The following is a 132,030-nucleotide window of genomic DNA, read 5'->3' as shown; positions in this document are numbered from 1 at the left end:
TGTGGTTTTGTTCCTCGAGGGCTGGTTTTGTTCCTCGGGCTCTTGTTTTGTTCCTCGGGCTCTGTTTTTGTTCCTCGGGCTCTGGTTTATTTTCCAATGGTTCTGGTTTTTTTCCTCAGCCTCTGGTTTTCTTCCTCGGGCTCCGGTTTATTTCCACGGCCTCTGGTTTTGTTCCTCGGGCTGTGATTTGGTTCCTCGGGCCCTGGTTTTGTTCCTCAGGCTCTGGTTTTGTTGCTCGGGCTGTGGTTTTGTTCCTCGAGGGCTGGTTTTGTTCCTCGGGCTCTGGTTTTTTTTTCCTCGGGCTCTGTTTTTCTTCCTCGGGCTCTGGTTTATTTTCCAAGGGTTCTTGTTTTTTTCCTCGGCCTCTGGTTTTGTTCCTCCATCTCTGGTTTTGTTCCTCGCGCTCTCATTTTTTTCCTCAGGCTCTGGTTTTTTTCCTCTGGCTCTGGTTTTTTTCCTCGAGCTCTGGTTTAATTCCTCGGGCTCTGGTTTTGTTCCTCGGGCTCTGGTTTATTTCCTCGTGCTCTGGTTTATTTCCACGGGCACTCGTTTTCTTCCTCGGGTTCTCGTTTTCTTCCTTGGGTTCTTGTTTTCTTCCTCGAGCTCTGGTTTGTTTCGTCAGGCTCAGGTTCATTTCCACGGGCTCTGGTTTTTTTCCTCGGACCCCCCTTTTGTTCCTGAGGTTCTCGTTTTGTTCCGCAGGCTCTGGTTTTGTTCCTCGGGCCCTGGTTTTATCCTCGGTCTTTGGTTTTGTTCCTTGGGATCTGGTTTTCTTCCTCGGGCCCTGGTTTTGTTCCTGGGGCCCTGGTTTTGTTCTTCGGGCTCTGGTTTTCGTCCTCCGGCTCTGGTTTAGTTCCTCAGGCTCTGGTTTTGTTTCTCGGGCTCTGTTTTTGTTCCTCGAACTATGGTTTTGTTCATCGGGCTCTGGTTTCGTTCCACGGGCTCTGGTTTTGTTCCTCGGGCCCTCCTTTTGTTCCTCGGGCTCTCGTTTTCTTCCTCAGGCTCTGGTTTTGTTCCTCGGGTCCTGGTTTTGTTCCTCGAGGGCCGGTTTTTTTCCCTGGGCTCTGGTTTTCTTCCTCGGGCTCTGGTTCATTTCTTCGGGACCTGGTTTTGTTCCTCGGGCCCGGGTTTGTTTCCTCGGGCCCTGGTTTGTTTCGTCGGTCTCTGGTTTAGTTCCACGGGCTCTGGTTTTGTTCCTCGGGCCCTCCTTTTGTTCCTCGGGCTCTTGTTTTTCTCCTCAGGCTCTGGTTTTGTTCCTCGGGCCCTGGTTTTCTTCCTCGGGCTTTTGTTTTGTTCCTCGGACTCTGGTTTTCTTCCTTTGGCTCCGGTTTTGTTCCTCGGGCTCTCTTTTTGTTTCTCGAACTATGGTTTTGTTCGTCGGTCTCTGGTGTAGTTCCATGGGCTCTGGTTTTGTTCCTCGGGCCCTCCTTTTGTTCCTCGGGCTCTCGTTTTTTTCCTCGGGCTCTGGTTTTGTTCCTCGGGCTCTGGTTTTTGTTCCTCGAACTCTGGTTTATTTCCTTGGTCTCTGGTTTTGTTCCTTCGGGTCTGATTTTGTTCCTCGGGTCCTGCTTTTGTTCCTCGACGGCTGATTTCGTTCCTTGGACTCTGGTTTTGTTCCTCAGGCTCTGGTTTGTTTCGTCGGGCTCTGGTTCATTTCCACGGGCTCTTGTTTTTTTCCTCGGGCCCTCCTTTTGTTTCTCGGGCTCTCGTTTTTCTCCTCAGGATCTGGTTTTGTTCCTCGGGTTCTGGTTTATTTCCTCAGGCTTTGGTTTTGTTCCTCGGGCTCTGTTTTTGTTCCTCGACCTCTGGCTTCCTTCCTCGGGCTCTAGTTGTGTTCCTAAAACTATGGTTTTGTTCCTTAGGCTCTGGTTTTGTTCCTCGGGTCCTTTTTTGTTCCTCGAGGGCTGGTTTTGTTCCTCGGGCTCTGGTTTTCTTCTTCGGGCTCTGGTTATGTTCTTTGGGCCCTGGTTTTGTTCCTCGGGCTCGGGGTTGATTCCTCGGGCTCTGGATTTGTTCCGCGGGCCCTGGATTGTTTCGTCGGGCTCTAGTTCAATTCCACGGGCTCTGGTTTTTTTCCTCGGGCACTCCTTTTGTTCCTCGGGCCCTGGTTTTGTTCTTCGGGCTCTGGTTTTTGTCCTCGGCCTCTGGTTTGGTTCCTCAGGCTCTGGTTTTGTTCCTCGGGCCCTGGTTTTCTTCCTCAGGCTTTTGTTTTGTTCCTCCGGCTCTGGTTTTCTTCCTTTGGCTCCGGTTTTGTTCCTCGGGCTCTCTTTTTGTTCCTCGAATTATGGTTTTGTTCGTCGGGCTCTGGTCTATTTCCACGGGCTCTGGTTTTGTTCCGCGGGCCCTCCTTTTGTTCCTCAGGCTCCCGTTTTCTTCCTAGGGCTCTGGTTTTGTTCCTTGGGTCTTGCTTTTATTCCGCGAGGGCTGGTTTTTTTCCTTGGGCTCTGGTTTTTTTCCTGGGGCTCTGTTTTTTTCCTCGGGCTTTGGTTTTGTTCCTCGGGATCTGGTTTTCTTCCTCGGGCCCTGGTTTTGTTCCTCGAACTCTTGTTTTGTTCCTGTGGGCCTGGTTTTATTCCTCGGACTCTGGTTTTGTTCCTTAGGCTCTGGTTTTGTTCCTTTGGCTCCGGTTTTGTTCCTCGAGGGCTGGTTTCATTCCTTGGGCTCTAGTTTTCTTCCTCGGGCTCTGGTTTGTTCCGCGGGCCCTCCTTTTGTTCCTCAGGCTCCCGTTTTCTTCCTAGGGCTCTGGTTTTGTTCCTTGGGTCTTGCTTTTATTCCGCGAGGGCTGGTTTTTTTCCTTGGGCTCTGGTTTATTTCCTGGGGCTCTGTTTTTTTCCTCGGGCTTTGGTTTTGTTCCTCGGGATCTGGTTTTCTTCCTCGGGCCCTGGTTTTGTTCCTCGAACTCTTGTTTTGTTCCTGTGGGCCTGGTTTTGTTCCTCGGACTCTCGTTTTCTTCCTTAGGCTCTGGTTTTGTTCCTTGGGTCCTGCTTTTGTTCCTCGAGGGCTGGTTTCATTCCTTGGGCTCTGGTTTTCTTCCTCGGGCTCTGGTTTGTTTCGTCGGGCCCTCCTTTTGTTCCTCGGGCTCTCGTTTTGTTCCTCAGGATCTGGTTTTGTTCCTCGGGCTCTGTTTTTGTTCCTCGGGCTCTGGTTTGGTTCCTAGGGCCCTCGTTTTCTTCCTCGGGCTCTGACTGTGTTCGTCGGACTCTGGTTTAACTCCTCGGGCAGTCGTTTTGTTCCGCGAGTTCTCGTTTTCTTCCTCGGTTTCCCATTTTCTTCCTCGAAATCTGGTTTTGTTCCTCTAGAGCTCATTTTGTTCCTCGGGTTCTGGTTTTGTTCCTCGGACCCTGGTTTTCTTCCTCAGCCTCTGGTTTTCTTCCTCGAACTCCGGTTTTGTTCCTCAGGCTCCGGTTTATTTCCACGGCCTCTGGTTTTGTTCCTTGGGCTGTGATTTGGTTCCTAGGGCCCTGGTTTTGTTCCTCGGGCTCTGGTTTTGTTCCTAGGGCTGTGGTTTTGTTCCTCGAGGGCTGGTTTTGTTCCTCGGGCTCTTGTTTTGTTCCTCGGGCTCTGTTTTTGTTCCTCGGGCTCTGGTTTATTTTCCAATGGTTCTGTTTTTTTTCCTCAGCCTCTGGTTTTCTTCCTCGGGCTCCGGTTTATTTCCACGGCCTCTGGTTTTGTTCCTCGGGCTGTGATTTGGTTCCTCGGGCCCTGGTTTTGTTCCTCAGGCTCTGGTTTTGTTGCTCGGGCTGTGGTTTTGTTCCTCGAGGGCTGGTTTTGTTCCTCGGGCTCTGGTTTTTTTTTCCTCGGGCTCTGTTTTTCTTCCTCGGGCTCTGGTTTATTTTCCAAGGGTTCTTGTTTTTTTCCTCGGCCTCTGGTTTTGTTCCTCCATCTCTGGTTTTGTTCCTCCCGCTCTCATTTTTTTCCTCAGGCTCTGGTTTTTTTCCTCTGGCTCTGGTTTTTTTCCTCGAGCTCTGGTTTAATTCCTCGGGCTCTGGTTTTGTTCCTCGGGCTCTGGTTTATTTCCTCGTGCTCTGGTTTATTTCCACGGGCACTCGTTTTCTTCCTCGGGTTCTCGTTTTCTTCCTCGGGTTCTTGTTTTCTTCCTCGAGCTCTGGTTTGTTTCGTCAGGCTCAGGTTCATTTCCACGGGCTCTGGTTTTTTTCCTCGGACCCCCCTTTTGTTCCTGAGCTTCTCGTTTTGTTCCGCAGGCTCTGGTTTTGTTCCTCGGGCCCTGGTTTTATCCTCGGTCTTTGGTTTTGTTCCTTGGGATCTGGTTTTCTTCCTCGGGCCCTGGTTTTGTTCCTGGGGCCCTGGTTTTGTTCTTCGGGCTCTGGTTTTCGTCCTCCGGCTCTGGTTTAGTTCCTCAGGCTCTGGTTTTGTTTCTCGGGCTCTGTTTTTGTTCCTCGAACTATGGTTTTGTTCATCGGGCTCTGGTTTCGTTCCACGGGCTCTGGTTTTGTTCCTCGGGCCCTCCTTTTGTTCCTCGGGCTCTCGTTTTCTTCCTCAGGCTCTGGTTTTGTTCCTTGGGTCCTGGTTTTGTTCCTCGAGGGCCGGTTTTTTTCCCTGGGCTCTGGTTTTCTTCCTCGGGCTCTGGTTCGTTTCTTCGGGACCTGGTTTTGTTCCTCGGGCCCGGGTTTGTTTCCTCGGGCCCTGGTTTGTTTCGTCGGTCTCTGGTTTAGTTCCACGGGCTCTGGTTTTTTTCCTCAGGCCCTCCTTTTGTTCCTCGGGCTCTTGTTTTTCTCCTCAGGCTCTGGTTTTGTTCCTCGGGCCCTGGTTTTCTTCCTCGGGCTTTTGTTTTGTTCCTCGGACTCTGGTTTTCTTCCTTTGGCTCCGGTTTTGATCCTCGGGCTCTCTTTTTGTTTCTCGAACTATGGTTTTGTTCGTCGGTCTCTGGTGTAGTTCCATGGGCTCTGGTTTTGTTCCTCGGGCCCTCCTTTTGTTCCTCGGGCTCTCGTTTTTTTCCTCGGGCTCTGGTTTTGTTCCTCGGGCTCTGGTTTTTGTTCCTCGAACTCTGGTTTATTTCCTTGGTCTCTGGTTTTGTTCCTTCGGGTCTGATTTTGTTCCTCGGGTCCTGCTTTTGTTCCTCGACGGCTGATTTCGTTCCTTGAACTCTGGTTTTGTTCCTCAGGCTCTGGTTTGTTTCGTCGGGCTCTGGTTCATTTCCACGGGCTCTTGTTTTTTTCCTCGGGCCCTCCTTTTGTTTCTCGGGCTCTCGTTTTTCTCCTCAGGATCTGGTTTTGTTCCTCGGGTTCTGGTTTATTTCCTCAGGCTTTGGTTTTGTTCCTCGGGCTCTGTTTTTGTTCCTCGACCTCTGGCTTCCTTCCTCGGGCTCTGGTTTTGTTCCTCGGGCTCTAGTTGTGTTCCTAAAACTATGGTTTTGTTCCTTAGGCTCTGGTTTTGTTCCTCGGGTCCTTTTTTGTTCCTCGAGGGCTGGTTTTGTTCCTCGGGCTCTGGTTTTCTTCTTCGGGCTCTGGTTATGTTCTTTGGGCCCTGGTTTTGTTCCTCGGGCTCGGGGTTGATTCCTCGGGCTCTGGATTTGTTCCGCGGGCCCTGGATTGTTTCGTCGGGCTCTAGTTCAATTCCACGGGCTCTGGTTTTTTTCCTCGGGCACTCCTTTTGTTCCTCGGGCCCTGGTTTTGTTCTTCGGGCTCTGGTTTTTGTCCTCGGCCTCTGGTTTGGTTCCTCAGGCTCTGGTTTTGTTCCTCGGGCCCTGGTTTTCTTCCTCAGGCTTTTGTTTTGTTCCTCCGGCTCTGGTTTTCTTCCTTTGGCTCCGGTTTTGTTCCTCGGGCTCTCTTTTTGTTCCTCGAATTATGGTTTTGTTCGTCGGGCTCTGGTCTATTTCCACGGGCTCTGGTTTTGTTCCGCGGGCCCTCCTTTTGTTCCTCAGGCTCCCGTTTTCTTCCTAGGGCTCTGGTTTTGTTCCTTGGGTCTTGCTTTTATTCCGCGAGGGCTGGTTTTTTTCCTTGGGCTCTGGTTTTTTTCCTGGGGCTCTGTTTTTTTCCTCGGGCTTTGGTTTTGTTCCTCGGGATCTGGTTTTCTTCCTCAGGCCCTGGTTTTGTTCCTCGAACTCTTGTTTTGTTCCTGTGGGCCTGGTTTTGTTCCTCGGACTCTGGTTTTGTTCCTTAGGCTCTGGTTTTGTTCCTTGGGTCCTGCTTTTGTTCCTCGAGGGCTGGTTTCATTCCTTGGGCTCTGGTTTTCTTCCTCGGGCTCTGGTTTGTTTCGTCGGGCCCTCCTTTTGTTCCTCGGGCTCTCGTTTTGTTCCTCAGGATCTGGTTTTGTTCCTCGGGCTCTGTTTTTGTTCCTCGGGCTCTGGTTTGGTTCCTAGGGCCCTCGTTTTCTTCCTCGGGCTCTGACTGTGTTCGTCGGACTCTGGTTTAACTCCTCGGGCAGTCGTTTTGTTCCGCGAGTTCTCGTTTTCTTCCTCGGTTTCCCATTTTCTTCCTCGAAATCTGGTTTTGTTCCTCTAGAGCTCATTTTGTTCCTCGGGTTCTGGTTTTGTTCCTCGGACCCTGGTTTTCTTCCTCAGCCTCTGGTTTTCTTCCTCGAACTCCGGTTTTGTTCCTCAGGCTCCGGTTTATTTCCACGGCCTCTGGTTTTGTTCCTTGGGCTGTGATTTGGTTCCTAGGGCCCTGGTTTTGTTCCTCGGGCTCTGGTTTTGTTCCTAGGGCTGTGGTTTTGTTCCTCGAGGGCTGGTTTTGTTCCTCGGGCTCTTGTTTTGTTCCTCGGGCTCTGTTTTTGTTCCTCGGGCTCTGGTTTATTTTCCAATGGTTCTGTTTTTTTTCCTCAGCCTCTGGTTTTCTTCCTCGGGCTCCGGTTTATTTCCACGGCCTCTGGTTTTGTTCCTCGGGCTGTGATTTGGTTCCTCGGGCCCTGGTTTTGTTCCTCAGGCTCTGGTTTTGTTGCTCGGGCTGTGGTTTTGTTCCTCGAGGGCTGGTTTTGTTCCTCGGGCTCTGGTTTTTTTTTCCTCGGGCTCTGTTTTTCTTCCTCGGGCTCTGGTTTATTTTCCAAGGGTTCTTGTTTTTTTCCTCGGCCTCTGGTTTTGTTCCTCCATCTCTGGTTTTGTTCCTCGCGCTCTCATTTTTTTCCTCAGGCTCTGGTTTTTTTCCTCTGGCTCTGGTTTTTTTCCTCGAGCTCTGGTTTAATTCCTCGGGCTCTGGTTTTGTTCCTCGGGCTCTGGTTTATTTCCTCGTGCTCTGGTTTATTTCCACGGGCACTCGTTTTCTTCCTCGGGTTCTCGTTTTCTTCCTTGGGTTCTTGTTTTCTTCCTCGAGCTCTGGTTTGTTTCGTCAGGCTCAGGTTCATTTCCACGGGCTCTGGTTTTTTTCCTCGGACCCCCCTTTTGTTCCTGAGCTTCTCGTTTTGTTCCGCAGGCTCTGGTTTTGTTCCTCGGGCCCTGGTTTTATCCTCGGTCTTTGGTTTTGTTCCTTGGGATCTGGTTTTCTTCCTCGGGCCCTGGTTTTGTTCCTGGGGCCCTGGTTTTGTTCTTCGGGCTCTGGTTTTCGTCCTCCGGCTCTGGTTTAGTTCCTCAGGCTCTGGTTTTGTTTCTCGGGCTCTGTTTTTGTTCCTCGAACTATGGTTTTGTTCATCGGGCTCTGGTTTCGTTCCACGGGCTCTGGTTTTGTTCCTCGGGCCCTCCTTTTGTTCCTCGGGCTCTCGTTTTCTTCCTCAGGCTCTGGTTTTGTTCCTTGGGTCCTGGTTTTGTTCCTCGAGGGCCGGTTTTTTTCCCTGGGCTCTGGTTTTCTTCCTCGGGCTCTGGTTCGTTTCTTCGGGACCTGGTTTTGTTCCTCGGGCCCGGGTTTGTTTCCTCGGGCCCTGGTTTGTTTCGTCGGTCTCTGGTTTAGTTCCACGGGCTCTGGTTTTGTTCCTCGGGCCCTCCTTTTGTTCCTCGGGCTCTTGTTTTTCTCCTCAGGCTCTGGTTTTGTTCCTCGGGCCCTGGTTTTCTTCCTCGGGCTTTTGTTTTGTTCCTCGGACTCTGGTTTTCTTCCTTTGGCTCCGGTTTTGTTCCTCGGGCTCTCTTTTTGTTTCTCGAACTATGGTTTTGTTCGTCGGTCTCTGGTGTAGTTCCATGGGCTCTGGTTTTGTTCCTCGGGCCCTCCTTTTGTTCCTCGGGCTCTCGTTTTTTTCCTCGGGCTCTGGTTTTGTTCCTCGGGCTCTGGTTTTTGTTCCTCGAACTCTGGTTTATTTCCTTGGTCTCTGGTTTTGTTCCTTCGGGTCTGATTTTGTTCCTCGGGTCCTGCTTTTGTTCCTCGACGGCTGATTTCGTTCCTTGGACTCTGGTTTTGTTCCTCAGGCTCTGGTTTGTTTCGTCGGGCTCTGGTTCATTTCCACGGGCTCTTGTTTTTTTCCTCGGGCCCTCCTTTTGTTTCTCGGGCTCTCGTTTTTCTCCTCAGGATCTGGTTTTGTTCCTCGGGTTCTGGTTTATTTCCTCAGGCTTTGGTTTTGTTCCTCGGGCTCTGTTTTTGTTCCTCGACCTCTGGCTTCCTTCCTCGGGCTCTAGTTGTGTTCCTAAAACTATGGTTTTGTTCCTTAGGCTCTGGTTTTGTTCCTCGGGTCCTTTTTTGTTCCTCGAGGGCTGGTTTTGTTCCTCGGGCTCTGGTTTTCTTCTTCGGGCTCTGGTTATGTTCTTTGGGCCCTGGTTTTGTTCCTCGGGCTCGGGGTTGATTCCTCGGGCTCTGGATTTGTTCCGCGGGCCCTGGATTGTTTCGTCGGGCTCTAGTTCAATTCCACGGGCTCTGGTTTTTTTCCTCGGGCACTCCTTTTGTTCCTCGGGCCCTGGTTTTGTTCTTCGGGCTCTGGTTTTTGTCCTCGGCCTCTGGTTTGGTTCCTCAGGCTCTGGTTTTGTTCCTCGGGCCCTGGTTTTCTTCCTCAGGCTTTTGTTTTGTTCCTCCGGCTCTGGTTTTCTTCCTTTGGCTCCGGTTTTGTTCCTCGGGCTCTCTTTTTGTTCCTCGAATTATGGTTTTGTTCGTCGGGCTCTGGTCTATTTCCACGGGCTCTGGTTTTGTTCCGCGGGCCCTCCTTTTGTTCCTCAGGCTCCCGTTTTCTTCCTAGGGCTCTGGTTTTGTTCCTTGGGTCTTGCTTTTATTCCGCGAGGGCTGGTTTTTTTCCTTGGGCTCTGGTTTTTTTCCTGGGGCTCTGTTTTTTTCCTCGGGCTTTGGTTTTGTTCCTCGGGATCTGGTTTTCTTCCTCGGGCCCTGGTTTTGTTCCTCGAACTCTTGTTTTGTTCCTGGGGGCCTGGTTTTGTTCCTCGGACTCTGGTTTTGTTCCTTAGGCTCTGCTTTTGTTCCTTGGGTCCTGCTTTTGTTCCTCGAGGGCTGGTTTCATTCCTTGGGCTCTGGTTTTCTTCCTCGGGCTCTGGTTTGTTTCGTCGGGCCCTCCTTTTGTTCCTCGGGCTCTCGTTTTGTTCCTCAGGATCTGGTTTTGTTCCTCGGGCTCTGTTTTTGTTCCTCGGGCTCTGGTTTGGTTCCTAGGGCCCTCGTTTTCTTCCTCGGGCTCTGACTGTGTTCGTCGGACTCTGGTTTAACTCCTCGGGCAGTCGTTTTGTTCCGCGAGTTCTCGTTTTCTTCCTCGGTTTCCCATTTTCTTCCTCGAAATCTGGTTTTGTTCCTCTAGAGCTCATTTTGTTCCTCGGGTTCTGGTTTTGTTCCTCGGACCCTGGTTTTCTTCCTCAGCCTCTGGTTTTCTTCCTCGAACTCCGGTTTTGTTCCTCAGGCTCCGGTTTATTTCCACGGCCTCTGGTTTTGTTCCTTGGGCTGTGATTTGGTTCCTAGGGCCCTGGTTTTGTTCCTCGGGCTCTGGTTTTGTTCCTAGGGCTGTGGTTTTGTTCCTCGAGGGCTGGTTTTGTTCCTCGGGCTCTTGTTTTGTTCCTCGGGCTCTGTTTTTGTTCCTCGGGCTCTGGTTTATTTTCCAATGGTTCTGGTTTTTTTCCTCAGCCTCTGGTTTTCTTCCTCGGGCTCCGGTTTATTTCCACGGCCTCTGGTTTTGTTCCTCGGGCTGTGATTTGGTTCCTCGGGCCCTGGTTTTGTTCCTCAGGCTCTGGTTTTGTTGCTCGGGCTGTGGTTTTGTTCCTCGAGGGCTGGTTTTGTTCCTCGGGCTCTGGTTTTTTTTTCCTCGGGCTCTGTTTTTCTTCCTCGGGCTCTGGTTTATTTTCCAAGGGTTCTTGTTTTTTTCCTCGGCCTCTGGTTTTGTTCCTCCATCTCTGGTTTTGTTCCTCGCGCTCTCATTTTTTTCCTCAGGCTCTGGTTTTTTTCCTCTGGCTCTGGTTTTTTTCCTCGAGCTCTGGTTTAATTCCTCGGGCTCTGGTTTTGTTCCTCGGGCTCTGGTTTATTTCCTCGTGCTCTGGTTTATTTCCACGGGCACTCGTTTTCTTCCTCGGGTTCTCGTTTTCTTCCTTGGGTTCTTGTTTTCTTCCTCGAGCTCTGGTTTGTTTCGTCAGGCTCAGGTTCATTTCCACGGGCTCTGGTTTTTTTCCTCGGACCCCCCTTTTGTTCCTGAGCTTCTCGTTTTGTTCCGCAGGCTCTGGTTTTGTTCCTCGGGCCCTGGTTTTATCCTCGGTCTTTGGTTTTGTTCCTTGGGATCTGGTTTTCTTCCTCGGGCCCTGGTTTTGTTCCTGGGGCCCTGGTTTTGTTCTTCGGGCTCTGGTTTTCGTCCTCCGGCTCTGGTTTAGTTCCTCAGGCTCTGGTTTTGTTTCTCGGGCTCTGTTTTTGTTCCTCGAACTATGGTTTTGTTCATCGGGCTCTGGTTTCGTTCCACGGGCTCTGGTTTTGTTCCTCGGGCCCTCCTTTTGTTCCTCGGGCTCTCGTTTTCTTCCTCAGGCTCTGGTTTTGTTCCTTGGGTCCTGGTTTTGTTCCTCGAGGGCCGGTTTTTTTCCCTGGGCTCTGGTTTTCTTCCTCGGGCTCTGGTTCGTTTCTTCGGGACCTGGTTTTGTTCCTCGGGCCCGGGTTTGTTTCCTCGGGCCCTGGTTTGTTTCGTCGGTCTCTGGTTTAGTTCCACGGGCTCTGGTTTTTTTCCTCGGGCCCTCCTTTTGTTCCTCGGGCTCTTGTTTTTCTCCTCAGGCTCTGGTTTTGTTCCTCGGGCCCTGGTTTTCTTCCTCGGGCTTTTGTTTTGTTCCTCGGACTCTGGTTTTCTTCCTTTGGCTCCGGTTTTGTTCCTCGGGCTCTCTTTTTGTTTCTCGAACTATGGTTTTGTTCGTCCGTCTCTGGTGTAGTTCCATGGGCTCTGGTTTTGTTCCTCGGGCCCTCCTTTTGTTCCTCGGGCTCTCGTTTTTTTCCTCGGGCTCTGGTTTTGTTCCTCGGGCTCTGGTTTTTGTTCCTCGAACTCTGGTTTATTTCCTTGGTCTCTGGTTTTGTTCCTTCGGGTCTGATTTTGTTCCTCGGGTCCTGCTTTTGTTCCTCGACGGCTGATTTCGTTCCTTGGACTCTGGTTTTGTTCCTCAGGCTCTGGTTTGTTTCGTCGGGCTCTGGTTCATTTCCACGGGCTCTTGTTTTTTTCCTCGGGCCCTCCTTTTGTTTCTCGGGCTCTCGTTTTTCTCCTCAGGATCTGGTTTTGTTCCTCGGGTTCTGGTTTATTTCCTCAGGCTTTGGTTTTGTTCCTCGGGCTCTGTTTTTGTTCCTCGACCTCTGGCTTCCTTCCTCGGGCTCTAGTTGTGTTCCTAAAACTATGGTTTTGTTCCTTAGGCTCTGGTTTTGTTCCTCGGGTCCTTTTTTGTTCCTCGAGGGCTGGTTTTGTTCCTCGGGCTCTGGTTTTCTTCTTCGGGCTCTGGTTATGTTCTTTGGGCCCTGGTTTTGTTCCTCGGGCTCGGGGTTGATTCCTCGGGCTCTGGATTTGTTCCGCGGGCCCTGGATTGTTTCGTCGGGCTCTAGTTCAATTCCACGGGCTCTGGTTTTTTTCCTCGGGCACTCCTTTTGTTCCTCGGGCCCTGGTTTTGTTCTTCGGGCTCTGGTTTTTGTCCTCGGCCTCTGGTTTGGTTCCTCAGGCTCTGGTTTTGTTCCTCGGGCCCTGGTTTTCTTCCTCAGGCTTTTGTTTTGTTCCTCCGGCTCTGGTTTTCTTTCTTTGGCTCCGGTTTTGTTCCTCGGGCTCTCTTTTTGTTCCTCGAATTATGGTTTTGTTCGTCGGGCTCTGGTCTATTTCCACGGGCTCTGGTTTTGTTCCGCGGGCCCTCCTTTTGTTCCTCAGGCTCCCGTTTTCTTCCTAGGGCTCTGGTTTTGTTCCTTGGGTCTTGCTTTTATTCCGCGAGGGCTGGTTTTTTTCCTTGGGCTCTGGTTTTTTTCCTGGGGCTCTGTTTTTTTCCTCGGGCTTTGGTTTTGTTCCTCGGGATCTGGTTTTCTTCCTCGGGCCCTGGTTTTGTTCCTCGAACTCTTGTTTTGTTCCTGTGGGCCTGGTTTTGTTCCTCGGACTCTGGTTTTGTTCCTTAGGCTCTGGTTTTGTTCCTTTGGCTCCGGTTTTGTTCCTCGAGGGCTGGTTTCATTCCTTGGGCTCTAGTTTTCTTCCTCGGGCTCTGGTTTGTTCCGCGGGCCCTCCTTTTGTTCCTCAGGCTCCCGTTTTCTTCCTAGGGCTCTGGTTTTGTTCCTTGGGTCTTGCTTTTATTCCGCGAGGGCTGGTTTTTTTCCTTGGGCTCTGGTTTATTTCCTGGGGCTCTGTTTTTTTCCTCGGGCTTTGGTTTTGTTCCTCGGGATCTGGTTTTCTTCCTCGGGCCCTGGTTTTGTTCCTCGAACTCTTGTTTTGTTCCTGTGGGCCTGGTTTTGTTCCTCGGACTCTCGTTTTCTTCCTTAGGCTCTGGTTTTGTTCCTTGGGTCCTGCTTTTGTTCCTCGAGGGCTGGTTTCATTCCTTGGGCTCTGGTTTTCTTCCTCGGGCTCTGGTTTGTTTCGTCGGGCCCTCCTTTTGTTCCTCGGGCTCTCGTTTTGTTCCTCAGGATCTGGTTTTGTTCCTCGGGCTCTGTTTTTGTTCCTCGGGCTCTGGTTTGGTTCCTAGGGCCCTCGTTTTCTTCCTCGGGCTCTGACTGTGTTCGTCGGACTCTGGTTTAACTCCTCGGGCAGTCGTTTTGTTCCGCGAGTTCTCGTTTTCTTCCTCGGTTTCCCATTTTCTTCCTCGAAATCTGGTTTTGTTCCTCTAGAGCTCATTTTGTTCCTCGGGTTCTGGTTTTGTTCCTCGGACCCTGGTTTTCTTCCTCAGCCTCTGGTTTTCTTCCTCGAACTCCGGTTTTGTTCCTCAGGCTCCGGTTTATTTCCACGGCCTCTGGTTTTGTTCCTTGGGCTGTGATTTGGTTCCTAGGGCCCTGGTTTTGTTCCTCGGGCTCTGGTTTTGTTCCTAGGGCTGTGGTTTTGTTCCTCGAGGGCTGGTTTTGTTCCTCGGGCTCTTGTTTTGTTCCTCGGGCTCTGTTTTTGTTCCTCGGGCTCTGGTTTATTTTCCAATGGTTCTGGTTTTTTTCCTCAGCCTCTGGTTTTCTTCCTCGGGCTCCGGTTTATTTCCACGGCCTCTGGTTTTGTTCCTCGGGCTGTGATTTGGTTCCTCGGGCCCTGGTTTTGTTCCTCAGGCTCTGGTTTTGTTGCTCGGGCTGTGGTTTTGTTCCTCGAGGGCTGGTTTTGTTCCTCGGGCTCTGGTTTTTTTTTCCTCGGGCTCTGTTTTTCTTCCTCGGGCTCTGGTTTATTTTCCAAGGGTTCTTGTTTTTTTCCTCGGCCTCTGGTTTTGTTCCTCCATCTCTGGTTTTGTTCCTCCCGCTCTCATTTTTTTCCTCAGGCTCTGGTTTTTTTCCTCTGGCTCTGTTTTTTTTCCTCGAGCTCTGGTTTAATTCCTCGGGCTCTGGTTTTGTTCCTCGGGCTCTGGTTTATTTCCTCGGGCTCTGGTTTATTTCCACGGGCACTCGTTTTCTTCCTCGGGTTCTCGTTTTCTTCCTCGGGTTCTTGTTTTCTTCCTCGAGCTCTGGTTTGTTTCGTCAGGCTCAGGTTCATTTCCACGGGCTCTGGTTTTTTTCCTCGGACCCCCCTTTTGTTCCTGAGCTTCTCGTTTTGTTCCGCAGGCTCTGGTTTTGTTCCTCGGGCCCTGGTTTTATCCTCGGTCTTTGGTTTTGTTCCTTGGGATCTGGTTTTCTTCCTCGGGCCCTGGTTTTGTTCCTGGGGCCCTGGTTTTGTTCTTCGGGCTCTGGTTTTCGTCCTCCGGCTCTGGTTTAGTTCCTCAGGCTCTGGTTTTGTTTCTCGGGCTCTGTTTTTGTTCCTCGAACTATGGTTTTGTTCATCGGGCTCTGGTTTCGTTCCACGGGCTCTGGTTTTGTTCCTCGGGCCCTCCTTTTGTTCCTCGGGCTCTCGTTTTCTTCCTCAGGCTCTGGTTTTGTTCCTTGGGTCCTGGTTTTGTTCCTCGAGGGCCGGTTTTTTTCCCTGGGCTCTGGTTTTCTTCCTCGGGCTCTGGTTCGTTTCTTCGGGACCTGGTTTTGTTCCTCGGGCCCGGGTTTGTTTCCTCGGGCCCTGGTTTGTTTCGTCGGTCTCTGGTTTAGTTCCACGGGCTCTGGTTTTTTTCCTCAGGCCCTCCTTTTGTTCCTCGGGCTCTTGTTTTTCTCCTCAGGCTCTGGTTTTGTTCCTCGGGCCCTGGTTTTCTTCCTCGGGCTTTTGTTTTGTTCCTCGGACTCTGGTTTTCTTCCTTTGGCTCCGGTTTTGTTCCTCGGGCTCTCTTTTTGTTTCTCGAACTATGGTTTTGTTCGTCGGTCTCTGGTGTAGTTCCATGGGCTCTGGTTTTGTTCCTCGGGCCCTCCTTTTGTTCCTCGGGCTCTCGTTTTTTTCCTCGGGCTCTGGTTTTGTTCCTCGGGCTCTGGTTTTTGTTCCTCGAACTCTGGTTTATTTCCTTGGTCTCTGGTTTTGTTCCTTCGGGTCTGATTTTGTTCCTCGGGTCCTGCTTTTGTTCCTCGACGGCTGATTTCGTTCCTTGGACTCTGGTTTTGTTCCTCAGGCTCTGGTTTGTTTCGTCTGGCTCTGGTTCATTTCCACGGGCTCTTGTTTTTTTCCTCGGGCCCTCCTTTTGTTTCTCGGGCTCTCGTTTTTCTCCTCAGGATCTGGTTTTGTTCCTCGGGTTCTGGTTTATTTCCTCAGGCTTTGGTTTTGTTCCTCGGGCTCTGTTTTTGTTCCTCGACCTCTGGCTTCCTTCCTCGGGCTCTGGTTTTGTTCCTCGGGCTCTAGTTGTGTTCCTAAAACTATGGTTTTGTTCCTTAGGCTCTGGTTTTGTTCCTCGGGTCCTTTTTTGTTCCTCGAGGGCTGGTTTTGTTCCTCGGGCTCTGGTTTTCTTCTTCGGGCTCTGGTTATGTTCTTTGGGCCCTGGTTTTGTTCCTCGGGCTCGGGGTTGATTCCTCGGGCTCTGGATTTGTTCCGCGGGCCCTGGATTGTTTCGTCGGGCTCTAGTTCAATTCCACGGGCTCTGGTTTTTTTCCTCGGGCACTCCTTTTGTTCCTCGGGCCCTGGTTTTGTTCTTCGGGCTCTGGTTTTTGTCCTCGGCCTCTGGTTTGGTTCCTCAGGCTCTGGTTTTGTTCCTCGGGCCCTGGTTTTCTTCCTCAGGCTTTTGTTTTGTTCCTCCGGCTCTGGTTTTCTTCCTTTGGCTCCGGTTTTGTTCCTCGGGCTCTCTTTTTGTTCCTCGAATTATGGTTTTGTTCGTCGGGCTCTGGTCTATTTCCACGGGCTCTGGTTTTGTTCCGCGGGCCCTCCTTTTGTTCCTCAGGCTCCCGTTTTCTTCCTAGGGCTCTGGTTTTGTTCCTTGGGTCTTGCTTTTATTCCGCGAGGGCTGGTTTTTTTCCTTGGGCTCTGGTTTTTTTCCTGGGGCTCTGTTTTTTTCCTCGGGCTTTGGTTTTGTTCCTCGGGATCTGGTTTTCTTCCTCAGGCCCTGGTTTTGTTCCTCGAACTCTTGTTTTGTTCCTGTGGGCCTGGTTTTGTTCCTCGGACTCTGGTTTTGTTCCTTAGGCTCTGCTTTTGTTCCTTGGGTCCTGCTTTTGTTCCTCGAGGGCTGGTTTCATTCCTTGGGCTCTGGTTTTCTTCCTCGGGCTCTGGTTTGTTTCGTCGGGCCCTCCTTTTGTTCCTCGGGCTCTCGTTTTGTTCCTCAGGATCTGGTTTTGTTCCTCGGGCTCTGTTTTTGTTCCTCGGGCTCTGGTTTGGTTCCTAGGGCCCTCGTTTTCTTCCTCGGGCTCTGACTGTGTTCGTCGGACTCTGGTTTAACTCCTCGGGCAGTCGTTTTGTTCCGCGAGTTCTCGTTTTCTTCCTCGGTTTCCCATTTTCTTCCTCGAAATCTGGTTTTGTTCCTCTAGAGCTCATTTTGTTCCTCGGGTTCTGGTTTTGTTCCTCGGACCCTGGTTTTCTTCCTCAGCCTCTGGTTTTCTTCCTCGAACTCCGGTTTTGTTCCTCAGGCTCCGGTTTATTTCCACGGCCTCTGGTTTTGTTCCTTGGGCTGTGATTTGGTTCCTAGGGCCCTGGTTTTGTTCCTCGGGCTCTGGTTTTGTTCCTAGGGCTGTGGTTTTGTTCCTCGAGGGCTGGTTTTGTTCCTCGGGCTCTTGTTTTGTTCCTCGGGCTCTGTTTTTGTTCCTCGGGCTCTGGTTTATTTTCCAATGGTTCTGTTTTTTTTCCTCAGCCTCTGGTTTTCTTCCTCGGGCTCCGGTTTATTTCCACGGCCTCTGGTTTTGTTCCTCGGGCTGTGATTTGGTTCCTCGGGCCCTGGTTTTGTTCCTCAGGCTCTGGTTTTGTTGCTCGGGCTGTGGTTTTGTTCCTCGAGGGCTGGTTTTGTTCCTCGGGCTCTGGTTTTTTTTTCCTCGGGCTCTGTTTTTCTTCCTCGGGCTCTGGTTTATTTTCCAAGGGTTCTTGTTTTTTTCCTCGGCCTCTGGTTTTGTTCCTCCATCTCTGGTTTTGTTCCTCGCGCTCTCATTTTTTTCCTCAGGCTCTGGTTTTTTTCCTCTGGCTCTGGTTTTTTTCCTCGAGCTCTGGTTTAATTCCTCGGGCTCTGGTTTTGTTCCTCGGGCTCTGGTTTATTTCCTCGTGCTCTGGTTTATTTCCACGGGCACTCGTTTTCTTCCTCGGGTTCTCGTTTTCTTCCTTGGGTTCTTGTTTTCTTCCTCGAGCTCTGGTTTGTTTCGTCAGGCTCAGGTTCATTTCCACGGGCTCTGGTTTTTTTCCTCGGACCCCCCTTTTGTTCCTGAGGTTCTCGTTTTGTTCCGCAGGCTCTGGTTTTGTTCCTCGGGCCCTGGTTTTATCCTCGGTCTTTGGTTTTGTTCCTTGGGATCTGGTTTTCTTCCTCGGGCCCTGGTTTTGTTCCTGGGGCCCTGGTTTTGTTCTTCGGGCTCTGGTTTTCGTCCTCCGGCTCTGGTTTAGTTCCTCAGGCTCTGGTTTTGGTTCTCGGGCTCTCTTTTTGTTCCTCGAACTATGGTTTTGTTCATCGGGCTCTGGTTTCGTTCCACGGGCTCTGGTTTTGTTCCTCGGGCCCTCCTTTTGTTCCTCGGGCTCTCGTTTTCTTCCTCAGGCTCTGGTTTTGTTCCTTGGGTCCTGGTTTTGTTCCTCGAGGGCCGGTTTTTTTCCCTGGGCTCTGGTTTTCTTCCTCGGGCTCTGGTTCGTTTCTTCGGGACCTGGTTTTGTTCCTCGGGCCCGGGTTTGTTTCCTCGGGCCCTGGTTTGTTTCGTCGGTCTCTGGTTTAGTTCCACGGGCTCTGGTTTTGTTCCTCGGGCCCTCCTTTTGTTCCTCGGGCTCTTGTTTTTCTCCTCAGGCTCTGGTTTTGTTCCTCGGGCCCTGGTTTTCTTCCTCGGGCTTTTGTTTTGTTCCTCGGACTCTGGTTTTCTTCCTTTGGCTCCGGTTTTGTTCCTCGGGCTCTCTTTTTGTTTCTCGAACTATGGTTTTGTTCGTCGGTCTCTGGTGTAGTTCCATGGGCTCTGGTTTTGTTCCTCGGGCCCTCCTTTTGTTCCTCGGTCCCTCCTTTTGTTCCTCGGGCTCTCGTTTTTTTCCTCGGGCTCTGGTTTTGTTCCTCGGGCTCTGGTTTTTGTTCCTCGAACTCTGGTTTATTTCCTTGGTCTCTGGTTTTGTTCCTTCGGGTCTGATTTTGTTCCTCGGGTCCTGCTTTTGTTCCTCGACGGCTGATTTCGTTCCTTGGACTCTGGTTTTGTTCCTCAGGCTCTGGTTTGTTTCGTCGGGCTCTGGTTCATTTCCACGGGCTCTTGTTTTTTTCCTCGGGCCCTCCTTTTGTTTCTCGGGCTCTCGTTTTTCTCCTCAGGATCTGGTTTTGTTCCTCGGGTTCTGGTTTATTTCCTCAGGCTTTGGTTTTGTTCCTCGGGCTCTGTTTTTGTTCCTCGACCTCTGGCTTCCTTCCTCGGGCTCTAGTTGTGTTCCTAAAACTATGGTTTTGTTCCTTAGGCTCTGGTTTTGTTCCTCGGGTCCTTTTTTGTTCCTCGAGGGCTGGTTTTGTTCCTCGGGCTCTGGTTTTCTTCTTCGGGCTCTGGTTATGTTCTTTGGGCCCTGGTTTTGTTCCTCGGGCTCGGGGTTGATTCCTCGGGCTCTGGATTTGTTCCGCGGGCCCTGGATTGTTTCGTCGGGCTCTAGTTCAATTCCACGGGCTCTGGTTTTTTTCCTCGGGCACTCCTTTTGTTCCTCGAGCCCTGGTTTTGTTCTTCGGGCTCTGGTTTTTGTCCTCGGCCTCTGGTTTGGTTCCTCAGGCTCTGGTTTTGTTCCTCGGGCCCTGGTTTTCTTCCTCAGGCTTTTGTTTTGTTCCTCCGGCTCTGGTTTTCTTCCTTTGGCTCCGGTTTTGTTCCTCGGGCTCTCTTTTTGTTCCTCGAATTATGGTTTTGTTCGTCGGGCTCTGGTCTATTTCCACGGGCTCTGGTTTTGTTCCGCGGGCCCTCCTTTTGTTCCTCAGGCTCCCGTTTTCTTCCTAGGGCTCTGGTTTTGTTCCTTGGGTCTTGCTTTTATTCCGCGAGGGCTGGTTTTTTTCCTTGGGCTCTGGTTTTTTTCCTGGGGCTCTGTTTTTTTCCTCGGGCTTTGGTTTTGTTCCTCGGGATCTGGTTTTCTTCCTCGGGCCCTGGTTTTGTTCCTCGAACTCTTGTTTTGTTCCTGTGGGCCTGGTTTTGTTCCTCGGACTCTGGTTTTGTTCCTTAGGCTCTGGTTTTGTTCCTTGGGTCCTGCTTTTGTTCCTCGAGGGCTGGTTTCATTCCTTGGGCTCTGGTTTTCTTCCTCGGGCTCTGGTTTGTTTCGTCGGGCCCTCCTTTTGTTCCTCGGGCTCTCGTTTTGTTCCTCAGGATCTGGTTTTGTTCCTCGGGCTCTGTTTTTGTTCCTCGGGCTCTGGTTTGGTTCCTAGGGCCCTCGTTTTCTTCCTCGGGCTCTGACTGTGTTCGTCGGACTCTGGTTTAACTCCTCGGGCAGTCGTTTTGTTCCGCGAGTTCTCGTTTTCTTCCTCGGTTTCCCATTTTCTTCCTCGAAATCTGGTTTTGTTCCTCTAGAGCTCATTTTGTTCCTCGGGTTCTGGTTTTGTTCCTCGGACCCTGGTTTTCTTCCTCAGCCTCTGGTTTTCTTCCTCGAACTCCGGTTTTGTTCCTCAGGCTCCGGTTTATTTCCACGGCCTCTGGTTTTGTTCCTTGGGCTGTGATTTGGTTCCTAGGGCCCTGGTTTTGTTCCTCGGGCTCTGGTTTTGTTCCTAGGGCTGTGGTTTTGTTCCTCGAGGGCTGGTTTTGTTCCTCGGGCTCTTGTTTTGTTCCTCGGGCTCTGTTTTTGTTCCTCGGGCTCTGGTTTATTTTCCAATGGTTCTGGTTTTTTTCCTCAGCCTCTGGTTTTCTTCCTCGGGCTCCGGTTTATTTCCACGGCCTCTGGTTTTGTTCCTCGGGCTGTGATTTGGTTCCTCGGGCCCTGGTTTTGTTCCTCAGGCTCTGGTTTTGTTGCTCGGGCTGTGGTTTTGTTCCTCGAGGGCTGGTTTTGTTCCTCGGGCTCTGGTTTTTTTTTCCTCGGGCTCTGTTTTTCTTCCTCGGGCTCTGGTTTATTTTCCAAGGGTTCTTGTTTTTTTCCTCGGCCTCTGGTTTTGTTCCTCCATCTCTGGTTTTGTTCCTCCCGCTCTCATTTTTTTCCTCAGGCTCTGGTTTTTTTCCTCTGGCTCTGGTTTTTTTCCTCGAGCTCTGGTTTAATTCCTCGGGCTCTGGTTTTGTTCCTCGGGCTCTGGTTTATTTCCTCGTGCTCTGGTTTATTTCCACGGGCACTCGTTTTCTTCCTCGGGTTCTCGTTTTCTTCCTCGGGTTCTTGTTTTCTTCCTCGAGCTCTGGTTTGTTTCGTCAGGCTCAGGTTCATTTCCACGGGCTCTGGTTTTTTTCCTCGGACCCCCCTTTTGTTCCTGAGCTTCTCGTTTTGTTCCGCAGGCTCTGGTTTTGTTCCTCGGGCCCTGGTTTTATCCTCGGTCTTTGGTTTTGTTCCTTGGGATCTGGTTTTCTTCCTCGGGCCCTGGTTTTGTTCCTGGGGCCCTGGTTTTGTTCTTCGGGCTCTGGTTTTCGTCCTCCGGCTCTGGTTTAGTTCCTCAGGCTCTGGTTTTGTTTCTCGGGCTCTGTTTTTGTTCCTCGAACTATGGTTTTGTTCATCGGGCTCTGGTTTCGTTCCACGGGCTCTGGTTTTGTTCCTCGGGCCCTCCTTTTGTTCCTCGGGCTCTCGTTTTCTTCCTCAGGCTCTGGTTTTGTTCCTTGGGTCCTGGTTTTGTTCCTCGAGGGCCGGTTTTTTTCCCTGGGCTCTGGTTTTCTTCCTCGGGCTCTGGTTCGTTTCTTCGGGACCTGGTTTTGTTCCTCGGGCCCGGGTTTGTTTCCTCGGGCCCTGGTTTGTTTCGTCGGTCTCTGGTTTAGTTCCACGGGCTCTGGTTTTTTTCCTCAGGCCCTCCTTTTGTTCCTCGGGCTCTTGTTTTTCTCCTCAGGCTCTGGTTTTGTTCCTCGGGCCCTGGTTTTCTTCCTCGGGCTTTTGTTTTGTTCCTCGGACTCTGGTTTTCTTCCTTTGGCTCCGGTTTTGTTCCTCGGGCTCTCTTTTTGTTTCTCGAACTATGGTTTTGTTCGTCGGTCTCTGGTGTAGTTCCATGGGCTCTGGTTTTGTTCCTCGGGCCCTCCTTTTGTTCCTCGGGCTCTCGTTTTTTTCCTCGGGCTCTGGTTTTGTTCCTCGGGCTCTGGTTTTTGTTCCTCGAACTCTGGTTTATTTCCTTGGTCTCTGGTTTTGTTCCTTCGGGTCTGATTTTGTTCCTCGGGTCCTGCTTTTGTTCCTCGACGGCTGATTTCGTTCCTTGAACTCTGGTTTTGTTCCTCAGGCTCTGGTTTGTTTCGTCGGGCTCTGGTTCATTTCCACGGGCTCTTGTTTTTTTCCTCGGGCCCTCCTTTTGTTTCTCGGGCTCTCGTTTTTCTCCTCAGGATCTGGTTTTGTTCCTCGGGTTCTGGTTTATTTCCTCAGGCTTTGGTTTTGTTCCTCGGGCTCTGTTTTTGTTCCTCGACCTCTGGCTTCCTTCCTCGGGCTCTGGTTTTGTTCCTCGGGCTCTAGTTGTGTTCCTAAAACTATGGTTTTGTTCCTTAGGCTCTGGTTTTGTTCCTCGGGTCCTTTTTTGTTCCTCGAGGGCTGGTTTTGTTCCTCGGGCTCTGGTTTTCTTCTTTGGGCTCTGGTTATGTTCTTTGGGCCCTGGTTTTGTTCCTCGGGCTCGGGGTTGATTCCTCGGGCTCTGGATTTGTTCCGCGGGCCCTGGATTGTTTCGTCGGGCTCTGGTTCAATTCCACGGGCTCTGGTTTTTTTCCTCGGGCACTCCTTTTGTTCCTCGGGCCCTGGTTTTGTTCTTCGGGCTCTGGTTTTTGTCCTCGGCCTCTGGTTTGGTTCCTCAGGCTCTGGTTTTGTTCCTCGGGCCCTGGTTTTCTTCCTCAGGCTTTTGTTTTGTTCCTCCGGCTCTGGTTTTCTTCCTTTGGCTCCGGTTTTGTTCCTCGGGCTCTCTTTTTGTTCCTCGAATTATGGTTTTGTTCGTCGGGCTCTGGTCTATTTCCACGGGCTCTGGTTTTGTTCCGCGGGCCCTCCTTTTGTTCCTCAGGCTCCCGTTTTCTTCCTAGGGCTCTGGTTTTGTTCCTTGGGTCTTGCTTTTATTCCGCGAGGGCTGGTTTTTTTCCTTGGGCTCTGGTTTTTTTCCTGGGGCTCTGTTTTTTTCCTCGGGCTTTGGTTTTGTTCCTCGGGATCTGGTTTTCTTCCTCAGGCCCTGGTTTTGTTCCTCGAACTCTTGTTTTGTTCCTGTGGGCCTGGTTTTGTTCCTCGGACTCTGGTTTTGTTCCTTAGGCTCTGCTTTTGTTCCTTGGGTCCTGCTTTTGTTCCTCGAGGGCTGGTTTCATTCCTTGGGCTCTGGTTTTCTTCCTCGGGCTCTGGTTTGTTTCGTCGGGCCCTCCTTTTGTTCCTCGGGCTCTCGTTTTGTTCCTCAGGATCTGGTTTTGTTCCTCGGGCTCTGTTTTTGTTCCTCGGGCTCTGGTTTGGTTCCTAGGGCCCTCGTTTTCTTCCTCGGGCTCTGACTGTGTTCGTCGGACTCTGGTTTAACTCCTCGGGCAGTCGTTTTGTTCCGCGAGTTCTCGTTTTCTTCCTCGGTTTCCCATTTTCTTCCTCGAAATCTGGTTTTGTTCCTCTAGAGCTCATTTTGTTCCTCGGGTTCTGGTTTTGTTCCTCGGACCCTGGTTTTCTTCCTCAGCCTCTGGTTTTCTTCCTCGAACTCCGGTTTTGTTCCTCAGGCTCCGGTTTATTTCCACGGCCTCTGGTTTTGTTCCTTGGGCTGTGATTTGGTTCCTAGGGCCCTGGTTTTGTTCCTCGGGCTCTGGTTTTGTTCCTAGGGCTGTGGTTTTGTTCCTCGAGGGCTGGTTTTGTTCCTCGGGCTCTTGTTTTGTTCCTCGGGCTCTGTTTTTGTTCCTCGGGCTCTGGTTTATTTTCCAATGGTTCTGGTTTTTTTCCTCAGCCTCTGGTTTTCTTCCTCGGGCTCCGGTTTATTTCCACGGCCTCTGGTTTTGTTCCTCGGGCTGTGATTTGGTTCCTCGGGCCCTGGTTTTGTTCCTCAGGCTCTGGTTTTGTTGCTCGGGCTGTGGTTTTGTTCCTCGAGGGCTGGTTTTGTTCCTCGGGCTCTGGTTTTTTTTTCCTCGGGCTCTGTTTTTCTTCCTCGGGCTCTGGTTTATTTTCCAAGGGTTCTTGTTTTTTTCCTCGGCCTCTGGTTTTGTTCCTCCATCTCTGGTTTTGTTCCTCGCGCTCTCATTTTTTTCCTCAGGCTCTGGTTTTTTTCCTCTGGCTCTGGTTTTTTTCCTCGAGCTCTGGTTTAATTCCTCGGGCTCTGGTTTTGTTCCTCGGGCTCTGGTTTATTTCCTCGTGCTCTGGTTTATTTCCACGGGCACTCGTTTTCTTCCTCGGGTTCTCGTTTTCTTCCTTGGGTTCTTGTTTTCTTCCTCGAGCTCTGGTTTGTTTCGTCAGGCTCAGGTTCATTTCCACGGGCTCTGGTTTTTTTCCTCGGACCCCCCTTTTGTTCCTGAGCTTCTCGTTTTGTTCCGCAGGCTCTGGTTTTGTTCCTCGGGCCCTGGTTTTATCCTCGGTCTTTGGTTTTGTTCCTTGGGATCTGGTTTTCTTCCTCGGGCCCTGGTTTTGTTCCTGGGGCCCTGGTTTTGTTCTTCGGGCTCTGGTTTTCGTCCTCCGGCTCTGGTTTAGTTCCTCAGGCTCTGGTTTTGTTTCTCGGGCTCTGTTTTTGTTCCTCGAACTATGGTTTTGTTCATCGGGCTCTGGTTTCGTTCCACGGGCTCTGGTTTTGTTCCTCGGGCCCTCCTTTTGTTCCTCGGGCTCTCGTTTTCTTCCTCAGGCTCTGGTTTTGTTCCTTGGGTCCTGGTTTTGTTCCTCGAGGGCCGGTTTTTTTCCCTGGGCTCTGGTTTTCTTCCTCGGGCTCTGGTTCGTTTCTTCGGGACCTGGTTTTGTTCCTCGGGCCCGGGTTTGTTTCCTCGGGCCCTGGTTTGTTTCGTCGGTCTCTGGTTTAGTTCCACGGGCTCTGGTTTTTTTCCTCGGGCCCTCCTTTTGTTCCTCGGGCTCTTGTTTTTCTCCTCAGGCTCTGGTTTTGTTCCTCGGGCCCTGGTTTTCTTCCTCGGGCTTTTGTTTTGTTCCTCGGACTCTGGTTTTCTTCCTTTGGCTCCGGTTTTGTTCCTCGGGCTCTCTTTTTGTTTCTCGAACTATGGTTTTGTTCGTCGGTCTCTGGTGTAGTTCCATGGGCTCTGGTTTTGTTCCTCGGGCCCTCCTTTTGTTCCTCGGGCTCTCGTTTTTTTCCTCGGGCTCTGGTTTTGTTCCTCGGGCTCTGGTTTTTGTTCCTCGAACTCTGGTTTATTTCCTTGGTCTCTGGTTTTGTTCCTTCGGGTCTGATTTTGTTCCTCGGGTCCTGCTTTTGTTCCTCGACGGCTGATTTCGTTCCTTGGACTCTGGTTTTGTTCCTCAGGCTCTGGTTTGTTTCGTCGGGCTCTGGTTCATTTCCACGGGCTCTTGTTTTTTTCCTCGGGCCCTCCTTTTGTTTCTCGGGCTCTCGTTTTTCTCCTCAGGATCTGGTTTTGTTCCTCGGGTTCTGGTTTATTTCCTCAGGCTTTGGTTTTGTTCCTCGGGCTCTGTTTTTGTTCCTCGACCTCTGGCTTCCTTCCTCGGGCTCTAGTTGTGTTCCTAAAACTATGGTTTTGTTCCTTAGGCTCTGGTTTTGTTCCTCGGGTCCTTTTTTGTTCCTCGAGGGCTGGTTTTGTTCCTCGGGCTCTGGTTTTCTTCTTCGGGCTCTGGTTATGTTCTTTGGGCCCTGGTTTTGTTCCTCGGGCTCGGGGTTGATTCCTCGGGCTCTGGATTTGTTCCGCGGGCCCTGGATTGTTTCGTCGGGCTCTAGTTCAATTCCACGGGCTCTGGTTTTTTTCCTCGGGCACTCCTTTTGTTCCTCGGGCCCTGGTTTTGTTCTTCGGGCTCTGGTTTTTGTCCTCGGCCTCTGGTTTGGTTCCTCAGGCTCTGGTTTTGTTCCTCGGGCCCTGGTTTTCTTCCTCAGGCTTTTGTTTTGTTCCTCCGGCTCTGGTTTTCTTCCTTTGGCTCCGGTTTTGTTCCTCGGGCTCTCTTTTTGTTCCTCGAATTATGGTTTTGTTCGTCGGGCTCTGGTCTATTTCCACGGGCTCTGGTTTTGTTCCGCGGGCCCTCCTTTTGTTCCTCAGGCTCCCGTTTTCTTCCTAGGGCTCTGGTTTTGTTCCTTGGGTCTTGCTTTTATTCCGCGAGGGCTGGTTTTTTTCCTTGGGCTCTGGTTTTTTTCCTGGGGCTCTGTTTTTTTCCTCGGGCTTTGGTTTTGTTCCTCGGGATCTGGTTTTCTTCCTCGGGCCCTGGTTTTGTTCCTCGAACTCTTGTTTTGTTCCTGTGGGCCTGGTTTTGTTCCTCGGACTCTGGTTTTGTTCCTTAGGCTCTGGTTTTGTTCCTTGGGTCCTGCTTTTGTTCCTCGAGGGCTGGTTTCATTCCTTGGGCTCTGGTTTTCTTCCTCGGGCTCTGGTTTGTTTCGTCGGGCCCTCCTTTTGTTCCTCGGGCTCTCGTTTTGTTCCTCAGGATCTGGTTTTGTTCCTCGGGCTCTGTTTTTGTTCCTCGGGCTCTGGTTTGGTTCCTAGGGCCCTCGTTTTCTTCCTCGGGCTCTGACTGTGTTCGTCGGACTCTGGTTTAACTCCTCGGGCAGTCGTTTTGTTCCGCGAGTTCTCGTTTTCTTCCTCGGTTTCCCATTTTCTTCCTCGAAATCTGGTTTTGTTCCTCTAGAGCTCATTTTGTTCCTCGGGTTCTGGTTTTGTTCCTCGGACCCTGGTTTTCTTCCTCAGCCTCTGGTTTTCTTCCTCGAACTCCGGTTTTGTTCCTCAGGCTCCGGTTTATTTCCACGGCCTCTGGTTTTGTTCCTTGGGCTGTGATTTGGTTCCTAGGGCCCTGGTTTTGTTCCTCGGGCTCTGGTTTTGTTCCTAGGGCTGTGGTTTTGTTCCTCGAGGGCTGGTTTTGTTCCTCGGGCTCTTGTTTTGTTCCTCGGGCTCTGTTTTTGTTCCTCGGGCTCTGGTTTATTTTCCAATGGTTCTGGTTTTTTTCCTCAGCCTCTGGTTTTCTTCCTCGGGCTCCGGTTTATTTCCACGGCCTCTGGTTTTGTTCCTCGGGCTGTGATTTGGTTCCTCGGGCCCTGGTTTTGTTCCTCAGGCTCTGGTTTTGTTGCTCGGGCTGTGGTTTTGTTCCTCGAGGGCTGGTTTTGTTCCTCGGGCTCTGGTTTTTTTTTCCTCGGGCTCTGTTTTTCTTCCTCGGGCTCTGGTTTATTTTCCAAGGGTTCTTGTTTTTTTCCTCGGCCTCTGGTTTTGTTCCTCCATCTCTGGTTTTGTTCCTCGCGCTCTCATTTTTTTCCTCAGGCTCTGGTTTTTTTCCTCTGGCTCTGGTTTTTTTCCTCGAGCTCTGGTTTAATTCCTCGGGCTCTGGTTTTGTTCCTCGGGCTCTGGTTTATTTCCTCGTGCTCTGGTTTATTTCCACGGGCACTCGTTTTCTTCCTCGGGTTCTCGTTTTCTTCCTTGGGTTCTTGTTTTCTTCCTCGAGCTCTGGTTTGTTTCGTCAGGCTCAGGTTCATTTCCACGGGCTCTGGTTTTTTTCCTCGGACCCCCCTTTTGTTCCTGAGCTTCTCGTTTTGTTCCGCAGGCTCTGGTTTTGTTCCTCGGGCCCTGGTTTTATCCTCGGTCTTTGGTTTTGTTCCTTGGGATCTGGTTTTCTTCCTCGGGCCCTGGTTTTGTTCCTGGGGCCCTGGTTTTGTTCTTCGGGCTCTGGTTTTCGTCCTCCGGCTCTGGTTTAGTTCCTCAGGCTCTGGTTTTGTTTCTCGGGCTCTGTTTTTGTTCCTCGAACTATGGTTTTGTTCATCGGGCTCTGGTTTCGTTCCACGGGCTCTGGTTTTGTTCCTCGGGCCCTCCTTTTGTTCCTCGGGCTCTCGTTTTCTTCCTCAGGCTCTGGTTTTGTTCCTTGGGTCCTGGTTTTGTTCCTCGAGGGCCGGTTTTTTTCCCTGGGCTCTGGTTTTCTTCCTCGGGCTCTGGTTCGTTTCTTCGGGACCTGGTTTTGTTCCTCGGGCCCGGGTTTGTTTCCTCGGGCCCTGGTTTGTTTCGTCGGTCTCTGGTTTAGTTCCACGGGCTCTGGTTTTTTTCCTCGGGCCCTCCTTTTGTTCCTCGGGCTCTTGTTTTTCTCCTCAGGCTCTGGTTTTGTTCCTCGGGCCCTGGTTTTCTTCCTCGGGCTTTTGTTTTGTTCCTCGGACTCTGGTTTTCTTCCTTTGGCTCCGGTTTTGTTCCTCGGGCTCTCTTTTTGTTTCTCGAACTATGGTTTTGTTCGTCGGTCTCTGGTGTAGTTCCATGGGCTCTGGTTTTGTTCCTCGGGCCCTCCTTTTGTTCCTCGGGCTCTCGTTTTTTTCCTCGGGCTCTGGTTTTGTTCCTCGGGCTCTGGTTTTTGTTCCTCGAACTCTGGTTTATTTCCTTGGTCTCTGGTTTTGTTCCTTCGGGTCTGATTTTGTTCCTCGGGTCCTGCTTTTGTTCCTCGACGGCTGATTTCGTTCCTTGGACTCTGGTTTTGTTCCTCAGGCTCTGGTTTGTTTCGTCGGGCTCTGGTTCATTTCCACGGGCTCTTGTTTTTTTCCTCGGGCCCTCCTTTTGTTTCTCGGGCTCTCGTTTTTCTCCTCAGGATCTGGTTTTGTTCCTCGGGTTCTGGTTTATTTCCTCAGGCTTTGGTTTTGTTCCTCGGGCTCTGTTTTTGTTCCTCGACCTCTGGCTTCCTTCCTCGGGCTCTAGTTGTGTTCCTAAAACTATGGTTTTGTTCCTTAGGCTCTGGTTTTGTTCCTCGGGTCCTTTTTTGTTCCTCGAGGGCTGGTTTTGTTCCTCGGGCTCTGGTTTTCTTCTTCGGGCTCTGGTTATGTTCTTTGGGCCCTGGTTTTGTTCCTCGGGCTCGGGGTTGATTCCTCGGGCTCTGGATTTGTTCCGCGGGCCCTGGATTGTTTCGTCGGGCTCTAGTTCAATTCCACGGGCTCTGGTTTTTTTCCTCGGGCACTCCTTTTGTTCCTCGGGCCCTGGTTTTGTTCTTCGGGCTCTGGTTTTTGTCCTCGGCCTCTGGTTTGGTTCCTCAGGCTCTGGTTTTGTTCCTCGGGCCCTGGTTTTCTTCCTCAGGCTTTTGTTTTGTTCCTCCGGCTCTGGTTTTCTTTCTTTGGCTCCGGTTTTGTTCCTCGGGCTCTCTTTTTGTTCCTCGAATTATGGTTTTGTTCGTCGGGCTCTGGTCTATTTCCACGGGCTCTGGTTTTGTTCCGCGGGCCCTCCTTTTGTTCCTCAGGCTCCCGTTTTCTTCCTAGGGCTCTGGTTTTGTTCCTTGGGTCTTGCTTTTATTCCGCGAGGGCTGGTTTTTTTCCTTGGGCTCTGGTTTTTTTCCTGGGGCTCTGTTTTTTTCCTCGGGCTTTGGTTTTGTTCCTCGGGATCTGGTTTTCTTCCTCGGGCCCTGGTTTTGTTCCTCGAACTCTTGTTTTGTTCCTGGGGGCCTGGTTTTGTTCCTCGGACTCTGGTTTTGTTCCTTAGGCTCTGGTTTTGTTCCTTTGGCTCCGGTTTTGTTCCTCGAGGGCTGGTTTCATTCCTTGGGCTCTAGTTTTCTTCCTCGGGCTCTGGTTTGTTCCGCGGGCCCTCCTTTTGTTCCTCAGGCTCCCGTTTTCTTCCTAGGGCTCTGGTTTTGTTCCTTGGGTCTTGCTTTTATTCCGCGAGGGCTGGTTTTTTTCCTTGGGCTCTGGTTTATTTCCTGGGGCTCTGTTTTTTTCCTCGGGCTTTGGTTTTGTTCCTCGGGATCTGGTTTTCTTCCTCGGGCCCTGGTTTTGTTCCTCGAACTCTTGTTTTGTTCCTGTGGGCCTGGTTTTGTTCCTCGGACTCTCGTTTTCTTCCTTAGGCTCTGGTTTTGTTCCTTGGGTCCTGCTTTTGTTCCTCGAGGGCTGGTTTCATTCCTTGGGCTCTGGTTTTCTTCCTCGGGCTCTGGTTTGTTTCGTCGGGCCCTCCTTTTGTTCCTCGGGCTCTCGTTTTGTTCCTCAGGATCTGGTTTTGTTCCTCGGGCTCTGTTTTTGTTCCTCGGGCTCTGGTTTGGTTCCTAGGGCCCTCGTTTTCTTCCTCGGGCTCTGACTGTGTTCGTCGGACTCTGGTTTAACTCCTCGGGCAGTCGTTTTGTTCCGCGAGTTCTCGTTTTCTTCCTCGGTTTCCCATTTTCTTCCTCGAAATCTGGTTTTGTTCCTCTAGAGCTCATTTTGTTCCTCGGGTTCTGGTTTTGTTCCTCGGACCCTGGTTTTCTTCCTCAGCCTCTGGTTTTCTTCCTCGAACTCCGGTTTTGTTCCTCAGGCTCCGGTTTATTTCCACGGCCTCTGGTTTTGTTCCTTGGGCTGTGATTTGGTTCCTAGGGCCCTGGTTTTGTTCCTCGGGCTCTGGTTTTGTTCCTAGGGCTGTGGTTTTGTTCCTCGAGGGCTGGTTTTGTTCCTCGGGCTCTGGTTTATTTTCCAATGGTTCTGGTTTTTTTCCTCAGCCTCTGGTTTTCTTCCTCGGGCTCCGGTTTATTTCCACGGCCTCTGGTTTTGTTCCTCGGGCTGTGATTTGGTTCCTCGGGCCCTGGTTTTGTTCCTCAGGCTCTGGTTTTGTTGCTCGGGCTGTGGTTTTGTTCCTCGAGGGCTGGTTTTGTTCCTCGGGCTCTGGTTTTTTTTTCCTCGGGCTCTGTTTTTCTTCCTCGGGCTCTGGTTTATTTTCCAAGGGTTCTTGTTTTTTTCCTCGGCCTCTGGTTTTGTTCCTCCATCTCTGGTTTTGTTCCTCGCGCTCTCATTTTTTTCCTCAGGCTCTGGTTTTTTTCCTCTGGCTCTGGTTTTTTTCCTCGAGCTCTGGTTTAATTCCTCGGGCTCTGGTTTTGTTCCTCGGGCTCTGGTTTATTTCCTCGTGCTCTGGTTTATTTCCACGGGCACTCGTTTTCTTCCTCGGGTTCTCGTTTTCTTCCTTGGGTTCTTGTTTTCTTCCTCGAGCTCTGGTTTGTTTCGTCAGGCTCAGGTTCATTTCCACGGGCTCTGGTTTTTTTCCTCGGACCCCCCTTTTGTTCCTGAGGTTCTCGTTTTGTTCCGCAGGCTCTGGTTTTGTTCCTCGGGCCCTGGTTTTATCCTCGGTCTTTGGTTTTGTTCCTTGGGATCTGGTTTTCTTCCTCGGGCCCTGGTTTTGTTCCTGGGGCCCTGGTTTTGTTCTTCGGGCTCTGGTTTTCGTCCTCCGGCTCTGGTTTAGTTCCTCAGGCTCTGGTTTTGTTTCTCGGGCTCTGTTTTTGTTCCTCGAACTATGGTTTTGTTCATCGGGCTCTGGTTTCGTTCCACGGGCTCTGGTTTTGTTCCTCGGGCCCTCCTTTTGTTCCTCGGGCTCTCGTTTTCTTCCTCAGGCTCTGGTTTTGTTCCTTGGGTCCTGGTTTTGTTCCTCGAGGGCCGGTTTTTTTCCCTGGGCTCTGGTTTTCTTCCTCGGGCTCTGGTTCGTTTCTTCGGGACCTGGTTTTGTTCCTCGGGCCCGGGTTTGTTTCCTCGGGCCCTGGTTTGTTTCGTCGGTCTCTGGTTTAGTTCCACGGGCTCTGGTTTTGTTCCTCGGGCCCTCCTTTTGTTCCTCGGGCTCTTGTTTTTCTCCTCAGGCTCTGGTTTTGTTCCTCGGGCCCTGGTTTTCTTCCTCGGGCTTTTGTTTTGTTCCTCGGACTCTGGTTTTCTTCCTTTGGCTCCGGTTTTGTTCCTCGGGCTCTCTTTTTGTTTCTCGAACTATGGTTTTGTTCGTCGGTCTCTGGTGTAGTTCCATGGGCTCTGGTTTTGTTCCTCGGGCCCTCCTTTTGTTCCTCGGGCTCTCGTTTTTTTCCTCGGGCTCTGGTTTTGTTCCTCGGGCTCTGGTTTTTGTTCCTCGAACTCTGGTTTATTTCCTTGGTCTCTGGTTTTGTTCCTTCGGGTCTGATTTTGTTCCTCGGGTCCTGCTTTTGTTCCTCGACGGCTGATTTCGTTCCTTGGACTCTGGTTTTGTTCCTCAGGCTCTGGTTTGTTTCGTCGGGCTCTGGTTCATTTCCACGGGCTCTTGTTTTTTTCCTCGGGCCCTCCTTTTGTTTCTCGGGCTCTCGTTTTTCTCCTCAGGATCTGGTTTTGTTCCTCGGGTTCTGGTTTATTTCCTCAGGCTTTGGTTTTGTTCCTCGGGCTCTGTTTTTGTTCCTCGACCTCTGGCTTCCTTCCTCGGGCTCTAGTTGTGTTCCTAAAACTATGGTTTTGTTCCTTAGGCTCTGGTTTTGTTCCTCGGGTCCTTTTTTGTTCCTCGAGGGCTGGTTTTGTTCCTCGGGCTCTGGTTTTCTTCTTCGGGCTCTGGTTATGTTCTTTGGGCCCTGGTTTTGTTCCTCGGGCTCGGGGTTGATTCCTCGGGCTCTGGATTTGTTCCGCGGGCCCTGGATTGTTTCGTCGGGCTCTAGTTCAATTCCACGGGCTCTGGTTTTTTTCCTCGGGCACTCCTTTTGTTCCTCGGGCCCTGGTTTTGTTCTTCGGGCTCTGGTTTTTGTCCTCGGCCTCTGGTTTGGTTCCTCAGGCTCTGGTTTTGTTCCTCGGGCCCTGGTTTTCTTCCTCAGGCTTTTGTTTTGTTCCTCCGGCTCTGGTTTTCTTCCTTTGGCTCCGGTTTTGTTCCTCGGGCTCTCTTTTTGTTCCTCGAATTATGGTTTTGTTCGTCGGGCTCTGGTCTATTTCCACGGGCTCTGGTTTTGTTCCGCGGGCCCTCCTTTTGTTCCTCAGGCTCCCGTTTTCTTCCTAGGGCTCTGGTTTTGTTCCTTGGGTCTTGCTTTTATTCCGCGAGGGCTGGTTTTTTTCCTTGGGCTCTGGTTTTTTTCCTGGGGCTCTGTTTTTTTCCTCGGGCTTTGGTTTTGTTCCTCGGGATCTGGTTTTCTTCCTCGGGCCCTGGTTTTGTTCCTCGAACTCTTGTTTTGTTCCTGTGGGCCTGGTTTTGTTCCTCGGACTCTGGTTTTGTTCCTTAGGCTCTGGTTTTGTTCCTTGGGTCCTGCTTTTGTTCCTCGAGGGCTGGTTTCATTCCTTGGGCTCTGGTTTTCTTCCTCGGGCTCTGGTTTGTTTCGTCGGGCCCTCCTTTTGTTCCTCGGGCTCTCGTTTTGTTCCTCAGGATCTGGTTTTGTTCCTCGGGCTCTGTTTTTGTTCCTCGGGCTCTGGTTTGGTTCCTAGGGCCCTCGTTTTCTTCCTCGGGCTCTGACTGTGTTCGTCGGACTCTGGTTTAACTCCTCGGGCAGTCGTTTTGTTCCGCGAGTTCTCGTTTTCTTCCTCGGTTTCCCATTTTCTTCCTCGAAATCTGGTTTTGTTCCTCTAGAGCTCATTTTGTTCCTCGGGTTCTGGTTTTGTTCCTCGGACCCTGGTTTTCTTCCTCAGCCTCTGGTTTTCTTCCTCGAACTCCGGTTTTGTTCCTCAGGCTCCGGTTTATTTCCACGGCCTCTGGTTTTGTTCCTTGGGCTGTGATTTGGTTCCTAGGGCCCTGGTTTTGTTCCTCGGGCTCTGGTTTTGTTCCTAGGGCTGTGGTTTTGTTCCTCGAGGGCTGGTTTTGTTCCTCGGGCTCTTGTTTTGTTCCTCGGGCTCTGTTTTTGTTCCTCGGGCTCTGGTTTATTTTCCAATGGTTCTGGTTTTTTTCCTCAGCCTCTGGTTTTCTTCCTCGGGCTCCGGTTTATTTCCACGGCCTCTGGTTTTGTTCCTCGGGCTGTGATTTGGTTCCTCGGGCCCTGGTTTTGTTCCTCAGGCTCTGGTTTTGTTGCTCGGGCTGTGGTTTTGTTCCTCGAGGGCTGGTTTTGTTCCTCGGGCTCTGGTTTTTTTTTCCTCGGGCTCTGTTTTTCTTCCTCGGGCTCTGGTTTATTTTCCAAGGGTTCTTGTTTTTTTCCTCGGCCTCTGGTTTTGTTCCTCCATCTCTGGTTTTGTTCCTCGCGCTCTCATTTTTTTCCTCAGGCTCTGGTTTTTTTCCTCTGGCTCTGGTTTTTTTCCTCGAGCTCTGGTTTAATTCCTCAGGCTCTGGTTTTGTTCCTCGGGCTCTGGTTTATTTCCTCGTGCTCTGGTTTATTTCCACGGGCACTCGTTTTCTTCCTCGGGTTCTCGTTTTCTTCCTTGGGTTCTTGTTTTCTTCCTCGAGCTCTGGTTTGTTTCGTCAGGCTCAGGTTCATTTCCACGGGCTCTGGTTTTTTTCCTCGGACCCCCCTTTTGTTCCTGAGCTTCTCGTTTTGTTCCGCAGGCTCTGGTTTTGTTCCTCGGGCCCTGGTTTTATCCTCGGTCTTTGGTTTTGTTCCTTGGGATCTGGTTTTCTTCCTCGGGCCCTGGTTTTGTTCCTGGGGCCCTGGTTTTGTTCTTCGGGCTCTGGTTTTCGTCCTCCGGCTCTGGTTTAGTTCCTCAGGCTCTGGTTTTGTTTCTCGGGCTCTGTTTTTGTTCCTCGAACTATGGTTTTGTTCATCGGGCTCTGGTTTCGTTCCACGGGCTCTGGTTTTGTTCCTCGGGCCCTCCTTTTGTTCCTCGGGCTCTCGTTTTCTTCCTCAGGCTCTGGTTTTGTTCCTTGGGTCCTGGTTTTGTTCCTCGAGGGCCGGTTTTTTTCCCTGGGCTCTGGTTTTCTTCCTCGGGCTCTGGTTCGTTTCTTCGGGACCTGGTTTTGTTCCTCGGGCCCGGGTTTGTTTCCTCGGGCCCTGGTTTGTTTCGTCGGTCTCTGGTTTAGTTCCACGGGCTCTGGTTTTTTTCCTCGGGCCCTCCTTTTGTTCCTCGGGCTCTTGTTTTTCTCCTCAGGCTCTGGTTTTGTTCCTCGGGCCCTGGTTTTCTTCCTCGGGCTTTTGTTTTGTTCCTCGGACTCTGGTTTTCTTCCTTTGGCTCCGGTTTTGTTCCTCGGGCTCTCTTTTTGTTTCTCGAACTATGGTTTTGTTCGTCCGTCTCTGGTGTAGTTCCATGGGCTCTGGTTTTGTTCCTCGGGCCCTCCTTTTGTTCCTCGGGCTCTCGTTTTTTTCCTCGGGCTCTGGTTTTGTTCCTCGGGCTCTGGTTTTTGTTCCTCGAACTCTGGTTTATTTCCTTGGTCTCTGGTTTTGTTCCTTCGGGTCTGATTTTGTTCCTCGGGTCCTGCTTTTGTTCCTCGACGGCTGATTTCGTTCCTTGGACTCTGGTTTTGTTCCTCAGGCTCTGGTTTGTTTCGTCGGGCTCTGGTTCATTTCCACGGGCTCTTGTTTTTTTCCTCGGGCCCTCCTTTTGTTTCTCGGGCTCTCGTTTTTCTCCTCAGGATCTGGTTTTGTTCCTCGGGTTCTGGTTTATTTCCTCAGGCTTTGGTTTTGTTCCTCGGGCTCTGTTTTTGTTCCTCGACCTCTGGCTTCCTTCCTCGGGCTCTAGTTGTGTTCCTAAAACTATGGTTTTGTTCCTTAGGCTCTGGTTTTGTTCCTCGGGTCCTTTTTTGTTCCTCGAGGGCTGGTTTTGTTCCTCGGGCTCTGGTTTTCTTCTTCGGGCTCTGGTTATGTTCTTTGGGCCCTGGTTTTGTTCCTCGGGCTCGGGGTTGATTCCTCGGGCTCTGGATTTGTTCCGCGGGCCCTGGATTGTTTCGTCGGGCTCTAGTTCAATTCCACGGGCTCTGGTTTTTTTCCTCGGGCACTCCTTTTGTTCCTCGGGCCCTGGTTTTGTTCTTCGGGCTCTGGTTTTTGTCCTCGGCCTCTGGTTTGGTTCCTCAGGCTCTGGTTTTGTTCCTCGGGCCCTGGTTTTCTTCCTCAGGCTTTTGTTTTGTTCCTCCGGCTCTGGTTTTCTTTCTTTGGCTCCGGTTTTGTTCCTCGGGCTCTCTTTTTGTTCCTCGAATTATGGTTTTGTTCGTCGGGCTCTGGTCTATTTCCACGGGCTCTGGTTTTGTTCCGCGGGCCCTCCTTTTGTTCCTCAGGCTCCCGTTTTCTTCCTAGGGCTCTGGTTTTGTTCCTTGGGTCTTGCTTTTATTCCGCGAGGGCTGGTTTTTTTCCTTGGGCTCTGGTTTTTTTCCTGGGGCTCTGTTTTTTTCCTCGGGCTTTGGTTTTGTTCCTCGGGATCTGGTTTTCTTCCTCGGGCCCTGGTTTTGTTCCTCGAACTCTTGTTTTGTTCCTGGGGGCCTGGTTTTGTTCCTCGGACTCTGGTTTTGTTCCTTAGGCTCTGGTTTTGTTCCTTTGGCTCCGGTTTTGTTCCTCGAGGGCTGGTTTCATTCCTTGGGCTCTAGTTTTCTTCCTCGGGCTCTGGTTTGTTCCGCGGGCCCTCCTTTTGTTCCTCAGGCTCCCGTTTTCTTCCTAGGGCTCTGGTTTTGTTCCTTGGGTCTTGCTTTTATTCCGCGAGGGCTGGTTTTTTTCCTTGGGCTCTGGTTTATTTCCTGGGGCTCTGTTTTTTTCCTCGGGCTTTGGTTTTGTTCCTCGGGATCTGGTTTTCTTCCTCGGGCCCTGGTTTTGTTCCTCGAACTCTTGTTTTGTTCCTGTGGGCCTGGTTTTGTTCCTCGGACTCTCGTTTTCTTCCTTAGGCTCTGGTTTTGTTCCTTGGGTCCTGCTTTTGTTCCTCGAGGGCTGGTTTCATTCCTTGGGCTCTGGTTTTCTTCCTCGGGCTCTGGTTTGTTTCGTCGGGCCCTCCTTTTGTTCCTCGGGCTCTCGTTTTGTTCCTCAGGATCTGGTTTTGTTCCTCGGGCTCTGTTTTTGTTCCTCGGGCTCTGGTTTGGTTCCTAGGGCCCTCGTTTTCTTCCTCGGGCTCTGACTGTGTTCGTCGGACTCTGGTTTAACTCCTCGGGCAGTCGTTTTGTTCCGCGAGTTCTCGTTTTCTTCCTCGGTTTCCCATTTTCTTCCTCGAAATCTGGTTTTGTTCCTCTAGAGCTCATTTTGTTCCTCGGGTTCTGGTTTTGTTCCTCGGACCCTGGTTTTCTTCCTCAGCCTCTGGTTTTCTTCCTCGAACTCCGGTTTTGTTCCTCAGGCTCCGGTTTATTTCCACGGCCTCTGGTTTTGTTCCTCGGGCTCTGGTTTATTTCCTCGTGCTCTGGTTTATTTCCACGGGCACTCGTTTTCTTCCTCGGGTTCTCGTTTTCTTCCTTGGGTTCTTGTTTTCTTCCTCGAGCTCTGGTTTGTTTCGTCAGGCTCAGGTTCATTTCCACGGGCTCTGGTTTTTTTCCTCGGACCCCCCTTTTGTTCCTGAGCTTCTCGTTTTGTTCCGCAGGCTCTGGTTTTGTTCCTCGGGCCCTGGTTTTATCCTCGGTCTTTGGTTTTGTTCCTTGGGATCTGGTTTTCTTCCTCGGGCCCTGGTTTTGTTCCTGGGGCCCTGGTTTTGTTCTTCGGGCTCTGGTTTTCGTCCTCCGGCTCTGGTTTAGTTCCTCAGGCTCTGGTTTTGTTTCTCGGGCTCTGTTTTTGTTCCTCGAACTATGGTTTTGTTCATCGGGCTCTGGTTTCGTTCCACGGGCTCTGGTTTTGTTCCTCGGGCCCTCCTTTTGTTCCTCGGGCTCTCGTTTTCTTCCTCAGGCTCTGGTTTTGTTCCTTGGGTCCTGGTTTTGTTCCTCGAGGGCCGGTTTTTTTCCCTGGGCTCTGGTTTTCTTCCTCGGGCTCTGGTTCGTTTCTTCGGGACCTGGTTTTGTTCCTCGGGCCCGGGTTTGTTTCCTCGGGCCCTGGTTTGTTTCGTCGGTCTCTGGTTTAGTTCCACGGGCTCTGGTTTTTTTCCTCGGGCCCTCCTTTTGTTCCTCGGGCTCTTGTTTTTCTCCTCAGGCTCTGGTTTTGTTCCTCGGGCCCTGGTTTTCTTCCTCGGGCTTTTGTTTTGTTCCTCGGACTCTGGTTTTCTTCCTTTGGCTCCGGTTTTGTTCCTCGGGCTCTCTTTTTGTTTCTCGAACTATGGTTTTGTTCGTCCGTCTCTGGTGTAGTTCCATGGGCTCTGGTTTTGTTCCTCGGTCCCTCCTTTTGTTCCTCGGGCTCTCGTTTTTTTCCTCGGGCTCTGGTTTTGTTCCTCGGGCTCTGGTTTTTGTTCCTCGAACTCTGGTTTATTTCCTTGGTCTCTGGTTTTGTTCCTTCGGGTCTGATTTTGTTCCTCGGGTCCTGCTTTTGTTCCTCGACGGCTGATTTCGTTCCTTGGACTCTGGTTTTGTTCCTCAGGCTCTGGTTTGTTTCGTCGGGCTCTGGTTCATTTCCACGGGCTCTTGTTTTTTTCCTCGGGCCCTCCTTTTGTTTCTCGGGCTCTCGTTTTTCTCCTCAGGATCTGGTTTTGTTCCTCGGGTTCTGGTTTATTTCCTCAGGCTTTGGTTTTGTTCCTCGGGCTCTGTTTTTGTTCCTCGACCTCTGGCTTCCTTCCTCGGGCTCTAGTTGTGTTCCTAAAACTATGGTTTTGTTCCTTAGGCTCTGGTTTTGTTCCTCGGGTCCTTTTTTGTTCCTCGAGGGCTGGTTTTGTTCCTCGGGCTCTGGTTTTCTTCTTCGGGCTCTGGTTATGTTCTTTGGGCCCTGGTTTTGTTCCTCGGGCTCGGGGTTGATTCCTCGGGCTCTGGATTTGTTCCGCGGGCCCTGGATTGTTTCGTCGGGCTCTAGTTCAATTCCACGGGCTCTGGTTTTTTTCCTCGGGCACTCCTTTTGTTCCTCGGGCCCTGGTTTTGTTCTTCGGGCTCTGGTTTTTGTCCTCGGCCTCTGGTTTGGTTCCTCAGGCTCTGGTTTTGTTCCTCGGGCCCTGGTTTTCTTCCTCAGGCTTTTGTTTTGTTCCTCCGGCTCTGGTTTTCTTTCTTTGGCTCCGGTTTTGTTCCTCGGGCTCTCTTTTTGTTCCTCGAATTATGGTTTTGTTCGTCGGGCTCTGGTCTATTTCCACGGGCTCTGGTTTTGTTCCGCGGGCCCTCCTTTTGTTCCTCAGGCTCCCGTTTTCTTCCTAGGGCTCTGGTTTTGTTCCTTGGGTCTTGCTTTTATTCCGCGAGGGCTGGTTTTTTTCCTTGGGCTCTGGTTTTTTTCCTGGGGCTCTGTTTTTTTCCTCGGGCTTTGGTTTTGTTCCTCGGGATCTGGTTTTCTTCCTCGGGCCCTGGTTTTGTTCCTCGAACTCTTGTTTTGTTCCTGGGGGCCTGGTTTTGTTCCTCGGACTCTGGTTTTGTTCCTTAGGCTCTGGTTTTGTTCCTTTGGCTCCGGTTTTGTTCCTCGAGGGCTGGTTTCATTCCTTGGGCTCTAGTTTTCTTCCTCGGGCTCTGGTTTGTTCCGCGGGCCCTCCTTTTGTTCCTCAGGCTCCCGTTTTCTTCCTAGGGCTCTGGTTTTGTTCCTTGGGTCTTGCTTTTATTCCGCGAGGGCTGGTTTTTTTCCTTGGGCTCTGGTTTATTTCCTGGGGCTCTGTTTTTTTCCTCGGGCTTTGGTTTTGTTCCTCGGGATCTGGTTTTCTTCCTCGGGCCCTGGTTTTGTTCCTCGAACTCTTGTTTTGTTCCTGTGGGCCTGGTTTTGTTCCTCGGACTCTCGTTTTCTTCCTTAGGCTCTGGTTTTGTTCCTTGGGTCCTGCTTTTGTTCCTCGAGGGCTGGTTTCATTCCTTGGGCTCTGGTTTTCTTCCTCGGGCTCTGGTTTGTTTCGTCGGGCCCTCCTTTTGTTCCTCGGGCTCTCGTTTTGTTCCTCAGGATCTGGTTTTGTTCCTCGGGCTCTGTTTTTGTTCCTCGGGCTCTGGTTTGGTTCCTAGGGCCCTCGTTTTCTTCCTCGGGCTCTGACTGTGTTCGTCGGACTCTGGTTTAACTCCTCGGGCAGTCGTTTTGTTCCGCGAGTTCTCGTTTTCTTCCTCGGTTTCCCATTTTCTTCCTCGAAATCTGGTTTTGTTCCTCTAGAGCTCATTTTGTTCCTCGGGTTCTGGTTTTGTTCCTCGGACCCTGGTTTTCTTCCTCAGCCTCTGGTTTTCTTCCTCGAACTCCGGTTTTGTTCCTCAGGCTCCGGTTTATTTCCACGGCCTCTGGTTTTGTTCCTTGGGCTGTGATTTGGTTCCTAGGGCCCTGGTTTTGTTCCTCGGGCTCTGGTTTTGTTCCTAGGGCTGTGGTTTTGTTCCTCGAGGGCTGGTTTTGTTCCTCGGGCTCTTGTTTTGTTCCTCGGGCTCTGTTTTTGTTCCTCGGGCTCTGGTTTATTTTCCAATGGTTCTGGTTTTTTTCCTCAGCCTCTGGTTTTCTTCCTCGGGCTCCGGTTTATTTCCACGGCCTCTGGTTTTGTTCCTCGGGCTGTGATTTGGTTCCTCGGGCCCTGGTTTTGTTCCTCAGGCTCTGGTTTTGTTGCTCGGGCTGTGGTTTTGTTCCTCGAGGGCTGGTTTTGTTCCTCGGGCTCTGGTTTTTTTTTCCTCGGGCTCTGTTTTTCTTCCTCGGGCTCTGGTTTATTTTCCAAGGGTTCTTGTTTTTTTCCTCGGCTTCTGGTTTTGTTCCTCCATCTCTGGTTTTGTTCCTCGCGCTCTCATTTTTTTCCTCAGGCTCTGGTTTTTTTCCTCTGGCTCTGGTTTTTTTCCTCGAGCTCTGGTTTAATTCCTCGGGCTCTGGTTTTGTTCCTCGGGCTCTGGTTTATTTCCTCGTGCTCTGGTTTATTTCCACGGGCACTCGTTTTCTTCCTCGGGTTCTCGTTTTCTTCCTTGGGTTCTTGTTTTCTTCCTCGAGCTCTGGTTTGTTTCGTCAGGCTCAGGTTCATTTCCACGGGCTCTGGTTTTTTTCCTCGGACCCCCCTTTTGTTCCTGAGGTTCTCGTTTTGTTCCGCAGGCTCTGGTTTTGTTCCTCGGGCCCTGGTTTTATCCTCGGTCTTTGGTTTTGTTCCTTGGGATCTGGTTTTCTTCCTCGGGCCCTGGTTTTGTTCCTGGGGCCCTGGTTTTGTTCTTCGGGCTCTGGTTTTCGTCCTCCGGCTCTGGTTTAGTTCCTCAGGCTCTGGTTTTGTTTCTCGGGCTCTGTTTTTGTTCCTCGAACTATGGTTTTGTTCATCGGGCTCTGGTTTCGTTCCACGGGCTCTGGTTTTGTTCCTCGGGCCCTCCTTTTGTTCCTCGGGCTCTCGTTTTCTTCCTCAGGCTCTGGTTTTGTTCCTTGGGTCCTGGTTTTGTTCCTCGAGGGCCGGTTTTTTTCCCTGGGCTCTGGTTTTCTTCCTCGGGCTCTGGTTCGTTTCTTCGGGACCTGGTTTTGTTCCTCGGGCCCGGGTTTGTTTCCTCGGGCCCTGGTTTGTTTCGTCGGTCTCTGGTTTAGTTCCACGGGCTCTGGTTTTTTTCCTCGGGCCCTCCTTTTGTTCCTCGGGCTCTTGTTTTTCTCCTCAGGCTCTGGTTTTGTTCCTCGGGCCCTGGTTTTCTTCCTCGGGCTTTTGTTTTGTTCCTCGGACTCTGGTTTTCTTCCTTTGGCTCCGGTTTTGTTCCTCGGGCTCTCTTTTTGTTTCTCGAACTATGGTTTTGTTCGTCCGTCTCTGGTGTAGTTCCATGGGCTCTGGTTTTGTTCCTCGGGCCCTCCTTTTGTTCCTCGGGCTCTCGTTTTTTTCCTCGGGCTCTGGTTTTGTTCCTCGGGCTCTGGTTTTTGTTCCTCGAACTCTGGTTTATTTCCTTGGTCTCTGGTTTTGTTCCTTCGGGTCTGATTTTGTTCCTCGGGTCCTGCTTTTGTTCCTCGACGGCTGATTTCGTTCCTTGGACTCTGGTTTTGTTCCTCAGGCTCTGGTTTGTTTCGTCGGGCTCTGGTTCATTTCCACGGGCTCTTGTTTTTTTCCTCGGGCCCTCCTTTTGTTTCTCGGGCTCTCGTTTTTCTCCTCAGGATCTGGTTTTGTTCCTCGGGTTCTGGTTTATTTCCTCAGGCTTTGGTTTTGTTCCTCGGGCTCTGTTTTTGTTCCTCGACCTCTGGCTTCCTTCCTCGGGCTCTAGTTGTGTTCCTAAAACTATGGTTTTGTTCCTTAGGCTCTGGTTTTGTTCCTCGGGTCCTTTTTTGTTCCTCGAGGGCTGGTTTTGTTCCTCGGGCTCTGGTTTTCTTCTTCGGGCTCTGGTTATGTTCTTTGGGCCCTGGTTTTGTTCCTCGGGCTCGGGGTTGATTCCTCGGGCTCTGGATTTGTTCCGCGGGCCCTGGATTGTTTCGTCGGGCTCTAGTTCAATTCCACGGGCTCTGGTTTTTTTCCTCGGGCACTCCTTTTGTTCCTCGGGCCCTGGTTTTGTTCTTCGGGCTCTGGTTTTTGTCCTCGGCCTCTGGTTTGGTTCCTCAGGCTCTGGTTTTGTTCCTCGGGCCCTGGTTTTCTTCCTCAGGCTTTTGTTTTGTTCCTCCGGCTCTGGTTTTCTTCCTTTGGCTCCGGTTTTGTTCCTCGGGCTCTCTTTTTGTTCCTCGAATTATGGTTTTGTTCGTCGGGCTCTGGTCTATTTCCACGGGCTCTGGTTTTGTTCCGCGGGCCCTCCTTTTGTTCCTCAGGCTCCCGTTTTCTTCCTAGGGCTCTGGTTTTGTTCCTTGGGTCTTGCTTTTATTCCGCGAGGGCTGGTTTTTTTCCTTGGGCTCTGGTTTTTTTCCTGGGGCTCTGTTTTTTTCCTCGGGCTTTGGTTTTGTTCCTCGGGATCTGGTTTTCTTCCTCGGGCCCTGGTTTTGTTCCTCGAACTCTTGTTTTGTTCCTGTGGGCCTGGTTTTGTTCCTCGGACTCTGGTTTTGTTCCTTAGGCTCTGCTTTTGTTCCTTGGGTCCTGCTTTTGTTCCTCGAGGGCTGGTTTCATTCCTTGGGCTCTGGTTTTCTTCCTCGGGCTCTGGTTTGTTTCGTCAGGCCCTCCTTTTGTTCCTCGGGCTCTCGTTTTGTTCCTCAGGATCTGGTTTTGTTCCTCGGGCTCTGTTTTTGTTCCTCGGGCTCTGGTTTGGTTCCTAGTGCCCTCGTTTTCTTCTTCGGGCTCTGACTGTGTTCGTCGGACTCTGGTTTAACTCCTCGGGCAGTCGTTTTGTTCCGCGAGTTCTCGTTTTCTTCCTCGGTTTCCCATTTTCTTCCTCGAAATCTGGTTTTGTTCCTCTAGAGCTCATTTTGTTCCTCGGGTTCTGGTTTTGTTCCTCGGACCCTGGTTTTCTTCCTCGGCCTCTGGTTTTGTTCCTCGAGCTCTGGTTTTCTTCCTCAGCCTCTGGTTTTCTTCCTCGAACTCCGGTTTTGTTCCTCAGGCTCCGGTTTATTTCCACGGCCTCTGGTTTTGTTCCTTGGGCTGTGATTTGGTTCCTAGGGCCCTGGTTTTGTTCCTCGGGCTCTGGTTTTGTTCCTAGGGCTGTGGTTTTGTTCCTCGAGGGCTGGTTTTGTTCCTCGGGCTCTTGTTTTGTTCCTCGGGCTCTGTTTTTGTTCCTCGGGCTCTGGTTTATTTTCCAATGGTTCTGGTTTTTTTCCTCAGCCTCTGGTTTTCTTCCTCGGGCTCCGGTTTATTTCCACGGCCTCTGGTTTTGTTCCTCGGGCTGTGATTTGGTTCCTCGGGCCCTGGTTTTGTTCCTCAGGCTCTGGTTTTGTTGCTCGGGCTGTGGTTTTGTTCCTCGAGGGCTGGTTTTGTTCCTCGGGCTCTGGTTTTTTTTTCCTCGGGCTCTGTTTTTCTTCCTCGGGCTCTGGTTTATTTTCCAAGGGTTCTTGTTTTTTTCCTCGGCCTCTGGTTTTGTTCCTCCATCTCTGGTTTTGTTCCTCCCGCTCTCATTTTTTTCCTCAGGCTCTGGTTTTTTTCCTCTGGCTCTGTTTTTTTTCCTCGAGCTCTGGTTTAATTCCTCGGGCTCTGGTTTTGTTCCTCGGGCTCTGGTTTATTTCCTTGTGCTCTGGTTTATTTCCACGGGCACTCGTTTTCTTCCTCGGGTTCTCGTTTTCTTCCTCGGGTTCTTGTTTTCTTCCTCGAGCTCTGGTTTGTTTCGTCAGGCTCAGGTTCATTTCCACGGGCTCTGGTTTTTTTCCTCGGACCCCCCTTTTGTTCCTGAGGTTCTCGTTTTGTTCCGCAGGCTCTGGTTTTGTTCCTCGGGCCCTGGTTTTATCCTCGGTCTTTGGTTTTGTTCCTTGGGATCTGGTTTTCTTCCTCGGGCCCTGGTTTTGTTCCTGGGGCCCTGGTTTTGTTCTTCGGGCTCTGGTTTTCGTCCTCCGGCTCTGGTTTAGTTCCTCAGGCTCTGGTTTTGTTTCTCGGGCTCTGTTTTTGTTCCTCGAACTATGGTTTTGTTCATCGGGCTCTGGTTTCGTTCCACGGGCTCTGGTTTTGTTCCTCGGGCCCTCCTTTTGTTCCTCGGGCTCTCGTTTTCTTCCTCAGGCTCTGGTTTTGTTCCTTGGGTCCTGGTTTTGTTCCTCGAGGGCCGGTTTTTTTCCCTGGGCTCTGGTTTTCTTCCTCGGGCTCTGGTTCGTTTCTTCGGGACCTGGTTTTGTTCCTCGGGCCCGGGTTTGTTTCCTCGGGCCCTGGTTTGTTTCGTCGGTCTCTGGTTTAGTTCCACGGGCTCTGGTTTTTTTCCTCGGGCCCTCCTTTTGTTCCTCGGGCTCTTGTTTTTCTCCTCAGGCTCTGGTTTTGTTCCTCGGGCCCTGGTTTTCTTCCTCGGGCTTTTGTTTTGTTCCTCGGACTCTGGTTTTCTTCCTTTGGCTCCGGTTTTGTTCCTCGGGCTCTCTTTTTGTTCCTCGGGCTCTCGTTTTTTTCCTCGGGCTCTGGTTTTGTTCCTCGGGCTCTGGTTTTTGTTCCTCGAACTCTGGTTTATTTCCTTGGTCTCTGGTTTTGTTCCTTCGGGTCTGATTTTGTTCCTCGGGTCCTGCTTTTGTTCCTCGACGGCTGATTTCGTTCCTTGGACTCTGGTTTTGTTCCTCAGGCTCTGGTTTGTTTCGTCGGGCTCTGGTTCATTTCCACGGGCTCTTGTTTTTTTCCTCGGGCCCTCCTTTTGTTTCTCGGGCTCTCGTTTTTCTCCTCAGGATCTGGTTTTGTTCCTCGGGTTCTGGTTTATTTCCTCAGGCTTTGGTTTTGTTCCTCCGGCTCTGTTTTTGTTCCTCGACCTCTGGCTTCCTTCCTCGGGCTCTAGTTGTGTTCCTAAAACTATGGTTTTGTTCCTTAGGCTCTGGTTTTGTTCCTCGGGTCCTTTTTTGTTCCTCGAGGGCTGGTTTTGTTCCTCGGGCTCTGGTTTTCTTCTTCGGGCTCTGGTTATGTTCTTTGGGCCCTGGTTTTGTTCCTCGGGCTCGGGGTTGATTCCTCGGGCTCTGGATTTGTTCCGCGGGCCCTGGATTGTTTCGTCGGGCTCTAGTTCAATTCCACGGGCTCTGGTTTTTTTCCTCGGGCACTCCTTTTGTTCCTCGGGCCCTGGTTTTGTTCTTCGGGCTCTGGTTTTTGTCCTCGGCCTCTGGTTTGGTTCCTCAGGCTCTGGTTTTGTTCCTCGGGCCCTGGTTTTCTTCCTCAGGCTTTTGTTTTGTTCCTCCGGCTCTGGTTTTCTTCCTTTGGCTCCGGTTTTGTTCCTCGGGCTCTCTTTTTGTTCCTCGAATTATGGTTTTGTTCGTCGGGCTCTGGTCTATTTCCACGGGCTCTGGTTTTGTTCCGCGGGCCCTCCTTTTGTTCCTCAGGCTCCCGTTTTCTTCCTAGGGCTCTGGTTTTGTTCCTTGGGTCTTGCTTTTATTCCGCGAGGGCTGGTTTTTTTCCTTGGGCTCTGGTTTTTTTCCTGGGGCTCTGTTTTTTTCCTCGGGCTTTGGTTTTGTTCCTCGGGATCTGGTTTTCTTCCTCGGGCCCTGGTTTTGTTCCTCGAACTCTTGTTTTGTTCCTGTGGGCCTGGTTTTGTTCCTCGGACTCTGGTTTTGTTCCTTAGGCTCTGCTTTTGTTCCTTGGGTCCTGCTTTTGTTCCTCGAGGGCTGGTTTCATTCCTTGGGCTCTGGTTTTCTTCCTCGGGCTCTGGTTTGTTTCGTCGGGCCCTCCTTTTGTTCCTCGGGCTCTCGTTTTGTTCCTCAGGATCTGGTTTTGTTCCTCGGGCTCTGTTTTTGTTCCTCGGGCTCTGGTTTCGTTCCTAGGGCCCTCGTTTTCTTCCTCGGGCTCTGACTGTGTTCGTCGGACTCTGGTTTAACTCCTCGGGCAGTCGTTTTGTTCCGCGAGTTCTCGTTTTCTTCCTCGGTTTCCCATTTTCTTCCTCGAAATCTGGTTTTGTTCCTCTAGAGCTCATTTTGTTCCTCGGGTTCTGGTTTTGTTCCTCGGACCCTGGTTTTCTTCCTCGGCCTCTGGTTTTGTTCCTCGAGCTCTGGTTTTCTTCCTCAGCCTCTGGTTTTCTTCCTCGAACTCCGGTTTTGTTCCTCAGGCTCCGGTTGATTTCCACGGCCTCTGGTTTTGTTCCTTGGGCTGTGATTTGGTTCCTAGGGCCCTGGTTTTGTTCCTCGGGCTCTGGTTTTGTTCCTAGGGCTGTGGTTTTGTTCCTCGAGGGCTGGTTTTGTTCCTCGGGCTCTTGTTTTGTTCCTCGGGCTCTGTTTTTGTTCCTCGGGCTCTGGTTTATTTTCCAATGGTTCTGGTTTTTTTCCTCAGCCTCTGGTTTTCTTCCTCGGGCTCCGGTTTATTTCCACGGCCTCTGGTTTTGTTCCTCGGGCTGTGATTTGGTTCCTCGGGCCCTGGTTTTGTTCCTCAGGCTCTGGTTTTGTTGCTCGGGCTGTGGTTTTGTTCCTCGAGGGCTGGTTTTGTTCCTCGGGCTCTGGTTTTTTTTTCCTCGGGCTCTGTTTTTCTTCCTCGGGCTCTGGTTTATTTTCCAAGGGTTCTTGTTTTTTTCCTCGGCCTCTGGTTTTGTTCCTCCATCTCTGGTTTTGTTCCTCGCGCTCTCATTTTTTTCCTCAGGCTCTGGTTTTTTTCCTCTGGCTCTGGTTTTTTTCCTCGAGCTCTGGTTTAATTCCTCGGGCTCTGGTTTTGTTCCTCGGGCTCTGGTTTATTTCCTCGTGCTCTGGTTTATTTCCACGGGCACTCGTTTTCTTCCTCGGGTTCTCGTTTTCTTCCTTGGGTTCTTGTTTTCTTCCTCGAGCTCTGGTTTGTTTCGTCAGGCTCAGGTTCATTTCCACGGGCTCTGGTTTTTTTCCTCGGACCCCCCTTTTGTTCCTGAGGTTCTCGTTTTGTTCCGCAGGCTCTGGTTTTGTTCCTCGGGCCCTGGTTTTATCCTCGGTCTTTGGTTTTGTTCCTTGGGATCTGGTTTTCTTCCTCGGGCCCTGGTTTTGTTCCTGGGGCCCTGGTTTTGTTCTTCGGGCTCTGGTTTTCGTCCTCCGGCTCTGGTTTAGTTCCTCAGGCTCTGGTTTTGTTTCTCGGGCTCTGTTTTTGTTCCTCGAACTATGGTTTTGTTCATCGGGCTCTGGTTTCGTTCCACGGGCTCTGGTTTTGTTCCTCGGGCCCTCCTTTTGTTCCTCGGGCTCTCGTTTTCTTCCTCAGGCTCTGGTTTTGTTCCTTGGGTCCTGGTTTTGTTCCTCGAGGGCCGGTTTTTTTCCTTGGGCTCTGGTTTTCTTCCTCGGGCTCTGGTTCGTTTCTTCGGGACCTGGTTTTGTTCCTCGGGCCCGGGTTTGTTTCCTCGGGCCCTGGTTTGTTTCGTCGGTCTCTGGTTTAGTTCCACAGGCTCTGGTTTTTTTCCTCGGGCCCTCCTTTTGTTCCTCGGGCTCTTGTTTTTCTCCTCAGGCTCTGGTTTTGTTCCTCGGGCCCTGGTTTTCTTCCTCGGGCTTTTGTTTTGTTCCTCGGACTCTGGTTTTCTTCCTTTGGCTCCGGTTTTGTTCCTCGGGCTCTCTTTTTGTTTCTCGAACTATGGTTTTGTTCGTCCGTCTCTGGTGTAGTTCCATGGGCTCTGGTTTTGTTCCTCGGGCCCTCCTTTTGTTCCTCGGGCTCTCGTTTTTTTCCTCGGGCTCTGGTTTTGTTCCTCGGGCTCTGGTTTTTGTTCCTCGAACTCTGGTTTATTTCCTTGGTCTCTGGTTTTGTTCCTTCGGGTCTGATTTTGTTCCTCGGGTCCTGCTTTTGTTCCTCGACGGCTGATTTCGTTCCTTGGACTCTGGTTTTGTTCCTCAGGCTCTGGTTTGTTTCGTCGGGCTCTGGTTCATTTCCACGGGCTCTTGTTTTTTTCCTCGGGCCCTCCTTTTTTTTTCTCGGGCTCTCGTTTTTCTCCTCAGGATCTGGTTTTGTTCCTCGGGTTCTGGTTTATTTCCTCAGGCTTTGGTTTTGTTCCTCGGGCTCTGTTTTTGTTCCTCGACCTCTGGCTTCCTTCCTCGGGCTCTGGTTTTGTTCCTCGGGCTCTAGTTGTGTTCCTAAAACTATGGTTTTGTTCCTTAGGCTCTGGTTTTGTTCCTCGGGTCCTTTTTTGTTCCTCGAGGGCTGGTTTTGTTCCTCGGGCTCTGGTTTTCTTCTTCGGGCTCTGGTTATGTTCTTTGGGCCCTGGTTTTGTTCCTCGGGCTCGGGGTTGATTCCTCGGGCTCTGGATTTGTTCCGCGGGCCCTGGATTGTTTCGTCGGGCTCTAGTTCAATTCCACGGGCTCTGTTTTTTTTCCTCGGGCACTCCTTTTGTTCCTCGGGCCCTGGTTTTGTTCTTCGGGCTCTGGTTTTTGTCCTCGGCCTCTGGTTTGGTTCCTCAGGCTCTGGTTTTGTTCCTCGGGCCCTGGTTTTCTTCCTCAGGCTTTTGTTTTGTTCCTCCGGCTCTGGTTTTCTTCCTTTGGCTCCGGTTTTGTTCCTCGGGCTCTCTTTTTGTTCCTCGAATTATGGTTTTGTTCGTCGGGCTCTGGTCTATTTCCACGGGCTCTGGTTTTGTTCCGCGGGCCCTCCTTTTGTTCCTCAGGCTCCCGTTTTCTTCCTAGGGCTCTGGTTTTGTTCCTTGGGTCTTGCTTTTATTCCGCGAGGGCTGGTTTTTTTCCTTGGGCTCTGGTTTTTTTCCTGGGGCTCTGTTTTTTTCCTCGGGCTTTGGTTTTGTTCCTCGGGATCTGGTTTTCTTCCTCGGGCCCTGGTTTTGTTCCTCGAACTCTTGTTTTGTTCCTGTGGGCCTGGTTTTGTTCCTCGGACTCTGGTTTTGTTCCTTAGGCTCTGCTTTTGTTCCTTGGGTCCTGCTTTTGTTCCTCGAGGGCTGGTTTCATTCCTTGGGCTCTGGTTTTCTTCCTCGGGCTCTGGTTTGTTTCGTCGGGCCCTCCTTTTGTTCCTCGGGCTCTCGTTTTGTTCCTCAGGATCTGGTTTTGTTCCTCGGGCTCTGTTTTTGTTCCTCGGGCTCTGGTTTGGTTCCTAGGGCCCTCGTTTTCTTCCTCGGGCTCTGACTGTGTTCGTCGGACTCTGGTTTAACTCCTCGGGCAGTCGTTTTGTTCCGCGAGTTCTCGTTTTCTTCCTCGGTTTCCCATTTTCTTCCTCGAAATCTGGTTTTGTTCCTCTAGAGCTCATTTTGTTCCTCGGGTTCTGGTTTTGTTCCTCGGACCCTGGTTTTCTTCCTCGGCCTCTGGTTTTGTTCCTCGAGCTCTGGTTTTCTTCCTCAGCCTCTGGTTTTCTTCCTCGAACTCCGGTTTTGTTCCTCAGGCTCCGGTTTATTTCCACGGCCTCTGGTTTTGTTCCTTGGGCTGTGATTTGGTTCCTAGGGCCCTGGTTTTGTTCCTCGGGCTCTGGTTTTGTTCCTAGGGCTGTGGTTTTGTTCCTCGAGGGCTGGTTTTGTTCCTCGGGCTCTTGTTTTGTTCCTCGGGCTCTGTTTTTGTTCCTCGGGCTCTGGTTTATTTTCCAATGGTTCTGGTTTTTTTCCTCAGCCTCTGGTTTTCTTCCTCGGGCTCCGGTTTATTTCCACGGCCTCTGGTTTTGTTCCTCGGGCTGTGATTTGGTTCCTCGGGCCCTGGTTTTGTTCCTCAGGCTCTGGTTTTGTTGCTCGGGCTGTGGTTTTGTTCCTCGAGGGCTGGTTTTGTTCCTCGGGCTCTGGTTTTTTTTTCCTCGGGCTCTGTTTTTCTTCCTCGGGCTCTGGTTTATTTTCCAAGGGTTCTTGTTTTTTTCCTCGGCCTCTGGTTTTGTTCCTCCATCTCTGGTTTTGTTCCTCGCGCTCTCATTTTTTTCCTCAGGCTCTGGTTTTTTTCCTCTGGCTCTGGTTTTTTTCCTCGAGCTCTGGTTTAATTCCTCGGGCTCTGGTTTTGTTCCTCGGGCTCTGGTTTATTTCCTCGTGCTCTGGTTTATTTCCACGGGCACTCGTTTTCTTCCTCGGGTTCTCGTTTTCTTCCTTGGGTTCTTGTTTTCTTCCTCGAGCTCTGGTTTGTTTCGTCAGGCTCAGGTTCATTTCCACGGGCTCTGGTTTTTTTCCTCGGACCCCCCTTTTGTTCCTGAGGTTCTCGTTTTGTTCCGCAGGCTCTGGTTTTGTTCCTCGGGCCCTGGTTTTATCCTCGGTCTTTGGTTTTGTTCCTTGGGATCTGGTTTTCTTCCTCGGGCCCTGGTTTTGTTCCTGGGGCCCTGGTTTTGTTCTTCGGGCTCTGGTTTTCGTCCTCCGGCTCTGGTTTAGTTCCTCAGGCTCTGGTTTTGTTTCTCGGGCTCTGTTTTTGTTCCTCGAACTATGGTTTTGTTCATCGGGCTCTGGTTTCGTTCCACGGGCTCTGGTTTTGTTCCTCGGGCCCTCCTTTTGTTCCTCGGGCTCTCGTTTTCTTCCTCAGGCTCTGGTTTTGTTCCTTGGGTCCTGGTTTTGTTCCTCGAGGGCCGGTTTTTTTCCTTGGGCTCTGGTTTTCTTCCTCGGGCTCTGGTTCGTTTCTTCGGGACCTGGTTTTGTTCCTCGGGCCCGGGTTTGTTTCCTCGGGCCCTGGTTTGTTTCGTCGGTCTCTGGTTTAGTTCCACAGGCTCTGGTTTTTTTCCTCGGGCCCTCCTTTTGTTCCTCGGGCTCTTGTTTTTCTCCTCAGGCTCTGGTTTTGTTCCTCGGGCCCTGGTTTTCTTCCTCGGGCTTTTGTTTTGTTCCTCGGACTCTGGTTTTCTTCCTTTGGCTCCGGTTTTGTTCCTCGGGCTCTCTTTTTGTTTCTCGAACTATGGTTTTGTTCGTCCGTCTCTGGTGTAGTTCCATGGGCTCTGGTTTTGTTCCTCGGGCCCTCCTTTTGTTCCTCGGGCTCTCGTTTTTTTCCTCGGGCTCTGGTTTTGTTCCTCGGGCTCTGGTTTTTGTTCCTCGAACTCTGGTTTATTTCCTTGGTCTCTGGTTTTGTTCCTTCGGGTCTGATTTTGTTCCTCGGGTCCTGCTTTTGTTCCTCGACGGCTGATTTCGTTCCTTGGACTCTGGTTTTGTTCCTCAGGCTCTGGTTTGTTTCGTCGGGCTCTGGTTCATTTCCACGGGCTCTTGTTTTTTTCCTCGGGCCCTCCTTTTTTTTTCTCGGGCTCTCGTTTTTCTCCTCAGGATCTGGTTTTGTTCCTCGGGTTCTGGTTTATTTCCTCAGGCTTTGGTTTTGTTCCTCGGGCTCTGTTTTTGTTCCTCGACCTCTGGCTTCCTTCCTCGGGCTCTGGTTTTGTTCCTCGGGCTCTAGTTGTGTTCCTAAAACTATGGTTTTGTTCCTTAGGCTCTGGTTTTGTTCCTCGGGTCCTTTTTTGTTCCTCGAGGGCTGGTTTTGTTCCTCGGGCTCTGGTTTTCTTCTTCGGGCTCTGGTTATGTTCTTTGGGCCCTGGTTTTGTTCCTCGGGCTCGGGGTTGATTCCTCGGGCTCTGGATTTGTTCCGCGGGCCCTGGATTGTTTCGTCGGGCTCTAGTTCAATTCCACGGGCTCTGTTTTTTTTCCTCGGGCACTCCTTTTGTTCCTCGGGCCCTGGTTTTGTTCTTCGGGCTCTGGTTTTTGTCCTCGGCCTCTGGTTTGGTTCCTCAGGCTCTGGTTTTGTTCCTCGGGCCCTGGTTTTCTTCCTCAGGCTTTTGTTTTGTTCCTCCGGCTCTGGTTTTCTTCCTTTGGCTCCGGTTTTGTTCCTCGGGCTCTCTTTTTGTTCCTCGAATTATGGTTTTGTTCGTCGGGCTCTGGTCTATTTCCACGGGCTCTGGTTTTGTTCCGCGGGCCCTCCTTTTGTTCCTCAGGCTCCCGTTTTCTTCCTAGGGCTCTGGTTTTGTTCCTTGGGTCTTGCTTTTATTCCGCGAGGGCTGGTTTTTTTCCTTGGGCTCTGGTTTTTTTCCTGGGGCTCTGTTTTTTTCCTCGGGCTTTGGTTTTGTTCCTCGGGATCTGGTTTTCTTCCTCGGGCCCTGGTTTTGTTCCTCGAACTCTTGTTTTGTTCCTGTGGGCCTGGTTTTGTTCCTCGGACTCTGGTTTTGTTCCTTAGGCTCTGCTTTTGTTCCTTGGGTCCTGCTTTTGTTCCTCGAGGGCTGGTTTCATTCCTTGGGCTCTGGTTTTCTTCCTCGGGCTCTGGTTTGTTTCGTCGGGCCCTCCTTTTGTTCCTCGGGCTCTCGTTTTGTTCCTCAGGATCTGGTTTTGTTCCTCGGGCTCTGTTTTTGTTCCTCGGGCTCTGGTTTGGTTCCTAGGGCCCTCGTTTTCTTCCTCGGGCTCTGACTGTGTTCGTCGGACTCTGGTTTAACTCCTCGGGCAGTCGTTTTGTTCCGCGAGTTCTCGTTTTCTTCCTCGGTTTCCCATTTTCTTCCTCGAAATCTGGTTTTGTTCCTCTAGAGCTCATTTTGTTCCTCGGGTTCTGGTTTTGTTCCTCGGACCCTGGTTTTCTTCCTCGGCCTCTGGTTTTGTTCCTCGAGCTCTGGTTTTCTTCCTCAGCCTCTGGTTTTCTTCCTCGAACTCCGGTTTTGTTCCTCAGGCTCCGGTTTATTTCCACGGCCTCTGGTTTTGTTCCTTGGGCTGTGATTTGGTTCCTAGGGCCCTGGTTTTGTTCCTCGGGCTCTGGTTTTGTTCCTAGGGCTGTGGTTTTGTTCCTCGAGGGCTGGTTTTGTTCCTCGGGCTCTTGTTTTGTTCCTCGGGCTCTGTTTTTGTTCCTCGGGCTCTGGTTTATTTTCCAATGGTTCTGGTTTTTTTCCTCAGCCTCTGGTTTTCTTCCTCGGGCTCCGGTTTATTTCCACGGCCTCTGGTTTTGTTCCTCGGGCTGTGATTTGGTTCCTCGGGCCCTGGTTTTGTTCCTCAGGCTCTGGTTTTGTTGCTCGGGCTGTGGTTTTGTTCCTCGAGGGCTGGTTTTGTTCCTCGGGCTCTGGTTTTTTTTTCCTCGGGCTCTGTTTTTCTTCCTCGGGCTCTGGTTTATTTTCCAAGGGTTCTTGTTTTTTTCCTCGGCCTCTGGTTTTGTTCCTCCATCTCTGGTTTTGTTCCTCGCGCTCTCATTTTTTTCCTCAGGCTCTGGTTTTTTTCCTCTGGCTCTGGTTTTTTTCCTCGAGCTCTGGTTTAATTCCTCGGGCTCTGGTTTTGTTCCTCGGGCTCTGGTTTATTTCCTCGTGCTCTGGTTTATTTCCACGGGCACTCGTTTTCTTCCTCGGGTTCTCGTTTTCTTCCTCGGGTTCTTGTTTTCTTCCTCGAGCTCTGGTTTGTTTCGTCAGGCTCAGGTTCATTTCCACGGGCTCTGGTTTTTTTCCTCGGACCCCCCTTTTGTTCCTGAGGTTCTCGTTTTGTTCCGCAGGCTCTGGTTTTGTTCCTCGGGCCCTGGTTTTATCCTCGGTCTTTGGTTTTGTTCCTTGGGATCTGGTTTTCTTCCTCGGGCCCTGGTTTTGTTCCTGGGGCCCTGGTTTTGTTCTTCGGGCTCTGGTTTTCGTCCTCCGGCTCTGGTTTAGTTCCTCAGGCTCTGGTTTTGTTTCTCGGGCTCTGTTTTTGTTCCTCGAACTATGGTTTTGTTCATCGGGCTCTGGTTTCGTTCCACGGGCTCTGGTTTTGTTCCTCGGGCCCTCCTTTTGTTCCTCGGGCTCTCGTTTTCTTCCTCAGGCTCTGGTTTTGTTCCTTGGGTCCTGGTTTTGTTCCTCGAGGGCCGGTTTTTTTCCTTGGGCTCTGGTTTTCTTCCTCGGGCTCTGGTTCGTTTCTTCGGGACCTGGTTTTGTTCCTCGGGCCCGGGTTTGTTTCCTCGGGCCCTGGTTTGTTTCGTCGGTCTCTGGTTTAGTTCCACAGGCTCTGGTTTTTTTCCTCGGGCCCTCCTTTTGTTCCTCGGGCTCTTGTTTTTCTCCTCAGGCTCTGGTTTTGTTCCTCGGGCCCTGGTTTTCTTCCTCGGGCTTTTGTTTTGTTCCTCGGACTCTGGTTTTCTTCCTTTGGCTCCGGTTTTGTTCCTCGGGCTCTCTTTTTGTTTCTCGAACTATGGTTTTGTTCGTCCGTCTCTGGTGTAGTTCCATGGGCTCTGGTTTTGTTCCTCGGGCCCTCCTTTTGTTCCTCGGGCTCTCGTTTTTTTCCTCGGGCTCTGGTTTTGTTCCTCGGGCTCTGGTTTTTGTTCCTCGAACTCTGGTTTATTTCCTTGGTCTCTGGTTTTGTTCCTTCGGGTCTGATTTTGTTCCTCGGGTCCTGCTTTTGTTCCTCGACGGCTGATTTCGTTCCTTGGACTCTGGTTTTGTTCCTCAGGCTCTGGTTTGTTTCGTCGGGCTCTGGTTCATTTCCACGGGCTCTTGTTTTTTTCCTCGGGCCCTCCTTTTTTTTTCTCGGGCTCTCGTTTTTCTCCTCAGGATCTGGTTTTGTTCCTCGGGTTCTGGTTTATTTCCTCAGGCTTTGGTTTTGTTCCTCGGGCTCTGTTTTTGTTCCTCGACCTCTGGCTTCCTTCCTCGGGCTCTGGTTTTGTTCCTCGGGCTCTAGTTGTGTTCCTAAAACTATGGTTTTGTTCCTTAGGCTCTGGTTTTGTTCCTCGGGTCCTTTTTTGTTCCTCGAGGGCTGGTTTTGTTCCTCGGGCTCTGGTTTTCTTCTTCGGGCTCTGGTTATGTTCTTTGGGCCCTGGTTTTGTTCCTCGGGCTCGGGGTTGATTCCTCGGGCTCTGGATTTGTTCCGCGGGCCCTGGATTGTTTCGTCGGGCTCTAGTTCAATTCCACGGGCTCTGGTTTTTTTCCTCGGGCACTCCTTTTGTTCCTCGGGCCCTGGTTTTGTTCTTCGGGCTCTGGTTTTTGTCCTCGGCCTCTGGTTTGGTTCCTCAGGCTCTGGTTTTGTTCCTCGGGCCCTGGTTTTCTTCCTCAGGCTTTTGTTTTGTTCCTCCGGCTCTGGTTTTCTTCCTTTGGCTCCGGTTTTGTTCCTCGGCCTCTCTTTTTGTTCCTCGAATTATGGTTTTGTTCGTCGGGCTCTGGTCTATTTCCACGGGCTCTGGTTTTGTTCCACGGTGCCTCCTTTTGTTCCTCAGGCTCCCGTTTTCTTCCTAGGGCTCTGGTTTTGTTCCTTGGGTCTTGCTTTTATTCCGCGAGGGCTGGTTTTTTTCCTTGGGCTCTGGTTTTTTTTCCTGGGGCTCTGTTTTTTTCCTCGGGCTTTGGTTTTGTTCCTCGGGATCTGGTTTTCTTCCTCGGGCCCTGGTTTTGTTCCTCGAACTCTTGTTTTGTTCCTGTGGGCCTGGTTTTGTTCCTCGGACTCTGGTTTTGTTCCTTAGGCTCTGCTTTTGTTCCTTGGGTCCTGCTTTTGTTCCTCGAGGGCTGGTTTCATTCCTTGGGCTCTGGTTTTCTTCCTCGGGCTCTGGTTTGTTTCATCAGGCCCTCCTTTTGTTCCTCGGGCTCTCGTTTTGTTCCTCAGGATCTGGTTTTGTTCCTCGGGCTCTGTTTTTGTTCCTCGGGCTCTGGTTTGGTTCCTAGTGCCCTCGTTTTCTTCTTCGGGCTCTGACTGTGTTCGTCGGACTCTGGTTTAACTCCTCGGGCAGTCGTTTTGTTCCGCGAGTTCTCGTTTTCTTCCTCGGTTTCCCATTTTCTTCCTCGAAATCTGGTTTTGTTCCTCTAGAGCTCATTTTGTTCCTCGGGTTCTGGTTTTGTTCCTCGGACCCTGGTTTTCTTCCTCGGCCTCTGGTTTTGTTCCTCGAGCTCTGGTTTTCTTGCTCAGCCTCTGGTTTTCTTCCTCGAACTCCGGTTTTGTTCCTCAGGCTCCGGTTTATTTCCACGGCCTCTGGTTTTGTTCCTTGGGCTGTGATTTGGTTCCTAGGGCCCTGGTTTTGTTCCTCGGGCTCTGGTTTTGTTCCTAGGGCTGTGGTTTTGTTCCTCGAGGGCTGGTTTTGTTCCTCGGGCTCTTGTTTTGTTCCTCGGGCTCTGTTTTTGTTCCTCGGGCTCTGGTTTATTTTCCAATGGTTCTGGTTTTTTTCCTCAGCCTCTGGTTTTCTTCCTCGGGCTCCGGTTTATTTCCACGGCCTCTGGTTTTGTTCCTCGGGCTGTGATTTGGTTCCTCGGGCCCTGGTTTTGTTCCTCAGGCTCTGGTTTTGTTGCTCGGGCTGTGGTTTTGTTCCTCGAGGGCTGGTTTTGTTCCTCGGGCTCTGGTTTTTTTTTCCTCGGGCTCTGTTTTTCTTCCTCGGGCTCTGGTTTATTTTCCAAGGGTTCTTGTTTTTTTCCTTGGCCTCTGGTTTTGTTCCTCCATCTCTGGTTTTGTTCCTCCCGCTCTCATTTTTTTCCTCAGGCTCTGGTTTTTTTCCTCTGGCTCTGGTTTTTTTCCTCGAGCTCTGGTTTAATTCCTCGGGCTCTGGTTTTGTTCCTCGGGCTCTGGTTTATTTCCTCGTGCTCTGGTTTATTTCCACGGGCACTCGTTTTCTTCCTCGGGTTCTCGTTTTCTTCCTCGGGTTCTTGTTTTCTTCCTCGAGCTCTGGTTTGTTTCGTCAGGCTCAGGTTCATTTCCACGGGCTCTGGTTTTTTTCCTCGGACCCCCCTTTTGTTCCTGAGCTTCTCGTTTTGTTCCGCAGGCTCTGGTTTTGTTCCTCGGGCCCTGGTTTTATCCTCGGTCTTTGGTTTTGTTCCTTGGGATCTGGTTTTCTTCCTCGGGCCCTGGTTTTGTTCCTGGGGCCCTGGTTTTGTTCTTCGGGCTCTGGTTTTCGTCCTCCGGCTCTGGTTTAGTTCCTCAGGCTCTGGTTTTGTTTCTCGGGCTCTGTTTTTGTTCCTCGCACTATGGTTTTGTTCATCGGGCTCTGGTTTCGTTCCACGGGCTCTGGTTTTGTTCCTCGGGCCCTCCTTTTGTTCCTCGGGCTCTCGTTTTCTTCCTCAGGCTCTGGTTTTGTTCCTTGGGTCCTGGTTTTGTTCCTCGAGGGCCGGTTTTTTTCCCTGGGCTCTGGTTTTCTTCCTCGGGCTCTGGTTCGTTTCTTCGGGACCTGGTTTTGTTCCTCGGGCCCGGGTTTGTTTCCTCGGGCCCTGGTTTGTTTCGTCGGTCTCTGGTTTAGTTCCACGGGCTCTGGTTTTTTTCCTCGGGCCCTCCTTTTGTTCCTCGGGCTCTTGTTTTTCTCCTCAGGCTCTGGTTTTGTTCCTCGGGCCCTGGTTTTCTTCCTCGGGCTTTTGTTTTGTTCCTCGGACTCTGGTTTTCTTCCTTTGGCTCCGGTTTTGATCCTCGGGCTCTCTTTTTGTTTCTCGAACTATGGTTTTGTTCGTCGGTCTCTGGTGTAGTTCCATGGGCTCTGGTTTTGTTCCTCGGGCCCTCCTTTTGTTCCTCGGGCTCTCGTTTTTTTCCTCGGGCTCTGGTTTTGTTCCTCGGGCTCTGGTTTTTGTTCCTCGAACTCTGGTTTATTTCCTTGGTCTCTGGTTTTGTTCCTTCGGGTCTGATTTTGTTCCTCGGGTCCTGCTTTTGTTCCTCGACGGCTGATTTCGTTCCTTGGACTCTGGTTTTGTTCCTCAGGCTCTGGTTTGTTTCGTCGGGCTCTGGTTCATTTCCACGGGCTCTTGTTTTTTTCCTCGGGCCCTCCTTTTTTTTTCTCGGGCTCTCGTTTTTCTCCTCAGGATCTGGTTTTGTTCCTCGGGTTCTGGTTTATTTCCTCAGGCTTTGGTTTTGTTCCTCGGGCTCTGTTTTTGTTCCTCGACCTCTGGCTTCCTTCCTCGGGCTCTGGTTTTGTTCCTCGGGCTCTAGTTGTGTTCCTAAAACTATGGTTTTGTTCCTTAGGCTCTGGTTTTGTTCCTCGGGTCCTTTTTTGTTCCTCGAGGGCTGGTTTTGTTCCTCGGGCTCTGGTTTTCTTCTTCGGGCTCTGGTTATGTTCTTTGGGCCCTGGTTTTGTTCCTCGGGCTCGGGGTTGATTCCTCGGGCTCTGGATTTGTTCCGCGGGCCCTGGATTGTTTCGTCGGGCTCTAGTTCAATTCCACGGGCTCTGGTTTTTTTCCTCGGGCACTCCTTTTGTTCCTCGGGCCCTGGTTTTGTTCTTCGGGCTCTGGTTTTTGTCCTCGGCCTCTGGTTTGGTTCCTCAGGCTCTGGTTTTGTTCCTCGGGCCCTGGTTTTCTTCCTCAGGCTTTTGTTTTGTTCCTCCGGCTCTGGTTTTCTTCCTTTGGCTCCGGTTTTGTTCCTCGGGCTCTCTTTTTGTTCCTCGAATTATGGTTTTGTTCGTCGGGCTCTGGTCTATTTCCACGGGCTCTGGTTTTGTTCCGCGGGCCCTCCTTTTGTTCCTCAGGCTCCCGTTTTCTTCCTAGGGCTCTGGTTTTGTTCCTTGGGTCTTGCTTTTATTCCGCGAGGGCTGGTTTTTTTCCTTGGGCTCTGGTTTTTTTCCTGGGGCTCTGTTTTTTTCCTCGGGCTTTGGTTTTGTTCCTCGGGATCTGGTTTTCTTCCTCGGGCCCTGGTTTTGTTCCTCGAACTCTTGTTTTGTTCCTGTGGGCCTGGTTTTGTTCCTCGGACTCTGGTTTTGTTCCTTAGGCTCTGCTTTTGTTCCTTGGGTCCTGCTTTTGTTCCTCGAGGGCTGGTTTCATTCCTTGGGCTCTGGTTTTCTTCCTCGGGCTCTGGTTTGTTTCGTCGGGCCCTCCTTTTGTTCCTCGGGCTCTCGTTTTGTTCCTCAGGATCTGGTTTTGTTCCTCGGGCTCTGTTTTTGTTCCTCGGGCTCTGGTTTGGTTCCTAGGGCCCTCGTTTTCTTCCTCGGGCTCTGACTGTGTTCGTCGGACTCTGGTTTAACTCCTCGGGCAGTCGTTTTGTTCCGCGAGTTCTCGTTTTCTTCCTCGGTTTCCCATTTTCTTCCTCGAAATCTGGTTTTGTTCCTCTAGAGCTCATTTTGTTCCTCGGGTTCTGGTTTTGTTCCTCGGACCCTGGTTTTCTTCCTCGGCCTCTGGTTTTGTTCCTCGAGCTCTCGTTTTCTTCCTCAGCCTCTGGTTTTCTTCCTCGAACTCCGGTTTTGTTCCTCAGGCTCCGGTTTATTTCCACGGCCTCTGGTTTTGTTCCTTGGGCTGTGATTTGGTTCCTAGGGCCCTGGTTTTGTTCCTCGGGCTCTGGTTTTGTTCCTAGGGCTGTGGTTTTGTTCCTCGAGGGCTGGTTTTGTTCCTCGGGCTCTTGTTTTGTTCCTCGGGCTCTGTTTTTGTTCCTCGGGCTCTGGTTTATTTTCCAATGGTTCTGGTTTTTATCCTCAGCCTCTGGTTTTCTTCCTCGGGCTCCGGTTTATTTCCACGGCCTCTGGTTTTGTTCCTCGGGCTGTGATTTGGTTCCTCGGGCCCTGGTTTTGTTCCTCAGGCTCTGGTTTTGTTGCTCGGGCTGTGGTTTTGTTCCTCGAGGGCTGGTTTTGTTCCTCGGGCTCTGGTTTTTTTTTCCTCGGGCTCTGTTTTTCTTCCTCGGGCTCTGGTTTATTTTCCAAGGGTTCTTGTTTTTTTCCTCGGCCTCTGGTTTTGTTCCTCCATCTCTGGTTTCGTTCCTCGCGCTCTCATTTTTTTCCTCAGGCTCTGGTTTTTTTCCTCTGGCTCTCGTTTTTTTCCTCAGGCTCTGGTTTTTTTCCTCTGGCTCTGTTTTTTTTCCTCGAGCTCTGGTTTAATTCCTCGGGCTCTGGTTTTGTTCCTCGGGCTCTGGTTTATTTCCTCGTGCTCTGGTTTATTTCCACGGGCACTCGTTTTCTTCCTCGGGTTCTCGTTTTCTTCCTCGGGTTCTTGTTTTCTTCCTCGAGCTCTGGTTTGTTTCGTCAGGCTCAGGTTCATTTCCACGGGCTCTGGTTTTTTTCCTCGGACCCCCCTTTTGTTCCTGAGCTTCTCGTTTTGTTCCGCAGGCTCTGGTTTTGTTCCTCGGGCCCTGGTTTTATCCTCGGTCTTTGGTTTTGTTCCTTGGGATCTGGTTTTCTTCCTCGGGCCCTGGTTTTGTTCCTGGGGCCCTGGTTTTGTTCTTCGGGCTCTGGTTTTCGTCCTCCGGCTCTGGTTTAGTTCCTCAGGCTCTGGTTTTGTTTCTCGGGCTCTGTTTTTGTTCCTCGAACTATGGTTTTGTTCATCGGGCTCTGGTTTCGTTCCACGGGCTCTGGTTTTGTTCCTCGGGCCCTGGTTTTCTTCCTCGGGCTTTTGTTTTGTTCCTCGGACTCTGGTTTTCTTCCTTGAATCCTGGTTTTGTTCCTCGAGGGCCGGTTTTTTTCCCTGGGCTCTGGTTTTCTTCCTCGGGCTCTGGTTCGTTTCTTCGGGACCTGGTTTTGTTCCTCGGGCCCGGGTTTGTTTCCTCGGGCCCTGGTTTGTTTCGTCGGTCTCTGGTTTAGTTCCACGGGCTCTGGTTTTTTTCCTCGGGCCCTCCTTTTGTTCCTCGGGCTCTTGTTTTTCTCCTCAGGCTCTGGTTTTGTTCCTCGGGCCCTGGTTTTCTTCCTCGGGCTTTTGTTTTGTTCCTCGGACTCTGGTTTTCTTCCTTTGGCTCCGGTTTTGTTCCTCGGGCTCTCTTTTTGTTTCTCGAACTATGGTTTTGTTCGTCCGTCTCTGGTGTAGTTCCATGGGCTCTGGTTTTGTTTCTCGGGCCCTCCTTTTGTTCCTCGGGCTCTCGTTTTTTTCCTCGGGCTCTGGTTTTGTTCCTCGGGCTCTGGTTTTTGTTCCTCGAACTCTGGTTTATTTCCTTGGTCTCTGGTTTTGTTCCTTCGGGTCTGATTTTGTTCCTCGGGTCCTGCTTTTGTTCCTCGACGGCTGATTTCGTTCCTTGGACTCTGGTTTTGTTCCTCAGGCTCTGGTTTGTTTCGTCGGGCTCTGGTTCATTTCCACGGGCTCTTGTTTTTTTCCTCGGGCCCTCCTTTTTTTTTCTCGGGCTCTCGTTTTTCTCCTCAGGATCTGGTTTTGTTCCTCGGGTTCTGGTTTATTTCCTCAGGCTTTGGTTTTGTTCCTCGGGCTCTGTTTTTGTTCCTCGACCTCTGGCTTCCTTCCTCGGGCTCTGGTTTTGTTCCTCGGGCTCTAGTTGTGTTCCTAAAACTATGGTTTTGTTCCTTAGGCTCTGGTTTTGTTCCTCGGGTCCTTTTTTGTTCCTCGAGGGCTGGTTTTGTTCCTCGGGCTCTGGTTTTCTTCTTCGGGCTCTGGTTATGTTCTTTGGGCCCTGGTTTTGTTCCTCGGGCTCGGGGTTGATTCCTCGGGCTCTGGATTTGTTCCGCGGGCCCTGGATTGTTTCGTCGGGCTCTAGTTCAATTCCACGGGCTCTGTTTTTTTTCCTCGGGCACTCCTTTTGTTCCTCGGGCCCTGGTTTTGTTCTTCGGGCTCTGGTTTTTGTCCTCGGCCTCTGGTTTGGTTCCTCAGGCTCTGGTTTTGTTCCTCGGGCCCTGGTTTTCTTCCTCAGGCTTTTGTTTTGTTCCTCCGGCTCTGGTTTTCTTCCTTTGGCTCCGGTTTTGTTCCTCGGGCTCTCTTTTTGTTCCTCGAATTATGGTTTTGTTCGTCGGGCTCTGGTCTATTTCCACGGGCTCTGGTTTTGTTCCGCGGGCCCTCCTTTTGTTCCTCAGGCTCCCGTTTTCTTCCTAGGGCTCTGGTTTTGTTCCTTGGGTCTTGCTTTTATTCCGCGAGGGCTGGTTTTTTTCCTTGGGCTCTGGTTTTTTTCCTGGGGCTCTGTTTTTTTCCTCGGGCTTTGGTTTTGTTCCTCGGGATCTGGTTTTCTTCCTCGGGCCCTGGTTTTGTTCCTCGAACTCTTGTTTTGTTCCTGTGGGCCTGGTTTTGTTCCTCGGACTCTGGTTTTGTTCCTTAGGCTCTGCTTTTGTTCCTTGGGTCCTGCTTTTGTTCCTCGAGGGCTGGTTTCATTCCTTGGGCTCTGGTTTTCTTCCTCGGGCTCTGGTTTGTTTCGTCGGGCCCTCCTTTTGTTCCTCGGGCTCTCGTTTTGTTCCTCAGGATCTGGTTTTGTTCCTCGGGCTCTGTTTTTGTTCCTCGGGCTCTGGTTTGGTTCCTAGGGCCCTCGTTTTCTTCCTCGGGCTCTGACTGTGTTCGTCGGACTCTGGTTTAACTCCTCGGGCAGTCGTTTTGTTCCGCGAGTTCTCGTTTTCTTCCTCGGTTTCCCATTTTCTTCCTCGAAATCTGGTTTTGTTCCTCTAGAGCTCATTTTGTTCCTCGGGTTCTGGTTTTGTTCCTCGGACCCTGGTTTTCTTCCTCGGCCTCTGGTTTTGTTCCTCGAGCTCTGGTTTTCTTCCTCAGCCTCTGGTTTTCTTCCTCGAACTCCGGTTTTGTTCCTCAGGCTCCGGTTTATTTCCACGGCCTCTGGTTTTGTTCCTTGGGCTGTGATTTGGTTCCTAGGGCCCTGGTTTTGTTCCTCGGGCTCTGGTTTTGTTCCTAGGGCTGTGGTTTTGTTCCTCGAGGGCTGGTTTTGTTCCTCGGGCTCTTGTTTTGTTCCTCGGGCTCTGTTTTTGTTCCTCGGGCTCTGGTTTATTTTCCAATGGTTCTGGTTTTTTTCCTCAGCCTCTGGTTTTCTTCCTCGGGCTCCGGTTTATTTCCACGGCCTCTGGTTTTGTTCCTCGGGCTGTGATTTGGTTCCTCGGGCCCTGGTTTTGTTCCTCAGGCTCTGGTTTTGTTGCTCGGGCTGTGGTTTTGTTCCTCGAGGGCTGGTTTTGTTCCTCGGGCTCTGGTTTTTTTTTCCTCGGGCTCTGTTTTTCTTCCTCGGGCTCTGGTTTATTTTCCAAGGGTTCTTGTTTTTTTCCTCGGCCTCTGGTTTTGTTCCTCCATCTCTGGTTTCGTTCCTCGCGCTCTCATTTTTTTCCTCAGGCTCTGGGTTTTTTCCTCTGGCTCTGGTTTTTTTCCTCGAGCTCTGGTTTAATTCCTCGGGCTCTGGTTTTGTTCCTCGGGCTCTGGTTTATTTCCTCGTGCTCTGGTTTATTTCCACGGGCACTCGTTTTCTTCCTCGGGTTCTCGTTTTCTTCCTCGGGTTCTTGTTTTCTTCCTCGAGCTCTGGTTTGTTTCATCAGGCTCAGGTTCATTTCCACGGGCTCTGGTTTTTTTCCTCGGACCCCCCTTTTGTTCCTGAGGTTCTCGTTTTGTTCCGCAGGCTCTGGTTTTGTTCCTCGGGCCCTGGTTTTATCCTCGGTCTTTGGTTTTGTTCCTTGGGATCTGGTTTTCTCCCTCGGGCCCTGGTTTTGTTCCTGGGGCCCTGGTTTTGTTCTTCGGGCTCTGGTTTTCGTCCTCCGGCTCTGGTTTAGTTCCTCAGGCTCTGGTTTTGTTTCTCGGGCTCTGTTTTTGTTCCTCGAACTATGGTTTTGTTCATCGGGCTCTGGTTTCGTTCCACGGGCTCTGGTTTTGTTCCTCGGGCCCTCCTTTTGTTCCTCGGGCTCTCGTTTTCTTCCTCAGGCTCTGGTTTTGTTCCTTGGGTCCTGGTTTTGTTCCTCGAGGGCCGGTTTTTTTCCCTGGGCTCTGGTTTTCTTCCTCGGGCTCTGGTTCGTTTCTTCGGGACCTGGTTTTGTTCCTCGGGCCCGGGTTTGTTTCCTCGGGCCCTGGTTTGTTTCGTCGGTCTCTGGTTTAGTTCCACGGGCTCTGGTTTTTTTCCTCGGGCCCTCCTTTTGTTCCTCGGGCTCTTGTTTTTCTCCTCAGGCTCTGGTTTTGTTCCTCGGGCCCTGGTTTTCTTCCTCGGGCTTTTGTTTTGTTCCTCGGACTCTGGTTTTCTTCCTTTGGCTCCGGTTTTGTTCCTCGGGCTCTCTTTTTGTTTCTCGAACTATGGTTTTGTTCGTCCGTCTCTGGTGTAGTTCCATGGGCTCTGGTTTTGTTCCTCGGGCCCTCCTTTTGTTCCTCGGGCTCTCGTTTTTTTCCTCGGGCTCTGGTTTTGTTCCTCGGGCTCTGGTTTTTGTTCCTCGAACTCTGGTTTATTTCCTTGGTCTCTGGTTTTGTTCCTTCGGGTCTGATTTTGTTCCTCGGGTCCTGCTTTTGTTCCTCGACGGCTGATTTCGTTCCTTGGACTCTGGTTTTGTTCCTCAGGCTCTGGTTTGTTTCGTCGGGCTCTGGTTCATTTCCACGGGCTCTTGTTTTTTTCCTCGGGCCCTCCTTTTTTTTTCTCGGGCTCTCGTTTTTCTCCTCAGGATCTGGTTTTGTTCCTCGGGTTCTGGTTTATTTCCTCAGGCTTTGGTTTTGTTCCTCGGGCTCTGTTTTTGTTCCTCGACCTCTGGCTTCCTTCCTCGGGCTCTGGTTTTGTTCCTCGGGCTCTAGTTGTGTTCCTAAAACTATGGTTTTGTTCCTTAGGCTCTGGTTTTGTTCCTCGGGTCCTTTTTTGTTCCTCGAGGGCTGGTTTTGTTCCTCGGGCTCTGGTTTTCTTCTTCGGGCTCTGGTTGTGTTCTTTGGGCCCTGGTTTTGTTCCTCGGGCTCGGGGTTGATTCCTCGGGCTCTGGATTTGTTCCGCGGGCCCTGGATTGTTTCGTCGGGCTCTAGTTCAATTCCACGGGCTCTGGTTTTTTTCCTCGGGCACTCCTTTTGTTCCTCGGGCCCTGGTTTTGTTCTTCGGGCTCTGGTTTTTGTCCTCGGCCTCTGGTTTGGTTCCTCAGGCTCTGGTTTTGTTCCTCGGGCCCTGGTTTTCTTCCTCAGGCTTTTGTTTTGTTCCTCCGGCTCTGGTTTTCTTCCTTTGGCTCCGGTTTTGTTCCTCGGGCTCTCTTTTTGTTCCTCGAATTATGGTTTTGTTCGTCGGGCTCTGGTCTATTTCCACGGGCTCTGGTTTTGTTCCGCGGGCCCTCCTTTTGTTCCTCAGGCTCCCGTTTTCTTCCTAGGGCTCTGGTTTTGTTCCTTGGGTCTTGCTTTTATTCCGCGAGGGCTGGTTTTTTTCCTTGGGCTCTGGTTTTTTTCCTGGGGCTCTGTTTTTTTCCTCGGGCTTTGGTTTTGTTCCTCGGGATCTGGTTTTCTTCCTCGGGCCCTGGTTTTGTTCCTCGAACTCTTGTTTTGTTCCTGTGGGCCTGGTTTTGTTCCTCGGACTCTGGTTTTGTTCCTTAGGCTCTGGTTTTGTTCCTTGGGTCCTGCTTTTGTTCCTCGAGGGCTGGTTTCATTCCTTGGGCTCTGGTTTTCTTCCTCGGGCTCTGGTTTGTTTCGTCGGGCCCTCCTTTTGTTCCTCGGGCTCTCGTTTTGTTCCTCAGGATCTGGTTTTGTTCCTCGGGCTCTGTTTTTGTTCCTCGGGCTCTGGTTTGGTTCCTAGGGCCCTCGTTTTCTTCCTCGGGCTCTGACTGTGTTCGTCGGACTCTGGTTTAACTCCTCGGGCAGTCGTTTTGTTCCGCGAGTTCTCGTTTTCTTCCTCGGTTTCCCATTTTCTTCCTCGAAATCTGGTTTTGTTCCTCTAGAGCTCATTTTGTTCCTCGGGTTCTGGTTTTGTTCCTCGGACCCTGGTTTTCTTCCTCGGCCTCTGGTTTTGTTCCTCGAGCTCTGGTTTTCTTCCTCAGCCTCTGGTTTTCTTCCTCGAACTCCGGTTTTGTTCCTCAGGCTCCGGTTTATTTCCACGGCCTCTGGTTTTGTTCCTTGGGCTGTGATTTGGTTCCTAGGGCCCTGGTTTTGTTCCTCGGGCTCTGGTTTTGTTCCTAGGGCTGTGGTTTTGTTCCTCGAGGGCTGGTTTTCTTCCTCGGGCTCTGGTTTTTTTTTCCTCGGGCTCTGTTTTTCTTCCTCGGGCTCTGGTTTATTTTCCAAGGGTTCTTGTTTTTTTCCTTGGCCTCTGGTTTTGTTCCTCCATCTCTGGTTTTGTTCCTCCCGCTCTCATTTTTTTCCTCAGGCTCTGGTTTTTTTCCTCTGGCTCTGTTTTTTTTCCTCGAGCTCTGGTTTAATTCCTCGGGCTCTGGTTTTGTTCCTCGGGCTCTGGTTTATTTCCTCGTGCTCTGGTTTATTTCCACGGGCACTCGTTTTCTTCCTCGGGTTCTCGTTTTCTTCCTCGGGTTCTTGTTTTCTTCCTCGAGCTCTGGTTTGTTTCGTCAGGCTCAGGTTCATTTCCACGGGCTCTGGTTTTTTTCCTCGGACCCCCCTTTTGTTCCTGAGCTTCTCGTTTTGTTCCGCAGGCTCTGGTTTTGTTCCTCGGGCCCTGGTTTTATCCTCGGTCTTTGGTTTTGTTCCTTGGGATCTGGTTTTCTTCCTCGGGCCCTGGTTTTGTTCCTGGGGCCCTGGTTTTGTTCTTCGGGCTCTGGTTTTCGTCCTCCGGCTCTGGTTTAGTTCCTCAGGCTCTGGTTTTGTTTCTCGGGCTCTGTTTTTGTTCCTCGAACTATGGTTTTGTTCATCGGGCTCTGGTTTCGTTCCACGGGCTCTGGTTTTGTTCCTCGGGCCCTGGTTTTCTTCCTCGGGCTTTTGTTTTGTTCCTCGGACTCTGGTTTTCTTCCTTGAATCCTGGTTTTGTTCCTCGAGGGCCGGTTTTTTTCCCTGGGCTCTGGTTTTCTTCCTCGGGCTCTGGTTCGTTTCTTCGGGACCTGGTTTTGTTCCTCGGGCCCGGGTTTGTTTCCTCGGGCCCTGGTTTGTTTCGTCGGTCTCTGGTTTAGTTCCACGGGCTCTGGTTTTTTTCCTCGGGCCCTCCTTTTGTTCCTCGGGCTCTTGTTTTTCTCCTCAGGCTCTGGTTTTGTTCCTCGGGCCCTGGTTTTCTTCCTCGGGCTTTTGTTTTGTTCCTCGGACTCTGGTTTTCTTCCTTTGGCTCCGGTTTTGTTCCTCGGGCTCTCTTTTTGTTTCTCGAACTATGGTTTTGTTCGTCCGTCTCTGGTGTAGTTCCATGGGCTCTGGTTTTGTTCCTCGGGCCCTCCTTTTGTTCCTCGGGCTCTCGTTTTTTTCCTCGGGCTCTGGTTTTGTTCCTCAGGCTCTGGTTTTTCTTCCTCGAACTCTGGTTTATTTCCTTGGTCTCTGGTTTTGTTCCTTCGGGTCTGATTTTGTTCCTCGGGTCCTGCTTTTGTTCCTCAACGGCTGATTTCGTTCCTTGGACTCTGGTTTTGTTCCTCAGGCTCTGGTTTGTTTCGTCGGGCTCTGGTTCATTTCCACGGGCTCTTGTTTTTTTCCTCGGGCCCTCCTTTTGTTTCTCGGGCTCTCGTTTTTCTCCTCAGGATCTGGTTTTGTTCCTCGGGTTGGTTTATTTCCTCAGGCTTTGGTTTTGTTCCTCGGGCTCTGTTTTTGTTCCTCGACCTCTGGCTTCCTTCCTCGGGCTCTGGTTTTGTTCCTCGGGCTCTAGTTGTGTTCCTAAAACTATGGTTTTGTTCCTTAGGCTCTGGTTTTGTTCCTCGGGTCCTTTTTTGTTCCTCGAGGGCTGGTTTTGTTCCTCGGGCTCTGGTTTTCTTCTTTGGGCTCTGGTTATGTTCTTTGGGCCCTGGTTTTGTTCCTCGGGCTCGGGGTTGATTCCTCGGGCTCTGGATTTGTTCCGCGGGCCCTGGATTGTTTCGTCGGGCTCTAGTTCAATTCCACGGGCTCTGGTTTTTTTCCTCGGGCACTCCTTTTGTTCCTCGGGCCCTGGTTTTGTTCTTCGGGCTCTGGTTTTTGTCCTCGGCCTCTGGCTTGGTTCCTCAGGCTCTGGTTTTGTTCCTCGGGCCCTGGTTTTCTTCCTCAGGCTTTTGTTTTGTTCCTCCGGCTCTGGTTTTCTTCCTTTGGCTCCGGTTTTGTTCCTCGGGCTCTCTTTTTGTTCCTCGAATTATGGTTTTGTTCGTCGGGCTCTGGTCTATTTCCACGGGCTCTGGTTTTGTTCCGCGGGCCCTCCTTTTGTTCCTCAGGCTCCCGTTTTCTTCCTAGGGCTCTGGTTTTGTTCCTTGGGTCTTGCTTTTATTCTGCGAGGGCTGGTTTTTTTCCTTGGGCTCTGGTTTTTTTCCTGGGGCTCTGTTTTTTTCCTCGGGCTTTGGTTTTGTTCCTCGGGATCTGGTTTTCTTCCTCGGGCCCTGGTTTTGTTCCTCGAACTCTTGTTTTGTTCCTGTGGGCCTGGTTTTGTTCCTCGGACTCTGGTTTTGTTCCTTAGGCTCTGGTTTTGTTCCTTGGGTCCTGCTTTTGTTCCTCGAGGGCTGGTTTCATTCCTTGGGCTCTGGTTTTCTTCCTCGGGCTCTGGTTTGTTTCGTCGGGCCCTCCTTTTGTTCCTCGGGCTCTCGTTTTGTTCCTCAGGATCTGGTTTTGTTCCTCGGGCTCTGTTTTTGTTCCTCGGGCTCTGGTTTGGTTCCTAGGGCCCTCGTTTTCTTCCTCGGGCTCTGACTGTGTTCGTCGGACTCTGGTTTAACTCCTCGGGCAGTCGTTTTGTTCCGCGAGTTCTCGTTTTCTTCCTCGGTTTCCCATTTTCTTCCTCGAAATCTGGTTTTGTTCCTCTAGAGCTCATTTTGTTCCTCGGGTTCTGGTTTTGTTCCTCGGACCCTGGTTTTCTTCCTCGGCCTCTGGTTTTGTTCCTCGAGCTCTCGTTTTCTTCCTCAGCCTCTGGTTTTCTTCCTCGAACTCCGGTTTTGTTCCTCAGGCTCCGGTTTATTTCCACGGCCTCTGGTTTTGTTCCTTGGGCTGTGATTTGGTTCCTAGGGCCCTGGTTTTGTTCCTCGGGCTCTGGTTTTGTTCCTAGGGCTGTGGTTTTGTTCCTCGAGGGCTGGTTTTGTTCCTCGGGCTCTTGTTTTGTTCCTCGGGCTCTGTTTTTGTTCCTCGGGCTCTGGTTTATTTTCCAATGGTTCTGGTTTTTATCCTCAGCCTCTGGTTTTCTTCCTCGGGCTCCGGTTTATTTCCACGGCCTCTGGTTTTGTTCCTCGGGCTGTGATTTGGTTCCTCGGGCCCTGCTTTTGTTCCTCAGGCTCTGGTTTTGTTGCTCGGGCTGTGGTTTTGTTCCTCGAGGGCTGGTTTTGTTCCTCGGGCTCTGGTTTTTTTTTCCTCGGGCTCTGTTTTTCTTCCTCGGGCTCTGGTTTATTTTCCAAGGGTTCTTGTTTTTTTCCTCGGCCTCTGGTTTTGTTCCTCCATCTCTGGTTTTGTTCCTCCCGCTCTCATTTTTTTCCTCAGGCTCTGGTTTTTTTCCTCTGGCTCTGTTTTTTTTCCTCGAGCTCTGGTTTAATTCCTCGGGCTCTGGTTTTGTTCCTCGGGCTCTGGTTTATTTCCTCGTGCTCTGGTTTATTTCCACGGGCACTCGTTTTCTTCCTCGGGTTCTCGTTTTCTTCCTCGGGTTCTTGTTTTCTTCCTCGAGCTCTGGTTTGTTTCGTCAGGCTCAGGTTCATTTCCACGGGCTCTGGTTTTTTTCCTCGGACCCCCCTTTTGTTCCTGAGCTTCTCGTTTTGTTCCGCAGGCTCTGGTTTTGTTCCTCGGGCCCTGGTTTTATCCTCGGTCTTTGGTTTTGTTCCTTGGGATCTGGTTTTCTTCCTCGGGCCCTGGTTTTGTTCCTGGGGCCCTGGTTTTGTTCTTCGGGCTCTGGTTTTCGTCCTCCGGCTCTGGTTTAGTTCCTCAGGCTCTGGTTTTGGTTCTCGGGCTCTCTTTTTGTTCCTCGAACTATGGTTTTGTTCATCGGGCTCTGGTTTCGTTCCACGGGCTCTGGTTTTGTTCCTCGGGCCCTCCTTTTGTTCCTCGGGCTCTCGTTTTCTTCCTCAGGCTCTGGTTTTGTTCCTCGGGCTCTGTTTTTGTTCCTCGGGCTCTGGTTTGGTTCCTAGGGCCCTCGTTTTCTTCCTCGGGCTCTGACTGTGTTCGTCGGACTCTGGTTTAACTCCTCGGGCAGTCGTTTTGTTCCGCGAGTTCTCGTTTTCTTCCTCGGTTTCCCATTTTCTTCCTCGAAATCTGGTTTTGTTCCTCTAGAGCTCATTTTGTTCCTCGGGTTCTGGTTTTGTTCCTCGGACCCTGGTTTTCTTCCTCGGCCTCTGGTTTTGTTCCTCGAGCTCTGGTTTTCTTCCTCGAACTCCGGTTTTGTTCCTCAGGCTCCGGTTTATTTCCACGGCCTCTGGTTTTGTTCCTTGGGCTGTGATTTGGTTCCTAGGGCCCTGGTTTTGTTCCTCGGGCTCTGGTTTTTTTCCTAGGGCTGTGGTTTTGTTCCTCGAGGGCTGGTTTTGTTCCTCGGGCTCTTGTTTTGTTCCTCGGGCTCTGTTTTTGTTCCTCGGGCTCTGGTTTATTTTCCAATGGTTCTGGTTTTTTTCCTCAGCCTCTGGTTTTCTTCCTCGGGCTCCGGTTTATTTCCACGGCCTCTGGTTTTGTTCCTCGGGCTGTGATTTGGTTCCTCGGGCCCTGGTTTTGTTCCTCAGGCTCTGGTTTTGTTGCTCGGGCTGTGGTTTTGTTCCTCGAGGGCTGGTTTTGTTCCTCGGGCTCTGTTTTTTTTTTCCTCGGGCTCTGTTTTTCTTCCTCGGGCTCTGGTTTATTTTCCAAGGGTTCTTGTTTTTTTCCTCGGCCTCTGGTTTTGTTCCTCCATCTCTGGTTTTGTTCCTCGCGCTCTCATTTTTTTCCTCAGGTTCTGGTTTTTTTCCTCTGGCTCTGTTTTTTTTCCTCGAGCTCTGGTTTAATTCCTCGGGCCCTCCTTTTGTTCCTCGGGCTCTTGTTTTTTTCCTCGGGCTCTGGTTTTGTTCCTCGGGCTCTGGTTTTTGTTCCTCGAACTCTGGTTTATTTCCTTGGTCTCTGGTTTTGTTCCTTCGGGTCTGATTTTGTTCCTCGGGTCCTGCTTTTGTTCCTCGACGGCTGATTTCGTTCCTTGGACTCTGGTTTTGTTCCTCAGGCTCTGGTTTGTTTCGTCGGGCTCTGGTTCATTTCCACGGGCTCTTGTTTTTTTCCTCGGGCCCTCCTTTTGTTTCTCGGGCTCTCGTTTTTCTCCTCAGGATCTGGTTTTGTTCCTCGGGTTCTGGTTTATTTCCTCAGGCTTTGGTTTTGTTCCTCGGGCTCTGTTTTTGTTCCTCGACCTCTGGCTTCCTTCCTCGGGCTCTGGTTTTGTTCCTCGGGCTCTAGTTGTGTTCCTAAAACTATGGTTTTGTTCCTTAGGCTCTGGTTTTGTTCCTCGGGTCCTTTTTTGTTCCTCGAGGGCTGGTTTTGTTCCTCGGGCTCTGGTTTTCTTCTTTGGGCTCTGGTTATGTTCTTTGGGCCCTGGTTTTGTTCCTCGGGCTCGGGGTTGATTCCTCGGGCTCTGGATTTGTTCCGCGGGCCCTGGATTGTTTCGTCGGGCTCTAGTTCAATTCCACGGGCTCTGGTTTTTTTCCTCGGGCACTCCTTTTGTTCCTCGGGCCCTGGTTTTGTTCTTCGGGCTCTGGTTTTTGTCCTCGGCCTCTGGCTTGGTTCCTCAGGCTCTGGTTTTGTTCCTCGGGCCCTGGTTTTCTTCCTCAGGCTTTTGTTTTGTTCCTCCGGCTCTGGTTTTCTTCCTTTGGCTCCGGTTTTGTTCCTCGGGCTCTCTTTTTGTTCCTCGAATTATGGTTTTGTTCGTCGGGCTCTGGTCTATTTCCACGGGCTCTGGTTTTGTTCCGCGGGCCCTCCTTTTGTTCCTCAGGCTCCCGTTTTCTTCCTAGGGCTCTGGTTTTGTTCCTTGGGTCTTGCTTTTATTCCGCGAGGGCTGGTTTTTTTCCTTGGGCTCTGGTTTTTTTCCTGGGGCTCTGTTTTTTTCCTCGGGCTTTGGTTTTGTTCCTCGGGATCTGGTTTTCTTCCTCGGGCCCTGGTTTTGTTCCTCGAACTCTTGTTTTGTTCCTGTGGGCCTGGTTTTGTTCCTCGGACTCTGGTTTTGTTCCTTAGGCTCTGGTTTTGTTCCTTGGGTCCTGCTTTTGTTCCTCGAGGGCTGGTTTCATTCCTTGGGCTCTGGTTTTCTTCCTCGGGCTCTGGTTTGTTTCGTCGGGCCCTCCTTTTGTTCCTCGGGCTCTCGTTTTGTTCCTCAGGATCTGGTTTTGTTCCTCGGGCTCTGTTTTTGTTCCTCGGGCTCTGGTTTGGTTCCTAGGGCCCTCGTTTTCTTCCTCGGGCTCTGACTGTGTTCGTCGGACTCTGGTTTAACTCCTCGGGCAGTCGTTTTGTTCCGCGAGTTCTCGTTTTCTTCCTCGGTTTCCCATTTTCTTCCTCGAAATCTGGTTTTGTTCCTCTAGAGCTCATTTTGTTCCTCGGGTTCTGGTTTTGTTCCTCGGACCCTGGTTTTCTTCCTCGGCCTCTGGTTTTGTTCCTCGAGCTCTGGTTTTCTTCCTCAGCCTCTGGTTTTCTTCCTCGAACTCCGGTTTTGTTCCTCAGGCTCCGGTTTATTTCCACGGCCTCTGGTTTTGTTCCTTGGGCTGTGATTTGGTTCCTAGGGCCCTGGTTTTGTTCCTCAGGCTCTGGTTTTGTTCCTAGGGCTGTGGTTTTGTTCCTCGAGGGCTGGTTTTGTTCCTCGGGCTCTTGTTTTGTTCCTCGGGCTCTGTTTTTGTTCCTCGGGCTCTGGTTTATTTTCCAATGGTTCTGGTTTTTTTCCTCAGCCTCTGGTTTTCTTCCTCGGGCTCCGGTTTATTTCCACGGCCTCTGGTTTTGTTCCTCGGGCTGTGGTTTTGTTCCTCGAGGGCTGGTTTTGTTCCTCGGGCTCTGTTTTTTTTTTCCTCGGGCTCTGTTTTTCTTCCTCGGGCTCTGGTTTATTTTCCAAGGGTTCTTGTTTTTTTCCTCGGCCTCTGGTTTTGTTCCTCCATCTCTGGTTTTGTTCCTCCCGCTCTCATTTTTTTCCTCAGGCTCTGGTTTTTTTCCTCTGGCTCTGTTTTTTTTCCTCGAGCTCTGGTTTAATTCCTCGGGCTCTGGTTTTGTTCCTCGGGCTCTGGTTTATTTCCTCGTGCTCTGGTTTATTTCCACGGGCACTCGTTTTCTTCCTCGGGTTCTCGTTTTCTTCCTCGGGTTCTTGTTTTCTTCCTCGAGCTCTGGTTTGTTTCGTCAGGCTCAGGTTCATTTCCACGGGCTCTGGTTTTTTTCCTCGGACCCCCCTTTTGTTCCTGAGGTTCTCGTTTTGTTCCGCAGGCTCTGGTTTTGTTCCTCGGGCCCTGGTTTTATCCTCGGTCTTTGGTTTTGTTCCTTGGGATCTGGTTTTCTTCCTCGGGCCCTGGTTTTGTTCCTGGGGCCCTGGTTTTGTTCTTCGGGCTCTGGTTTTCGTCCTCCGGCTCTGGTTTCGTTCCTCAGGCTCTGGTTTTGTTTCTCGGGCTCTGTTTTTGTTCCTCGAACTATGGTTTTGTTCATCGGGCTCTGGTTTCGTTCCACGGGCTCTGGTTTTGTTCCTCGGGCCCTCCTTTTGTTCCTCGGGCTCTCGTTTTCTTCCTCAGGCTCTGGTTTTGTTCCTCGGGCTCTGTTTTTGTTCCTCGGGCTCTGGTTTGGTTCCTAGGGCCCTCGTTTTCTTCCTCGGGCTCTGACTGTGTTCGTCGGACTCTGGTTTAACTCCTCGGGCAGTCGTTTTGTTCCGCGAGTTCTCGTTTTCTTCCTCGGTTTCCCATTTTCTTCCTCGAAATCTGGTTTTGTTCCTCTAGAGCTCATTTTGTTCCTCGGGTTCTGGTTTTGTTCCTCGGACCCTGGTTTTCTTCCTCGGCCTCTGGTTTTGTTCCTCGAGCTCTGGTTTTCTTCCTCGAACTCCGGTTTTGTTCCTCAGGCTCCGGTTTATTTCCACGGCCTCTGGTTTTGTTCCTTGGGCTGTGATTTGGTTCCTAGGGCCCTGGTTTTGTTCCTCGGGCTCTGGTTTTTTTCCTAGGGCTGTGGTTTTGTTCCTCGAGGGCTGGTTTTGTTCCTCGGGCTCTTGTTTTGTTCCTCGGGCTCTGTTTTTGTTCCTCGGGCTCTGGTTTATTTTCCAATGGTTCTGGTTTTTTTCCTCAGCCTCTGGTTTTCTTCCTCGGGCTCCGGTTTATTTCCACGGCCTCTGGTTTTGTTCCTCGGGCTGTGATTTGGTTCCTCGGGCCCTGTTTTTGTTCCTCAGGCTCTGGTTTTGTTGCTCGGGCTGTGGTTTTGTTCCTCGAGGGCTGGTTTTGTTCCTCGGGCTCTGTTTTTTTTTTCCTCGGGCTCTGTTTTTCTTCCTCGGGCTCTGGTTTATTTTCCAAGGGTTCTTGTTTTTTTCCTCGGCCTCTGGTTTTGTTCCTCCATCTCTGGTTTTGTTCCTCGCGCTCTCATTTTTTTCCTCAGGCTCTGGTTTTGTTCCTCTGGCTCTGTTTTTTTTCCTCGAGCTCTGGTTTAATTCCTCGGGCTCTGGTTTTGTTCCTCGGGCTCTGGTTTTTTTCCTCGGGCTCTGGTTTTGTTCCTCGGGCTCTGGTTTTTGTTCCTCGAACTCTGGTTTATTTCCTTGGTCTCTGGTTTTGTTCCTTCGGGTCTGATTTTGTTCCTCGGGTCCTGCTTTTGTTCCTCGACGGCTGATTTCGTTCCTTGGACTCTGGTTTTGTTCCTCAGGCTCTGGTTTGTTTCGTCGGGCTCTGGTTCATTTCCACGGGCTCTTGTTTTTTTCCTCGGGCCCTCCTTTTGTTTCTCGGGCTCTCGTTTTTCTCCTCAGGATCTGGTTTTGTTCCTCGGGTTCTGGTTTATTTCCTCAGGCTTTGGTTTTGTTCCTCGGGCTCTGTTTTTGTTCCTCGACCTCTGGCTTCCTTCCTCGGGCTCTGGTTTTGTTCCTCGGGCTCTAGTTGTGTTCCTAAAACTATGGTTTTGTTCCTTAGGCTCTGGTTTTGTTCCTCGGGTCCTTTTTTGTTCCTCGAGGGCTGGTTTTGTTCCTCGGGCTCTGGTTTTCTTCTTTGGGCTCTGGTTATGTTCTTTGGGCCCTGGTTTTGTTCCTCGGGCTCGGGGTTGATTCCTCGGGCTCTGGATTTGTTCCGCGGGCCCTGGATTGTTTCGTCGGGCTCTAGTTCAATTCCACGGGCTCTGGTTTTTTTCCTCGGGCACTCCTTTTGTTCCTCGGGCCCTGGTTTTGTTCTTCGGGCTCTGGTTTTTGTCCTCGGCCTCTGGCTTGGTTCCTCAGGCTCTGGTTTTGTTCCTCGGGCCCTGGTTTTCTTCCTCAGGCTTTTGTTTTGTTCCTCCGGCTCTGGTTTTCTTCCTTTGGCTCCGGTTTTGTTCCTCGGGCTCTCTTTTTGTTCCTCGAATTATGGTTTTGTTCGTCGGGCTCTGGTCTATTTCCACGGGCTCTGGTTTTGTTCCGCGGGCCCTCCTTTTGTTCCTCAGGCTCCCGTTTTCTTCCTAGGGCTCTGGTTTTGTTCCTTGGGTCTTGCTTTTATTCCGCGAGGGCTGGTTTTTTTCCTTGGGCTCTGGTTTTTTTCCTGGGGCTCTGTTTTTTTCCTCGGGCTTTGGTTTTGTTCCTCGGGATCTGGTTTTCTTCCTCGGGCCCTGGTTTTGTTCCTCGAACTCTTGTTTTGTTCCTGTGGGCCTGGTTTTGTTCCTCGGACTCTGGTTTTGTTCCTTAGGCTCTGGTTTTGTTCCTTGGGTCCTGCTTTTGTTCCTCGAGGGCTGGTTTCATTCCTTGGGCTCTGGTTTTCTTCCTCGGGCTCTGGTTTGTTTCGTCGGGCCCTCCTTTTGTTCCTCGGGCTCTCGTTTTGTTCCTCAGGATCTGGTTTTGTTCCTCGGGCTCTGTTTTTGTTCCTCGGGCTCTGGTTTGGTTCCTAGGGCCCTCGTTTTCTTCCTCGGGCTCTGACTGTGTTCGTCGGACTCTGGTTTAACTCCTCGGGCAGTCGTTTTGTTCCGCGAGTTCTCGTTTTCTTCCTCGGTTTCCCATTTTCTTCCTCGAAATCTGGTTTTGTTCCTCTAGAGCTCATTTTGTTCCTCGGGTTCTGGTTTTGTTCCTCGGACCCTGGTTTTCTTCCTCGGCCTCTGGTTTTGTTCCTCGAGCTCTGGTTTTCTTCCTCAGCCTCTGGTTTTCTTCCTCGAACTCCGGTTTTGTTCCTCAGGCTCCGGTTTATTTCCACGGCCTCTGGTTTTGTTCCTTGGGCTGTGATTTGGTTCCTAGGGCCCTGGTTTTGTTCCTCGGGCTCTGGTTTTGTTCCTAGGGCTGTGGTTTTGTTCCTCGAGGGCTGGTTTTGTTCCTCGGGCTCTTGTTTTGTTCCTCGGGCTCTGTTTTTGTTCCTCGGGCTCTGGTTTATTTTCCAATGGTTCTGGTTTTTTTCCTCAGCCTCTGGTTTTCTTCCTCGGGCTCCGGTTTATTTCCACGGCCTCTGGTTTTGTTCCTCGGGCTGTGATTTGGTTCCTCGGGCCCTGGTTTTGTTCCTCAGGCTCTGGTTTTGTTGCTCGGGCTGTGGTTTTGTTCCTCGAGGGCTGGTTTTGTTCCTCGGGCTCTGTTTTTTTTTTCCTCGGGCTCTGTTTTTCTTCCTCGGGCTCTGGTTTATTTTCCAAGGGTTCTTGTTTTTTTCCTCGGCCTCTGGTTTTGTTCCTCCATCTCTGGTTTTGTTCCTCCCGCTCTCATTTTTTTCCTCAGGCTCTGGTTTTTTTCCTCTGGCTCTGTTTTTTTTCCTCGAGCTCTGGTTTAATTCCTCGGGCTCTGGTTTTGTTCCTCGGGCTCTGGTTTTTTTCCTCGGGCTCTGGTTTTGTTCCTCGGGCTCTGGTTTTTGTTCCTCGAACTCTGGTTTATTTCCTTGGTCTCTGGTTTTGTTCCTTCGGGTCTGATTTTGTTCCTCGGGTCCTGCTTTTGTTCCTCGACGGCTGATTTCGTTCCTTGGACTCTGGTTTTGTTCCTCAGGCTCTGGTTTGTTTCGTCGGGCTCTGGTTCATTTCCACGGGCTCTTGTTTTTTTCCTCGGGCCCTCCTTTTGTTTCTCGGGCTCTCGTTTTTCTCCTCAGGATCTGGTTTTGTTCCTCGGGTTCTGGTTTATTTCCTCAGGCTTTGGTTTTGTTCCTCGGGCTCTGTTTTTGTTCCTCGACCTCTGGCTTCCTTCCTCGGGCTCTGGTTTTGTTCCTCGGGCTCTAGTTGTGTTCCTAAAACTATGGTTTTGTTCCTTAGGCTCTGGTTTTGTTCCTCGGGTCCTTTTTTGTTCCTCGAGGGCTGGTTTTGTTCCTCGGGCTCTGGTTTTCTTCTTTGGGCTCTGGTTATGTTCTTTGGGCCCTGGTTTTGTTCCTCGGGCTCGGGGTTGATTCCTCGGGCTCTGGATTTGTTCCGCGGGCCCTGGATTGTTTCGTCGGGCTCTAGTTCAATTCCACGGGCTCTGGTTTTTTTCCTCGGGCACTCCTTTTGTTCCTCGGGCCCTGGTTTTGTTCTTCGGGCTCTGGTTTTTGTCCTCGGCCTCTGGCTTGGTTCCTCAGGCTCTGGTTTTGTTCCTCGGGCCCTGGTTTTCTTCCTCAGGCTTTTGTTTTGTTCCTCCGGCTCTGGTTTTCTTCCTTTGGCTCCGGTTTTGTTCCTCGGGCTCTCTTTTTGTTCCTCGAATTATGGTTTTGTTCGTCGGGCTCTGGTCTATTTCCACGGGCTCTGGTTTTGTTCCGCGGGCCCTCCTTTTGTTCCTCAGGCTCCCGTTTTCTTCCTAGGGCTCTGGTTTTGTTCCTTGGGTCTTGCTTTTATTCCGCGAGGGCTGGTTTTTTTCCTTGGGCTCTGGTTTTTTTCCTGGGGCTCTGTTTTTTTCCTCGGGCTTTGGTTTTGTTCCTCGGGATCTGGTTTTCTTCCTCGGGCCCTGGTTTTGTTCCTCGAACTCTTGTTTTGTTCCTGTGGGCCTGGTTTTGTTCCTCGGACTCTGGTTTTGTTCCTTAGGCTCTGGTTTTGTTCCTTGGGTCCTGCTTTTGTTCCTCGAGGGCTGGTTTCATTCCTTGGGCTCTGGTTTTCTTCCTCGGGCTCTGGTTTGTTTCGTCGGGCCCTCCTTTTGTTCCTCGGGCTCTCGTTTTGTTCCTCAGGATCTGGTTTTGTTCCTCGGGCTCTGTTTTTGTTCCTCGGGCTCTGGTTTGGTTCCTAGGGCCCTCGTTTTCTTCCTCGGGCTCTGACTGTGTTCGTCGGACTCTGGTTTAACTCCTCGGGCAGTCGTTTTGTTCCGCGAGTTCTCGTTTTCTTCCTCGGTTTCCCATTTTCTTCCTCGAAATCTGGTTTTGTTCCTCTAGAGCTCATTTTGTTCCTCGGGTTCTGGTTTTGTTCCTCGGACCCTGGTTTTCTTCCTCGGCCTCTGGTTTTGTTCCTCGAGCTCTGGTTTTCTTCCTCAGCCTCTGGTTTTCTTCCTCGAACTCCGGTTTTGTTCCTCAGGCTCCGGTTTATTTCCACGGCCTCTGGTTTTGTTCCTTGGGCTGTGATTTGGTTCCTAGGGCCCTGGTTTTGTTCCTCGGGCTCTGGTTTTGTTCCTAGGGCTGTGGTTTTGTTCCTCGAGGGCTGGTTTTGTTCCTCGGGCTCTTGTTTTGTTCCTCGGGCTCTGTTTTTGTTCCTCGGGCTCTGGTTTATTTTCCAATGGTTCTGGTTTTTTTCCTCAGCCTCTGGTTTTCTTCCTCGGGCTCCGGTTTATTTCCACGGCCTCTGGTTTTGTTCCTCGGGCTGTGATTTGGTTCCTCGGGCCCTGGTTTTGTTCCTCAGGCTCTGGTTTTGTTGCTCGGGCTGTGGTTTTGTTCCTCGAGGGCTGGTTTTGTTCCTCGGGCTCTGTTTTTTTTTTCCTCGGGCTCTGTTTTTCTTCCTCGGGCTCTGGTTTATTTTCCAAGGGTTCTTGTTTTTTTCCTCGGCCTCTGGTTTTGTTCCTCCATCTCTGGTTTTGTTCCTCGCGCTCTCATTTTTTTCCTCAGGCTCTGGTTTTTTTCCTCTGGCTCTGTTTTTTTTCCTCGAGCTCTGGTTTAATTCCTCGGGCCCTCCTTTTGTTCCTCGGGCTCTTGTTTTTTTCCTCGGGCTCTGGTTTTGTTCCTCGGGCTCTGGTTTTTGTTCCTCGAACTCTGGTTTATTTCCTTGGTCTCTGGTTTTGTTCCTTCGGGTCTGATTTTGTTCCTCGGGTCCTGCTTTTGTTCCTCGACGGCTGATTTCGTTCCTTGGACTCTGGTTTTGTTCCTCAGGCTCTGGTTTGTTTCGTCGGGCTCTGGTTCATTTCCACGGGCTCTTGTTTTTTTCCTCGGGCCCTCCTTTTGTTTCTCGGGCTCTCGTTTTTCTCCTCAGGATCTGGTTTTGTTCCTCGGGTTCTGGTTTATTTCCTCAGGCTTTGGTTTTGTTCCTCGGGCTCTGTTTTTGTTCCTCGACCTCTGGCTTCCTTCCTCGGGCTCTGGTTTTGTTCCTCGGGCTCTAGTTGTGTTCCTAAAACTATGGTTTTGTTCCTTAGGCTCTGGTTTTGTTCCTCGGGTCCTTTTTTGTTCCTCGAGGGCTGGTTTTGTTCCTCGGGCTCTGGTTTTCTTCTTTGGGCTCTGGTTATGTTCTTTGGGCCCTGGTTTTGTTCCTCGGGCTCGGGGTTGATTCCTCGGGCTCTGGATTTGTTCCGCGGGCCCTGGATTGTTTCGTCGGGCTCTAGTTCAATTCCACGGGCTCTGGTTTTTTTCCTCGGGCACTCCTTTTGTTCCTCGGGCCCTGGTTTTGTTCTTCGGGCTCTGGTTTTTGTCCTCGGCCTCTGGCTTGGTTCCTCAGGCTCTGGTTTTGTTCCTCGGGCCCTGGTTTTCTTCCTCAGGCTTTTGTTTTGTTCCTCCGGCTCTGGTTTTCTTCCTTTGGCTCCGGTTTTGTTCCTCGGGCTCTCTTTTTGTTCCTCGAATTATGGTTTTGTTCGTCGGGCTCTGGTCTATTTCCACGGGCTCTGGTTTTGTTCCGCGGGCCCTCCTTTTGTTCCTCAGGCTCCCGTTTTCTTCCTAGGGCTCTGGTTTTGTTCCTTGGGTCTTGCTTTTATTCCGCGAGGGCTGGTTTTTTTCCTTGGGCTCTGTTTTTTTTCCTGGGGCTCTGTTTTTTTCCTCGGGCTTTGGTTTTGTTCCTCGGGATCTGGTTTTCTTCCTCGGGCCCTGGTTTTGTTCCTCGAACTCTTGTTTTGTTCCTGTGGGCCTGGTTTTGTTCCTCGGACTCTGGTTTTGTTCCTTAGGCTCTGGTTTTGTTCCTTGGGTCCTGCTTTTGTTCCTCGAGGGCTGGTTTCATTCCTTGGGCTCTGGTTTTCTTCCTCGGGCTCTGGTTTGTTTCGTCGGGCCCTCCTTTTGTTCCTCGGGCTCTCGTTTTGTTCCTCAGGATCTGGTTTTGTTCCTCGGGCTCTGTTTTTGTTCCTCGGGCTCTGGTTTGGTTCCTAGGGCCCTCGTTTTCTTCCTCGGGCTCTGACTGTGTTCGTCGGACTCTGGTTTAACTCCTCGGGCAGTCGTTTTGTTCCGCGAGTTCTCGTTTTCTTCCTCGGTTTCCCATTTTCTTCCTCGAAATCTGGTTTTGTTCCTCTAGAGCTCATTTTGTTCCTCGGGTTCTGGTTTTGTTCCTCGGACCCTGGTTTTCTTCCTCGGCCTCTGGTTTTGTTCCTCGAGCTCTGGTTTTCTTCCTCAGCCTCTGGTTTTCTTCCTCGAACTCCGGTTTTGTTCCTCAGGCTCCGGTTTATTTCCACGGCCTCTGGTTTTGTTCCTTGGGCTGTGATTTGGTTCCTAGGGCCCTGGTTTTGTTCCTCGGGCTCTGGTTTTGTTCCTAGGGCTGTGGTTTTGTTCCTCGAGGGCTGGTTTTGTTCCTCGGGCTCTTGTTTTGTTCCTCGGGCTCTGTTTTTGTTCCTCGGGCTCTGGTTTATTTTCCAATGGTTCTGGTTTTTTTCCTCAGCCTCTGGTTTTCTTCCTCGGGCTCCGGTTTATTTCCACGGCCTCTGGTTTTGTTCCTCGGGCTGTGATTTGGTTCCTCGGGCCCTGCTTTTGTTCCTCAGGCTCTGGTTTTGTTGCTCGGGCTGTGGTTTTGTTCCTCGAGGGCTGGTTTTGTTCCTCGGGCTCTGTTTTTTTTTTCCTCGGGCTCTGTTTTTCTTCCTCGGGCTCTGGTTTATTTTCCAAGGGTTCTTGTTTTTTTCCTCGGCCTCTGGTTTTGTTCCTCCATCTCTGGTTTTGTTCCTCGCGCTCTCATTTTTTTCCTCAGGCTCTGGTTTTTTTCCTCTGGCTCTGTTTTTTTTCCTCGAGCTCTGGTTTAATTCCTCGGGCTCTGGTTTTGTTCCTCGGGCTCTGGTTTTTTTCCTCGGGCTCTGGTTTTGTTCCTCGGGCTCTGGTTTTTGTTCCTCGAACTCTGGTTTATTTCCTTGGTCTCTGGTTTTGTTCCTTCGGGTCTGATTTTGTTCCTCGGGTCCTGCTTTTGTTCCTCGACGGCTGATTTCGTTCCTTGGACTCTGGTTTTGTTCCTCAGGCTCTGGTTTGTTTCGTCGGGCTCTGGTTCATTTCCACGGGCTCTTGTTTTTTTCCTCGGGCCCTCCTTTTGTTTCTCGGGCTCTCGTTTTTCTCCTCAGGATCTGGTTTTGTTCCTCGGGTTCTGGTTTATTTCCTCAGGCTTTGGTTTTGTTCCTCGGGCTCTGTTTTTGTTCCTCGACCTCTGGCTTCCTTCCTCGGGCTCTGGTTTTGTTCCTCGGGCTCTAGTTGTGTTCCTAAAACTATGGTTTTGTTCCTTAGGCTCTGGTTTTGTTCCTCGGGTCCTTTTTTGTTCCTCGAGGGCTGGTTTTGTTCCTCGGGCTCTGGTTTTCTTCTTTGGGCTCTGGTTATGTTCTTTGGGCCCTGGTTTTGTTCCTCGGGCTCGGGGTTGATTCCTCGGGCTCTGGATTTGTTCCGCGGGCCCTGGATTGTTTCGTCGGGCTCTAGTTCAATTCCACGGGCTCTGGTTTTTTTCCTCGGGCACTCCTTTTGTTCCTCGGGCCCTGGTTTTGTTCTTCGGGCTCTGGTTTTTGTCCTCGGCCTCTGGCTTGGTTCCTCAGGCTCTGGTTTTGTTCCTCGGGCCCTGGTTTTCTTCCTCAGGCTTTTGTTTTGTTCCTCCGGCTCTGGTTTTCTTCCTTTGGCTCCGGTTTTGTTCCTCGGGCTCTCTTTTTGTTCCTCGAATTATGGTTTTGTTCGTCGGGCTCTGGTCTATTTCCACGGGCTCTGGTTTTGTTCCGCGGGCCCTCCTTTTGTTCCTCAGGCTCCCGTTTTCTTCCTAGGGCTCTGGTTTTGTTCCTTGGGTCTTGCTTTTATTCCGCGAGGGCTGGTTTTTTTCCTTGGGCTCTGGTTTTTTTCCTGGGGCTCTGTTTTTTTCCTCGGGCTTTGGTTTTGTTCCTCGGGATCTGGTTTTCTTCCTCGGGCCCTGGTTTTGTTCCTCGAACTCTTGTTTTGTTCCTGTGGGCCTGGTTTTGTTCCTCGGACTCTGGTTTTGTTCCTTAGGCTCTGGTTTTGTTCCTTGGGTCCTGCTTTTGTTCCTCGAGGGCTGGTTTCATTCCTTGGGCTCTGGTTTTCTTCCTCGGGCTCTGGTTTGTTTCGTCGGGCCCTCCTTTTGTTCCTCGGGCTCTCGTTTTGTTCCTCAGGATCTGGTTTTGTTCCTCGGGCTCTGTTTTTGTTCCTCGGGCTCTGGTTTGGTTCCTAGGGCCCTCGTTTTCTTCCTCGGGCTCTGACTGTGTTCGTCGGACTCTGGTTTAACTCCTCGGGCAGTCGTTTTGTTCCGCGAGTTCTCGTTTTCTTCCTCGGTTTCCCATTTTCTTCCTCGAAATCTGGTTTTGTTCCTCTAGAGCTCATTTTGTTCCTCGGGTTCTGGTTTTGTTCCTCGGACCCTGGTTTTCTTCCTCGGCCTCTGGTTTTGTTCCTCGAGCTCTGGTTTTCTTCCTCAGCCTCTGGTTTTCTTCCTCGAACTCCGGTTTTGTTCCTCAGGCTCCGGTTTATTTCCACGGCCTCTGGTTTTGTTCCTTGGGCTGTGATTTGGTTCCTAGGGCCCTGGTTTTGTTCCTCGGGCTCTGGTTTTGTTCCTAGGGCTGTGGTTTTGTTCCTCGAGGGCTGGTTTTGTTCCTCGGGCTCTTGTTTTGTTCCTCGGGCTCTGTTTTTGTTCCTCGGGCTCTGGTTTATTTTCCAATGGTTCTGGTTTTTTTCCTCAGCCTCTGGTTTTCTTCCTCGGGCTCCGGTTTATTTCCACGGCCTCTGGTTTTGTTCCTCGGGCTGTGATTTGGTTCCTCGGGCCCTGCTTTTGTTCCTCAGGCTCTGGTTTTGTTGCTCGGGCTGTGGTTTTGTTCCTCGAGGGCTGGTTTTGTTCCTCGGGCTCTGTTTTTTTTTTCCTCGGGCTCTGTTTTTCTTCCTCGGGCTCTGGTTTATTTTCCAAGGGTTCTTGTTTTTTTCCTCGGCCTCTGGTTTTGTTCCTCCATCTCTGGTTTTGTTCCTCGCGCTCTCATTTTTTTCCTCAGGCTCTGGTTTTTTTCCTCTGGCTCTGTTTTTTTTCCTCGAGCTCTGGTTTAATTCCTCGGGCTCTGGTTTTGTTCCTCGGGCTCTGGTTTTTTTCCTCGGGCTCTGGTTTTGTTCCTCGGGCTCTGGTTTTTGTTCCTCGAACTCTGGTTTATTTCCTTGGTCTCTGGTTTTGTTCCTTCGGGTCTGATTTTGTTCCTCGGGTCCTGCTTTTGTTCCTCGACGGCTGATTTCGTTCCTTGGACTCTGGTTTTGTTCCTCAGGCTCTGGTTTGTTTCGTCGGGCTCTGGTTCATTTCCACGGGCTCTTGTTTTTTTCCTCGGGCCCTCCTTTTGTTTCTCGGGCTCTCGTTTTTCTCCTCAGGATCTGGTTTTGTTCCTCGGGTTCTGGTTTATTTCCTCAGGCTTTGGTTTTGTTCCTCGGGCTCTGTTTTTGTTCCTCGACCTCTGGCTTCCTTCCTCGGGCTCTGGTTTTGTTCCTCGGGCTCTAGTTGTGTTCCTAAAACTATGGTTTTGTTCCTTAGGCTCTGGTTTTGTTCCTCGGGTCCTTTTTTGTTCCTCGAGGGCTGGTTTTGTTCCTCGGGCTCTGGTTTTCTTCTTTGGGCTCTGGTTATGTTCTTTGGGCCCTGGTTTTGTTCCTCGGGCTCGGGGTTGATTCCTCGGGCTCTGGATTTGTTCCGCGGGCCCTGGATTGTTTCGTCGGGCTCTAGTTCAATTCCACGGGCTCTGGTTTTTTTCCTCGGGCACTCCTTTTGTTCCTCGGGCCCTGGTTTTGTTCTTCGGGCTCTGGTTTTTGTCCTCGGCCTCTGGCTTGGTTCCTCAGGCTCTGGTTTTGTTCCTCGGGCCCTGGTTTTCTTCCTCAGGCTTTTGTTTTGTTCCTCCGGCTCTGGTTTTCTTCCTTTGGCTCCGGTTTTGTTCCTCGGGCTCTCTTTTTGTTCCTCGAATTATGGTTTTGTTCGTCGGGCTCTGGTCTATTTCCACGGGCTCTGGTTTTGTTCCGCGGGCCCTCCTTTTGTTCCTCAGGCTCCCGTTTTCTTCCTAGGGCTCTGGTTTTGTTCCTTGGGTCTTGCTTTTATTCCGCGAGGGCTGGTTTTTTTCCTTGGGCTCTGGTTTTTTTCCTGGGGCTCTGTTTTTTTCCTCGGGCTTTGGTTTTGTTCCTCGGGATCTGGTTTTCTTCCTCGGGCCCTGGTTTTGTTCCTCGAACTCTTGTTTTGTTCCTGTGGGCCTGGTTTTGTTCCTCGGACTCTGGTTTTGTTCCTTAGGCTCTGGTTTTGTTCCTTGGGTCCTGCTTTTGTTCCTCGAGGGCTGGTTTCATTCCTTGGGCTCTGGTTTTCTTCCTCGGGCTCTGGTTTGTTTCGTCGGGCCCTCCTTTTGTTCCTCGGGCTCTCGTTTTGTTCCTCAGGATCTGGTTTTGTTCCTCGGGCTCTGTTTTTGTTCCTCGGGCTCTGGTTTGGTTCCTAGGGCCCTCGTTTTCTTCCTCGGGCTCTGACTGTGTTCGTCGGACTCTGGTTTAACTCCTCGGGCAGTCGTTTTGTTCCGCGAGTTCTCGTTTTCTTCCTCGGTTTCCCATTTTCTTCCTCGAAATCTGGTTTTGTTCCTCTAGAGCTCATTTTGTTCCTCGGGTTCTGGTTTTGTTCCTCGGACCCTGGTTTTCTTCCTCGGCCTCTGGTTTTGTTCCTCGAGCTCTGGTTTTCTTCCTCAGCCTCTGGTTTTCTTCCTCGAACTCCGGTTTTGTTCCTCAGGCTCCGGTTTATTTCCACGGCCTCTGGTTTTGTTCCTTGGGCTGTGATTTGGTTCCTAGGGCCCTGGTTTTGTTCCTCGGGCTCTGGTTTTGTTCCTAGGGCTGTGGTTTTGTTCCTCGAGGGCTGGTTTTGTTCCTCGGGCTCTTGTTTTGTTCCTCGGGCTCTGTTTTTGTTCCTCGGGCTCTGGTTTATTTTCCAATGGTTCTGGTTTTTTTCCTCAGCCTCTGGTTTTCTTCCTCGGGCTCCGGTTTATTTCCACGGCCTCTGGTTTTGTTCCTCGGGCTGTGATTTGGTTCCTCGGGCCCTGGTTTTGTTCCTCAGGCTCTGGTTTTGTTGCTCGGGCTGTGGTTTTGTTCCTCGAGGGCTGGTTTTGTTCCTCGGGCTCTGTTTTTTTTTTCCTCGGGCTCTGTTTTTCTTCCTCGGGCTCTGGTTTATTTTCCAAGGGTTCTTGTTTTTTTCCTCGGCCTCTGGTTTTGTTCCTCCATCTCTGGTTTTGTTCCTCGCGCTCTCATTTTTTTCCTCAGGCTCTGGTTTTTTTCCTCTGGCTCTGTTTTTTTTCCTCGAGCTCTGGTTTAATTCCTCGGGCCCTCCTTTTGTTCCTCGGGCTCTTGTTTTTTTCCTCGGGCTCTGGTTTTGTTCCTCGGGCTCTGGTTTTTGTTCCTCGAACTCTGGTTTATTTCCTTGGTCTCTGGTTTTGTTCCTTCGGGTCTGATTTTGTTCCTCGGGTCCTGCTTTTGTTCCTCGACGGCTGATTTCGTTCCTTGGACTCTGGTTTTGTTCCTCAGGCTCTGGTTTGTTTCGTCGGGCTCTGGTTCATTTCCACGGGCTCTTGTTTTTTTCCTCGGGCCCTCCTTTTGTTTCTCGGGCTCTCGTTTTTCTCCTCAGGATCTGGTTTTGTTCCTCGGGTTCTGGTTTATTTCCTCAGGCTTTGGTTTTGTTCCTCGGGCTCTGTTTTTGTTCCTCGACCTCTGGCTTCCTTCCTCGGTCTCTGGTTTTGTTCCTCGGGCTCTAGTTGTGTTCCTAAAACTATGGTTTTGTTCCTTAGGCTCTGGTTTTGTTCCTCGGGTCCTTTTTTGTTCCTCGAGGGCTGGTTTTGTTCCTCGGGCTCTGGTTTTCTTCTTTGGGCTCTGGTTATGTTCTTTGGGCCCTGGTTTTGTTCCTCGGGCTCGGGGTTGATTCCTCGGGCTCTGGATTTGTTCCGCGGGCCCTGGATTGTTTCGTCGGGCTCTAGTTCAATTCCACGGGCTCTGGTTTTTTTCCTCGGGCACTCCTTTTGTTCCTCGGGCCCTGGTTTTGTTCTTCGGGCTCTGGTTTTTGTCCTCGGCCTCTGGCTTGGTTCCTCAGGCTCTGGTTTTGTTCCTCGGGCCCTGGTTTTCTTCCTCAGGCTTTTGTTTTGTTCCTCCGGCTCTGGTTTTCTTCCTTTGGCTCCGGTTTTGTTCCTCGGGCTCTCTTTTTGTTCCTCGAATTATGGTTTTGTTCGTCGGGCTCTGGTCTATTTCCACGGGCTCTGGTTTTGTTCCGCGGGCCCTCCTTTTGTTCCTCAGGCTCCCGTTTTCTTCCTAGGGCTCTGGTTTTGTTCCTTGGGTCTTGCTTTTATTCCGCGAGGGCTGGTTTTTTTCCTTGGGCTCTGGTTTTTTTCCTGGGGCTCTGTTTTTTTCCTCGGGCTTTGGTTTTGTTCCTCGGGATCTGGTTTTCTTCCTCGGGCCCTGGTTTTGTTCCTCGAACTCTTGTTTTGTTCCTGTGGGCCTGGTTTTGTTCCTCGGACTCTGGTTTTGTTCCTTAGGCTCTGGTTTTGTTCCTTGGGTCCTGCTTTTGTTCCTCGAGGGCTGGTTTCATTCCTTGGGCTCTGGTTTTCTTCCTCGGGCTCTGGTTTGTTTCGTCGGGCCCTCCTTTTGTTCCTCGGGCTCTCGTTTTGTTCCTCAGGATCTGGTTTTGTTCCTCGGGCTCTGTTTTTGTTCCTCGGGCTCTGGTTTGGTTCCTAGGGCCCTCGTTTTCTTCCTCGGGCTCTGACTGTGTTCGTCGGACTCTGGTTTAACTCCTCGGGCAGTCGTTTTGTTCCGCGAGTTCTCGTTTTCTTCCTCGGTTTCCCATTTTCTTCCTCGAAATCTGGTTTTGTTCCTCTAGAGCTCATTTTGTTCCTCGGGTTCTGGTTTTGTTCCTCGGACCCTGGTTTTCTTCCTCGGCCTCTGGTTTTGTTCCTCGAGCTCTGGTTTTCTTCCTCAGCCTCTGGTTTTCTTCCTCGAACTCCGGTTTTGTTCCTCAGGCTCCGGTTTATTTCCACGGCCTCTGGTTTTGTTCCTTGGGCTGTGATTTGGTTCCTAGGGCCCTGGTTTTGTTCCTCGGGCTCTGGTTTTGTTCCTAGGGCTGTGGTTTTGTTCCTCGAGGGCTGGTTTTGTTCCTCGGGCTCTTGTTTTGTTCCTCGGGCTCTGTTTTTGTTCCTCGGGCTCTGGTTTATTTTCCAATGGTTCTGGTTTTTTTCCTCAGCCTCTGGTTTTCTTCCTCGGGCTCCGGTTTATTTCCACGGCCTCTGGTTTTGTTCCTCGGGCTGTGATTTGGTTCCTCGGGCCCTGCTTTTGTTCCTCAGGCTCTGGTTTTGTTGCTCGGGCTGTGGTTTTGTTCCTCGAGGGCTGGTTTTGTTCCTCGGGCTCTGTTTTTTTTTTCCTCGGGCTCTGTTTTTCTTCCTCGGGCTCTGGTTTATTTTCCAAGGGTTCTTGTTTTTTTCCTCGGCCTCTGGTTTTGTTCCTCCATCTCTGGTTTTGTTCCTCGCGCTCTCATTTTTTTCCTCAGGCTCTGGTTTTTTTCCTCTGGCTCTGTTTTTTTTCCTCGAGCTCTGGTTTAATTCCTCGGGCTCTGGTTTTGTTCCTCGGGCTCTGGTTTTTTTCCTCGGGCTCTGGTTTTGTTCCTCGGGCTCTGGTTTTTGTTCCTCGAACTCTGGTTTATTTCCTTGGTCTCTGGTTTTGTTCCTTCGGGTCTGATTTTGTTCCTCGGGTCCTGCTTTTGTTCCTCGACGGCTGATTTCGTTCCTTGGACTCTGGTTTTGTTCCTCAGGCTCTGGTTTGTTTCGTCGGGCTCTGGTTCATTTCCACGGGCTCTTGTTTTTTTCCTCGGGCCCTCCTTTTGTTTCTCGGGCTCTCGTTTTTCTCCTCAGGATCTGGTTTTGTTCCTCGGGTTCTGGTTTATTTCCTCAGGCTTTGGTTTTGTTCCTCGGGCTCTGTTTTTGTTCCTCGACCTCTGGCTTCCTTCCTCGGGCTCTGGTTTTGTTCCTCGGGCTCTAGTTGTGTTCCTAAAACTATGGTTTTGTTCCTTAGGCTCTGGTTTTGTTCCTCGGGTCCTTTTTTGTTCCTCGAGGGCTGGTTTTGTTCCTCGGGCTCTGGTTTTCTTCTTTGGGCTCTGGTTATGTTCTTTGGGCCCTGGTTTTGTTCCTCGGGCTCGGGGTTGATTCCTCGGGCTCTGGATTTGTTCCGCGGGCCCTGGATTGTTTCGTCGGGCTCTAGTTCAATTCCACGGGCTCTGGTTTTTTTCCTCGGGCACTCCTTTTGTTCCTCGGGCCCTGGTTTTGTTCTTCGGGCTCTGGTTTTTGTCCTCGGCCTCTGGCTTGGTTCCTCAGGCTCTGGTTTTGTTCCTCGGGCCCTGGTTTTCTTCCTCAGGCTTTTGTTTTGTTCCTCCGGCTCTGGTTTTCTTCCTTTGGCTCCGGTTTTGTTCCTCGGGCTCTCTTTTTGTTCCTCGAATTATGGTTTTGTTCGTCGGGCTCTGGTCTATTTCCACGGGCTCTGGTTTTGTTCCGCGGGCCCTCCTTTTGTTCCTCAGGCTCCCGTTTTCTTCCTAGGGCTCTGGTTTTGTTCCTTGGGTCTTGCTTTTATTCCGCGAGGGCTGGTTTTTTTCCTTGGGCTCTGGTTTTTTTCCTGGGGCTCTGTTTTTTTCCTCGGGCTTTGGTTTTGTTCCTCGGGATCTGGTTTTCTTCCTCGGGCCCTGGTTTTGTTCCTCGAACTCTTGTTTTGTTCCTGTGGGCCTGGTTTTGTTCCTCGGACTCTGGTTTTGTTCCTTAGGCTCTGGTTTTGTTCCTTGGGTCCTGCTTTTGTTCCTCGAGGGCTGGTTTCATTCCTTGGGCTCTGGTTTTCTTCCTCGGGCTCTGGTTTGTTTCGTCGGGCCCTCCTTTTGTTCCTCGGGCTCTCGTTTTGTTCCTCAGGATCTGGTTTTGTTCCTCGGGCTCTGTTTTTGTTCCTCGGGCTCTGGTTTGGTTCCTAGGGCCCTCGTTTTCTTCCTCGGGCTCTGACTGTGTTCGTCGGACTCTGGTTTAACTCCTCGGGCAGTCGTTTTGTTCTGCGAGTTCTCGTTTTCTTCCTCGGTTTCCCGTTTTCTTCCTCGAAATCTGGTTTTGTTCCTCTAGAGCTCATTTTGTTCCTCGGGTTCTGGTTTTGTTCCTCGGACCCTGGTTTTCTTCCTCGGCCTCTGGTTTTGTTCCTCGAGCTCTGGTTTTCTTCCTCAGCCTCTGGTTTTCTTCCTCGAACTCCGGTTTTGTTCCTCAGGCTCCGGTTTATTTCCACGGCCTCTGGTTTTGTTCCTTGGGCTGTGATTTGGTTCCTAGGGCCCTGGTTTTGTTCCTCGGGCTCTGGTTTTGTTCCTAGGGCTGTGGTTTTGTTCCTCGAGGGCTGGTTTTGTTCCTCGGGCTCTTGTTTTGTTCCTCGGGCTCTGTTTTTGTTCCTCGGGCTCTGGTTTATTTTCCAATGGTTCTGGTTTTTTTCCTCAGCCTCTGGTTTTCTTCCTCGGGCTCCGGTTTATTTCCACGGCCTCTGGTTTTGTTCCTCGGGCTGTGATTTGGTTCCTCGGGCCCTGGTTTTGTTCCTCAGGCTCTGGTTTTGTTGCTCGGGCTGTGGTTTTGTTCCTCGAGGGCTGGTTTTGTTCCTCGGGCTCTGTTTTTTTTTTCCTCGGGCTCTGTTTTTCTTCCTCGGGCTCTGGTTTATTTTCCAAGGGTTCTTGTTTTTTTCCTCGGCCTCTGGTTTTGTTCCTCCATCTCTGGTTTTGTTCCTCGCGCTCTCATTTTTTTCCTCAGGCTCTGGTTTTGTTCCTCTGGCTCTGTTTTTTTTCCTCGAGCTCTGGTTTAATTCCTCGGGCTCTGGTTTTGTTCCTCGGGCTCTGGTTTTTTTCCTCGGGCTCTGGTTTTGTTCCTCGGGCTCTGGTTTTTGTTCCTCGAACTCTGGTTTATTTCCTTGGTCTCTGGTTTTGTTCCTTCGGGTCTGATTTTGTTCCTCGGGTCCTGCTTTTGTTCCTCGACGGCTGATTTCGTTCCTTGGACTCTGGTTTTGTTCCTCAGGCTCTGGTTTGTTTCGTCGGGCTCTGGTTCATTTCCACGGGCTCTTGTTTTTTTCCTCGGGCCCTCCTTTTGTTTCTCGGGCTCTCGTTTTTCTCCTCAGGATCTGGTTTTGTTCCTCGGGTTCTGGTTTATTTCCTCAGGCTTTGGTTTTGTTCCTCGGGCTCTGTTTTTGTTCCTCGACCTCTGGCTTCCTTCCTCGGGCTCTGGTTTTGTTCCTCGGGCTCTAGTTGTGTTCCTAAAACTATGGTTTTGTTCCTTAGGCTCTGGTTTTGTTCCTCGGGTCCTTTTTTGTTCCTCGAGGGCTGGTTTTGTTCCTCGGGCTCTGGTTTTCTTCTTTGGGCTCTGGTTATGTTCTTTGGGCCCTGGTTTTGTTCCTCGGGCTCGGGGTTGATTCCTCGGGCTCTGGATTTGTTCCGCGGGCCCTGGATTGTTTCGTCGGGCTCTAGTTCAATTCCACGGGCTCTGGTTTTTTTCCTCGGGCACTCCTTTTGTTCCTCGGGCCCTGGTTTTGTTCTTCGGGCTCTGGTTTTTGTCCTCGGCCTCTGGCTTGGTTCCTCAGGCTCTGGTTTTGTTCCTCGGGCCCTGGTTTTCTTCCTCAGGCTTTTGTTTTGTTCCTCCGGCTCTGGTTTTCTTCCTTTGGCTCCGGTTTTGTTCCTCGGGCTCTCTTTTTGTTCCTCGAATTATGGTTTTGTTCGTCGGGCTCTGGTCTATTTCCACGGGCTCTGGTTTTGTTCCGCGGGCCCTCCTTTTGTTCCTCAGGCTCCCGTTTTCTTCCTAGGGCTCTGGTTTTGTTCCTTGGGTCTTGCTTTTATTCCGCGAGGGCTGGTTTTTTTCCTTGGGCTCTGGTTTTTTTCCTGGGGCTCTGTTTTTTTCCTCGGGATTTGGTTTTGTTCCTCGGGATCTGGTTTTCTTCCTCGGGCCCTGGTTTTGTTCCTCGAACTCTTGTTTTGTTCCTGTGGGCCTGGTTTTGTTCCTCGGACTCTGGTTTTGTTCCTTAGGCTCTGGTTTTGTTCCTTGGGTCCTGCTTTTGTTCCTCGAGGGCTGGTTTCATTCCTTGGGCTCTGGTTTTCTTCCTCGGGCTCTGGTTTGTTTCGTCGGGCCCTCCTTTTGTTCCTCGGGCTCTCGTTTTGTTCCTCAGGATCTGGTTTTGTTCCTCGGGCTCTGTTTTTGTTCCTCGGGCTCTGGTTTGGTTCCTAGGGCCCTCGTTTTCTTCCTCGGGCTCTGACTGTGTTCGTCGGACTCTGGTTTAACTCCTCGGGCAGTCGTTTTGTTCCGCGAGTTCTCGTTTTCTTCCTCGGTTTCCCATTTTCTTCCTCGAAATCTGGTTTTGTTCCTCTAGAGCTCATTTTGTTCCTCGGGTTCTGGTTTTGTTCCTCGGACCCTGGTTTTCTTCCTCGGCCTCTGGTTTTGTTCCTCGAGCTCTGGTTTTCTTCCTCAGCCTCTGGTTTTCTTCCTCGAACTCCGGTTTTGTTCCTCAGGCTCCGGTTTATTTCCACGGCCTCTGGTTTTGTTCCTTGGGCTGTGATTTGGTTCCTAGGGCCCTGGTTTTGTTCCTCGGGCTCTGGTTTTGTTCCTAGGGCTGTGGTTTTGTTCCTCGAGGGCTGGTTTTGTTCCTCGGGCTCTTGTTTTGTTCCTCGGGCTCTGTTTTTGTTCCTCGGGCTCTGGTTTATTTTCCAATGGTTCTGGTTTTTTTCCTCAGCCTCTGGTTTTCTTCCTCGGGCTCCGGTTTATTTCCACGGCCTCTGGTTTTGTTCCTCGGGCTGTGATTTGGTTCCTCGGGCCCTGGTTTTGTTCCTCAGGCTCTGGTTTTGTTGCTCGGGCTGTGGTTTTGTTCCTCGAGGGCTGGTTTTGTTCCTCGGGCTCTGTTTTTTTTTTCCTCGGGCTCTGTTTTTGTTCCTCGGGCTCTGGTTTATTTTCCAAGGGTTCTTGTTTTTTTCCTCGGCCTCTGGTTTTGTTCCTCCATCTCTGGTTTTGTTCCTCGCGCTCTCATTTTTTTCCTCAGGCTCTGGTTTTTTTCCTCTGGCTCTGTTTTTTTTCCTCGAGCTCTGGTTTAATTCCTCGGGCTCTGGTTTTGTTCCTCGGGCTCTGGTTTTTTTCCTCGGGCTCTGGTTTTGTTCCTCGGGCTCTGGTTTTTGTTCCTCGAACTCTGGTTTATTTCCTTGGTCTCTGGTTTTGTTCCTTCGGGTCTGATTTTGTTCCTCGGGTCCTGCTTTTGTTCCTCGACGGCTGATTTCGTTCCTTGGACTCTGGTTTTGTTCCTCAGGCTCTGGTTTGTTTCGTCGGGCTCTGGTTCATTTCCACGGTCTCTTGTTTTTTTCCTCGGGCCCTCCTTTTGTTTCTCGGGCTCTCGTTTTTCTCCTCAGGATCTGGTTTTGTTCCTCGGGTTCTGGTTTATTTCCTCAGGCTTTGGTTTTGTTCCTCGGGCTCTGTTTTTGTTCCTCGACCTCTGGCTTCCTTCCTCGGGCTCTGGTTTTGTTCCTCGGGCTCTAGTTGTGTTCCTAAAACTATGGTTTTGTTCCTTAGGCTCTGGTTTTGTTCCTCGGGTCCTTTTTTGTTCCTCGAGGGCTGGTTTTGTTCCTCGGGCTCTGGTTTTCTTCTTTGGGCTCTGGTTATGTTCTTTGGGCCCTGGTTTTGTTCCTCGGGCTCGGGGTTGATTCCTCGGGCTCTGGATTTGTTCCGCGGGCCCTGGATTGTTTCGTCGGGCTCTAGTTCAATTCCACGGGCTCTGGTTTTTTTCCTCGGGCACTCCTTTTGTTCCTCGGGCCCTGGTTTTGTTCTTCGGGCTCTGGTTTTTGTCCTCGGCCTCTGGCTTGGTTCCTCAGGCTCTGGTTTTGTTCCTCGGGCCCTGGTTTTCTTCCTCAGGCTTTTGTTTTGTTCCTCCGGCTCTGGTTTTCTTCCTTTGGCTCCGGTTTTGTTCCTCGGGCTCTCTTTTTGTTCCTCGAATTATGGTTTTGTTCGTCGGGCTCTGGTCTATTTCCACGGGCTCTGGTTTTGTTCCGCGGGCCCTCCTTTTGTTCCTCAGGCTCCCGTTTTCTTCCTAGGGCTCTGGTTTTGTTCCTTGGGTCTTGCTTTTATTCCGCGAGGGCTGGTTTTTTTCCTTGGGCTCTGGTTTTTTTCCTGGGGCTCTGTTTTTTTCCTCGGGCTTTGGTTTTGTTCCTCGGGATCTGGTTTTCTTCCTCGGGCCCTGGTTTTGTTCCTCGAACTCTTGTTTTGTTCCTGTGGGCCTGGTTTTGTTCCTCGGACTCTGGTTTTGTTCCTTAGGCTCTGGTTTTGTTCCTTGGGTCCTGCTTTTGTTCCTCGAGGGCTGGTTTCATTCCTTGGGCTCTGGATTTCTTCCTCGGGCTCTGGTTTGTTTCGTCGGGCCCTCCTTTTGTTCCTCGGGCTCTCGTTTTGTTCCTCAGGATCTGGTTTTGTTCCTCGGGCTCTGTTTTTGTTCCTCGGGCTCTGGTTTGGTTCCTAGGGCCCTCGTTTTCTTCCTCGGGCTCTGACTGTGTTCGTCGGACTCTGGTTTAACTCCTCGGGCAGTCGTTTTGTTCCGCGAGTTCTCGTTTTCTTCCTCGGTTTCCCATTTTCTTCCTCGAAATCTGGTTTTGTTCCTCTAGAGCTCATTTTGTTCCTCGGGTTCTGGTTTTGTTCCTCGGACCCTGGTTTTCTTCCTCGGCCTCTGGTTTTGTTCCTCGAGCTCTGGTTTTCTTCCTCAGCCTCTGGTTTTCTTCCTCGAACTCCGGTTTTGTTCCTCAGGCTCCGGTTTATTTCCACGGCCTCTGGTTTTGTTCCTTGGGCTGTGATTTGGTTCCTAGGGCCCTGGTTTTGTTCCTCGGGCTCTGGTTTTGTTCCTAGGGCTGTGGTTTTGTTCCTCGAGGGCTGGTTTTGTTCCTCGGGCTCTTGTTTTGTTCCTCGGGCTCTGTTTTTGTTCCTCGGGCTCTGGTTTATTTTCCAATGGTTCTGGTTTTTTTCCTCAGCCTCTGGTTTTCTTCCTCGGGCTCCGGTTTATTTCCACGGCCTCTGGTTTTGTTCCTCGGGCTGTGATTTGGTTCCTCGGGCCCTGCTTTTGTTCCTCAGGCTCTGGTTTTGTTGCTCGGGCTGTGGTTTTGTTCCTCGAGGGCTGGTTTTGTTCCTCGGGCTCTGTTTTTTTTTTCCTCGGGCTCTGTTTTTCTTCCTCGGGCTCTGGTTTATTTTCCAAGGGTTCTTGTTTTTTTCCTCGGCCTCTGGTTTTGTTCCTCCATCTCTGGTTTTGTTCCTCGCGCTCTCATTTTTTTCCTCAGGCTCTGGTTTTGTTCCTCTGGCTCTGTTTTTTTTCCTCGAGCTCTGGTTTAATTCCTCGGGCTCTGGTTTTGTTCCTCGGGCTCTGGTTTTTTTCCTCGGGCTCTGGTTTTGTTCCTCGGGCTCTGGTTTTTGTTCCTCAAACTCTGGTTTATTTCCTTGGTCTCTGGTTTTGTTCCTTCGGGCCTGATTTTGTTCCTCGGGTCCTGCTTTTGTTCCTCGACGGCTGATTTCGTTCCTTGGACTCTGGTTTTGTTCCTCAGGCTCTGGTTTGTTTCGTCGGGCTCTGGTTCATTTCCACGGGCTCTTGTTTTTTTCCTCGGGCCCTCCTTTTGTTTCTCGGGCTCTCGTTTTTCTCCTCAGGATCTGGTTTTGTTCCTCGGGTTCTGGTTTATTTCCTCAGGCTTTGGTTTTGTTCCTCGGGCTCTGTTTTTGTTCCTCGACCTCTGGCTTCCTTCCTCGGGCTCTGGTTTTGTTCCTCGGGCTCTAGTTGTGTTCCTAAAACTATGGTTTTGTTCCTTAGGCTCTGGTTTTGTTCCTCGGGTCCTTTTTTGTTCCTCGAGGGCTGGTTTTGTTCCTCGGGCTCTGGTTTTCTTCTTTGGGCTCTGGTTATGTTCTTTGGGCCCTGGTTTTGTTCCTCGGGCTCGGGGTTGATTCCTCGGGCTCTGGATTTGTTCCGCGGGCCCTGGATTGTTTCGTCGGGCTCTAGTTCAATTCCACGGGCTCTGGTTTTTTTCCTCGGGCACTCCTTTTGTTCCTCGGGCCCTGGTTTTGTTCTTCGGGCTCTGGTTTTTGTCCTCGGCCTCTGGCTTGGTTCCTCAGGCTCTGGTTTTGTTCCTCGGGCCCTGGTTTTCTTCCTCAGGCTTTTGTTTTGTTCCTCCGGCTCTGGTTTTCTTCCTTTGGCTCCGGTTTTGTTCCTCGGGCTCTCTTTTTGTTCCTCGAATTATGGTTTTGTTCGTCGGGCTCTGGTCTATTTCCACGGGCTCTGGTTTTGTTCCGCGGGCCCTCCTTTTGTTCCTCAGGCTCCCGTTTTCTTCCTAGGGCTCTGGTTTTGTTCCTTGGGTCTTGCTTTTATTCCGCGAGGGCTGGTTTTTTTCCTTGGGCTCTGGTTTTTTTCCTGGGGCTCTGTTTTTTTCCTCGGGCTTTGGTTTTGTTCCTCGGGATCTGGTTTTCTTCCTCGGGCCCTGGTTTTGTTCCTCGAACTCTTGTTTTGTTCCTGTGGGCCTGGTTTTGTTCCTCGGACTCTGGTTTTGTTCCTTAGGCTCTGGTTTTGTTCCTTGGGTCCTGCTTTTGTTCCTCGAGGGCTGGTTTCATTCCTTGGGCTCTGGTTTTCTTCCTCGGGCTCTGGTTTGTTTCGTCGGGCCCTCCTTTTGTTCCTCGGGCTCTCGTTTTGTTCCTCAGGATCTGGTTTTGTTCCTCGGGCTCTGTTTTTGTTCCTCGGGCTCTGGTTTGGTTCCTAGGGCCCTCGTTTTCTTCCTCGGGCTCTGACTGTGTTCGTCGGACTCTGGTTTAACTCCTCGGGCAGTCGTTTTGTTCCGCGAGTTCTCGTTTTCTTCCTTGGTTTCCCATTTTCTTCCTCGAAATCTGGTTTTGTTCCTCTAGAGCTCATTTTGTTCCTCGGGTTCTGGTTTTGTTCCTCGGACCCTGGTTTTCTTCCTCGGCCTCTGGTTTTGTTCCTCGAGCTCTGGTTTTCTTCCTCAGCCTCTGGTTTTCTTCCTCGAACTCCGGTTTTGTTCCTCAGGCTCCGGTTTATTTCCACGGCCTCTGGTTTTGTTCCTTGGGCTGTGATTTGGTTCCTAGGGCCCTGGTTTTGTTCCTCGGGCTCTGGTTTTGTTCCTAGGGCTGTGGTTTTGTTCCTCGAGGGCTGGTTTTGTTCCTCGGGCTCTTGTTTTGTTCCTCGGGCTCTGTTTTTGTTCCTCGGGCTCTGGTTTATTTTCCAATGGTTCTGGTTTTTTTCCTCAGCCTCTGGTTTTCTTCCTCGGGCTCCGGTTTATTTCCACGGCCTCTGGTTTTGTTCCTCGGGCTGTGATTTGGTTCCTCGGGCCCTGGTTTTGTTCCTCAGGCTCTGGTTTTGTTGCTCGGGCTGTGGTTTTGTTCCTCGAGGGCTGGTTTTGTTCCTCGGGCTCTGGTTTTTTTTTCCTCGGGCTCTGTTTTTCTTCCTCGGGCTCTGGTTTATTTTCCAAGGGTTCTTGTTTTTTTCCTCGGCCTCTGGTTTTGTTCCTCCATCTCTGGTTTTGTTCCTCGCGCTCTCATTTTTTTCCTCAGGCTCTGGTTTTTTTCCTCTGGCTCTGTTTTTTTTCCTCGAGCTCTGGTTTAATTCCTCGGGCTCTGGTTTTGTTCCTCGGGCTCTGGTTTTTTCCCTCGGGCTCTGGTTTTGTTCCTCGGGCTCTGGTTTTTGTTCCTCGAACTCTGGTTTATTTCCTTGGTCTCTGGTTTTGTTCCTTCGGGTCTGATTTTGTTCCTCGGGTCCTGCTTTTGTTCCTCGACGGCTGATTTCGTTCCTTGGACTCTGGTTTTGTTCCTCAGGCTCTGGTTTGTTTCGTCGGGCTCTGGTTCATTTCCACGGGCTCTTGTTTTTTTCCTCGGGCCCTCCTTTTGTTTCTCGGGCTCTCGTTTTTCTCCTCAGGATCTGGTTTTGTTCCTCGGGTTCTGGTTTATTTCCTCAGGCTTTGGTTTTGTTCCTCGGGCTCTGTTTTTGTTCCTCGACCTCTGGCTTCCTTCCTCGGGCTCTGGTTTTGTTCCTCGGGCTCTAGTTGTGTTCCTAAAACTATGGTTTTGTTCCTTAGGCTCTGGTTTTGTTCCTCGGGTCCTTTTTTGTTCCTCGAGGGCTGGTTTTGTTCCTCGGGCTCTGGTTTTCTTCTTTGGGCTCTGGTTATGTTCTTTGGGCCCTGGTTTTGTTCCTCGGGCTCGGGGTTGATTCCTCGGGCTCTGGATTTGTTCCGCGGGCCCTGGATTGTTTCGTCGGGCTCTAGTTCAATTCCACGGGCTCTGGTTTTTTTCCTCGGGCACTCCTTTTGTTCCTCGGGCCCTGGTTTTGTTCTTCGGGCTCTGGTTTTTGTCCTCGGCCTCTGGCTTGGTTCCTCAGGCTCTGGTTTTGTTCCTCGGGCCCTGGTTTTCTTCCTCAGGCTTTTGTTTTGTTCCTCCGGCTCTGGTTTTCTTCCTTTGGCTCCGGTTTTGTTCCTCGGGCTCTCTTTTTGTTCCTCGAATTATGGTTTTGTTCGTCGGGCTCTGGTCTATTTCCACGGGCTCTGGTTTTGTTCCGCGCGCCCTCCTTTTGTTCCTCAGGCTCCCGTTTTCTTCCTAGGGCTCTGGTTTTGTTCCTTGGGTCTTGCTTTTATTCCGCGAGGGCTGGTTTTTTTCCTTGGGCTCTGTTTTTTTTCCTGGGGCTCTGTTTTTTTCCTCGGGCTTTGGTTTTGTTCCTCGGGATCTGGTTTTCTTCCTCGGGCCCTGGTTTTGTTCCTCGAACTCTTGTTTTGTTCCTGTGGGCCTGGTTTTGTTCCTCGGACTCTGGTTTTGTTCCTTAGGCTCTGGTTTTGTTCCTTGGGTCCTGCTTTTGTTCCTCGAGGGCTGGTTTCATTCCTTGGGCTCTGGTTTTCTTCCTCGGGCTCTGGTTTGTTTCGTCGGGCCCTCCTTTTGTTCCTCGGGCTCTCGTTTTGTTCCTCAGGATCTGGTTTTGTTCCTCGGGCTCTGTTTTTGTTCCTCGGGCTCTGGTTTGGTTCCTAGGGCCCTCGTTTTCTTCCTCGGGCTCTGACTGTGTTCGTCGGACTCTGGTTTAACTCCTCGGGCAGTCGTTTTGTTCCGCGAGTTCTCGTTTTCTTCCTTGGTTTCCCATTTTCTTCCTCGAAATCTGGTTTTGTTCCTCTAGAGCTCATTTTGTTCCTCGGGTTCTGGTTTTGTTCCTCGGACCCTGGTTTTCTTCCTCGGCCTCTGGTTTTGTTCCTCGAGCTCTGGTTTTCTTCCTCAGCCTCTGGTTTTCTTCCTCGAACTCCGGTTTTGTTCCTCAGGCTCCGGTTTATTTCCACGGCCTCTGGTTTTGTTCCTTGGGCTGTGATTTGGTTCCTAGGGCCCTGGTTTTGTTCCTCGGGCTCTGGTTTTGTTCCTAGGGCTGTGGTTTTGTTCCTCGAGGGCTGGTTTTGTTCCTCGGGCTCTTGTTTTGTTCCTCGGGCTCTGTTTTTGTTCCTCGGGCTCTGGTTTATTTTCCAATGGTTCTGGTTTTTTTCCTCAGCCTCTGGTTTTCTTCCTCGGGCTCCGGTTTATTTCCACGGCCTCTGGTTTTGTTCCTCGGGCTGTGATTTGGTTCCTCGGGCCCTGGTTTTGTTCCTCAGGCTCTGGTTTTGTTGCTCGGGCTGTGGTTTTGTTCCTCGAGGGCTGGTTTTGTTCCTCGGGCTCTGGTTTTTTTTTCCTCGGGCTCTGTTTTTCTTCCTCGGGCTCTGGTTTATTTTCCAAGGGTTCTTGTTTTTTTCCTCGGCCTCTGGTTTTGTTCCTCCATCTCTGGTTTTGTTCCTCGCGCTCTCATTTTTTTCCTCAGGCTCTGGTTTTTTTCCTCTGGCTCTGTTTTTTTTCCTCGAGCTCTGGTTTAATTCCTCGGGCTCTGGTTTTGTTCCTCGGGCTCTGGTTTTTTCCCTCGGGCTCTGGTTTTGTTCCTCGGGCTCTGGTTTTTGTTCCTCGAACTCTGGTTTATTTCCTTGGTCTCTGGTTTTGTTCCTTCGGGTCTGATTTTGTTCCTCGGGTCCTGCTTTTGTTCCTCGACGGCTGATTTCGTTCCTTGGACTCTGGTTTTGTTCCTCAGGCTCTGGTTTGTTTCGTCGGGCTCTGGTTCATTTCCACGGGCTCTTGTTTTTTTCCTCGGGCCCTCCTTTTGTTTCTCGGGCTCTCGTTTTTCTCCTCAGGATCTGGTTTTGTTCCTCGGGTTCTGGTTTATTTCCTCAGGCTTTGGTTTTGTTCCTCGGGCTCTGTTTTTGTTCCTCGACCTCTGGCTTCCTTCCTCGGGCTCTGGTTTTGTTCCTCGGGCTCTAGTTGTGTTCCTAAAACTATGGTTTTGTTCCTTAGGCTCTGGTTTTGTTCCTCGGGTCCTTTTTTGTTCCTCGAGGGCTGGTTTTGTTCCTCGGGCTCTGGTTTTCTTCTTTGGGCTCTGGTTATGTTCTTTGGGCCCTGGTTTTGTTCCTCGGGCTCGGGGTTGATTCCTCGGGCTCTGGATTTGTTCCGCGGGCCCTGGATTGTTTCGTCGGGCTCTAGTTCAATTCCACGGGCTCTGGTTTTTTTCCTCGGGCACTCCTTTTGTTCCTCGGGCCCTGGTTTTGTTCTTCGGGCTCTGGTTTTTGTCCTCGGCCTCTGGCTTGGTTCCTCAGGCTCTGGTTTTGTTCCTCGGGCCCTGGTTTTCTTCCTCAGGCTTTTGTTTTGTTCCTCCGGCTCTGGTTTTCTTCCTTTGGCTCCGGTTTTGTTCCTCGGGCTCTCTTTTTGTTCCTCGAATTATGGTTTTGTTCGTCGGGCTCTGGTCTATTTCCACGGGCTCTGGTTTTGTTCCGCGGGCCCTCCTTTTGTTCCTCAGGCTCCCGTTTTCTTCCTAGGGCTCTGGTTTTGTTCCTTGGGTCTTGCTTTTATTCCGCGAGGGCTGGTTTTTTTCCTTGGGCTCTGGTTTTTTTCCTGGGGCTCTGTTTTTTTCCTCGGGCTTTGGTTTTGTTCCTCGGGATCTGGTTTTCTTCCTCGGGCCCTGGTTTTGTTCCTCGAACTCTTGTTTTGTTCCTGTGGGCCTGGTTTTGTTCCTCGGACTCTGGTTTTGTTCCTTAGGCTCTGGTTTTGTTCCTTGGGTCCTGCTTTTGTTCCTCGAGGGCTGGTTTCATTCCTTGGGCTCTGGTTTTCTTCCTCGGGCTCTGGTTTGTTTCGTCGGGCCCTCCTTTTGTTCCTCGGGCTCTCGTTTTGTTCCTCAGGATCTGGTTTTGTTCCTCGGGCTCTGTTTTTGTTCCTCGGGCTCTGGTTTGGTTCCTAGGGCCCTCGTTTTCTTCCTCGGGCTCTGACTGTGTTCGTCGGACTCTGGTTTAACTCCTCGGGCAGTCGTTTTGTTCCGCGAGTTCTCGTTTTCTTCCTCGGTTTCCCATTTTCTTCCTCGAAATCTGGTTTTGTTCCTCTAGAGCTCATTTTGTTCCTCGGGTTCTGGTTTTGTTCCTCGGACCCTGGTTTTCTTCCTCGGCCTCTGGTTTTGTTCCTCGAGCTCTGGTTTTCTTCCTCAGCCTCTGGTTTTCTTCCTCGAACTCCGGTTTTGTTCCTCAGGCTCCGGTTTATTTCCACGGCCTCTGGTTTTGTTCCTTGGGCTGTGATTTGGTTCCTAGGGCCCTGGTTTTGTTCCTCGGGCTCTGGTTTTGTTCCTAGGGCTGTGGTTTTGTTCCTCGAGGGCTGGTTTTGTTCCTCGGGCTCTTGTTTTGTTCCTCGGGCTCTGTTTTTGTTCCTCGGGCTCTGGTTTATTTTCCAATGGTTCTGGTTTTTTTCCTCAGCCTCTGGTTTTCTTCCTCGGGCTCCGGTTTATTTCCACGGCCTCTGGTTTTGTTCCTCGGGCTGTGATTTGGTTCCTCGGGCCCTGGTTTTGTTCCTCAGGCTCTGGTTTTGTTGCTCGGGCTGTGGTTTTGTTCCTCGAGGGCTGGTTTTGTTCCTCGGGCTCTGGTTTTTTTTTCCTCGGGCTCTGTTTTTCTTCCTCGGGCTCTGGTTTATTTTCCAAGGGTTCTTGTTTTTTTCCTCGGCCTCTGGTTTTGTTCCTCCATCTCTGGTTTTGTTCCTCCCGCTCTCATTTTTTTCCTCAGGCTCTGGTTTTTTTCCTCTGGCTCTGTTTTTTTTCCTCGAGCTCTGGTTTAATTCCTCGGGCTCTGGTTTTGTTCCTCGGGCTCTGGTTTTTTCCCTCGGGCTCTGGTTTTGTTCCTCGGGCTCTGGTTTTTGTTCCTCGAACTCTGGTTTATTTCCTTGGTCTCTGGTTTTGTTCCTTCGGGTCTGATTTTGTTCCTCGGGTCCTGCTTTTGTTCCTCGACGGCTGATTTCGTTCCTTGGACTCTGGTTTTGTTCCTCAGGCTCTGGTTTGTTTCGTCGGGCTCTGGTTCATTTCCACGGGCTCTTGTTTTTTTCCTCGGGCCCTCCTTTTGTTTCTCGGGCTCTCGTTTTTCTCCTCAGGATCTGGTTTTGTTCCTCGGGTTCTGGTTTATTTCCTCAGGCTTTGGTTTTGTTCCTCGGGCTCTGTTTTTGTTCCTCGACCTCTGGCTTCCTTCCTCGGGCTCTGGTTTTGTTCCTCGGGCTCTAGTTGTGTTCCTAAAACTATGGTTTTGTTCCTTAGGCTCTGGTTTTGTTCCTCGGGTCCTTTTTTGTTCCTCGAGGGCTGGTTTTGTTCCTCGGGCTCTGGTTTTCTTCTTTGGGCTCTGGTTATGTTCTTTGGGCCCTGGTTTTGTTCCTCGGGCTCGGGGTTGATTCCTCGGGCTCTGGATTTGTTCCGCGGGCCCTGGATTGTTTCGTCGGGCTCTAGTTCAATTCCACGGGCTCTGGTTTTTTTCCTCGGGCACTCCTTTTGTTCCTCGGGCCCTGGTTTTGTTCTTCGGGCTCTGGTTTTTGTCCTCGGCCTCTGGCTTGGTTCCTCAGGCTCTGGTTTTGTTCCTCGGGCCCTGGTTTTCTTCCTCAGGCTTTTGTTTTGTTCCTCCGGCTCTGGTTTTCTTCCTTTGGCTCCGGTTTTGTTCCTCGGGCTCTCTTTTTGTTCCTCGAATTATGGTTTTGTTCGTCGGGCTCTGGTCTATTTCCACGGGCTCTGGTTTTGTTCCGCGGGCCCTCCTTTTGTTCCTCAGGCTCCCGTTTTCTTCCTAGGGCTCTGGTTTTGTTCCTTGGGTCTTGCTTTTATTCCGCGAGGGCTGGTTTTTTTCCTTGGGCTCTGGTTTTTTTCCTGGGGCTCTGTTTTTTTCCTCGGGCTTTGGTTTTGTTCCTCGGGATCTGGTTTTCTTCCTCGGGCCCTGGTTTTGTTCCTCGAACTCTTGTTTTGTTCCTGTGGGCCTGGTTTTGTTCCTCGGACTCTGGTTTTGTTCCTTAGGCTCTGGTTTTGTTCCTTGGGTCCTGCTTTTGTTCCTCGAGGGCTGGTTTCATTCCTTGGGCTCTGGTTTTCTTCCTCGGGCTCTGGTTTGTTTCGTCGGGCCCTCCTTTTGTTCCTCGGGCTCTCGTTTTGTTCCTCAGGATCTGGTTTTGTTCCTCGGGCTCTGTTTTTGTTCCTCGGGCTCTGGTTTGGTTCCTAGGGCCCTCGTTTTCTTCCTCGGGCTCTGACTGTGTTCGTCGGACTCTGGTTTAACTCCTCGGGCAGTCGTTTTGTTCCGCGAGTTCTCGTTTTCTTCCTCGGTTTCCCATTTTCTTCCTCGAAATCTGGTTTTGTTCCTCTAGAGCTCATTTTGTTCCTCGGGTTCTGGTTTTGTTCCTCGGACCCTGGTTTTCTTCCTCGGCCTCTGGTTTTGTTCCTCGAGCTCTGGTTTTCTTCCTCAGCCTCTGGTTTTCTTCCTCGAACTCCGGTTTTGTTCCTCAGGCTCCGGTTTATTTCCACGGCCTCTGGTTTTGTTCCTTGGGCTGTGATTTGGTTCCTAGGGCCCTGGTTTTGTTCCTCGGGCTCTGGTTTTGTTCCTAGGGCTGTGGTTTTGTTCCTCGAGGGCTGGTTTTGTTCCTCGGGCTCTTGTTTTGTTCCTCGGGCTCTGTTTTTGTTCCTCGGGCTCTGGTTTATTTTCCAATGGTTCTGGTTTTTTTCCTCAGCCTCTGGTTTTCTTCCTCGGGCTCGGGGTTTATTTCCACGGCCTCTGGTTTTGTTCCTCGGGCTGTGATTTGGTTCCTCGGGCCCTGGTTTTGTTCCTCAGGCTCTGGTTTTGTTGCTCGGGCTGTGGTTTTGTTCCTCGAGGGCTGGTTTTGTTCCTCGGGCTCTGGTTTTTTTTTCCTCGGGCTCTGTTTTTCTTCCTCGGGCTCTGGTTTATTTTCCAAGGGTTCTTGTTTTTTTCCTCGGCCTCTGGTTTTGTTCCTCCATCTCTGGTTTTGTTCCTCGCGCTCTCATTTTTTTCCTCAGGCTCTGGTTTTGTTCCTCTGGCTCTGTTTTTTTTCCTCGAGCTCTGGTTTAATTCCTCGGGCTCTGGTTTTGTTCCTCGGGCTCTGGTTTTTTTCCTCGGGCTCTGGTTTTGTTCCTCGGGCTCTGGTTTTTGTTCCTCGAACTCTGGTTTATTTCCTTGGTCTCTGGTTTTGTTCCTTCGGGTCTGATTTTGTTCCTCGGGTCCTGCTTTTGTTCCTCGACGGCTGATTTCGTTCCTTGGACTCTGGTTTTGTTCCTCAGGCTCTGGTTTGTTTCGTCGGGCTCTGGTTCATTTCCACGGTCTCTTGTTTTTTTCCTCGGGCCCTCCTTTTGTTTCTCGGGCTCTCGTTTTTCTCCTCAGGATCTGGTTTTGTTCCTCGGGTTCTGGTTTATTTCCTCAGGCTTTGGTTTTGTTCCTCGGGCTCTGTTTTTGTTCCTCGACCTCTGGCTTCCTTCCTCGGGCTCTGGTTTTGTTCCTCGGGCTCTAGTTGTGTTCCTAAAACTATGGTTTTGTTCCTTAGGCTCTGGTTTTGTTCCTCGGGTCCTTTTTTGTTCCTCGAGGGCTGGTTTTGTTCCTCGGGCTCTGGTTTTCTTCTTTGGGCTCTGGTTATGTTCTTTGGGCCCTGGTTTTGTTCCTCGGGCTCGGGGTTGATTCCTCGGGCTCTGGATTTGTTCCGCGGGCCCTGGATTGTTTCGTCGGGCTCTAGTTCAATTCCACGGGCTCTGGTTTTTTTCCTCGGGCACTCCTTTTGTTCCTCGGGCCCTGGTTTTGTTCTTCGGGCTCTGGTTTTTGTCCTCGGCCTCTGGCTTGGTTCCTCAGGCTCTGGTTTTGTTCCTCGGGCCCTGGTTTTCTTCCTCAGGCTTTTGTTTTGTTCCTCCGGCTCTGGTTTTCTTCCTTTGGCTCCGGTTTTGTTCCTCGGGCTCTCTTTTTGTTCCTCGAATTATGGTTTTGTTCGTCGGGCTCTGGTCTATTTCCACGGGCTCTGGTTTTGTTCCGCGGGCCCTCCTTTTGTTCCTCAGGCTCCCGTTTTCTTCCTAGGGCTCTGGTTTTGTTCCTTGGGTCTTGCTTTTATTCCGCGAGGGCTGGTTTTTTTCCTTGGGCTCTGGTTTTTTTCCTGGGGCTCTGTTTTTTTCCTCGGGCTTTGGTTTTGTTCCTCGGGATCTGGTTTTCTTCCTCGGGCCCTGGTTTTGTTCCTCGAACTCTTGTTTTGTTCCTGTGGGCCTGGTTTTGTTCCTCGGACTCTGGTTTTGTTCCTTAGGCTCTGGTTTTGTTCCTTGGGTCCTGCTTTTGTTCCTCGAGGGCTGGTTTCATTCCTTGGGCTCTGGTTTTCTTCCTCGGGCTCTGGTTTGTTTCGTCGGGCCCTCCTTTTGTTCCTCGGGCTCTCGTTTTGTTCCTCAGGATCTGGTTTTGTTCCTCGGGCTCTGTTTTTGTTCCTCGGGCTCTGGTTTGGTTCCTAGGGCCCTCGTTTTCTTCCTCGGGCTCTGACTGTGTTCGTCGGACTCTGGTTTAACTCCTCGGGCAGTCGTTTTGTTCCGCGAGTTCTCGTTTTCTTCCTCGGTTTCCCATTTTCTTCCTCGAAATCTGGTTTTGTTCCTCTAGAGCTCATTTTGTTCCTCGGGTTCTGGTTTTGTTCCTCGGACCCTGGTTTTCTTCCTCGGCCTCTGGTTTTGTTCCTCGAGCTCTGGTTTTCTTCCTCAGCCTCTGGTTTTCTTCCTCGAACTCCGGTTTTGTTCCTCAGGCTCCGGTTTATTTCCACGGCCTCTGGTTTTGTTCCTTGGGCTGTGATTTGGTTCCTAGGGCCCTGGTTTTGTTCCTCGGGCTCTGGTTTTGTTCCTAGGGCTGTGGTTTTGTTCCTCGAGGGCTGGTTTTGTTCCTCGGGCTCTTGTTTTGTTCCTCGGGCTCTGTTTTTGTTCCTCGGGCTCTGGTTTATTTTCCAGTGGTTCTGGTTTTTTTCCTCAGCCTCTGGTTTTCTTCCTCGGGCTCGGGGTTTATTTCCACGGCCTCTGGTTTTGTTCCTCGGGCTGTGATTTGGTTCCTCGGGCCCTGCTTTTGTTCCTCAGGCTCTGGTTTTGTTGCTCGGGCTGTGGTTTTGTTCCTCGAGGGCTGGTTTTGTTCCTCGGGCTCTGGTTTTTTTTTCCTCGGGCTCTGTTTTTGTTCCTCGGGCTCTGGTTTATTTTCCAAGGGTTCTTGTTTTTTTCCTCGGCCTCTGGTTTTGTTCCTCCATCTCTGGTTTTGTTCCTCGTGCTCTCATTTTTTTCCTCAGGCTCTGGTTTTGTTCCTCTGGCTCTGTTTTTTTTCCTCGAGCTCTGGTTTAATTCCTCGGGCTCTGGTTTTGTTCCTCGGGCTCTGGTTTTTTTCCTCGGGCTCTGGTTTTGTTCCTCGGGCTCTGGTTTTTGTTCCTCGAACTCTGGTTTATTTCCTTGGTCTCTGGTTTTGTTCCTTCGGGTCTGATTTTGTTCCTCGGGTCCTGCTTTTGTTCCTCGACGGCTGATTTCGTTCCTTGGACTCTGGTTTTGTTCCTCAGGCTCTGGTTTGTTTCGTCGGGCTCTGGTTCATTTCCACGGTCTCTTGTTTTTTTCCTCGGGCCCTCCTTTTGTTTCTCGGGCTCTCGTTTTTCTCCTCAGGATCTGGTTTTGTTCCTCGGGTTCTGGTTTATTTCCTCAGGCTTTGGTTTTGTTCCTCGGGCTCTGTTTTTGTTCCTCGACCTCTGGCTTCCTTCCTCGGGCTCTGGTTTTGTTCCTCGGGCTCTAGTTGTGTTCCTAAAACTATGGTTTTGTTCCTTAGGCTCTGGTTTTGTTCCTCGGGTCCTTTTTTGTTCCTCGAGGGCTGGTTTTGTTCCTCGGGCTCTGGTTTTCTTCTTTGGGCTCTGGTTATGTTCTTTGGGCCCTGGTTTTGTTCCTCGGGCTCGGGGTTGATTCCTCGGGCTCTGGATTTGTTCCGCGGGCCCTGGATTGTTTCGTCGGGCTCTAGTTCAATTCCACGGGCTCTGGTTTTTTTCCTCGGGCACTCCTTTTGTTCCTCGGGCCCTGGTTTTGTTCTTCGGGCTCTGGTTTTTGTCCTCGGCCTCTGGCTTGGTTCCTCAGGCTCTGGTTTTGTTCCTCGGGCCCTGGTTTTCTTCCTCAGGCTTTTGTTTTGTTCCTCCGGCTCTGGTTTTCTTCCTTTGGCTCCGGTTTTGTTCCTCGGGCTCTCTTTTTGTTCCTCGAATTATGGTTTTGTTCGTCGGGCTCTGGTCTATTTCCACGGGCTCTGGTTTTGTTCCGCGGGCCCTCCTTTTGTTCCTCAGGCTCCCGTTTTCTTCCTAGGGCTCTGGTTTTGTTCCTTGGGTCTTGCTTTTATTCCGCGAGGGCTGGTTTTTTTCCTTGGGCTCTGGTTTTTTTCCTGGGGCTCTGTTTTTTTCCTCGGGCTTTGGTTTTGTTCCTCGGGATCTGGTTTTCTTCCTCGGGCCCTGGTTTTGTTCCTCGAACTCTTGTTTTGTTCCTGTGGGCCTGGTTTTGTTCCTCGGACTCTGGTTTTGTTCCTTAGGCTCTGGTTTTGTTCCTTGGGTCCTGCTTTTGTTCCTCGAGGGCTGGTTTCATTCCTTGGGCTCTGGTTTTCTTCCTCGGGCTCTGGTTTGTTTCGTCGGGCCCTCCTTTTGTTCCTCGGGCTCTCGTTTTGTTCCTCAGGATCTGGTTTTGTTCCTCGGGCTCTGTTTTTGTTCCTCGGGCTCTGGTTTGGTTCCTAGGGCCCTCGTTTTCTTCCTCGGGCTCTGACTGTGTTCGTCGGACTCTGGTTTAACTCCTCGGGCAGTCGTTTTGTTCCGCGAGTTCTCGTTTTCTTCCTCGGTTTCCCATTTTCTTCCTCGAAATCTGGTTTTGTTCCTCTAGAGCTCATTTTGTTCCTCGGGTTCTGGTTTTGTTCCTCGGACCCTGGTTTTCTTCCTCGGCCTCTGGTTTTGTTCCTCGAGCTCTGGTTTTCTTCCTCAGCCTCTGGTTTTCTTCCTCGAACTCCGGTTTTGTTCCTCAGGCTCCGGTTTATTTCCACGGCCTCTGGTTTTGTTCCTTGGGCTGTGATTTGGTTCCTAGGGCCCTGGTTTTGTTCCTCGGGCTCTGGTTTTGTTCCTAGGGCTGTGGTTTTGTTCCTCGAGGGCTGGTTTTGTTCCTCGGGCTCTTGTTTTGTTCCTCGGGCTCTGTTTTTGTTCCTCGGGCTCTGGTTTATTTTCCAATGGTTCTGGTTTTTTTCCTCAGCCTCTGGTTTTCTTCCTCGGGCTCCGGTTTATTTCCACGGCCTCTGGTTTTGTTCCTCGGGCTGTGATTTGGTTCCTCGGGCCCTGGTTTTGTTCCTCAGGCTCTGGTTTTGTTGCTCGGGCTGTGGTTTTGTTCCTCGAGGGCTGGTTTTGTTCCTCGGGCTCTGGTTTTTTTTTCCTCGGGCTCTGTTTTTCTTCCTCGGGCTCTGGTTTATTTTCCAAGGGTTCTTGTTTTTTTCCTCGGCCTCTGGTTTTGTTCCTCCATCTCTGGTTTTGTTCCTCCCGCTCTCATTTTTTTCCTCAGGCTCTGGTTTTTTTCCTCTGGCTCTGGTTTTTTTCCTCGAGCTCTGGTTTAATTCCTCGGGCTCTGGTTTTGTTCCTCGGGCTCTGGTTTTTTTCCTCGGGCTCTGGTTTTGTTCCTCGGGCTCTGGTTTTTGTTCCTCGAACTCTGGTTTATTTCCTTGGTCTCTGGTTTTGTTCCTTCGGGTCTGATTTTGTTCCTCGGGTCCTGCTTTTGTTCCTCGACGGCTGATTTCGTTCCTTGGACTCTGGTTTTGTTCCTCAGGCTCTGGTTTGTTTCGTCGGGCTCTGGTTCATTTCCACGGGCTCTTGTTTTTTTCCTCGGGCCCTCCTTTTGTTTCTCGGGCTCTCGTTTTTCTCCTCAGGATCTGGTTTTGTTCCTCGGGTTCTGGTTTATTTCCTCAGGCTTTGGTTTTGTTCCTCGGGCTCTGTTTTTGTTCCTCGACCTCTGGCTTCCTTCCTCGGGCTCTGGTTTTGTTCCTCGGGCTCTAGTTGTGTTCCTAAAACTATGGTTTTGTTCCTTAGGCTCTGGTTTTGTTCCTCGGGTCCTTTTTTGTTCCTCGAGGGCTGGTTTTGTTCCTCGGGCTCTGGTTTTCTTCTTTGGGCTCTGGTTATGTTCTTTGGGCCCTGGTTTTGTTCCTCGGGCTCGGGGTTGATTCCTCGGGCTCTGGATTTGTTCCGCGGGCCCTGGATTGTTTCGTCGGGCTCTAGTTCAATTCCACGGGCTCTGGTTTTTTTCCTCGGGCACTCCTTTTGTTCCTCGGGCCCTGGTTTTGTTCTTCGGGCTCTGGTTTTTGTCCTCGGCCTCTGGCTTGGTTCCTCAGGCTCTGGTTTTGTTCCTCGGGCCCTGGTTTTCTTCCTCAGGCTTTTGTTTTGTTCCTCCGGCTCTGGTTTTCTTCCTTTGGCTCCGGTTTTGTTCCTCGGGCTCTCTTTTTGTTCCTCGAATTATGGTTTTGTTCGTCGGGCTCTGGTCTATTTCCACGGGCTCTGGTTTTGTTCCGCGGGCCCTCCTTTTGTTCCTCAGGCTCCCGTTTTCTTCCTAGGGCTCTGGTTTTGTTCCTTGGGTCTTGCTTTTATTCCGCGAGGGCTGGTTTTTTTCCTTGGGCTCTGGTTTTTTTCCTGGGGCTCTGTTTTTTTCCTCGGGCTTTGGTTTTGTTCCTCGGGATCTGGTTTTCTTCCTCGGGCCCTGGTTTTGTTCCTCGAACTCTTGTTTTGTTCCTGTGGGCCTGGTTTTGTTCCTCGGACTCTGGTTTTGTTCCTTAGGCTCTGGTTTTGTTCCTTGGGTCCTGCTTTTGTTCCTCGAGGGCTGGTTTCATTCCTTGGGCTCTGGATTTCTTCCTCGGGCTCTGGTTTGTTTCGTCGGGCCCTCCTTTTGTTCCTCGGGCTCTCGTTTTGTTCCTCAGGATCTGGTTTTGTTCCTCGGGCTCTGTTTTTGTTCCTCGGGCTCTGGTTTGGTTCCTAGGGCCCTCGTTTTCTTCCTCGGGCTCTGACTGTGTTCGTCGGACTCTGGTTTAACTCCTCGGGCAGTCGTTTTGTTCCGCGAGTTCTCGTTTTCTTCCTCGGTTTCCCATTTTCTTCCTCGAAATCTGGTTTTGTTCCTCTAGAGCTCATTTTGTTCCTCGGGTTCTGGTTTTGTTCCTCGGACCCTGGTTTTCTTCCTCGGCCTCTGGTTTTGTTCCTCGAGCTCTGGTTTTCTTCCTCAGCCTCTGGTTTTCTTCCTCGAACTCCGGTTTTGTTCCTCAGGCTCCGGTTTATTTCCACGGCCTCTGGTTTTGTTCCTTGGGCTGTGATTTGGTTCCTAGGGCCCTGGTTTTGTTCCTCGGGCTCTGGTTTTGTTCCTAGGGCTGTGGTTTTGTTCCTCGAGGGCTGGTTTTGTTCCTCGGGCTCTTGTTTTGTTCCTCGGGCTCTGTTTTTCTTCCTCGGGCTCTGGTTTATTTTCCAATGGTTCTGGTTTTTTTCCTCAGCCTCTGGTTTTCTTCCTCGGGCTCCGGTTTATTTCCACGGCCTCTGGTTTTGTTCCTCGGGCTGTGATTTGGTTCCTCGGGCCCTGGTTTTGTTCCTCAGGCTCTGGTTTTGTTGCTCGGGCTGTGGTTTTGTTCCTCGAGGGCTGGTTTTGTTCCTCGGGCTCTGTTTTTTTTTTCCTCGGGCTCTGTTTTTCTTCCTCGGGCTCTGGTTTATTTTCCAAGGGTTCTTGTTTTTTTCCTCGGCCTCTGGTTTTGTTCCTCCATCTCTGGTTTTGTTCCTCCCGCTCTCATTTTTTTCCTCAGGCTCTGGTTTTTTTCCTCTGGCTCTGTTTTTTTTCCTCGAGCTCTGGTTTAATTCCTCGGGCTCTGGTTTTGTTCCTCGGGCTCTGGTTTTTTCCCTCGGGCTCTGGTTTTGTTCCTCGGGCTCTGGTTTTTGTTCCTCGAACTCTGGTTTATTTCCTTGGTCTCTGGTTTTGTTCCTTCGGGTCTGATTTTGTTCCTCGGGTCCTGCTTTTGTTCCTCGACGGCTGATTTCGTTCCTTGGACTCTGGTTTTGTTCCTCAGGCTCTGGTTTGTTTCGTCGGGCTCTGGTTCATTTCCACGGGCTCTTGTTTTTTTCCTCGGGCCCTCCTTTTGTTTCTCGGGCTCTCGTTTTTCTCCTCAGGATCTGGTTTTGTTCCTCGGGTTCTGGTTTATTTCCTCAGGCTTTGGTTTTGTTCCTCGGGCTCTGTTTTTGTTCCTCGACCTCTGGCTTCCTTCCTCGGGCTCTGGTTTTGTTCCTCGGGCTCTAGTTGTGTTCCTAAAACTATGGTTTTGTTCCTTAGGTGAGGGGAATAGTTTGTCCAATCCTGGGGGAAACTCCAGTGAAGATAAGATAATTGAAAGAGATCTGTGGGAGCGCATGAAGAATGGGCCGCAGAAGAAAGAACATAATATGATACGATTAGTGGAGGCTTAGGCCACAAGGGCATTGCGACCTTGGGATCTGTGGTTACACGATGGCAGGGTGTGGACCCGGCTGTGACCGACGCTGTCAGCAGGTGCGGGGCTGGGGTGTGCAGCAGAAAGATACAAAAGCAGAACTTGCGACCCTTGGGAACAGCGTGAGGAGGAGCAGCGAATAGAGAGCTCAGGTTTTGCAATATGCATTAGGTAATTAAGATGTAGCCAATGAGTTTTGTACATGGTTGTTCTGAAACCGTATATAAGAAGTTCGTGTAGAGCAATAAAGTGAGATCTGATTTCCACCTGGCTGGGTCTCCGTCTCTCCATCGCGGCAAATTGGTGACCCCGACGTGATTTGGGGTCGTGAACCACCTAACTGCGTGGCAGGCTGCGAGTCCCACAGAACATTGAATGAGCTGCTGAAAGGAAGCAGGAGCCGGCCGGCAACCAATCCCTCCGGATTAGAGAGGTGAGCTGTGGGAAACATGGGGAATCAAGCGTCGTCCCCTGAGAGAGACGTGTATGAGCTTATGAAAGCTCTTCTTAAAAAACATGGGAAGAATATCTCTGGCCATGATCTTAAGACAATTCTTAAATGGGTGCAGGTTAAATTACCGGCTGTAACTGCATCCACTATTTTCACACGGGAACTTTGGGACGATGTGGGAGTAAAGTTATGGGATGCAGCGACTACGGGAAGTGTTGAAGCGCAGCGTATGCTCCCGTGGTGGAGAAATATCTTTGAAGTTTTAAAGGCCCAGGAGGAAAGTAATAAAGATGACCCAGATAAAAAGAAAGACACTTCCCCGGTGTCTGCATTGTTATCGGAGGTAAAGAAGCCCTCGGCTCCATTGACGATATGTACCGCAGGGTATCCCCCTGAGGAGGATCCCTTCGATCCGGGACCCGTGGACCCTGAAAAGGAGCCAGATCTCTACCCCCCCGACCCACACGATGTGTGGGCCAACATTAGGCGCCAAGCGTTAAAGGAGGGGGAACTAGAGATTGCTAGAATGATAGTGGCTCCTGTAGTCTATCAGAGAAGCGGAGGAGCCCAGTGGGAAGCTCTATCTTTTCCGGTGGTTAAGGAGCTGCGCCGTACTGTTACTGAACATGGACTTTCTTCACCATATTTTGCGAGCCTGTTATCCTCTGTCCTCGATACATTTGTTATGACTCCGCATGATTTGAAATCTTTAGCGCGATTACTCCTGACACCGACTCAGTATACTTTGTGGGAATCCCACTGGAAAGGGGGGCTTCAAGCGCTCCTCTCGACTTACGCAGGTCATAATAACAATGCAATTGCTGCATTGACCATAGAACACCTCACGGGCACGGGTCGCCATACTAACCCGGTAGATCAAGCCCGAATTCCACGAGAAGCCCTTGAGGCGACCCGCGAAGAAGCAAAAAAGGCCTTCTTTAAGGTTCCTGATTCTCAAAAACCGCAAAAGGCTTTTACCACCATTACACAAGACTCTCGAGAGCCTTATATGCAATTTATTGATAGATTAAAGCAAGCTCTGGAGCGTCAAGTAGACAATGCGGAGGCGCGAGAGATCCTGCTGTTGAAATTGGCTGTAGAAAACGCTAATGCAGATTGCAGGAAGCTTTTAAAATCTCTCCCGAATCAGAACCCTACTTTGGTCGAAATGATTGAGGCATGTAATAGATTCGGTACTACAGAGTATAAATATGAAGTCATGGCTGCTGCTTTCGCAGCCATGCGCGGTCCCTTAGCACCAGGCGTCTGCTATGGATGTGGTAAACCTGGCCATTTGAAAAAGAATTGTCTACTTTCTAGTAGTAATAATGGACCCCGAGCTCCGGGAATCTGTCCTAGGTGTAAGAAGGGTCGCCATTACGCTAATCAATGTCGATCCAAGTATGATTTACAGGGACAACCGATCCAGGGAAACCGATCTCGGAGCGCGGGACAGCGACGCGTGCGGACACAAATGACGCCGTCACCTTTCAAAAATCCCCAGAGAGGGGCAGCAGTGCCTCAAGTCTTCGCCCAGCAACAACAGGCAGCGCCGGACTGGACCTGGCAACCGCCCACACAGTAACGTTGCTTGATTCCTCGGTTCACTTATTGTTAACAGATGTCTCGGGACCTTTACCCTCTAAAACACAAGCCTTACTAATAGGAAGGTCCTCCACGACATTATCCGGACTCTTTGTATTACCGGGTGTTATTGACCCTGATAGTACCGAAAGTATTAAGATCATGGCATGGACTCCGTTTCCTCCTTGTACGGTGCCGGAAGGCAGCCGCATAGCGCAATTAATATTTATGCCCATAGGCACAAATTGTCCAAATTTGGATCAGCTCCAACAAAGACAGGGTGGATTTGGTTCAACAAGGAGCCCACAAATCTTATGGGTACAATCTCTTTCTCAAAAACGACCTATGTGCCAATGTACCCTAATTCGTGGAGAACAAAAAGTGGTCTTGAATGGGATTATTGATACTGGAGCTGATGTCACAGTAATATCTCAAGCTAAATGGCCGCCACTGTGGCCGCTAGCCAATGTTTCCCAGGCGCTAGCTGGGATTGGCGGGACTGGTAAGAGTCACCAGAGCCTGGAACTTATCCAAGTTCAAGGTCCCGAAGGGCACATTGCCTCTGTTAAACCTTTTGTATTGCCTATTCCTATGGTTTTATGGGGGCGGGATGTGCTGTCACAGTGGGGAATGACAATTCGTACTCCTTTTTAGGTGGGGCCATTGAAACGCGCGACACCCTAAAATTGACCTGGAAAACTGATGTTCCTATTTGGGTAGATCAATGGCCCCTACCTTTAGAAAAGCTTCGCGCTCTTCAAGAACTGATCACAGAGCAACTCCAAAAGGGACACATCGTGCCTTCTCTTAGCCCATGGAATTCTCCTGTTTTTGTTATCAGAAAACAAACTGGCAAATGGCGCTTGCTCCATGACCTCAGAAAAATTAATGACGCCATGGAAACTATGGGGGCCTTGCAACCTGGGCTCCCATCCCCTACGATGATTCCTCGAGATTGGTATTTAACTGTTATTGATCTTAAAGATTGCTTTTTCAATATTCCCTTGCATCCGGATGATGCTCCTAAATTCGCCTTTTCAGTTCCTAGCGTCAATATGCAAGCTCCATTGCAAAGATATCAGTGGGTTGTGCTGCCACAAGGAATGAAAAATAGCCCGACGATATGCCAATGGTATGTAGCCAAAGTACTTAGTCCTGTCCGTACTACAATGTCTAATGTCTTAGTGTACCACTACATGGATGATATCCTGGTGGCTGCACAACATCACGCGGTCATGGAGAAAGCTGTAGCCCTTGTCACGGCTGCCGTAAATTCGGCGGGCCTCTGTATTGCGCCGGAAAAAATTCAAAAAACACCTCCATGGAAATATTTGGGCTGGCGCATAAGAGCTCAAACTGTAGTTCCTCAGCCTTTGCAGATTCAGACTGATATAAAAAACCTGCATGATGCACAAAAATTGTTAGGAACCATTAATTGGGTCCGACCTCTGTTGGGGATTTCCAATTCAGACTTGAGCCCGCTGTTTGAGTTGCTCAAGGGAGACCCAGATTTGCGTTCTCAACGCTGTCTTAGTCCTGAGGCTGTTGCCTCGCTGCAAAAGGTGGCTACGGCCATTACTCTCAGGCAAGCACACCGATGTGATCCTGATCTCTCTTTTCATCTAATCATCTTAAACCCGGCTCGACAACCCCATGCATTAATATTCCAATGGGATCCACAAAAATCAGACCCGTTGTTGATCATTGAGTGGGTTTTTTTACCCAATCAGTCTGCAAAAACTATTTCAACACAATATGAAATGTTTGCCCACCTGATAATTAAAGCTAGACAGCGACTGCTGACGTTATCAGGAACTGATTTCACTTCTATTTGCTTACCTGTAACAGCCATATATCTGCAGTGGCTTTATCAGCAATCAGACACTTTTATACTGGCACTAGCGGGTTATGTGGGCCAGCTTACATCTCACCCGCCTTCGCATAAACTGCTTAATGCGAATTTTAGCATAACATCTAAACCAAAACGGAGCGACCAACCGCTGCAAGCCCTTACTGTGTTCACAGATGGATCTGGAAAGTCGCACAAATCAGTCATATTATGGTGGGACAACCAACGTGAACGTTGGAACTCAGACATAGAAACAGTCCCTGGTTCTCCCCAGATAGTCGAGTTAGCTGCAGTGGTTCGAGTTTTTCGGAAATGGCCAACGCCGGTCAATATCATCACTGATTCCGCTTATGTTACAGGGATTGTGGAACGAGCTGAAGCGTCTGTATTACGTAGTATTTTACATTTTGACTTATTTGCCTTATTACAGGAACTCGTCTTTCTTTTAGACTCTCGCCCTCACCCCTATTTTGTCATGCATGTTAGGTCTCACACTTTCTTACCTGGTTTTATTGCAGAAGGAAATCGACGGGCTGATTTATTAACCTTACCAGTACACGTGCTGCCGGATCGTCTAGCCCAAGCTAGACTCAGCCATTCTTTTTTCCACCAAAATGCTGGAGGCCTTAAAAGACAATTCGGCCTTACCTCTCAGCAAGCATCTAGTATCATTGCTACATGCCCTGACTGCCAGAGGCATTCCTTTCCATCAATTGCAGGCGGAGTCAACCCTCGAGGATTGCAAAGTCTGCAACTATGGCAAACGGATGTCACCCACTATTCAGAGTTTGGCAATTTGAGATATATTCACTCTTCTATTGACACCTTTTCAGGTGCTTTATTTGCTTCTTGTCATACTGGGGAAAAGGCGCGTGATGTTCGTAAGCATCTTATGCGAGCTTTTGCTACATTGGGCACACCTGCACAAATTAAGACAGATAACGGTTCTGCCTATGTCTCTAAAGCAATGAAAACATTTTTTGACTCTTGGGGTATAACTCACATCACTGGCATTCCTCATTCTCCTACAGGTCAATCTCTCATTGAACGTTCCCATCAGTCGCTCAAACGCCTGCTACAACAACAAAAAGGGGGAATAGGAGCCGTTACTCCTGAGGAACGATTACAGAAAGCCTTATATGTTTTTAACTTTTTGAATTGTTCCCTATTAGACAGTAACCCCCCAATAATCCGACATTTTAACATAAATACTTCATTTGAGATGCGAATCAAAGCTCCTGTGCTGGTTCGTGACCCAGAAACAGGTAAGATAATGGGGCCCTACCCCCTTGTCACATGGGGCAGAGGTTATGCTTGTGTCTCTACAGAAAAAGGCCCCCGATGGATCCCAGCGAAGAATGTGCGACCGTTCCGTGAACCCTTGCCCCAAACCTCGCTCGAAGATCCCGAACAGCGGTCGGAAGAGCCTTTCGCAAAAGAAACAGAGCCTGAAGACTCAAGTATCTTAAATGAATAATCGCTATATGCGTAGGTGTCGCTGGACGCGTTCTGAGCATTGGTGTAATCTTTGTCTGAGGAAAGAATTCGTCACAGTAAGACTTTTACTCATAACAGGACATGAGTCCCTAGGAAGCAGCCGTCTTTTTGATTGCTGTGCTGATTGAAAAAGAGGGGTAATTGAGAGAGCTAGAATTATACAGATTTGTGGCTTGGAATGCAGCAAAACTAATCTAATACCTGCTATCTGGACGGTCTTGGGAAAGGACCGGGAACGCACAAAACGAGAGTGTGAAAAATGGTTCGCTTGGGAAAAGAAAAGCAGGCTGCCGAAAAAATGAAAGTAACTAAAGGCAACCTTGGCGTAAAGTGCCTAGTGACAGGAATTACTATTTCCATCCTGGTCAGCGGCACAGAATCTTGGGAAACCCTTAAACACATAGAAAATAGAAAAAACCTATGGGTCACTTGGGCCGAGAAAATCAATCAGAGTAGCTTCTGTCTTTCGATGGCCACCCCTTCTGACCCTTTTAGGACGTGTCTATTGGGAGTCCCTATTAATATGAGCCTGGTAAACAATTCCACCTTGATCCTTGAACCCACTGTGATAACATGTGGTTCTATGCGTTCTCAGTCACAGTGTGATAAAAACAATATCACCTTTAACGCTTCTTCTCCCTTTATGAAATGTAATAGCTCTATGTGTACCTCAGATAGAGAAATACAAGAATTTAACCTTTTAGGTTCTGCCCCTTCTGATTTATGTTTTCAGTTTTCATCACATGCGGATCAGGATGATTCCATTAATGTTACGTCGTATAGACCATATAACAAGACAGCATATTGTCAAAATACCACTGAAATTACGGCAATTACTTCTAAGGCAGGGCGATTGCCAGAGGGAATGTTTTTAATCTGTGGTGATCGGGCTTGGCAAGGAATCCCTCGAAGTGCTAAAGGAGGACCGTGTTATGTCGGTCATTTAACGCTATTTACGCCAAGTGTCACTAACATCTTTCAAGCTAACCATACTAAATCCCGTCGCCGTAAAAGAGCTCTTGCAGAATTAGGCGATGATTGTAAAGATGAGGTAACACTTTGGAATCCTCCTGAAGTCATTATAGCCAGCATATTTGCCCCTGGGATAGCTACGGCACAAGCGTTAACACAATTAAGAAAGTTGGCGTGCTGGACTGGAAAACAAATTAATGTGACAACAAATGTCTTGTCGGAATTAGCCAGTGACGTTCAAGGGATAAGACATGCCATGTTACAGAATCGTGCCGCAATTGATTTTTTGCTTTTAGCACAAGGGCATGGGTGTGAAGAATTTGAGGGGATGTGCTGTATGAACATCTCTGATCATTCCCAGTCAATACATAAGCAACTCTCAATTTTGAGGGATAACATGAGAAAGCTTCGAGAAAGTAGTGATCCTTTTACAGATTGGTTATCTTCATTAGGGTTGTCCGGATGGTGGACTACAATTTTAGAAAAAATAGTTGTTATAATTATAGTAGTATTGTTGTTGATTTTGCTTTTGCCATGTGTTATGCAATGTTTACAAAGACTGATAACTAACTCTGTAAAGCGAGTGCTTATGGTGCAACAAGAAGGGGGAGATGAGGGGAATAGTTTGTCCAATCCTGGGGGAAACTCCAGTGAAGATAAGATAATTGAAAGAGATCTGTGGGAGCGCATGAAGAATGGGCCGCAGAAGAAAGAACATAATATGATACGATTAGTGGAGGCTTAGGCCACAAGGGCATTGCGACCTTGGGATCTGTGGTTACACGATGGCAGGGTGTGGACCCGGCTGTGACCGACGCTGTCAGCAGGTGCGGGGCTGGGGTGTGCAGCAGAAAGATACAAAAGCAGAACTTGCGACCCTTGGGAACAGCGTGAGGAGGAGCAGCGAATAGAGAGCTCAGGTTTTGCAATATGCATTAGGTAATTAAGATGTAGCCAATGAGTTTTGTACATGGTTGTTCTGAAACCGTATATAAGAAGTTCGTGTAGAGCAATAAAGTGAGATCTGATTTCCACCTGGCTGGGTCTCCGTCTCTCCATCGCGGCACTTAGGCTCTGGTTTTGTTCCTCGGGTCCTTTTTTGTTCCTCGAGGGCTGGTTTTGTTCCTCGGGCTCTGGTTTTCTTCTTCGGGCTCTGGTTATGTTCTTTGGGCCCTGGTTTTGTTCCTCGGGCTCGGGGTTGATTCCTCGGGCTCTGGATTTGTTCCGCGGGCCCTGGATTGTTTCGTCGGGCTCTAGTTCAATTCCACGGGCTCTGGTTTTTTTCCTCGGGCACTCCTTTTGTTCCTCGGGCCCTGGTTTTGTTCTTCGGGCTCTGGTTTTTGTCCTCGGCCTCTGGCTTGGTTCCTCAGGCTCTGGTTTTGTTCCTCGGGCCCTGGTTTTCTTCCTCAGGCTTTTGTTTTGTTCCTCCGGCTCTGGTTTTCTTCCTTTGGCTCCGGTTTTGTTCCTCGGGCTCTCTTTTTGTTCCTCGAATTATGGTTTTGTTCGTCGGGCTCTGGTCTATTTCCACGGGCTCTGGTTTTGTTCCGCGGGCCCTCCTTTTGTTCCTCAGGCTCCCGTTTTCTTCCTAGGGCTCTGGTTTTGTTCCTTGGGTCTTGCTTTTATTCCGCGAGGGCTGGTTTTTTTCCTTGGGCTCTGGTTTTTTTCCTGGGGCTCTGTTTTTTTCCTCGGGCTTTGGTTTTGTTCCTCGGGATCTGGTTTTCTTCCTCGGGCCCTGGTTTTGTTCCTCGAACTCTTGTTTTGTTCCTGTGGGCCTGGTTTTGTTCCTCGGACTCTGGTTTTGTTCCTTAGGCTCTGGTTTTGTTCCTTGGGTCCTGCTTTTGTTCCTCGAGGGCTGGTTTCATTCCTTGGGCTCTGGTTTTCTTCCTCGGGCTCTGGTTTGTTTCGTCGGGCCCTCCTTTTGTTCCTCGGGCTCTCGTTTTGTTCCTCAGGATCTGGTTTTGTTCCTCGGGCTCTGTTTTTGTTCCTCGGGCTCTGGTTTGGTTCCTAGGGCCCTCGTTTTCTTCCTCGGGCTCTGACTGTGTTCGTCGGACTCTGGTTTAACTCCTCGGGCAGTCGTTTTGTTCCGCGAGTTCTCGTTTTCTTCCTCGGTTTCCCATTTTCTTCCTCGAAATCTGGTTTTGTTCCTCTAGAGCTCATTTTGTTCCTCGGGTTCTGGTTTTGTTCCTCGGACCCTGGTTTTCTTCCTCGGCCTCTGGTTTTGTTCCTCGAGCTCTGGTTTTCTTCCTCAGCCTCTGGTTTTCTTCCTCGAACTCCGGTTTTGTTCCTCAGGCTCCGGTTTATTTCCACGGCCTCTGGTTTTGTTCCTTGGGCTGTGATTTGGTTCCTAGGGCCCTGGTTTTGTTCCTCGGGCTCTGGTTTTGTTCCTAGGGCTGTGGTTTTGTTCCTCGAGGGCTGGTTTTGTTCCTCGGGCTCTTGTTTTGTTCCTCGGGCTCTGTTTTTGTTCCTCGGGCTCTGGTTTATTTTCCAGTGGTTCTGGTTTTTTTCCTCAGCCTCTGGTTTTCTTCCTCGGGCTCGGGGTTTATTTCCACGGCCTCTGGTTTTGTTCCTCGGGCTGTGATTTGGTTCCTCGGGCCCTGGTTTTGTTCCTCAGGCTCTGGTTTTGTTGCTCGGGCTGTGGTTTTGTTCCTCGAGGGCTGGTTTTGTTCCTCGGGCTCTGGTTTTTTTTTCCTCGGGCTCTGTTTTTGTTCCTCGGGCTCTGGTTTATTTTCCAAGGGTTCTTGTTTTTTTCCTCGGCCTCTGGTTTTGTTCCTCCATCTCTGGTTTTGTTCCTCGCGCTCTCATTTTTTTCCTCAGGCTCTGGTTTTGTTCCTCTGGCTCTGTTTTTTTTCCTCGAGCTCTGGTTTAATTCCTCGGGCTCTGGTTTTGTTCCTCGGGCTCTGGTTTTTTTCCTCGGGCTCTGGTTTTGTTCCTCGGGCTCTGGTTTTTGTTCCTCGAACTCTGGTTTATTTCCTTGGTCTCTGGTTTTGTTCCTTCGGGTCTGATTTTGTTCCTCGGGTCCTGCTTTTGTTCCTCGACGGCTGATTTCGTTCCTTGGACTCTGGTTTTGTTCCTCAGGCTCTGGTTTGTTTCGTCGGGCTCTGGTTCATTTCCACGGTCTCTTGTTTTTTTCCTCGGGCCCTCCTTTTGTTTCTCGGGCTCTCGTTTTTCTCCTCAGGATCTGGTTTTGTTCCTCGGGTTCTGGTTTATTTCCTCAGGCTTTGGTTTTGTTCCTCGGGCTCTGTTTTTGTTCCTCGACCTCTGGCTTCCTTCCTCGGGCTCTGGTTTTGTTCCTCGGGCTCTAGTTGTGTTCCTAAAACTATGGTTTTGTTCCTTAGGCTCTGGTTTTGTTCCTCGGGTCCTTTTTTGTTCCTCGAGGGCTGGTTTTGTTCCTCGGGCTCTGGTTTTCTTCTTTGGGCTCTGGTTATGTTCTTTGGGCCCTGGTTTTGTTCCTCGGGCTCGGGGTTGATTCCTCGGGCTCTGGATTTGTTCCGCGGGCCCTGGATTGTTTCGTCGGGCTCTAGTTCAATTCCACGGGCTCTGGTTTTTTTCCTCGGGCACTCCTTTTGTTCCTCGGGCCCTGGTTTTGTTCTTCGGGCTCTGGTTTTTGTCCTCGGCCTCTGGCTTGGTTCCTCAGGCTCTGGTTTTGTTCCTCGGGCCCTGGTTTTCTTCCTCAGGCTTTTGTTTTGTTCCTCCGGCTCTGGTTTTCTTCCTTTGGCTCCGGTTTTGTTCCTCGGGCTCTCTTTTTGTTCCTCGAATTATGGTTTTGTTCGTCGGGCTCTGGTCTATTTCCACGGGCTCTGGTTTTGTTCCGCGGGCCCTCCTTTTGTTCCTCAGGCTCCCGTTTTCTTCCTAGGGCTCTGGTTTTGTTCCTTGGGTCTTGCTTTTATTCCGCGAGGGCTGGTTTTTTTCCTTGGGCTCTGGTTTTTTTCCTGGGGCTCTGTTTTTTTCCTCGGGCTTTGGTTTTGTTCCTCGGGATCTGGTTTTCTTCCTCGGGCCCTGGTTTTGTTCCTCGAACTCTTGTTTTGTTCCTGTGGGCCTGGTTTTGTTCCTCGGACTCTGGTTTTGTTCCTTAGGCTCTGGTTTTGTTCCTTGGGTCCTGCTTTTGTTCCTCGAGGGCTGGTTTCATTCCTTGGGCTCTGGTTTTCTTCCTCGGGCTCTGGTTTGTTTCGTCGGGCCCTCCTTTTGTTCCTCGGGCTCTCGTTTTGTTCCTCAGGATCTGGTTTTGTTCCTCGGGCTCTGTTTTTGTTCCTCGGGCTCTGGTTTGGTTCCTAGGGCCCTCGTTTTCTTCCTCGGGCTCTGACTGTGTTCGTCGGACTCTGGTTTAACTCCTCGGGCAGTCGTTTTGTTCCGCGAGTTCTCGTTTTCTTCCTCGGTTTCCCATTTTCTTCCTCGAAATCTGGTTTTGTTCCTCTAGAGCTCATTTTGTTCCTCGGGTTCTGGTTTTGTTCCTCGGACCCTGGTTTTCTTCCTCGGCCTCTGGTTTTGTTCCTCGAGCTCTGGTTTTCTTCCTCAGCCTCTGGTTTTCTTCCTCGAACTCCGGTTTTGTTCCTCAGGCTCCGGTTTATTTCCACGGCCTCTGGTTTTGTTCCTTGGGCTGTGATTTGGTTCCTAGGGCCCTGGTTTTGTTCCTCGGGCTCTGGTTTTGTTCCTAGGGCTGTGGTTTTGTTCCTCGAGGGCTGGTTTTGTTCCTCGGGCTCTTGTTTTGTTCCTCGGGCTCTGTTTTTGTTCCTCGGGCTCTGGTTTATTTTCCAGTGGTTCTGGTTTTTTTCCTCAGCCTCTGGTTTTCTTCCTCGGGCTCGGGGTTTATTTCCACGGCCTCTGGTTTTGTTCCTCGGGCTGTGATTTGGTTCCTCGGGCCCTGGTTTTGTTCCTCAGGCTCTGGTTTTGTTGCTCGGGCTGTGGTTTTGTTCCTCGAGGGCTGGTTTTGTTCCTCGGGCTCTGGTTTTTTTTTCCTCGGGCTCTGTTTTTCTTCCTCGGGCTCTGGTTTATTTTCCAAGGGTTCTTGTTTTTTTCCTCGGCCTCTGGTTTTGTTCCTCCATCTCTGGTTTTGTTCCTCGCGCTCTCATTTTTTTCCTCAGGCTCTGGTTTTGTTCCTCTGGCTCTGTTTTTTTTCCTCGAGCTCTGGTTTAATTCCTCGGGCTCTGGTTTTGTTCCTCGGGCTCTGGTTTTTTTCCTCGGGCTCTGGTTTTGTTCCTCGGGCTCTGGTTTTTGTTCCTCGAACTCTGGTTTATTTCCTTGGTCTCTGGTTTTGTTCCTTCGGGTCTGATTTTGTTCCTCGGGTCCTGCTTTTGTTCCTCGACGGCTGATTTCGTTCCTTGGACTCTGGTTTTGTTCCTCAGGCTCTGGTTTGTTTCGTCGGGCTCTGGTTCATTTCCACGGTCTCTTGTTTTTTTCCTCGGGCCCTCCTTTTGTTTCTCGGGCTCTCGTTTTTCTCCTCAGGATCTGGTTTTGTTCCTCGGGTTCTGGTTTATTTCCTCAGGCTTTGGTTTTGTTCCTCGGGCTCTGTTTTTGTTCCTCGACCTCTGGCTTCCTTCCTCGGGCTCTGGTTTTGTTCCTCGGGCTCTAGTTGTGTTCCTAAAACTATGGTTTTGTTCCTTAGGCTCTGGTTTTGTTCCTCGGGTCCTTTTTTGTTCCTCGAGGGCTGGTTTTGTTCCTCGGGCTCTGGTTTTCTTCTTTGGGCTCTGGTTATGTTCTTTGGGCCCTGGTTTTGTTCCTCGGGCTCGGGGTTGATTCCTCGGGCTCTGGATTTGTTCCGCGGGCCCTGGATTGTTTCGTCGGGCTCTAGTTCAATTCCACGGGCTCTGGTTTTTTTCCTCGGGCACTCCTTTTGTTCCTCGGGCCCTGGTTTTGTTCTTCGGGCTCTGGTTTTTGTCCTCGGCCTCTGGCTTGGTTCCTCAGGCTCTGGTTTTGTTCCTCGGGCCCTGGTTTTCTTCCTCAGGCTTTTGTTTTGTTCCTCCGGCTCTGGTTTTCTTCCTTTGGCTCCGGTTTTGTTCCTCGGGCTCTCTTTTTGTTCCTCGAATTATGGTTTTGTTCGTCGGGCTCTGGTCTATTTCCACGGGCTCTGGTTTTGTTCCGCGGGCCCTCCTTTTGTTCCTCAGGCTCCCGTTTTCTTCCTAGGGCTCTGGTTTTGTTCCTTGGGTCTTGCTTTTATTCCGCGAGGGCTGGTTTTTTTCCTTGGGCTCTGGTTTTTTTCCTGGGGCTCTGTTTTTTTCCTCGGGCTTTGGTTTTGTTCCTCGGGATCTGGTTTTCTTCCTCGGGCCCTGGTTTTGTTCCTCGAACTCTTGTTTTGTTCCTGTGGGCCTGGTTTTGTTCCTCGGACTCTGGTTTTGTTCCTTAGGCTCTGGTTTTGTTCCTTGGGTCCTGCTTTTGTTCCTCGAGGGCTGGTTTCATTCCTTGGGCTCTGGTTTTCTTCCTCGGGCTCTGGTTTGTTTCGTCGGGCCCTCCTTTTGTTCCTCGGGCTCTCGTTTTGTTCCTCAGGATCTGGTTTTGTTCCTCGGGCTCTGTTTTTGTTCCTCGGGCTCTGGTTTGGTTCCTAGGGCCCTCGTTTTCTTCCTCGGGCTCTGACTGTGTTCGTCGGACTCTGGTTTAACTCCTCGGGCAGTCGTTTTGTTCCGCGAGTTCTCGTTTTCTTCCTCGGTTTCCCATTTTCTTCCTCGAAATCTGGTTTTGTTCCTCTAGAGCTCATTTTGTTCCTCGGGTTCTGGTTTTGTTCCTCGGACCCTGGTTTTCTTCCTCGGCCTCTGGTTTTGTTCCTCGAGCTCTGGTTTTCTTCCTCAGCCTCTGGTTTTCTTCCTCGAACTCCGGTTTTGTTCCTCAGGCTCCGGTTTATTTCCACGGCCTCTGGTTTTGTTCCTTGGGCTGTGATTTGGTTCCTAGGGCCCTGGTTTTGTTCCTCGGGCTCTGGTTTTGTTCCTAGGGCTGTGGTTTTGTTCCTCGAGGGCTGGTTTTGTTCCTCGGGCTCTTGTTTTGTTCCTCGGGCTCTGTTTTTGTTCCTCGGGCTCTGGTTTATTTTCCAATGGTTCTGGTTTTTTTCCTCAGCCTCTGGTTTTCTTCCTCGGGCTCCGGTTTATTTCCACGGCCTCTGGTTTTGTTCCTCGGGCTGTGATTTGGTTCCTCGGGCCCTGCTTTTGTTCCTCAGGCTCTGGTTTTGTTGCTCGGGCTGTGGTTTTGTTCCTCGAGGGCTGGTTTTGTTCCTCGGGCTCTGGTTTTTTTTTCCTCGGGCTCTGTTTTTCTTCCTCGGGCTCTGGTTTATTTTCCAAGGGTTCTTGTTTTTTTCCTCGGCCTCTGGTTTTGTTCCTCCATCTCTGGTTTTGTTCCTCCCGCTCTCATTTTTTTCCTCAGGCTCTGGTTTTTTTCCTCTGGCTCTGTTTTTTTTCCTCGAGCTCTGGTTTAATTCCTCGGGCTCTGGTTTTGTTCCTCGGGCTCTGGTTTTTTTCCTCGGGCTCTGGTTTTGTTCCTCGGGCTCTGGTTTTTGTTCCTCGAACTCTGGTTTATTTCCTTGGTCTCTGGTTTTGTTCCTTCGGGTCTGATTTTGTTCCTCGGGTCCTGCTTTTGTTCCTCGACGGCTGATTTCGTTCCTTGGACTCTGGTTTTGTTCCTCAGGCTCTGGTTTGTTTCGTCGGGCTCTGGTTCATTTCCACGGGCTCTTGTTTTTTTCCTCGGGCCCTCCTTTTGTTTCTCGGGCTCTCGTTTTTCTCCTCAGGATCTGGTTTTGTTCCTCGGGTTCTGGTTTATTTCCTCAGGCTTTGGTTTTGTTCCTCGGGCTCTGTTTTTGTTCCTCGACCTCTGGCTTCCTTCCTCGGGCTCTGGTTTTGTTCCTCGGGCTCTAGTTGTGTTCCTAAAACTATGGTTTTGTTCCTTAGGCTCTGGTTTTGTTCCTCGGGTCCTTTTTTGTTCCTCGAGGGCTGGTTTTGTTCCTCGGGCTCTGGTTTTCTTCTTCGGGCTCTGGTTATGTTCTTTGGGCCCTGGTTTTGTTCCTCGGGCTCGGGGTTGATTCCTCGGGCTCTGGATTTGTTCCGCGGGCCCTGGATTGTTTCGTCGGGCTCTAGTTCAATTCCACGGGCTCTGGTTTTTTTCCTCGGGCACTCCTTTTGTTCCTCGGGCCCTGGTTTTGTTCTTCGGGCTCTGGTTTTTGTCCTCGGCCTCTGGCTTGGTTCCTCAGGCTCTGGTTTTGTTCCTCGGGCCCTGGTTTTCTTCCTCAGGCTTTTGTTTTGTTCCTCCGGCTCTGGTTTTCTTCCTTTGGCTCCGGTTTTGTTCCTCGGGCTCTCTTTTTGTTCCTCGAATTATGGTTTTGTTCGTCGGGCTCTGGTCTATTTCCACGGGCTCTGGTTTTGTTCCGCGGGCCCTCCTTTTGTTCCTCAGGCTCCCGTTTTCTTCCTAGGGCTCTGGTTTTGTTCCTTGGGTCTTGCTTTTATTCCGCGAGGGCTGGTTTTTTTCCTTGGGCTCTGTTTTTTTTCCTGGGGCTCTGTTTTTTTCCTCGGGCTTTGGTTTTGTTCCTCGGGATCTGGTTTTCTTCCTCGGGCCCTGGTTTTGTTCCTCGAACTCTTGTTTTGTTCCTGTGGGCCTGGTTTTGTTCCTCGGACTCTGGTTTTGTTCCTTAGGCTCTGGTTTTGTTCCTTGGGTCCTGCTTTTGTTCCTCGAGGGCTGGTTTCATTCCTTGGGCTCTGGTTTTCTTCCTCGGGCTCTGGTTTGTTTCGTCGGGCCCTCCTTTTGTTCCTCGGGCTCTCGTTTTGTTCCTCAGGATCTGGTTTTGTTCCTCGGGCTCTGTTTTTGTTCCTCGGGCTCTGGTTTGGTTCCTAGGGCCCTCGTTTTCTTCCTCGGGCTCTGACTGTGTTCGTCGGACTCTGGTTTAACTCCTCGGGCAGTCGTTTTGTTCCGCGAGTTCTCGTTTTCTTCCTCGGTTTCCCATTTTCTTCCTCGAAATCTGGTTTTGTTCCTCTAGAGCTCATTTTGTTCCTCGGGTTCTGGTTTTGTTCCTCGGACCCTGGTTTTCTTCCTCGGCCTCTGGTTTTGTTCCTCGAGCTCTGGTTTTCTTCCTCAGCCTCTGGTTTTCTTCCTCGAACTCCGGTTTTGTTCCTCAGGCTCCGGTTGATTTCCACGGCCTCTGGTTTTGTTCCTTGGGCTGTGATTTGGTTCCTAGGGCCCTGGTTTTGTTCCTCGGGCTCTGGTTTTGTTCCTAGGGCTGTGGTTTTGTTCCTCGAAGGCTGGTTTTGTTCCTCGGGCTCTTGTTTTGTTCCTCGGGCTCTGTTTTTGTTCCTCGGGCTCTGGTTTATTTTCCAATGGTTCTGGTTTTTTTCCTCAGCCTCTGGTTTTCTTCCTCGGGCTCCGGTTTATTTCCACGGCCTCTGGTTTTGTTCCTCGGGCTGTGATTTGGTTCCTCGGGCCCTGGTTTTGTTCCTCAGGCTCTGGTTTTGTTGCTCGGGCTGTGGTTTTGTTCCTCGAGGGCTGGTTTTGTTCCTCGGGCTCTGTTTTTTTTTTCCTCGGGCTCTGTTTTTCTTCCTCGGGCTCTGGTTTATTTTCCAAGGGTTCTTGTTTTTTTCCTCGGCCTCTGGTTTTGTTCCTCCATCTCTGGTTTTGTTCCTCGCGCTCTCATTTTTTTCCTCAGGCTCTGGTTTTTTTCCTCTGGCTCTGTTTTTTTTCCTCGAGCTCTGGTTTAATTCCTCGGGCTCTGGTTTTGTTCCTCGGGCTCTGGTTTTTTTCCTCGGGCTCTGGTTTTGTTCCTCGGGCTCTGGTTTTTGTTCCTCGAACTCTGGTTTATTTCCTTGGTCTCTGGTTTTGTTCCTTCGGGTCTGATTTTGTTCCTCGGGTCCTGCTTTTGTTCCTCGACGGCTGATTTCGTTCCTTGGACTCTGGTTTTGTTCCTCAGGCTCTGGTTTGTTTCGTCGGGCTCTGGTTCATTTCCACGGGCTCTTGTTTTTTTCCTCGGGCCCTCCTTTTGTTTCTCGGGCTCTCGTTTTTCTCCTCAGGATCTGGTTTTGTTCCTCGGGTTCTGGTTTATTTCCTCAGGCTTTGGTTTTGTTCCTCGGGCTCTGTTTTTGTTCCTCGACCTCTGGCTTCCTTCCTCGGGCTCTGGTTTTGTTCCTCGGGCTCTAGTTGTGTTCCTAAAACTATGGTTTTGTTCCTTAGGCTCTGGTTTTGTTCCTCGGGTCCTTTTTTGTTCCTCGAGGGCTGGTTTTGTTCCTCGGGCTCTGGTTTTCTTCTTTGGGCTCTGGTTATGTTCTTTGGGCCCTGGTTTTGTTCCTTGGGCTCGGGGTTGATTCCTCGGGCTCTGGATTTGTTCCGCGGGCCCTGGATTGTTTCGTCGGGCTCTAGTTCAATTCCACGGGCTCTGGTTTTTTTCCTCGGGCACTCCTTTTGTTCCTCGGGCCCTGGTTTTGTTCTTCGGGCTCTGGTTTTTGTCCTCGGCCTCTGGCTTGGTTCCTCAGGCTCTGGTTTTGTTCCTCGGGCCCTGGTTTTCTTCCTCAGGCTTTTGTTTTGTTCCTCCGGCTCTGGTTTTCTTCCTTTGGCTCCGGTTTTGTTCCTCGGGCTCTCTTTTTGTTCCTCGAATTATGGTTTTGTTCGTCGGGCTCTGGTCTATTTCCACGGGCTCTGGTTTTGTTCCGCGGGCCCTCCTTTTGTTCCTCAGGCTCCCGTTTTCTTCCTAGGGCTCTGGTTTTGTTCCTTGGGTCTTGCTTTTATTCCGCGAGGGCTGGTTTTTTTCCTTGGGCTCTGGTTTTTTTCCTGGGGCTCTGTTTTTTTCCTCGGGCTTTGTTTTGTTCCTCGGGATCTGGTTTTCTTCCTCGGGCCCTGGTTTTGTTCCTCGAACTCTTGTTTTGTTCCTGTGGGCCTGGTTTTGTTCCTCGGACTCTGGTTTTGTTCCTTAGGCTCTGGTTTTGTTCCTTGGGTCCTGCTTTTGTTCCTCGAGGGCTGGTTTCATTCCTTGGGCTCTGGTTTTCTTCCTCGGGGTCTGGTTTGTTTCGTCGGGCCCTCCTTTTGTTCCTCGGGCTCTCGTTTTGTTCCTCAGGATCTGGTTTTGTTCCTCGGGCTCTGTTTTTGTTCCTCGGGCTCTGGTTTGGTTCCTAGGGCCCTCGTTTTCTTCCTCGGGCTCTGACTGTGTTCGTCGGACTCTGGTTTAACTCCTCGGGCAGTCGTTTTGTTCCGCGAGTTCTCGTTTTCTTCCTCGGTTTCCCATTTTCTTCCTCGAAATCTGGTTTTGTTCCTCTAGAGCTCATTTTGTTCCTCGGGTTCTGGTTTTGTTCCTCGGACCCTGGTTTTCTTCCTCGGCCTCTGGTTTTGTTCCTCGAGCTCTGGTTTTCTTCCTCAGCCTCTGGTTTTCTTCCTCGAACTCCGGTTTTGTTCCTCAGGCTCCGGTTGATTTCCACGGCCTCTGGTTTTGTTCCTTGGGCTGTGATTTGGTTCCTAGGGCCCTGGTTTTGTTCCTCGGGCTCTGGTTTTGTTCCTAGGGCTGTGGTTTTGTTCCTCGAGGGCTGGTTTTGTTCCTCGGGCTCTTGTTTTGTTCCTCGGGCTCTGTTTTTGTTCCTCGGGCTCTGGTTTATTTTCCAATGGTTCTGGTTTTTTTCCTCAGCCTCTGGTTTTCTTCCTCGGGCTCCGGTTTATTTCCACGGCCTCTGGTTTTGTTCCTCGGGCTGTGATTTGGTTCCTCGGGCCCTGCTTTTGTTCCTCAGGCTCTGGTTTTGTTGCTCGGGCTGTGGTTTTGTTCCTCGAGGGCTGGTTTTGTTCCTCGGGCTCTGTTTTTTTTTTCCTCGGGCTCTGTTTTTCTTCCTCGGGCTCTGGTTTATTTTCCAAGGGTTCTTGTTTTTTTCCTCGGCCTCTGGTTTTGTTCCTCCATCTCTGGTTTTGTTCCTCGCGCTCTCATTTTTTTCCTCAGGCTCTGGTTTTTTTCCTCTGGCTCTGTTTTTTTCCTCGAGCTCTGGTTTAATTCCTCGGGCTCTGGTTTTGTTCCTCGGGCTCTGGTTTTTTCCCTCGGGCTCTGGTTTTGTTCCTCGGGCTCTGGTTTTTGTTCCTCGAACTCTGGTTTATTTCCTTGGTCTCTGGTTTTGTTCCTTCGGGTCTGATTTTGTTCCTCGGGTCCTGCTTTTGTTCCTCGACGGCTGATTTCGTTCCTTGGACTCTGGTTTTGTTCCTCAGGCTCTGGTTTGTTTCGTCGGGCTCTGGTTCATTTCCACGGGCTCTTGTTTTTTTCCTCGGGCCCTCCTTTTGTTTCTCGGGCTCTCGTTTTTCTCCTCAGGATCTGGTTTTGTTCCTCGGGTTCTGGTTTATTTCCTCAGGCTTTGGTTTTGTTCCTCGGGCTCTGTTTTTGTTCCTCGACCTCTGGCTTCCTTCCTCGGGCTCTGGTTTTGTTCCTCGGGCTCTAGTTGTGTTCCTAAAACTATGGTTTTGTTCCTTAGGCTCTGGTTTTGTTCCTCGGGTCCTTTTTTGTTCCTCGAGGGCTGGTTTTGTTCCTCGGGCTCTGGTTTTCTTCTTTGGGCTCTGGTTATGTTCTTTGGGCCCTGGTTTTGTTCCTCGGGCTCGGGGTTGATTCCTCGGGCTCTGGATTTGTTCCGCGGGCCCTGGATTGTTTCGTCGGGCTCTAGTTCAATTCCACGGGCTCTGGTTTTTTTCCTCGGGCACTCCTTTTGTTCCTCGGGCCCTGGTTTTGTTCTTCGGGCTCTGGTTTTTGTCCTCGGCCTCTGGCTTGGTTCCTCAGGCTCTGGTTTTGTTCCTCGGGCCCTGGTTTTCTTCCTCAGGCTTTTGTTTTGTTCCTCCGGCTCTGGTTTTCTTCCTTTGGCTCCGGTTTTGTTCCTCGGGCTCTCTTTTTGTTCCTCGAATTATGGTTTTGTTCGTCGGGCTCTGGTCTATTTCCACGGGCTCTGGTTTTGTTCCGCGGGCCCTCCTTTTGTTCCTCAGGCTCCCGTTTTCTTCCTAGGGCTCTGGTTTTGTTCCTTGGGTCTTGCTTTTATTCCGCGAGGGCTGGTTTTTTTCCTTGGGCTCTGTTTTTTTTCCTGGGGCTCTGTTTTTTTCCTCGGGCTTTGGTTTTGTTCCTCGGGATCTGGTTTTCTTCCTCGGGCCCTGGTTTTGTTCCTCGAACTCTTGTTTTGTTCCTGTGGGCCTGGTTTTGTTCCTCGGACTCTGGTTTTGTTCCTTAGGCTCTGGTTTTGTTCCTTGGGTCCTGCTTTTGTTCCTCGAGGGCTGGTTTCATTCCTTGGGCTCTGGTTTTCTTCCTCGGGCTCTGGTTTGTTTCGTCGGGCCCTCCTTTTGTTCCTCGGGCTCTCGTTTTGTTCCTCAGGATCTGGTTTTGTTCCTCGGGCTCTGTTTTTGTTCCTCGGGCTCTGGTTTGGTTCCTAGGGCCCTCGTTTTCTTCCTCGGGCTCTGACTGTGTTCGTCGGACTCTGGTTTAACTCCTCGGGCAGTCGTTTTGTTCCGCGAGTTCTCGTTTTCTTCCTCGGTTTCCCATTTTCTTCCTCGAAATCTGGTTTTGTTCCTCTAGAGCTCATTTTGTTCCTCGAGCTCTGGTTTTGTTCCTCGAGCTCTGGTTTTCTTCCTCGAACTCCGGTTTTGTTCCTCAGGCTCCGGTTTATTTCCACGGCCTCTGATTTTGTTCCTTGGGCTGTGATTTGGTTCCTAGGGCCCTGGTTTTGTTCCTCGGGCTCTGGTTTTGTTCCTAGGGCTGTGGTTTTGTTCCTCGAGGGCTGGTTTTGTTCCTCGGGCTCTTGTTTTGTTCCTCGGGCTCTGGTTTATTTTCCAATGGTTCTGGTTTTTTTCCTCAGCCTCTGGTTTTCTTCCTCGGGCTCCGGTTTATTTCCACGGCCTCTGGTTTTGTTCCTCGGGCTGTGATTTGGTTCCTCGGGCCCTGGTTTTGTTCCTCAGGCTCTGGTTTTGTTGCTCGGGCTGTGGTTTTGTTCCTCGAGGGCTGGTTTTGTTCCTCGGGCTCTGGTTTTTTTTTCCTCGGGCTCTGTTTTTCTTCCTCGGGCTCTGGTTTATTTTCCAAGGGTTCTTGTTTTTTTCCTCGGCCTCTGGTTTTGTTCCTCCATCTCTGGTTTTGTTCCTCCCGCTCTCATTTTTTTCCTCAGGCTCTGGTTTTTTTCCTCTGGCTCTGTTTTTTTTCCTCGAGCTCTGGTTTAATTCCTCGGGCTCTGGTTTTGTTCCTCGGGCTCTGGTTTTTTTCCTCGGGCTCTGGTTTTGTTCCTCGGGCTCTGGTTTTTGTTCCTCGAACTCTGGTTTATTTCCTTGGTCTCTGGTTTTGTTCCTTCGGGTCTGATTTTGTTCCTCGGGTCCTGCTTTTGTTCCTCGACGGCTGATTTCGTTCCTTGGACTCTGGTTTTGTTCCTCAGGCTCTGGTTTGTTTCGTCGGGCTCTGGTTCATTTCCACGGTCTCTTGTTTTTTTCCTCGGGCCCTCCTTTTGTTTCTCGGGCTCTCGTTTTTCTCCTCAGGATCTGGTTTTGTTCCTCGGGTTCTGGTTTATTTCCTCAGGCTTTGGTTTTGTTCCTCGGGCTCTGTTTTTGTTCCTCGACCTCTGGCTTCCTTCCTCGGGCTCTGGTTTTGTTCCTCGGGCTCTAGTTGTGTTCCTAAAACTATGGTTTTGTTCCTTAGGCTCTGGTTTTGTTCCTCGGGTCCTTTTTTGTTCCTCGAGGGCTGGTTTTGTTCCTCGGGCTCTGGTTTTCTTCTTTGGGCTCTGGTTATGTTCTTTGGGCCCTGGTTTTGTTCCTCGGGCTCGGGGTTGATTCCTCGGGCTCTGGATTTGTTCCGCGGGCCCTGGATTGTTTCGTCGGGCTCTAGTTCAATTCCACGGGCTCTGGTTTTTTTCCTCGGGCACTCCTTTTGTTCCTCGGGCCCTGGTTTTGTTCTTCGGGCTCTGGTTTTTGTCCTCGGCCTCTGGCTTGGTTCCTCAGGCTCTGGTTTTGTTCCTCGGGCCCTGGTTTTCTTCCTCAGGCTTTTGTTTTGTTCCTCCGGCTCTGGTTTTCTTCCTTTGGCTCCGGTTTTGTTCCTCGGGCTCTCTTTTTGTTCCTCGAATTATGGTTTTGTTCGTCGGGCTCTGGTCTATTTCCACGGGCTCTGGTTTTGTTCCGCGGGCCCTCCTTTTGTTCCTCAGGCTCCCGTTTTCTTCCTAGGGCTCTGGTTTTGTTCCTTGGGTCTTGCTTTTATTCCGCGAGGGCTGGTTTTTTTCCTTGGGCTCTGTTTTTTTTCCTGGGGCTCTGTTTTTTTCCTCGGGCTTTGGTTTTGTTCCTCGGGATCTGGTTTTCTTCCTCGGGCCCTGGTTTTGTTCCTCGAACTCTTGTTTTGTTCCTGTGGGCCTGGTTTTGTTCCTCGGACTCTGGTTTTGTTCCTTAGGCTCTGGTTTTGTTCCTTGGGTCCTGCTTTTGTTCCTCGAGGGCTGGTTTCATTCCTTGGGCTCTGGTTTTCTTCCTCGGGCTCTGGTTTGTTTCGTCGGGCCCTCCTTTTGTTCCTCGGGCTCTCGTTTTGTTCCTCAGGATCTGGTTTTGTTCCTCGGGCTCTGTTTTTGTTCCTCGGGCTCTGGTTTGGTTCCTAGGGCCCTCGTTTTCTTCCTCGGGCTCTGACTGTGTTCGTCGGACTCTGGTTTAACTCCTCGGGCAGTCGTTTTGTTCCGCGAGTTCTCGTTTTCTTCCTCGGTTTCCCATTTTCTTCCTCGAAATCTGGTTTTGTTCCTCTAGAGCTCATTTTGTTCCTCGGGTTCTGGTTTTGTTCCTCGGACCCTGGTTTTCTTCCTCGGCCTCTGGTTTTGTTCCTCGAGCTCTGGTTTTCTTCCTCAGCCTCTGGTTTTCTTCCTCGAACTCCGGTTTTGTTCCTCAGGCTCCGGTTGATTTCCACGGCCTCTGGTTTTGTTCCTTGGGCTGTGATTTGGTTCCTAG

Source organism: Calonectris borealis, unplaced genomic scaffold (genome assembly GCF_964195595.1).
Source record: "Calonectris borealis unplaced genomic scaffold, bCalBor7.hap1.2 HAP1_SCAFFOLD_88, whole genome shotgun sequence".
NCBI classification, from domain to species: Eukaryota; Metazoa; Chordata; class Aves; order Procellariiformes; family Procellariidae; genus Calonectris; species Calonectris borealis.
This window is presented reverse-complemented; position numbering follows the sequence as displayed.